At 41.6% G+C, this 121896-nt stretch overlaps 1 long non-coding RNA gene across 2 annotated transcripts; it reads right to left on the bottom strand.

The window, feature by feature from the left end:
* Positions 1-3658: 3658 nt before the first annotated feature.
* LOC308587552 lies at positions 3659-105000 on the bottom strand. Of its 2 annotated transcripts, none has more exons than XR_014008441.1 (4): positions 104897-105000; positions 103842-103955; positions 101758-101838; positions 3659-3745 (listed from the first exon to the last, which is right to left on the bottom strand). It is a non-coding gene; the product is annotated as an uncharacterized lncRNA (long non-coding RNA). The 2 variants fall into 2 exon arrangements; XR_014008442.1 differs by lacking the exon at positions 3659-3745 and adding an exon at positions 15261-15430.
* Between the last annotated feature and the right edge of the window lie 16896 nt (positions 105001-121896).

Raw genomic sequence — 121896 nt, 5'->3', positions numbered from 1 at the left:
AGTAAGCCTCTGCCGCATGCAGATGTACACACCCAGCAGGAGCATATGCAACCTCTCAAATAAGTGCTTTGTATGCTTAGCCCGACATCTCTGTGGCTCTTGCCCTATTTCCCCAAGGCATGACAATGATTTGGCTATGTGGTGAACCTACTCATCTGTCACTCTTACAACCAGCACTTTCAAATGTTTCTTTTTAGAAAACCAACCTGGTTGAAAAAAATAACTCCAACATGGGATGCATGAATCAGTTATGAGATGCAGTCAAGACAGGACTTGCTTCAATAAAGATTTAAAACGATGTCCTCAAGCTATCACACACAACCACTAAATTATCAGTCCACAGTAAAAACTTTTAGTTGCTACCAACATAAGCTGCATTTGAGCAGGTGATTACAAGTTAATGGTTCTAAAACCACTTATGATCTGGTGAGCTATACTCCTTGCTGAGTTGCTATCCTATACATCAGAAATAAGCCCCATTCAGTTCGATAGCCCTCACTTGTATGTGAGAGTAGGGTTGCCTCCTTTATTTCCTATGAAACATGATTTCTTGACATTTTTATTTTGAGGAAAGGCTGCATTCTGCCCCCCTCCAAAATAAAACCTTTTAAGTGACTCACCTTAAACTAGGTAGAAAATCAGCCAAAAAAATCTCTTATCCTTGAAAAAGTTAAAGACAATTTTGACAAAAAAGAGGCACTTCATTATTAGAAGACTTCCCTTCCAATTGCATTTCAGTGAGGACATTGTGCAGCACAACTGTATTTTCTTTTCTTTTCTTTTAAAAAAATCCTAGCCAAATTTTCTCCCAGTTTGTGTATCACTTTTCTACAGGGTCATCCACCAAAACTGATTTCCAATAGGTTAACCACAAACAAAAGGAAGTATCTCTTCCCTCTCAACACATAATTAACTTACAGAATTCATTACCACAACACGGTCCTAGTCATTAGTTTAGTTGGCTTTTTAGAGAGATTAGACAAATTAATGGAGGATAAGTCTATCAATGGAGGATAAGTCTGGATGAATTTTGGGTCTGCTCCAACAAGGCATTTCTCAAGGTTCTTAAGTGGTGCTATCAGGTATGGCGTACAAAGGTATGACTGTTCGGTTTAAGCACTCTAGTGACACCTTAAACATCATCAGATTTATTATGGCATAAGATTTCATGGACTAGGATTGAGTTTTATCCACACATGTACACACTTACCAGTGGTGTCAAATGGCTATGAAATGCAAATACAGCAAATACACTTGGTTTCACTGTTTTACATTTTCCTCTATAGCTGTATGCGTACCCAGCATAGTATAGAGGCAATAATGTTGTACTGTGTCTGGGAGAGACCAGGTTCTAATCTCTACTCAGCCATGAAGCCCACTGGTGACCTTGAGACTGTCACCATTTCTTACCTTTTTGCTACAACAGACTAACAGTTACCCCTCTGGAAGTTGTTCAGTGTGGTAGTGCAGAGACATTGCAATACAGTGGATGCTTGGGTTGCAAACGTGATCCGTGCAGGATGAACGTTTGCAACCCGCAGTGTTTGCAACCTGCAGCTGTGTGTCTGCGCACACACGGGTTGCGATTCAGCGCTTCTGCACATGCGCAAAGTGTGATTTAGCGCTTCTGTGCATGTGCGACTGCCGAAACCTGGAAGTAACTTCTGGGTTTTGGCGGTCCATAACCCGAAAAAACACAACCTGAAGTGTCTGTAACTCGAGGTATGACTGTACCACGAAACTGGGAAAGGTCTTCCTCCTCCTCTCCATTGGACATCCAAGACTCACCACTCACAGGAGAGTTAGGCTGTGCAGACATTCTGACAGTCTGTATGCTCACTAGTGCCGATGGTAGGCCTTTCAAGTCTATGAATCTGCTGCTTCCCGAGGCCAAGACAGTCACCATTCAGGACATTTTCACAAGTGACAGTCAAAGCACCTTTTAGGCTTTCTTATGCAGTTTGTGTACACATTTGTGAAGCTTTGCAACCCATGCACAAGTTTTCAGAGTGTGCGAAGGTTCAGGGGTGGACTTTGGTCTTTCAAATTTCAGTGGCATCCTGTGTGAGCCCAAAATTCGGTGTCTTCCCTCCTCTTTCCTTCTGTTCTGCTCAGTTCACTATGTTTTAGTTGGCAATGCCCTGCAGCACCCCTGGCTTGGTGCCCAGTGTGGTGGAACCAGTCACGCTACCCTACATCAAGTTACATTCCCATTTCAACCTTCATGACCTTTTGGTATCACCTCTGAACAGATGCCCTCTGCCTTAAGTGCAATATTGTTTTCCCATCCACCATGAATACCACTATATTTCTAAAACTAGGCCAAGTGTGGAAAATTCCTCAGCATGACTAGCTATGAGGCACTAAAGGAGATGTCTCCCTTGTGAAGAAAGGCAATGTGAATCAGATAGGACAGTGCTGATATCATTATCAAAGGTTTGGCAGTGATAAGCAAAGTGATTTTTAAGGCACTCCCTCGAATACCAATATGCTACTGTGGCTACTTGGTGCACGCCTATAACTGATACTACCGACTGCTTGGAGACTTGAATTTCCCCATCACAATTTTATTGAATTTAGTTCTTCAAGGAGTCTCCCTCCTGATGATAATATTATTTTATCATCATCACCACCACCTATTTATATAGCACATTTGGAATGTGCTAAGAACTTTCCTTCCTATATATGGGGGGGGGGGGGATAATGTTGAAGTTTGAGGCCAACATTCTATTCTGTGAAGCTGCTCAGGAGCCACAGGCCAGTGGTGGGGGAGGCCAGAGGCAGAAGTGGGTGGAGCAAGGGATATAAATTTTACCTTTTTTTTCAGTACAGTCATACCTTGGGTTGTCAATGTGATCCGTGCGGGAGGCACATTCACAACCCGCAGCATTTGCAGACTGAAGCGCCATGTCTGTGCACGCGCGTGATGCAATTTGGCATTTCTGCACATGCGCATGACACCATTTTGCGCTTCTGCGCATGCGCAAGCACCGAAACCTGGAAGTAACCTATTCTGGTACTTCCTGGTCCAGTGCGGTCCGCAACCTGAAAATGCACAACTTGCAGCATTCGTAACCCGAGGTATGACTGTAGTTCCTTCACAACCACACCCTACCCTATCCTCTGCCTAGGCAAGCAAGAAACATTATCAGAGTTCAAGGACATATTCCAGCCAGGCAAAAACAGTCCAAGCAGATCTGGTAAGGAGTGTGGCTTGGGAGGTTGTGTGGTCTGTGGAGAATCCCAAGGGACAGGTGGAGAGGCCTGGAAGGAGGGCTGCACTTGGTCTGCAGGCCTGAGGGTCCCCAACTCTGCTATACATTACTGCAGTAATTCTAACAAAGGCTATATGTCAGGCCACCATCATTATCATTATCCCCATATGGAGTCTGACAGAATTAGTGGCTTGCCTACGGCTATCCAATGAGTTTGTAACTTAAGCAATATGGTACTCCAGTGCTGTAAACACTGGTGTATACTGGCTACATCATGTCAAATGTTAGCTGGCCTTCAGGTGATAGCTAAAGCAGCAAATGTTAGTCAGTCGCCTGAAGTGGAACAGGTATTTATGTTCTATTCAGAAATGTATAAGGGCAATATTTTCTTATATAGATGTTATTTGGTGGCGAAGTCCTCTTACCTGTATGCAACTTGCTCTGTACTCTTCTAAGGGGAAGAGTGGGATGAGATAAGGTGCAGCAGCAGCAAGGAACAAAGGAGATCTTCACTGGATAGAAAACAGTGTCTGTGAGGAGGAAGGAAGGCAGGGCAAATTATGTACACATGCATGCACGCATATAGGCTGATGGAATGAGACATGGGCAGCACTAGAGTTCAACAGGGTCAGGCAAGTGCTGGGTCCTGCTTCTGGCTTCATCAGACACCCAGAGCAAATTGAAGGGCTCGATTTTCCCAGAGTCCTCTGGGGGAGGACAACGATGGAGGAACCCACCCAGATCACTCTGAGCTTCCCTTAAGGGAAATTAATGATTGACATCTTGCCCAAGGATTGGTCTATTGCCCAAGGAATTCCAAAATCCTGGAGCGCAGTCCTGGGAAGAAGCCATTTTAAGGGGGTTTAAGCAATTGTCCTTGTGGAGTCAACACTTTGGGCTTTCCTTACATACTCATGTCACACTCCTGCTTTTAATCTAAAACCCTGGGACTCTATACAGTTGCATTCCAAAATCTGGGGTTTTTTTGGGGGGGGCAGAGTTTTTTTCTCTACGTGTCAAATCACAGCCAAATCACACCCAAAGAAGACAATAAAAATAAAAAGGTTGCTTTGTTCCATTAAGCTTAAACTCTTAATGTAAGGTGAGAGACAACAGGTTCAGACAGCAGACGTACATTTCAGAAATGCAGCAAGCCTACTCCCCCTCAAAAGTGGGTCAGATGACCACTCTAGAGTCAGCCTGTGCCCCGTGGAGTGGCCTTTTCTAAATGAGATTAGGTTAATGTAATGTGCTTGTACAGGGGTTACTACTTTAGGCCCTGAAGAAGTTCAAGCTGGTGGGGCATTCAGCAGCTTGCTGAGTAAGCAGCATGTCTCTCTGACAGCGTGCTACATTCTCCACACTTGCAACCTGCTTATTGTTTCCAGGCAGAGTTATAGGGTGCATTCACACTTACTGTAGGTGGCAAGGCAGCAGGTCAGACTGAAATAATCCCATGCAATCTCTGCTGATGGAGCCGACCTGCATCCCTTCCAGCCAGACCAAAGGGAACGTGGCAGCATTGACAGAGAGACCCTGTGCAACAGGAAGGGTTTCTGAAGCCGCCAGTGACCTTGTGGGGCACTTAAGTGCCAGAGGAGAGCTGAGCACTTGTGAATGTCTGTCCTTGTAATGATCATAGTAATTTCAAGTGATTGGGAGTAGACGGTGCTGCCTCATTGCAAATGTCAAAAGTGATATTAATACGGCACTAAACAAAGGCCAGCTAACTTTGCAGGAACCTGATTCCAGATGCATCGCCGAGCCGAGGAAGCAAACAAAAAATGCCTCCCAGAACTCGAGAGATTTGACTGATGTAAATAAATCTCTCATCTCGGAAAGCACAAAGAACACAAATTATGACAAAAGGCGAGCCATATGTGCAGGAGCAGCTGAGGTTTTTAGCCAACCAAGCCCGAGGGAAAGCGCAATAGGCAGTTCTCTCTTTGATGGCCTCCTCCTAACAGCCCACAATTCTTGAATATGCTTGTAGCAGAGAGCAGGTGCCAACGGCTGCAGTTTTGACATTCAGGTCAACTCTTGCCGCTAACTACGTGGGAAGTGCCCTGCCCAGGTGATTCTGTGCTACTCAGATCCGTTCTGTTATTTTGGTGGATATGGAATAAGCCATGGCATAAACATGAATAAAGAAGCTGCTTTTATTTTTGCCACGACAATGAACACAGAGCCTCTAGTTTTCTTGACACAGTCTTGGGGAAGATGTGAGTTCTGCTGTAAAGGTGCATTAGACTCCCTCCAGTGGTAGGTTGCATGCCTGCAGCAATAAAAAGGAGCACTATCCATACACTGAATGGGATCTAAAGTGGTGTTAGGAGTCTCACTCTCCCAAGTGAGCCCCTGTCTCTTCTTCTAACAGAAGGGAAAGCCTGGATCCAGCAGCAACATCAGGGTTCAGCAAACCTTTTCAGCAGGGGGCCGGTCCACTGTCCCTCAGACCTTGTGGGGGGCCGGACTATATTTTTTTTGGGGAGAAATGAACGAATTCCTATGCCTCACAAATAACTCAGAGATGCATTTTAAATAAAAGGACACATTCTACTCGAGTAAAAACATGCTGATTCCCAGACCGTCCGCGGGCCGGATTTAGAAGGCGATTGGGCCGGATCCGGCCCCTGGGCCTTAGTTTGCCTACCCATGATCAACATCTTCATACTTGTCCCATTTTTTAAAGGAGCAGGTTTCTGTTTCTTCCTGTTAGGCTCAAAATTGCAGGGTGGTCAAATTGCCTGTTAGCCACTTGAAAGCTTACTACTGGTATGTGTGTGTGGCAGTTATCTGAAATATTTGAGTATCTGGTCATGTTGCTAGCAAACTACTCACCCCACCACTTCTGAATAGACCCAAGACTGGTGGTAGTTTGGTGATTGTGGTAACATTGAGCTTTCCACATGTTAAGCTAAACTGTTAAGCAGCTATTGCGTGGATCCCATTCATTAATTTCCAGCCTCATTTCCTGGCCATGAAAGGTTGCTTGGAAGAGAAGAGGGTGAAAAATGAAGTAAAACAGCCAGACTCTTTTTCTAATTTTGCTCCTCAGAAGAGCTTAAGTATATAGATGCAAATGCAGTCCTTTTGTTTGCAAATTGAATCTTTTATGCTATACAAAGCTCCCATGCTTATTTGAATGGTGCACAAATTTCCCATCCTTTCACTGTATTTCTTGTATAGCTCATAAACATTACCCTAAATGTAAAAACTGTGCTATTAAGTCTAAATTGTGTTTAATATTTGTCTTGTTTGTCTCTGTTTGCTTTGCTGTTCTGTTGCCAATATGTTCAGGATGCAAATTGAAGTGACTTCAATGAAATAGGAGGAAGTGCATAAAACAGCAGAAGAAGTGTATAAATATCTGCTCTCTCTTGGTGCTAAAAATGTGGGGAAATAGCATGAAATAATTATGATTCCTTTGGAAAGCCATGCTTTAAAAAACAGACCAGCGATTCTCTAACATGTAGATATGAAGTCTCCATTGCTATGTTTTTCGGGCCAAAGTCAAAGGCTATAGAAGTGTCACCAACAAAGACCATGCAAAAGAGATGCAAAAGAACTGAAGAAATCCTCCGACATATGTTCTGGCTCCGTGTTATGAGAGACAGTGCACATGTGCTCACCTGTCCCTTGTAGCTAAGAGTTCTGTAAAGACCTAGAGAGAAGCAGAAGCCACCAGGTGGTACTGCACATGTATGCAAATCCATTTATCTGATGTTGCTGTTAACCTTTTTCGTTTTAAGTGCTAATGAATTTTTTACATTGTTCTGAGGCATGTGTGTGGAAGGCAATTAACAAATAATAAATGCACACATGTGAACAATAAGGCATTGCACTTGCATGTAAATGTGTGCACATGAACACTAAGGCACACAGCCTGCCATTCCAAACACACTGTAACACAATGAGGTGTTGTTTAGAAGAGCCAAAGGGGCCTCAGGCAGTTTTATTCCCATCACCTATAAACCAAAACTGGGTTGAGGACCATTTATGAGGAGCATGTTTGAGGTGCAGCAAAACTAAGCAGGTCTGGAGGACTAAAACCCAGTGTCGAATTTACATATAAGCTAAACAAGCTATAGCTTAGGGCCACACTCTCTTGGGGGCCCCCAAAAAATAAAGGAAAGTTTTTCAACAATTACTTTGATAAAATACATATTTTGTTATGTGCAAATGGCTTTAGATACCTACAGTATTAGGTCCATAAATTACCATATAGTATATATCCAAAACAAAAAACAGTGACAATTTGTTGTTGACAAAGGACAGCGGGACATATAAAGGGTGCCAGTAGCTTAGGGCCTTCAGTAGCTTAGGGCCTCATCAAACCTAAATCTGGCCCTGCCGAAACCAGAACCCAAGAAAAAGAGCTTTGAGCCAAGCAGGATAAAGGTGTCTCCAAAATGCTCCCTGCAGTGAAAGAACATCTCCATCTTTTAATGACATGTACTCTATTCTAGACCTCCACTGAAAAACCTTCTATAGTTACGTACAATCTATATCTATATACCACTAATGCATGTTTTTCTTCTGCAGTAAGATAGAGCATCTCCAATATTTCCCTTTTTGCATGACTGTCTGCATCCTACATCCTGTCTGTTATATATTGATTGCAAATGGTTCCTTCCACCTCTTCCTTGGGCTCACAGAAATGTGGTTGATCTAGCCTGGGCTTCCGAGAAGGCAGCTTGGCAGCCTATTTCACAGCCTGCTGGATGTTATGAGCTAGAATGCAGGCAGGAAGAAAACAGCTCAGGTGGGCTGCAATATTAAACAGGGATTGCTTGTATGCAAAGCAATGAATACTGCAGCTTGCCTAATCAGGTTTCAAGGCTATTTGGCACTCGTCTTCAATCTGAACATGAACATGCTTTTACCCCAAACAGAGAAGATTTATATAATTTGAGGTGACCATCACCCACCCCCAGAGAAAGCATTAGTACTCAAAACACTTTTCGGTACAAATTGGCACTCATTCGGTGCCAATATTTATTGCTTGTTGTTCATGCACGTACAGTTGGGAAATAAAGAGGGAGAGTGGTTAGGCTTCTGCAGTTCTGATACAAATGTGCATGCAGGTCTCTCTGTGTATAGCTCTGTCAAGTATGAGCAATTGTGCCGATCAGCTGTTTGGTGGGAAGGAGGTGTGGGAGGGTGTTATAGAGTGCTTTTTTATTTTAGCTGATATTGATTGGATTTTTGAAATCTCCAGGAGAGCTTTTGGTTTCTTCTAACATAGCTTTTGATGTTGTGTGAGCCACCTTGAGGGCTCAATAGTGGAAAGGCAGGATGCAAATGTTTAAAATAAATAAAACAAGACGCAAATGAGTGAGCGAGAAAAGCAAAATACTTTTGGCTCTCTTTCACACACTCCTCTGCCTGCTGTGTACTGGAAGGGGCGATTGTTTGCTTGCCTGAGGCGATTTCTCATCTCTGGAGAGAATAAGGTTAAACATTTGTTTATTGAGAGGCCTGATCCTGGGTTGCAATCCCGCTCCTCATCCCATCACCAGTGACAGAAAAAGAAGTATCTCTGTTGCAGATCCAGTAAAATACATATGCATGAGAAATTCAAAATCCCAGATCTGAACACTTTGCAGTGACATCTGGGGTCAAACAAGCCTAATGGCCCAGAGCTATTTTCTCTACACCCCATAGACAGCTTTTTAAAAAATGGCAGCAGCACAGACAAATTGCGTAATTCGCATGGTGTACTCTTTGCCTGCTTTTTGGAGCAATTGAATGCAATCTCCAAATTGTGCCTGTAAGATCTAAACTTTGCACCTGTTGTCTTCCCTTATATTCCCAGTTCTCTTTCTCTCACACACGTGGATACCTTTTTATCACCAAGTAGTTTGGAGGTTTGGGGTTACATCTGTATTGTGGTATACACAGAATCAGTAAAAGCATTTACTGAAAAGAACCAGGGCAGTACATCCTCAAACAGATCTCTCTTGTTTCAACACTCAAATTTTGTCAAGCCGTCCAGTCGATTCAAACAAATAAAAAGCAGGTGAATCCAGCTCCATTATTCTGAAATGGAACCATTGTAATTATGTGTCCAAGGCTCTACTGGCTCCGTAAAAAAATAAACGCAACTCAGAAGAACAGTATGGAGCAAATAAGAGGGAAAATGCTGCAGGGTATGAGGATATAGTTACGCTATATACACCTTACACGTTGGTTCTGCTTGTAAAAGCAAGTGTTAAAAAGGAACACTTGGGCATCTGGACATATAATTTTCCCTGTGATCTTTGTGATAAGAATTGCAAGGTTCATATTTTTGACTAATTACTGAGTAGTGGACAATGTGGTGGGGTAACAGTGTCCACCTGACCTCCTGATAACAGCTGCTGCTGTTCACTGAGAGGGAGAGGGGGAGTGTTGTGGAAGTGGGGAGGTTGGTGTGGTGCAAATGCACCAGCAGAAATGCCAGTTTGACTCTGCTGGTGCATTTACACTGTGCCCCCAATTCACCCCTTCATCTCTTTGGTAAGCTGCAGTGACTTTGCTGTTGGGAGGTCAGGTGAACACCACCACAGCACCATCTGCTGCTGCTAATGCTCCTGCCACAGCTTAACTCTGGGCATAGAAGAGAAGCTGTGGAGTGGAACCACAGCAGGTCCTTTCCTGAAGCCTTACCAACCACTTCATTTCCTCTAGTGTCATTATGCCCAGGTGTTTATTGTCCCAGAATATCATTTCTCACAAGATTTCTAGTCTGCTATGTATGACAATGGCCAAGAAAGCAAAGTTCTCCTAGGGCAGGGATGGGAATCCTGTGGACACAGATTGGGAAGCCAAAATATGTAACTTATTGGGATAAAGCAAAGCAAACCAGCTCTACCTCTCTTTTAAATCAGAACCAGTGAAGGCGGTGAAGGTCCTGTGTGAGTGTCTGGAGGCGGTTGGAGGATGGATGGCGGCTAACAGATTGAGGTTGAATCCTGACAAGACAGAAGTACTGTTTTTGGGGGACAGGAGGCGGGCAGGTGTGGGGGATTCCCTGGTCCTGAATGGGGTAACTGTGCCCCTGAAGGACCAGGTGCGCAGCCTGGGAGTCATTTTGGACTCACAGCTGTCCATGGAGGCACAGGTCAAATCTGTGTCCAGGGCAGCTGTTTACCAGCTCCATCTGGTACGTAGGCTGAGACCCTATCTGCCTGCGGACTGTCTCGCCAGAGTGGTGCATGCTCTGGTTATCTCCCGCTTGGACTACTGCAATGCGCTCTACGTGGGGCTACCTTTGAAGGTGACGCGGAAACTACAACTAATCCAGAATGCGGCAGCTAGACTGGTGACTGGGAGCGGCCGCCGAGACCATATAACACCGGTCTTGAAAGACCTGCATTGGCTCCCAGTACGTTTCCGAGCACAATTCAAAGTGTTGGTGCTGACCTTTAAAGCCCTAAACGGCCTCGGTCCAGTATACCTGAAGGAGCGTCTCCACCCCCATCAGTCTGCCCGGACGCTGAGGTCCAGCGCCGAGGGCCTTCTGGCGGTTCCCTCACTGCGAGAAGCAAAGCTACAGGGAACCAGGCAGAGGGCCTTCTTGGTAGTGGCGCCCGCCCTGTGGAACGCCCTTCCAGCAGATGTCAAAGCGATAAACAACTACCTGACATTCAGGAGACATCTTAAGGCAGCCCTGTTCAGGGAAGTTTTTAACGTGTGACATTTTACTGTATTTTTGGTTTTTATGGAAGCCGCCCAGAGTGGCTGGGGAGGCCCAGCCAGATGGGCGGGGTATAAATAATAAATTATTATTATTATTATTATTACAAAGCAAACGTTCAAGTTGCACTTCACAAGTAAGAATAAACACACATTTTCTCTCTATAAAAATGTATATCCATATTTTGGGGTGGGCATTCTTTGTGAAGCAGCCTCAGGTGCAAATGCCAATACATTTTGCTCTGTCAAAAGCTTGCCTGTACATAGCTAGGATAGCACAAGGGGGCAGGGTGGGAGTGATAAACCATGTTATCACAGTGTGTGTGTGTGTGTGTGTGTGTGTGTGTGTGTGTGAAGAAGAGGAAACTGTACATCAGAAGGATCTGCAGGCCTGGAGAGGCAAATGGCTAAACAAGATGCATATTCTCTGTGTTCTTAAGTGGCATTGTTGATCAAAGAAAGAGTTCACAAGCACACAGGCCAGAATGGGAAAGAACCACCTCTCCTTCTCCTCTGACTCCCAACTCCATGGTCTGTACGTGATAAAGCAATCTAGCCACAGGAGTGCAAGGTGAAGTGATCAAACTGCAGAATAAAGGAAACTCTATCTGGCCAGTGAGTCGCATTAAAAGTTCTGATGATAGCATGACATATTAGGGATAGAACCAAAAAAAATATTCGTGCTCTAGACAATAATGTTCCCAGATTAATTCCATGACATAAAAAGGACATTTAAGATTGGAGAGAAGTCCTGCAAGCCATGGTGGCCATTCACAAGCTACGGTAATTAAATTACGGGAAACGTATGAGTCAAGTCACCTGCTATATTCTTCTAAGAAGCTTTCATGATCTCAAAAGTGGTGTGTGTGTGTGGAGATTAAACAATGAAGTCATAGCAGCTGGACATTCCGATTTGCCAGCAGGACTGTAGCTAGGGGGTGGTGTGGGCCCCCACCAGGAGTGCAGGTGATTTCCCCCCTGCAAAATATGTCCATAAATATAAATATTGATTATCGCCTCATAAGATATGGTTTTAAATAGAGGGTGAATTGAAAGGGTGGGTGGGGGGTGTTGGAGGAGAGGTGGAAAAAACAGCTAATTTGTCCATGGCTAGGGGGTACAATCTGGACAGTTCTGCCGGGGCACAAGATCACCTAGTTACGGCTCTGTTTGCCAGTGCACCCATTCCTCTGTTTGTCATTGAGCTCATTTTGTGAGCTGAATCAGGAGAAAAGCTGTGTGAGAATCCCTTACACACATCATGCCCATCTGTGTTTGTATCTGGTTTTTATTAAGCATGGGTGTCCCCTTAGTTCCAATACTTCTCCCTATGTTACTATACCTCTATGTACATGCATTTTTATGTGTAGGCAAATATACAACTGCATGAATTTGAGAATTTCTGACTGCTTGACCATGCTGATACATGTGTATATAAAATACACACAATGCCCGTTGTTAAGGCAGCTCAGCCAGAAGTTGTACTGGCTGGGGTCCTTGGGTAGTGGGCGATGGCGGATGATTACTCTGGGTAGCCTGCCCAGGTGCCACTGATGAGGAACTTGCCTACATCACTCTCAATAATCAGGAGGTCTATTCCATTTAATGAAGTCCAAGATGAGCCTGTCCCTCTGGAGTGGTGACTTGTGGCTACACTTGGTGTAGAGGCTGACCAGAAGCCCAGCAGGGTCTCCATGCTACACTGCAGTTTACCCACCAGTAGCTGCTCCAGCTTTTTCAGCTGCATCTTGGCCACCATGGTGGCAGAGGAGGTGGTGGCCACTGAGCAGAGCATAAATTACATCATTGTTGTCTCTCTTCATGAACTCTTATAAGCATCTCTTGTAGTGCACCTACTCCTATACCCACCAACATCCCGCTGATCAAAATCAGGATGCTCATTTTTGGTCCTGAGTCCTCGCTGAAGTAAGGTGACTTGTGTGAGAGTGAGAGACCCAAAAACTGAGTGTCTTTTGGTCTGGCACTCTGGCATCATCCAGGTGACTTGCCAGAGTGCTGGAGCAAAAAAATGGGATATTCCAGGAACCACTCAGAAGTCGTGATGGTTTCTGTAATTCCAGGATGTCCCACTCAAATTGAGAATGTTGAGTGGTAAGTACTCCCTCTGATTATATTTGCTGTTCCAGAGCTCAGCCCCTGCCATTTTTTGGAACACTGCCACACTGTCTGGAGCTTGACAGTTGCTGAGATGCGACAGCCAGCAATGTGGGAACTTTGTGCATGACCTTCAACATCAACTTCATTGAACTGGTCATGTTGTTTGGATGCCTGATTATTGTCTCCCAAAGCAACTACTCTACTTCCAAAAAGCAACAACAAAAGAGGTTTAAAGACGCTCTCAAATTAAATCTGAAAAAATGTAGTATAAGCACTGATAACTGGGAAACACTGGCCTGAGAGTGCTCCAACTGGAGAACAGCCTTTACCAAAGGTGTCATGGACTTTGAAGAAGCACAAACTCAGGGCAAAAAGGAGAAGAAGAAGAAGAAGAGTTTGGATTTGATATCCCGCCTTTCACTCCCCTTCAGGAGTCTCAAAGCGGCTAACATTCTCCTTTCCCTTCCTCCCCCACAACAAACACTCTGTTAGGTGAGTGGGGCTGAGAGACTTCACAGAAGTGTGACTGGCCCAAGGTCACCCAGCAGCTGCATGTGGAGGAGCGGAGACACGAACCCGGTTTCCCAGATTACGTGACTACCGCTCTTAACCACTACACCACACTGGCTCACAAGCTAAGAGGAAGGCATGTTTGGAAAACCCTCACTGTGATCAACTCCCTCCCAGAAACCTATGTCCCCACTGTGGAAGGATGGGTGGATTCAAAATTGGCCTCCACAGTCACTTATGGACTCACTGTTAAGACCATTTTCATGGAAGACAATCTTACTCAGCTACAAGTGATGGCCAAAGAAGGAGAAGGAGAAGGAGGAGAAGGAGGAGATGGAGAAGGAGAAGGAGAAGGAGGAGAAGGAGAAGGAGAAGGACAAGGAGAAGGACAAGGAGAAGGAGAAGGACAAGGAGAAGAACATGTCAAAATCAAAGCTCACAACTATCTGGATCACCTCTCACTTTGAACATTTTTCTACTTCGTGGCAAATCACAACCTGCATGCACATCAATGCTGTGACAGAGTTCAGTGGTGTCACCATTATCACCACAATGGTTAGGCAATAAGGCAAATGTTTGTACTGTACTTCACAAGGGAAAACATAATATTTCCCTATCTTGATATATTTTCCAGTGAATCAAGTGACCCTTCTCTCTTACACAAAGCCATTTTGGATATTGTCCAAGAAACCAGCTGGGTGCCTGGTTAGGATTTCTTGAAGGCTTCGCTGGAAATCACAGGAAAAGAAAACAGCACCATCTATAGCTTCCTTGGTGTACCAGGCAGGCCTACAATGGAAAACTGTGCTCACAGGCATTGCGCCACTTTGAAGCAACATTCAAGGGAGCTAATAATAATTTAACCTTAATCACTGCTATAGGAGAATCACAGGCAATTATATCAAAATTATTAGTTCTACTCAGTTATTACCTTCAATAGTGAATTGAAACATCAAACAGGAAAATCTGTGCATGCAAAATAGAGAAAAAAAAATGAGGGGAGCCTTTACTTTATAATTCTTCTGCCCCTTCTTTTGCAAAAATGGCTTTAAGCTATTTCACATTCATTTTGCTCTTTCTAGATTAATCCTTGGAAGATGGAAGATGATCTTTCTTTGCCTCACCAGTTTGTTGTCATTCCCCTCTAAGATCCTGGCAAATGTGAGATTTTCTTCTCTTCCCCCGCACCCTGCCATTTGAATGAAGGAAAAAATTAACAGGGATCCCACCCACCCCCATTTAAATATGTTTTCATTCAGTTCAGTGACAGAAGAACAGAATGCCTGAGACTCTTGAGTTACAGGATGTCTTGTTACTGTCAAAAACACAATTGCCAACAGTTTCTGCTCAGATACCAAAAATTGAAGGCTCAGATAATATGCTGTTTTGAACCTGCTTTCATAAGCTACTTGAGAATGGCTCCAAAGGACAAAGGCGGAATACACTGGAAAAGGATAGAATTATCCTAGACTTCTGCAATATCCTAAATAGTGTTTTCTGAGACACTGAAAGAATAGGATGAATGTTATGCCAGATATTTTTTTGCAAATGTGAATTCTAATTTGCATTATTTGTTCTCCACAATTAAAAGTGAGGTAACGGTTTAGCAGATGGAACATTTTCATTTGGCATGTTCTCCTTGCTGTGCCAGTAACAAGACATTTGTTTGTATCTTTTAATGCATGGGTTTCCATTGTGCAGAAAGGTACTAAAGATACATGTCAGAGATTGTTTTTATTAACAAAAGTATGCTATAAAGAGAAAACTAAAACATTATACAAAAGAGAATATGCAGTCATATTACAGGACAAATGGTCAGATCTCCTATACATCATCATGCTAATGCAGATATCTCTCTCTCTCTTTTTCAGGTTCTCTCTTTATCAGAGTTCAAAGATCAATGTCACCTGAGGGGAGCAAAAAGGATACCAGCTATGAATGTGAAATCACCTATGATAAGATTTCTAGCCTGCCAAATCTTGAGTTCTGGGATGGATAAAACCAGGTGGGGTATTGCTTTTGTTTGTTACAACATTATGCATTTTTGTGTTTTTGTATTTTAAACTTCCTTGTGATCCTCAGATGAAGAGTGGTATAGTAATAATAATAATAATATTGAGGAAGAGCATATCAACTCTGGGGTGTTGGACAGGGCAAGCTTTGGGCAAATTAAGGCAAGTGTCACACTTTGCTGCAGAGGGAATATCAATGGAGGCGGCCCCTTGGTTACCCCACTGAAGCCCCCCTGACTACTCTCTTCTGTGGGAGGACAGGTCAATGTATGCCACCTGGCCTGGCCTGATGTCTTAGGTACAATGCAGTGGAGGACACCATCCCATCGCCAGTCCACTAATCTACATGTGGAATGAGGGAGAAGGTGCCAATATGTATTGAGCTGGCTTCGGTCTTAGATGCTAAGATTTGAGCTATAAGTGAAACAAATTATTTATTGCATTTTGTTACCATTTTGTCACAGAACAACAGCACCCTATACCCCCTTCCACGTTCACATATTCACCAAATGTGCAGAAGGGGGAAGCAGGATTCTGCCTTTTATCCATGGCTATGAACTCCGTGGGGATGCGGGTAGTGCTGTGGGTTAAACCACAGAGCCTAGGACTTGCCGATCAGAAGGTTGGCGGTTCGAATCCCCGTGACGGGGTGAGCTCCCATTGCTCGGTCCCTGCTCCTGCCAACCTAGCAGTTCAAAAGCACGTCAAAGTGCAAGTAGATAAATAGGTACCGCTCCGGTGGGAAGGTAAATGGCGTTTCCGTGCACTGCTCTGGTTCACCAGAAGCGGCTTAGTCATGCTGGCCACATGACCCAGAATCTGTACACCGGCTCCCTCGGCCAATAAAGCGAGATGAGTGCCGCAACCCCAGAATCAGCCACAACTGGACCTAATGGTCAGGGGTCCCTTTACCTTCATTTTTTTATGAACTCCATATGCTCATTCAAAGGAGCAAAAAGAACCTACACATGTACAAGTTGTATATAAGCAGGCAATTTCTATCAGATCATGCACATTGCCAAAGTAAGACACCAGATACAGAACCTACATGTACCTTTGTGTTGTATGTTGGCTGTGTTCAGCTTTCCACCAAACCCATGGATGCCCGTGGGCAGGGGCAGTGGGCATAACCCCACTTCATCCATGCATTCATGATTGATTGTGGTCTGAACAAGATTTATGTATTATGCAGCTATTCTAATAAATTTGAATACTATCTTTCCCACTTTCCATACAGACCCAAAGACAGATCCATTTCCAAAGTCATGTCTCATCCCCTCGGAGCTCCAGGCTGCCAAATCCCAATGGACTGGGGCTACTGATTCATCCATGCCTCTCTCTTATCCCTTGCCAAGCTTCTCTTCTTGATGCTGGAGCTCGTAGCTACATTTCTCCTCCATCAGCCATTCCTAGTAACAAGCCTCCAAAAGCCAGTTGACAACCACTATTTGTTGATGCCTGGAGCACATTAAGCCTCATGATCGTCATCATGATCAGGATCATTATTGCTGCTTTAGTTCAGTAATACTCATTGACCATCATCACATTGTTAATGCCAGTAAGTCCAATCAGTGCAGCTTCCAGCTTGGCTAGGTACTGAACTTAACACAGCAAGGAAGCTGCATGCCAGGTTTCGCTGCAGTTACACAGACGTCCACTTCATTCCCAGCCTGGAAAATAGTCCAGTAATGTGACCATTATGTGTCACAGGCCCTCATAACTCTTTTCATTAATACCCTTCTGCATCCTTGCTAGTTACACTCCTGGGCCTTGCAAACAATCCTGAGAGGACAATGCCAACACTACAGTGCTCTATATTTCCCCATTGCCATTTGCTGTTCTTAAAGGCAGGTCAGGGCTTTGCATCTACTCTGTTTCCTTGTGGAAATCCCTGTTTGGGAAGGAAGGTAGTAATTTAAATGCATATGCTCACATAAATACATACACACATAGCGTGAGTGAATACTTTATTGTGCTTTGACATGTTTTCTCTGCTAAGGTGCTGCTAGATGGGCAGTCTGCACTGCACATCATGCAAGTCACAGTGGCACAAAAGCTTCATAATACATTTTAGCTTTGACCTAGACTCTAGAGTTTCATTTCTTCATAGAATATTGAGAGTTTTACACCAGTAGCTCATTCAAAATATTTGTGTCTTTTCTAGGTCGACTGTGATTATTGTTATGGACTTAAGAAGAGCATGTTGGTTGATGTCAATGGCCCATCTAGTCCAGCATCCTGTTCTCACAGTGGCCAACCAGATGTCTGTGGGACGCCTACAAGCAAGATATGGGCACAACAGCACTCTGTCCACTGTGATTCTCAGGAACTGGCATTCACAGGGATGCGGCTTCTGACAGTGGAAGTAGAACATCTGGGGCTGACATCAGGGATCAGTCTTGTTGGGAACCTGCAAAGTCTCTCTCTCTCTCCCCACTCCCTCCACCAAACAGGGACCCCACAGCCAAGCCCTGGAGCTTTCTGGCCATACTGCTTGTTGATCAAGTCTTCCTGAGCACCCAAACTGTTGCAACAATAAGTAGGTGGAACAACAGCCTCCATTTTCCTTCTGCAATCCCTCTGTGTCATTGCATAAACTGAGCCTAGAGGGGAAGGGAAAGTGAATAGGCAGTAGTGACAGTGAAGAAGACCATGCCCAGTCTGAAGTCAGCGTTGTGATTACTGACTGTAGCAAGGATGTGCTATATGTGCTGGAATGTGGACTAATAATACCATGTGATAGCAAACAGGACTGAGTGAAACCACCAGCTGGGATCCCTCCCCACATCATAGGAAATAAAATAATTTTCTGGTGAGTGAGATGAAATAGGAATTCTGGTACTACCACCTCCTCATGGAGTGAGAAGTGATGGAGAAAGCCATTTGGTGTTTCATAGCTACAGTCAAAGTCTTGTAGTCTGCCACATGTTTATGGTGAGCAACAGTTCCTTCTACCCCTACTGCTGTTTGGCAGGTGAATGAGTGAAGTCCCTCTGTGTGTTTCATATGTAGACACTTCTTAGGGCCTGTTAACAACTCTGTAGTTAACTAGAAGGCTGACCCCTGTATTTTAATGTAAATATACACACATTATATTTGTACATTGCTTATCGTGGAAGTTAGGCTAAAACAAATACTGCGCAGGCTGCAAAACAACCACCCAGTTCTACTGGGCCAGGTAACAAACCCAGGAAAAAGCACACACCTTCATTATCAGCAAAAGACTTTCCTGTTTTTCCCCAGCAACCAGTCCCTCCCTTTGAGATGTTGCTGCTGTGAAATTGCTAGATGCTTAAAAAATAAAATAAAATACCCCCAGAAGTCTATTCCAGGTAGCTGCAATACTGTTTTGCTTCTTCCTCTCTGCTAATTTGGGCATATTTATTCTTTTTTTGTACCCATCTTTTCTATAAAATGCACACCCAACTATAAAAAAGAACTGCTTAGAACAATAGATTGTTTCCAACATTAATCATACCTAGAGTAGACCAATTGAAATTAATGGGCATTACCAACAGGATCATTTAAATTGGTCTTCTGTGAGTTGAATTTAATTGCACAGCCCAATGCAAACATCAAAACCATAGTTATAAAATTGACAAAGCAAACTGTAAAACAATCTTTAATAAGCGAGTATTATGCATTAAAATGGTGAAATTTCAAGGATCAATGAAGCTCTCTAGGAAAATCATTCCAAAACTTTGGTGCCATCACTTAAAAGGCCTTCCTCCTTGTACCCATTCACTGGCGCTCTGCCAAACCCTCTCAGTAGTGAGGCCATTTCAGACTTTGGGGCCATCACTGAAAAGGGCCTCTGCTTTTAACCTGGCAGTTGAATCTCTGACAAAGCAGGGATTCTGAAACTGATCTCAGGGCTTGAGTGGGTATATATAAAAGAAGGGTATTCTTGAGATATGTCAGGTCTAGACAATGCACATATGCATAAATCTTAATTTTTCTGGCTTCTCTATGGAATCTTGTCTAAAATAAAGCAACTGAATGAAAGTTGTACAGCCGTACATGAATGGAGAACATAAAGGACTGCAATTTGCTGAACATTTGTCCAATGGACTGTATCTGATCAGAATGAGCCATTATGGGCTATTAAGTCAATTATTGATTAACTAACTAAGACGTTTCCACATAGTCCTTGAGGAGAAACAGACAAGCAGAGTTATTCTAGTTCTTTTAAGGCTTCATCATCTTCTAATAGTCAGATCAGGCATTCGGCTTTGAACTTGTACAGCTGTCAGAATATGTATGTGTGCGTGGGCTGGGGTGCTAGTGTCAGAGTTGCCAGATGTCCTTTATTTTAAAGCAACACCCCTTATTTCAGAAAGTGACAGCTTCATTGAGAATAATGGATGTCCCTCCTTTAAAAGCACTATAGCTCTTATAACCCTTATTGGAGCATATTAGGCAGGGACATCTGCGTTTTCTCAATGCATGCATACATACCAAAAAAAAAAAAAAAAAGGAGGAAAAGGGGGGAAAGACCCTTGTCCATAATTCATACATGACAGCATATTGAATATGCTTTTTCCTATAAATAAGCAGTGTTCAGGTTTTGTCATGGCTCACTTAGCTACTGTTCTTAGACACCTATATGGGGAGATATTTTGAACACTTCATGAAAAAGATCTCTGTGCAACGCAGCATCTTCATGAAACCCAGCTCTTAAGTTCTAAATAGTTTTCCCAAGCTGGAATACTCCAGATATTTTGGACTGCAGCCCCATCATCCCCAGTTAGCATGCCAATGGGAGCTAAAGTCCCAAACATCTGGAGGGCACGAGGTTGGGGAAGGATGGCCAAAAGAGAGATTTTGAGGCAAACTCAAGAACAAGAGATAAATGGTTGCCTACTTTCTCCCCTCAAAGCTGTGAAGATATATCAGCTAGTACATGCGTAGGCAAACTTGGCCCTCCAGATGTTTTGGGACTACAACTCTCATCATCCCTGACCACTGGTCCTGTTAGCTAGGGATGATGGGAGTTGTAGTCCCAAAACATCTGGAGGGCTGAGTTTGCCTATGCCTGAGCTAGTAGCTCTCAGTCAGGAGTTTCAGACAGCATTATTCTGAAGGGGCAGGGATAAAAGCTCTTGTAGTGCATACAGTTCCATTGCTTGCAATGATCACGTTCCCTTTTTATGGTGTTGAAGCTGGTTAGAAGTTCTCAATCTTTTATTTGAAAGTTGAAAATGCAGCTCAATCAGAAAACTTAAAATAGAACTAAAGCATATAGTATGTCCCTAAACCCCAAAGTTGTTGGCATCCGACTGTCTTCAGAGACAATGGAAGAGTATACCTTCGGGGGTAAATAATAATAATAATAATAATAATAATAATAATAATAATAATAATAATAAATTTTATTTATATCCCGCCCTCCCCAGCCGAAGCCGGGCTCAGGGCGGCTAACAACACTAAAATAGTGCAACATTATAAAAACATCAAAGAATTAATTAAAATCAAAATTGGTGGCAACCATAAACTAAAGTATTGTAAAGATTGCCAAAGGAGGGAGTCAGGCTGCGCCCTGACCAAAGGCCTGGTGGAACAGCTCTGTCTTGCAGGCCCTGCGGAAAGATGTCAAGTCCTGGAGGACCCTTGTCTCTTGTGACAGAGCGTTCCACCAGGTTGGAGCCGCAGCCGAAAAAGCCCTGGCTCTAGTTGAGGCCAGCCTAACCTCTCTGAGGCCTGGGACCTTCAAGATGTTTTTATTTGAAGACCGTAAGTTCCTCTGTGGGGCATACCAGGAAGATCCACTGAAAAGTCAATCCACTGAAGAGTAACAATACCTGCTGTGGCTGTAGAGACCAATACAGGAGAGACACGTTTTACTGCATGTTGGGGAGGTGAAGGTATTCGGTTGTGCTGCTACAGGTGCACTCTAGAGTTTCTTCTCTCTGTGCTCCTCCAAGTGGTCATTCCTTCTGTGGTCACTGCTGTGGATACACAACTTGTCTGTCTGTCTCCAGGCATGGTGGTCTTCCACAAGGGATTCTCACACTGTGGGGTTAATGTTGCCAGCTTTCATGTCACTCTTGCAGACATCTTTGTAACACAGAGCTGGTCTGCTAACAGGCCTAGTGCCAAACCCCGAAGTAAGCTTTGGAATACCCCGTAATATAATACAGTGGTACCTCAGGTTAAGTACTTAATTTGTTCCGGAGGTCCGTACTTAACCTGAAACTTTTCTTAACCTGAAGCACCACTTTAGCTAATGGGGCCTCCTGCTGCCGCTGCACCGCCAGATCACAATTTATGTTCTCATCCTGAAGCAAAGTTCTTAACCTGAAGCACTATTTCTGGGTTAGTAACCTGAAGCGTATGTAACTTGAAGCGTATGTAACCTGAGGTACCACTGTATATCTTAATGACCAGGCAACTGTCTCCTTCATGAAACACAATAGTTTTCTTCATAATTTTCATGTTTTCACAGTGCTCATGAAAGCATGATGCCCATAACAAATAAGGAATTTGGGGTGTGAACCCCACAGTAAGCTTTGGCCCACCACCGATCCTACATCCAAACATCAAAAAAAGCTCCATCTAGCTCAGTATTGTCTACACTGAGTGACATCATTTATCTTGGTTTTCTGAACTTTGCTGTTGTTTAAACCTCTGGGGCGGCGGGGTGTGTGTGTTTTCAAACTGGCTTTCAAACAGTCCTGTTCTGTGCTTTGAAGTCTCAACATTTCGGGCTTCAAAGCACTCTGCCACCTGACATCAGGTGATGGACAAGTAGGAGACCCTGCTCACCTGTCAAATTTGACCATTGGGGTAGGGAGATATGTCCTGCCAGCCAGAAGGCATTGCTTGCCCCTCTAGTAAAAGGTATTTCTTGGCAGACAGTGGGAAGGGAATGATGTTGACTAGAGAGAAAATGTGGGGGAAGAGAGAAGCATGTGGTGAATAGAAAGGGGAAGGAATATTTATACACGCACACACGCACACGCACACGCACACACAGACACACACACAAGGATTGAGATAATAAGGAAATACAGAAAGATATAACGAGTCTGAAATGAAGTGTTGTGAGATCGGTGGAAGTCTTTGTTTTATCAACTTTGGTTATGTAACGATGAATATGGTGTTGGGAAAATGTCTGTTTTTCTTCTTTTTTCTTTGTCTTTTTTCTTGTTTCTTTTCTTTACTTTTTTCTTTTTCTTTTCTTTCATTCTTAGTTTCGTGTTTAAATCTGTAAGATTTGGAATTCTTTCTTTCTTGTTTTGGCATATTGTTAGATTTTGTTGTTAATATTAAAAAAATTTAAAAAAGAAAAGAAAAATTCAGTTCTCAAATATTAGGTATATCTCCTGTTGGCTTAACATTCTACAGCCTATTGGGTGGATATTTAATAGCCATAAATACATGCTTTAAAAACCTGAAGGAGAATCTCTCTGTTTTTAACTTTTGCTGCACAAATTCTAATAAAGGGCACAATCCACCTGAGTTTTCTTTCTGATTTAAACGAACAGGAGCTGCATAAGGACACAGCAGAATATTAGGGAAATGTGCAGGTGGGTTGTGTCCAGAAGCTTAAGGGTATGGATTTCTGCTGGAAAAGCACATTATTTCAAATTATAATATAACCTGAAACCATCATTCCTATTAGGCACCTGCTTTCTAAAAGCTGCCCTTTGATTTGGTGTGCATATGTGGTAGTGGGCAGCTGAAGCAGAAAACATCAAAAACAGATACCACATTCCAGCTTATGCGATTGAATTATTATTTCTCACTTTACCCCTGCCACCAAGCTAACATTAAAAAAAGGAGAGAGACGTCCACTAAGACATCCCATATGCAAAAGGGTCTGCTGTGAGTAGAAAAGAAATGATCACTGAAAGAGATTTATTGTGCGAGGTGGTGATTATTGAAGAAAGGTCTGTTGGGTTTAATTGATGTATTGGGTTATTGTACGATAAAGGTACCTAGGGAGTTTGAGCATTGTGGCCAGATGTATTAAGGAGAGCTCACTGCCGATTCCTTTCTTTAGTGGAATACTCAGTGAGGGGCCCCTGGATATTGGGGGGATTAGTTCTGCAGCAAAGGATGGAAAACTCAGCCATTTGAAATATTTTATTTCACCAGGACACCAATTAAACATTGCTCTTTCTGGGGGTCTAGAGGAAAAACGTAATAGCAATGTAGTGCGGGGAAAATGGTCCCTATGGAGCTCTGGCCATACAGCTGGTCTTTTCGCTTTTTTTCCCTTGCAAAGCACCAAGAAAAATTACAATGAAATAAAAGGGCATTTTAAAAGCAGGCTTGGGGATCTGAGCATTTCTCTTTTTGGTCTTCTCTTCCTTTCTGGTTCAGAATGCTCTTTCCAAAAGTAATGCTGCTGCTTCGCTCATTGCCACTGCAGGTCTTGAGGTAGAAGTGGTGAATTTGCAGCTTCTATCCCTTTTGTTTCAAAAGACTCTGAATCAGCTCCTGAACAAAGATGGTGTTTATTTGGAGTCATACATTCTTAGAGTGGGGCCATACGTACAAATAATTGTTCACATTAATATTCCACTCCAGCAGTGAAATAAGCACTTCAGAGACAGTACTCATGAAAGAGGACAGCAGCTACTTCTGCTAACAGGGTCAGCTCCAAGACTGGAGGTGAAGGAAGGGTTCGGCAGGAACCCACCAATAACCGTGTCTATAACAGCACAATGGACTTGGGCTGTCCCTGACCTTTCCAGTTGCCTGGTGGAGAAGGTACAGAGAAACATGGAGTGTGATGATGTTATGAAAAGGAGAGAGTCTTGTGAGATTGTAAAGGTTAATAATTAAATGGTAGCAAAGATTTTCTTGAGTTGGGATTCACTACATTAAAGGCATGAAATGTTATCCACAGCTGGAAATCTATCCATCTATCTGTCCACAAGCCCACAGCCACACCACATGTGGAATACTTTAGGAATAGCCAACATGGTGCCCTACAGATGCTGTGGACTACATCTCCCATCTGCCCTAGCCACCATGGTTAATGGTAAGGGATGGTTGGATTTGCAGTCCAAAAGATCTGGAGGGCAAGATATGGTTGCCCTGCTCTACTTGATCACCTAAGATGTTCAAAAGACTTTAAACTTGACAGCACTCTAAAAATCTGAATGAAACACCTTTCCTGAGCCAGTGTGGTGTAGTGGTTAAGAGCGGTATACTCGTAATCTGGTGAACTGGGTTCGCGTCTCCGCTCCTCCACATGCAGCTGCTGGGTGACCTTGGGCTAGTCACACTTCTCTGAAGTCTCTCAGCCTCACTCACCTCACAGAGTGTTTGTTGTGGGGGAGGAAGGGAAAGGAGAATGTTAGCCGCTTTGAGACTCCTTCAGGTAGTGATAAAGCGGGATATCAAATCCAAACTCCACCTCCTTCTATTTATTCATGTTTATTTATTTGTACATTTATATATTGCCTTTCCATAAAAAACAGCCAAGGTAGCAAACAGACAAAATATCTACAATAAGATAACCAAGATCTATCCATCTGTCTGTCTCTTCCCAATGAGCTATATCACCTATACAAAAATTAGGTAAGTAAGAAAAGACTAAGGAGAAGTGAACAATAGCTTACAAGCAAATCTTTTAAAATGTCACAAGCATCTTGTTTAGTTTTTGTTGCAAAAGACTAATACTTCATTAGTTATTTCTCTGGAAACTGATGCCATCATATCTCATAGTGTCATATTGCAGAAGGAATGGAGGCAGAGGATATATGGGACTGCTGTTTGCCGTGTAATTTACAATCTCCTCTTCTGCCCTAAGACCTAACATACTTGTTTCTGAAAAGTCAAACATTTTGGCATTTGGTAACAAAAGCAAATCACAATAAAAGTCTGGGCTTTCAAATGTTTCCAAGCAAAAAAACAGACACGACACAATTCTTTTAGCCAAACATTTTCATAAATAAATCAATTCTCTAAAGTTTAGAGAACACTTACAAATCATTTTGGTGATGCTATCTGGGGATAATCAACAGTCTTTAGACTTGATGTCATCTAAGGAAACTGACTGACCACCTTCTGCAGCTTTCTGTTTAGGTATATTCCTGTTCATTAGAAAACAGGATGTGCAATTGCAATCTCTGTCATAGAAACTACTGAAAACAAATGACTTCGTGCTTATCTGCACTGGTTATTTACCATGTCAGTTTAAGGCATCTGTGATGTTGATCTGAACTGAAAGAGTAAATCTAGATGTTACATGCAGATGCATGTAATATTGCCCCAGTGGCCCCTTTTAAACAGGAAAGACAACCACAACTGGAAGAGTGCTTGGTATCAGAAAAGAGGGGAGGAGGGGATAAAAGCAGGTTAGCTTTTCCCTAACTTCGTATCTACTTCAACCCTACTTCCACAGGGTTTCAATGCATATTTGCCCAAATAGAACACAGGAGTCTGGAAGGGGAAGGGAAATCCTCTGGAGGTAATTTGGAGTGGGAAAATAATGGATGACGAAAGGGTTAGGTGTCCCCTACTTCTCCCAATTTCAATTGTTCCCCTGGAAGCAGATTTTCTTCTTCTTTACCCTACTCTGTCTGAAGATGCACAAAGCAGCTTAGAAGAAAGCATTATGGTACAAATATTGAGAGCTGCCTTATACTGAATCAGACCTTTGGTCTAATCTAGCTCCATACACTGACTGACAGGAGCTCTCTAAAACAGGGATTTCTCTACCAGCTCTACTTAGAGATGATAGGGATTTAATCTGGGACCATAGGCAAGCAAATCCGAAGTTCACCGCCGAGCTACAGCCCTTGTCCTCTATGGCCTTTCCTTGCTCATTCTTGGTGAGTCGGTGATGAAGGACACATTTGGCTGGTCTATCCCTAAATGTCTTGTGTCTTCAGTCTGGTGGGAGGTGGGTGAGCAAGAGAACTTCATATGTTTTACAGTCTTAGTTATGAGAAATAATAAAAAGGCGTCTATCATAAACGGACTAGGCAGGGTTTCTTCAAAGTGGAAAGCACTTGTGAGCATAACAGAAATCAAGCCTGCATCCATATATCCTGAAGGATAATCTAGATGTTCCAGGCTTAGTAAATGTGTGAAAATGTAAGATATTTCTCTAATGGGGAGCAAACTGAACTGGTACACTAAGTCATGCAATCAAAATCACAGGAGAAATTTAATCTGCAATGGAGATATGTTCTTAGGGTAAATGCACAGCAGATTTATCAGGAGCATAGTATATTTTGGAATGAAATTTTGGACCAGGATCTGGAGCTCCTGGAATGATAATATTTAAACAAATTCTAGGTTTACTTTTAGCACAAAGAGAAAAAAACCCCAGAGGAATGCAGCAGAAAGGAAACTAAAACATCAAAAGCAGCAAAACAATTTAAAGCAAAAGATCTAGAAGTAGGAAAGGATGATGAGAGAGAAAGACTGGGCAGGCAGCTTCCACAATTTAAATGAACAAAGCACAAGGTTCAAATTCAGAGACAGAGTTAAGGAAAACAGAGGAGGGGGTGTCAGGTTAAGCGTTGACTGAATTAAAACAGCTGCATTTGGCCAAGTCTCCTGGACAGAGTTCCAAACACGATCAGAGAACTTGTTTGGAATTCAAGCAAAAATCATTGGGTTGTATCCAATGATGGCTTTGCACTAGTGGAAAATGCTTCTTCTTGCATATTGTGATCCCCCCATGTCAGGGAACTGCCATCGGCTCAGGGGCAAGAGGGTAAAAGCCGGATGGATTACAGAGAGCCCCCAAAGATTGTTGGATGCAGCACCTCCTCAGCAGAGGAGAGTAACCATGCCTCCAGTGGAGAGGAGTTCCACAGCTCGGAGGAGGCGAGGCGGTGCCAGGACACCTTGCCTGAGCAAAGAGGGGAGGAGAGAGGTCCTCCGTTACCCACACCCTCCTTGCGCAGTAGGCTTCCATGCAGAGAGGGGAAGCGCAGACTGGGCGTCAAGAAACTACTCTGCTGGGGAAGGTTTAAGGACTGCCCACTCTCAGATTCTGCCAGTGAATGAGCGAGCCACGGAACAGTGGCGCTCTGCATGGTGAAGGTTTTTTTTGGCACCAATAACAAGGCTTTACAACAGACCAGGGAGGCATTTGCCTGATTGCTCTCGAGCAACCCCCTGACACCCTGACACCCCATTTGCACCATATCCTATATTCCTTCAGAGTCTCAGAAGCAGATATTGTGTGTGTGTGTGTGCACGCGCGTGCATGCGTGCAATACTAAGGGTTGGCAAAACTGGGTGACCTGCCGTGTATGAGCAGAATGATTTCCACTAGTGCAAAGCCACCACTGGCTGAAACCCATTAATTTTGTCTTTGCTCCAACAAAATTAGCTTGTCTGAGCTAAAACAAACCACATATACTTTCCCCCATAGAAAGAGAATTATTCTTACATTAAAAGCTTGTGCAATAATTGCATTAAATGCTGTGAGAAACTCACATGGCAGCAAAGGCAGTTACATTAATTAAAAGAAATATGTAGATCTTTTATCTTTGCTGGTTGAAATGTTTAGACTGAGTGTGAAATATTAGACAGTACTGAAAGTTTTTATTGCACCTCTTCCATTTACAGTCAGATGACTGGCAGCATTAAAAAGTTTCAAAAGGCCTCTGGCTGAGTATGTATTTTCCCACAGCCTCAGTTATGGCTGCTTAGGGCTATAGCTGAGATTTTGAGCTTCAGGCTTTCCAGGTCATAGCTCATCACTGCTGCCTTGCTCTTTCCATTCTGTAATGATCATGATCTTCATGACAGTGGGGCAATTCTTGGTGCAAAGTGATGCTTGATATAATAAACACTAATCAAACCTGTCGGTAGGATAGGTGAATCTGTCAGTTTCAGTTTCTCTCATTTTTCCAATTTGCAGTTCAGTTCTCCACCTATCCACATCAGGTTACAATTTATTTTATTTTATTTAAAGAAACCCTTGCAAAAATTCATTAGCCCCCAAATACATATTTTTGCAAGCAATTCTACCTAAAATAATGCATTTTGTATGCTATTTCTTTACTAATATGTTGATTTTTGCCCACTTTGCTTGGTTGGAGAACTGTAGTGGAAATTCAGAAAAGGAGGACAAGGAAACATGAATTAGGTAGAGTCACCTGTCAGTGATTTGGCGCCCAGTGTACAGATTGGTAAAAGAGCACACAGGTTTAAAAATAAAGGAAGAGAAAAGTGTGTTTACTGTGTTACAGTGATTGGCACTGTGCAACATTCCATGTGCCTCTCAAGCTGTGTGACCTGCAGGGCATTTGGCTAAGCAGCCTACCCACCTATTTCAATCATTTTTTTAAAAAAACCAACTGGATCAAAGTTAGGCATTTACCTCCCCCCCCCCCCGCCGCTGCCATGCACACATGATTAAATCCTATGAGTAAAATTTGTGGGTTTCTGCCAAGTTCCATTTCCAGACCATCTCAGTATTTAGATAAGGAATAAGGTTTTAGCAAGAATATTTTCCTTGGCAAATATTAGCTGGCTCTGGCACCCAATGAGCTAGCAACACTGGCCCTGATGAAGAGAGAGGACTGCTTTTAATTACAAATATTTGGAGATTTTCTGTTGTTGTTGTATGCCTTTTGATGTTATCTGGACCGGGAAGAACAAATTTGGACTGGCAACAGGGGAAACCAAAGAGTTGCCTGCCAATACTTTCAAATCTCTGAACAATTTTAGCGCAGGAAATTCTTGGGTTACCAGCTCCTCAAATTCCAAGGTGTATAAATAATGCTATGTTGTGGCTAAAATTGCTTCATAAGAAGAAAAGCAAGTGCAGTGTATTGGTGTAAGCTAACCTCCATTAATTCCCCTTAATTTAAGTTTCCCTTAATTTGTGGGAGTTGTAGCTTAGTGGGTTGAAGCTCAATCTCCAGTTCTTGGCCTACACACACACACACATACACACACAGCCACAGGAACAGCAACAGAAGAGATAAAAAACTAAGAAAATATTATATTATTGTTGATTTTATATATTATAAAATCAATAATATACAGGAATATATATACAGCAATAATATACAGTAACAAAAAAATAGAGTATTAGTATATTGTCATTCACCTAGAAATGCTTTAACTTTTTGTCTGAATTGCTGGGCTTTCTACAGTGTCCAAGACATAGCTGTCAACTTTTCCCTTTTCTTGCAAGGAATCCTATTCGGAATAAGAGAATTTCCCTTTAAAAAAGGGGAAAGTTGACAGCTATGGTCCAAGAAAAGTTCCTTTCTAACTTGACTTTCCTGGTAGTCCACACAATATTAAAATGTTTATTTTGTGTCATTATTTTGCTAGCTCAAAATAATGGGAAGTCTGATACTATTAATTTAAGACTTCATCATTCTAAGATGTCAGATATATCATTTAAGGTATACTCAAGGCATTTTATAAATTCTTCTAGGTCTTTTTTCTAAAGAGCTAGTTATATTACAGTGGTACCTCGGGTTACATACGCTTCAGGTTACCGACGCTTCAGGTTACAGACTCCTAACCCAGAAATAGTACCTCGGGTTAAGAACTTTGCTTCAGGATGAGAACAGAAATCGTGCAGCAGCGGCGCGGTGGCAGCGGGAGGCCCCATTAGCTAAAGTGGTGCTTCAGGTTAAGAACAGTTAAGAACGGACCTCCAGAACGAATTAAGTTCTTAACCTGAGGTACCACTGTACTTCCCATCCAATCATCACATTGTATCCAACTCCAAAACCATCTAGCCCCACTCGTCCAAACCCACCATGAATAACTGCTACACTGCCTAATGTACTACTATAATATGGTTTATGTTCTTGTAGGCTTGATCATTCTTGTAGGTTTGATTAGGAATACATCTACCTCTGCGCTGGACAAGGTACTTCAGGGTAAGTCAGTGGTGATCAAATCCTTGGCCTGATAAACACATTAGATGCTTATTCATTCTATCATGTTCCAGAAGAGCAGGATGTATGAACTTCCCTTCTCCTGTTTCAAACTTTCTAGCAAGTTTTTTCAGTATTTCTGACTTCTTCATTCAATAGTGGCTTCTGAGCAGCTAAATATCTATTGATAGTATCTTCCAGTTTTGGAATATGCAATCTGGGCAGGCTGGGCTGGAAGTGCTTGGTAGGAATAGTGCTCCAGTGCATAAAAGGACGGTCCATTTCCTGTTCCAACTTGATGCCCTCTGGTTGCCCCACGGTCTTCCAATACGGCCGGCTCCTGGCCACACTCAGCAGGGCCATGGCACCCCACTGAGGCTTCATTGCTCTGAGTGAGAGGGCAATGGAAGGGGCCAGGTTGGAGGAGGCAAGCAGGCACCAACAGATATTAACTGGCATGTGCTTCTCAGAATAATCTAAGCTGTTCCACTGCTGAAACCACTGCTTTAAGAGTGCCAGGCACTAGTTCAAAGCTTTCCTGAACTGGGGAAATGGGCTGTATGCCTTCAACAGGATCCCTGGTTCATTTCCCACCCCCAATTCACCTTCTTTGATCCTGGCTTGCACTGTGCCTTTGGTACACTCCATCACCATGCATGACTACCCAAGGATGCCACAACTGAACAGCTGAAATTTGAAGGACACAGCTCAGTTGTGGATTCCAATTTTGAGCATGGTCAAAACTCTGTCGAGTGCTCTATAGTTCCTTCACAGTGGGGCTGGACCCCCTCAAAAACCCCAGTGTACTCATCGTTGGGTGACATCCAACCAGGAAAAAGGGAAAACAAAGTAATTATGACAACAGTTGCGCAACATTTCAGTTCAACAAGGGTAGTGACAGAGCTCAACTGCACTGTAGATAAATGAAGTATTTGGATGCTGTGGCAAAGTGGCTCTTGTGTTCTTTCTTGGTATACAGAAGAACACTCCGGTAATTGTTATATAAGAGAATCCATTTATCTTTGCACTGGCGAACTTCTGTCTATTTCTCGTCTTTGCAAGCAGAATGAAAGAAATCAGCATTATTATTCTTTGTTTCATCATGATTAATAATCAAGCATGGACCACTTCACTTTCCTTCTGGGGGAAAAAAGGCTAAGAAAAATGTCACAACTCATTAAAAGAAATCTGAATGTGCTTCAGAAACTGCAACCATTTGTTACCTAACAAAGGCACTAGCAAAGGAACTCTTTGATGTTAAGGGAGGACGATTTATCCTCATGGGCCAATGAGCATCCAAATATTTACAAGCTGTTCTTAGCCGACTGATTGCAGCAAAGGCCTGATGCTATTGTGCATGGTGGGGGGAGGGGAGCTGCAGAGCAGAGAGGTACTTCAAACCCAGAGCAGGGGTCTGTTCATTAGCACAGATTATTTCAGAGGCATCTCCCCCTCTCCCCCCCTCTTTAGTCACTAGTTTTCTTTTATGATAATTTTGTGCCAGCTTAAAGTTGAAATCCTTGATCTGCAATATCTTTAGCTTTAATTTCTCTCTCTCTCTTAGCAGGGAAATGAATTCAAATCATTTGCATTTATTGCCAAGAATATACCACTTTGTCTGTAGCCCTTTAGTCTGACTGAATTGCTTTTCTGCTTCATGAGACACATAGTACGGGGGCAGAGCATGCCCCTTTGGCTGCCTGCTTTAGTGAGAAATAACACACTTTGCCTTGCAATATATATTTTTTAAATAGTATTTATCATATTGATCACATACAAAGACAGATCACATAAGCAAAATTATATTACAGAATGCTATGATCTGATGCTCCGAATGGACCAGATCAATCACCTGGCAGGCAGCACGGGGGGGGGGGGAGGATTTCTCTCTCTCAATGATTTCCAAAGTTGATTTTCTTTACAGACTCCTCATCAGCTGAAGCACCCTGGAGAGTAAGCTTGCACATTCAGAAATCTCTCTCCCCACCTGCACCATCTGATCCTATAGTAGATAGGGATCTGTGTGTAAAAACTAAAGCCCAGGACCATATTGCTTTACTCCTGATTAACTATATTTCAGATTTGTAAAAGAACAGTGGCCAGAATTTTCTCAAAGCATCAAACTACTTGGCTGTAAAGATGCTGGTATCTGAATAGTGTGCAATTCTATTTTTTTTTTTATAAAATTTTTATTGGTTTTACAGAATTTTTTAAAGACAAACAAACACCTAAAAAGACATACAAACACGTATAATTTCATAACATTTTTTCATAAACCTCTTTTCCGGGACTCCCCCATACCCCCCCTTTCTGCATCCCAATGTCCAGAATTTTTTAGCAACTTCTAAATATTCCTTTCCAACCTCTGTCGTCTTAATCTTTTCTATAATCTGATCTTATATCACTGTATCCCTTTTTTTTCCTGAAAACCTCAACATTCTAGCATTCATCAAGTTTATAATAGTCCTTAAGATAGCTTTTAAATTTTCTCCATTCTTCTTCAGCCGTCTCTTTTCCCTGATCACGGATTCTGCCTGTCATCTCAGCCAGTGTCATATAGTCCATCACCTTCATCTGCCATTCTTCCAGAGTAGGTAGATCTTGTGTCTTCCAATACTTTGCGATGAATATTCTTGCTGCTGTTGTAGCATACATAAAGAAAGTTCTATCCCTCTTTGACACCAATTGGCCGACAATGCCCAAGAGAAAGGCCTCTGGTTTTTTAGGGAAAGTACATTTAAGTACCTTTTTCATTTCATTATAAATCATTTCCCAGAAGGCCTTAATCTTCGGGCATGTCCACCAAAGGTGATAAAAGGTACCTTCAGTCTCTTTACATTTCCAACACTTATTATCAGGCAAATGATAAATTTTTGCCAGCTTGACTGGGGTCATGTACCACCTGTAAACCATTTTCATAATGTTTTCCTTTAAGGCATTACATGCCGTGAATTTAATACCGGTGTTCCACAACCATTCCCAGTCAGCAAACATAATGTTATGACCAATGTCCTGTGCCCACTTAATCATAGCCGATTTAACTGTTTCGTCCTGTGTATTCCATTTCAGCAGCAAGTTATACATTCTTGATAAATTCTTAGTATTGGGCTCTAACAGTTCAGTCTCTAATTTTGATTTTTCCACCTGAAAGCCAACTTTCCTATCCTGTTTGAAAAACTCCATTATTTGATGATATTGAAACCAATTTTGTACTTTATGTTTCATTTTCTCATAGCTTTGTAATTTCAATTTACCTCCCTCCTGTTCCAAAATTTCCCAATACTTCGGCCATCCGACCTCCATATTGAGTTTCTTCACTGCCTTAGCCTCCACTGGAGACACCCATCTGGGGGTTTTGTTTTCCAACAGATCTTTATATCTTATCCAAACATTAAACAATGCTTTTCTAACAATATGATTTTTAAAGGCCCTATGCAGCTTAATTTTGTCATACCATAGATATGCGTGCCAACCAAATGCATTATTAAAGCCTTCCAAATCCAAAATATCTGTATTCTCGAGGAGCATCCACTCTTTCAGCCAGCAAAACGCTGCTGCTTCATAGTACAATTTTAAGTCCGGCAGGGCAAAACCCCCTCTTTCTTTAGCATCTGTCAATATTTTAAATTTGATTCTGGGCTTTTTGCCCTGCCAGACAAATTTCGAGATATCTTTCTGCCACCTCTTAAAACATTCCATCTTGTCAAGAATCTGCAAGGTTTGAAACAAAAATAACATTCTAGGCAATACATTCATCTTAATCACTGCAATTCGGCCTAACATTGACAATTTCAAATTTGACCATATTTCTAGATCTTTTTTAATTTCTGACCAGCATTTTTCATAGTTGTCCTTATACAAATTCAAATTTTTTGATGTCAGATAAACCCCTAGGTATTTCACCTTCTTAACCAGTGTCAGTCCTGTCTCTTCTTGAAATTTCTCCTTCTCCGTGGCTGTTAAATTTTTTTCTAAGACTTTAGTTTTTTGTTTGTTCAGTTTAAATCCAGCTACCTGGCCAAATTGTTGGATTATCTCTAACACCCTTTTCGTACTAGTGTCAGGCTCTTGTAAGGTCAATACTAAGTCATCTGCAAATGCCCTTAGCTTATAGTGTTTATCTCCGACCTGTACACCTTTAACCTGCTGGTCATTTCTAATCATATTCAGCAACACCTCCAGAACCGAAATAAAAAGCAATGGGGAAATTGGGCATCCCTGTCGTGTTCCTTTTTCTATCTTGAGTTCCTCAGTTACCACATTATTTACAATTAACTTGGCTTTTTGTTCAGAGTATATCGCACCCAAACCATTCTCAAATCCTTGGCCTACCCCCATCCCGTGAAGATTCTTTTTCATAAAACTCCAAGAAATATTGTCAAAGGCTTTCTCCGCGTCCACAAAAATCAGCACTGCTTTAGTGTTAATTTTCACCTCTAGCAATTCCAAAATGTCTATTATATTCCTTACATTGTCTGATAGGTGTCTTTTTGGGAGAAAGCCTGCTTGGTCCTTATGAATCTTCTCCATCAACACTCTTTTAAATCTTTTTGCCAAAATATCTGCAAAGATTTTGTAATCCACATTAAGTAATGATATTGGGCGGTAGTTCTTCAATTGAGTCTTTTCAGTCTCTGTCTTTGGTATGAGTGAAATATACGCTTCTTTCCACGATTCAGGTGCCTTTTTCCCCTCTAGAATCTCATTACAGACTTCTTTTAATGGTTGAATCAACCACTCCTTCAAAGATTTGTAGTATCTGGAAGTCAGTCCATCTGGTCCTGGAGATTTGCCCAGTTGCATATTCTGAATGGCAGCCTCTATCTCTTGTTCTGTTATTCTCTGATTCAGATCCATCTTACTTTGATGAGAGATTTTTTGTAATCCATATTTGTCAAGGAATTTATCTATATCTTCCTCATTTTGCGGTCCTTGAGTATAGAGTTTTTTAAAATAGCTCAAAAAGCAATTTCTAATTTCATTAGGTTTAGATATATTCTTTCCATCCACTTCTAGGTTTGTAACTGTATTTAATTTCTGCCTTTTCTTCAATTGCCATGCCAGAAGTTTACCACATTTATCTGCCGATTCAAATGTCTTTTGTTTCATTTGCTTTATCTTCCATTCAATCTCTTGGTTCATCAATTCCATATATTGTGCTTGATATAACTTAATCTCTCTTAAAATCTCCTGGGACTTTGGTTTTACTCTTAATTTTTTCTCTCCTTCCTTTATCTTTTCCAAAATCTTTTCCTTTTTCTCATTCTGTTTCTTCCTCTTTATTGAGTTTTGTTGAATCAAAAAGCCTCGCATCACAGCTTTGCTTGCGTCCCAGATCACTCTTTTTTCCACATCGGCCCTTAAATTTATTTCAAAATAGTCCTTTAAAGTTTTTTGGGCCTTCATAAGGATCTCCTTGTCTCGAAAGAGGGTGTCATTCATTCTCCATCTGAATTGACCAGTTGTTGTAAGTTTCATTTCCATCTTCACAGCGTTGTGGTCGGAGCAAGTTTTTGGGCAGATTTCTACCTTCTTAATCTTTGGAGCCATCCCACTAGTAATCCAGATTTGGTCGATTCTGGTCCAGGTCGTCATTGCTTGGGAGAAAAAGGTTCCCTCTCTCTCAAGAGGGTTCCTTGTTCTCCATATGTCTATTAAGTCCATATTTTCCGTCATTTCAAAGAAAGTCTTAGGAAGTCTCCCTTCCTTGGTAACTGTCAGTCTTTGTGCCTTGTCCATGTTAGTGGAGACCACTCCGTTCATGTCTCCCATAATTATCATATTATAATCCATATAGTCCGTCAAAATTTCATGAAGTTTCTTGAAGAATTCAGCTTTACCTTCATTTGGTGCATAAATTCCAACTATCAAAAATTTTTCTCCTTGTACTTGTATCTCAACTGCCAAATATCTCCCTTGTTCATCTTTAAACATCATTTTTGGAGCCCATTTCTCTTTTACATAGATCACAACCCCTCTTTTTTTGACTTTGTCTGATGAGATAAATTCTTGTCCTAGTCTTTTATTTATAAGTAATCTCCTGTGAGCTCTGGTTATATGGGTTTCTTGTAGACATATCAAATCCAGTTGTTCTCTGTTCAGAATATGAAAAAACTTGTCGTCTCCTCAAAGGCATATTGAGCCCATTACAATTCCAGCTAAGGAATTGCAGGGCCATCTTGTTATTTTTCTGACACTCCTCCGACAGCTCCAAGTTGTTGCTCTTCCTCTGATGGTGGTGGAATGTGTCCAAACGAAAGATTCAAAATGTCTATTGCTCTCCTCTGTTCTGCAATTGGGTCCACAGTTCCCTTCTGTAGGTCCTCTCGGTTTCTTTCCAAAAATTTCTCTTTATCTTGTATAGTCTTTATTTTCACCTTCTTCCCTTTGTAATCAAAGGACAATCCCTGTGGAAATTCCCACCTAAAGAGAATGGAATTCTTCTTTAGCAGAAGAACCAGATCCTTATAGAAGGTTCTCAGATCCAAGATGTATTTTGGGATGTCTTTAAAAATCTGTACGGCTGAATTTCCAATTTGCAAGGCCTTTTCAAAATGTAGTCTTAATATTTTGTCTCTTTCTTCCTTGGATCTGAGGGTAATCAAACAATCCCTCGGGGTCTTTCTGTTCTGTTTTTTGCCTAGTCTAAACGCTGTTGTGATTTTAAATTCGTCTTCCTCCAAATCTTCCCAGCAGTCAGCAAACTCTTGTGTTAGGAACTCCACGAGATTGTCACCTTCGTTCTCTGGAATTAATCTCAATTTCAGGTTTCTCTCTTTTCTCTGTAATTCCCACAAAGCCAGAGTTGCGTCATGCTCATACACCTTTTTGGCAATCGGTTCTAAGTTCTCTTGAGTCTCTCCAGCAATAGCTCTAGCTTCTTCCGCAATTTTACGTGTTGCAGAATTTTCCTGGACCAATTTGTTTATAGATTCTGTATTCAGATCTAATCTTGCTGATATCTCTGTTAATTTTTGTGTATTTTCTGAGCTCTGCTTTGTTAAAGTCTCCAGGGATTGGTTTATCTTAAGTAAGGCTTGTGTCACAGCATCCATGGAGACAGCTGTCACTTTTTCTTGTCCTGTTATTCCTGTAGGTCCTGTAGGAGTTACGCCTGTGATCGAGCCTCTCTTCTTTTGTTGCTGTTGCTGGTGCTGTTGTTGTTGTCTAGTCTTAGCTCTTGTAGCTATCTCTTCTAGTGGACCACTCATGTCCCAAGGTCGTTTCCCACGGGAGCTGTTTCCCGATGGAAAATTCCACTGTCTTAAGCTGTATCAGCCTTTGCTTTACCCTCTAGGGGGAGCAAATCAAAATGTCCAGATACAAAGACAAAGAAAATGTCCAAATACGAAAAGAGAGAAAGAGAGTTTAAAACAAGTATATCAGGAGGCTTATAAATAGAAGTTGCAGCAGTTTCCCAGTAGATACTGTCTCAGCCTACTCTGGTATACTGTAGCAAAAAAGTCCAGGAACTTTGTGTCACAATGTAACCTTCACAGGAAAAAGTCAGTTCAGTGCCCTATTGTCTTATTTAGCAGTCCGTTTCAGGCTATTGAGGCAGCAGAAAGTTTTTTCTTTTAAGTAGATCATGCAGTTACTAATGTCTCTTTTGCCTCCCCTCTGCCCTGCTAGCTAGAGGGGAGATCTAAAGTCCAAATGTCAGATTTACTTAATCAAAAGCAGTGTCTCTTACGGATGCAGCTTTAAAGTTTCGTTGCTTTCACTTTCATGCAGTCGGGGGAAGGCAGACTTCCTTAATTTTCACCTCCCCGTTTTCAGCCAAATTTCCAGATTTTAGTTTCAAATAGACATTCAGTCTTACTCACGGGTTTTTTCAGTCCGAAATTTACAGGAAGGAATCGGCGCTCTCCGCTAATAGCGACGCGGCTTCACCCTGCGGGCTGGGTAGCGATTCTCAGCACCGCGCTCCCCCGATGTCGTTCCGGAGCCTTTAAAAAGGCTCTTTCTGCGGTAAAGGGGGGGCGCTCCTGGTGCCCACCGAATCTCCTCGTTCACAGGCTTCCGCGCCTGTGATTTTAGGGGTCCCCCGCTTGCCGTAGCGGGACAGACCCGAACTCGCAGAGCAGTCCTTTTCCGGAGCTCGGAAAAAGGACCGCCATTAGCGCTGGCGCCGACCGGAAGTCGAATAGTGTGCAATTCTACACAGTGACAGCACAGCAAATCGCTACTTGTGCCTGAGTTATCTGCTGCTTAGTACAGAGGTAGATGGGACGCGGGTGGCACTGTGGGTTAAACTACAGAGCCTAGGACTTGTTGATCAGAATGTTGGCGGTTTGAATCCCCGCAACGGGGTGAGCTCCCGTTGCTTGGTCCCAGCTCCTGCCAACCTAGCAGTTTGAAAGCACATCAAAGTGCAAGTAGATAAATAGGTACCGCTCTGGAGGGAAGGTAAATGGCGTTTCTGTGCGCTCCTCTGGTTCGCCAGAAGTGGCTTAGTCATGCTGGCCACATGACCCGGAAGCTGTACGCTGGCTCCCTTGGCCAATAAAGCGAGATGAGTGCCGCAACCCCAGAGAGTCGGTCACAACTGGACCTAATGGTCAGGGGTCCCTTTACCTTTACTAATACAGAGGTAGAGAACCTGCAGCCCTCCAGATGTTGTTGTACTCAAACATGTATTCAGGGATGATGGTAGTTTCAGTCCAGCAACAGTGATGATGGGAATTGTATTCCTGTGACACCTGGAGGGCTGTAGGTTCTCAAACTTGGGTCTCGGCCCAGTATACCTGAAGGAGCGTCTCCACCAACATCATTCAACCCAGGCACTGAAGTATAGCTCTGAGGACCTTCTGGCAGTTCCCTCACTGCAGGAAGTGAAGTTACAGGGAACCAGGCAGAGGGCTTTCTCGGTGGTGGCACGCTCCCTGTGGAATGCCCTCCCATCAGACGTCAAACAGATTAACAACTATACAACTTTCAGAAGACATCTGAAGGCAGCCCTGTAAAGGGAATTTTTTAATGTTTGATGTCTCACTGTGTTTTTATATTCTGTTGGAACCTGCCCAGAGTGGCTGGGAAAACCCAGTCAGATGGGCAGGGTGTAAAAACAACAACAACAACTGGACAACTTACACCGCATTTACAATTTGCCTCTGGCAGACAGATATGGCCACACAGGCTTTTAATGAGTACTCTGTTGCTTCATTACACCCACACACCCACACCCACAAACCATAAATGATTTACAGAGCAATCTACCCAGTGAGTTCAGTGGGACTTACTCCCAGGGAAGTTTAAATAAGATTGCAGCCTTAGTTTTGCTCTATTAAATGCATCCCACGATAGTTTGTCTTTCTCCATTTTTAGATGTGAACATATTTAAATAAAGTAATGGAGAGTAAAGACACAGGTATCTGATGCCTCCAAAACCATCCAGATATTTCAATCTCTATAAAGCTCTGAAAATAGTTTCCAAATTAGATCAAACTTCTTTGGATAATTTTCTCTGTTGTAAGCAACTTTTGCTTAATTGACCGAATCTAGTAGGTCTTTAAGTTATTGATCCACATAAGGAAAGTAGAAAGATTTTCTACCTTCGGCTACCAGAACAGCTGTCAATAGTAACCATAGTTACTATTGAGCATCAGGAAAATAATCTAGAATAAGAAATGAGAAACATAAAATAGGATCATGTTAATATCTACATCAGGCATAGGCAGACTCGGCCCACCAGATGTTTTTGGCCTACAACTCCCATCATCCCTAGCTAACAGGACCAGTGGTCAGGGATGATGGGAGTTGTAGGCCAAAAACATCTGGAGGGCCGAGTTTGCCTATGCCTGATCTACATCTTCCCACAAGCAGTGGACCATTTATAATGTGTACTAAAATTTCTGGTGACCTCTCACAGTGCTAAAAATTATTTTGTGTTACTAATCCAATTTCAAAAATTAATTAGAACTTGCCATACTTACAAAATAATACTTTCTTGAATGAGTTGTGGATATAAATCTATTGAAGTAGATTTAATAGATTTAATTGCAAATTTTCTTTATGAATGTGTAATAGCCAAGACTCCTGGATCCATTCCACTGAACTGTAGCTGCTCTCAATATAGTCACTTAAGCTATCCAATATGTTTTTACATAATACAATTGCTGGTTTAACAATTTGCCCTGAGAAAACATATTTTGCCAAGGCACTATATAAAACCTTCCCATGTCTTTTGAACATACAGTGGTGCCCCGCAAGACGAATGCCTCGCAAGACGGAAAACTCGCTAGACGAAAGAGTTTTCCGTTTTGGAGGTGCTTCGCAAAACGAATTTCCTATGGGCTTGCTTCGCAAGATGAAAATGTCTTGCGAGTTCCTGCGGTTTTTCCCCCCTCCCCCCTTTTCTAAGCCGCTAAGCCGCTTATCAGCTGATCCGATAAGCTGATAAGCCGCTAAAAGCCGCTAATAGCGCTAATCCGCTAATCCGTCAATGGGTTTGCTTCGCAAGACGAAAAAACCGCTGGACGAAGAGAATCACAGAACGGATTCTTTTCGTCTTGCAAGGCACCACTGTATAGCTAAAAGCAGGTATTCTCTGTATTTCAGCTGTAGACAGTATCCCAGCTAAATTCCCGAGATGACAGAACCCTGTCTACAACCCAGTCTTCTGATAACCCTCCCCCCCTTAAAAAAAGGCAGATTTTGATAAAGTCATGTTGATCTTGTTATGTGCTGTCTGCTTTCCTGGGTGTGTGCAAGTTCCAGAGCTCTGAAGTTTTTTTGGAGGTGGGAGTACTGGAGACTTGTGGTACTTTTGTAATATTTGATTTATTTAAAAATAAATAGAAGGCAAGCAGCATGCTACGTGAGCCAGTGTGGTGTAGTGGTTAAGAGCGGTAGTCTCATAATCTGGGGAACCGGGTTCGCGTCTCCGCTCCTCCACAAGCATCTGCTGGGTGACCTTGGGCCAGTCACACTTCTTTGAAGTCTCTCAGCCCCACTCACCTCACAGAGTGTTTGTTGTGGGGAAGGAAGGGAAAGGAGAATGTTAGCCGCTTTGAGACTCCTTCGGGTAGTGATAAAGCGGGATATCAAATCCAAACTCTTCTTCTCTTCTACGTATTTCTAGTCGCCGTCAGTTTTGAATGTATACATGGTTATGCCAGTTTCATCCTGTTTCTGCATTAATTTTTGTTGTTTTCTTTTAAAAAATCTGTATGAGATTTTATATTTAGATACACGCATATATGTGTGTGTGTGTATAATCACAAAATATGTACTTCATTGTGTATTTTTTCCTCAATGTAGGAATTTCTAAATGCATTTTCTCCTAAAATATACATTTTAAATAAATTTTGGTGTGTTTTGAGAGCTGAGAACTGTATTGCAAAACTCAGAAAAGCACAAAATCCAAAGGAGAATTACATTCTGGTCTGTGCATTAGTCCAGAAGGTGCAGATTAGGTTGGTTCGCTTAAAAATGTGGAAAGAACAAAATTCTTCTCCATTCCAAAGACCTAACAAGCAGGCTATATGCTACTTCCCACCATATCCTCAGAGAGAAAGATGTTCACTCTTCAGGTGCTATGCCTTTAAGTTACAGTGCTCTCTTCCTTCTGTGTTTCTCTGTCCCAAAATGGTATTTCCTTCATATATGCAGTATTTCTATCACATGGCAGGACAGTCTCTCCCAAGCCCACATTCCCAGCATGTTCACATTCCTGTCTCAGCGGCATCTACACTGGTTTGGTCATGTCCACATAATGGATAATGGCCAAATCCCCAAGGACATGCTCTATGAGGAGCTGGCTTCTGGCACTAGGCCAATTGACAGTTGAACACTGTGTTACAAAGATGTCTGCAAATGTGACACGAAGGCTGGCAACATTAACTCTGCTGTGCTGGAATCCCTTGCAGAAAACCACAGTGCTTGGAGACAGATAGATTATGCATGCCTAGCAGAGATCAGAGGAGAAATGACTGCAGGGAGGAGTGCAGAGAGAAGAAATACCATGGTGCATCTGCAGCAGCACAACCAGATGTCTTCATCTGCCCCAGACAAAACATGTCTCTCCTGTATTGGTTTCAACAGCCACAGCATGCGCTGTAACCTTCCAACAGTTTTGACTTCAACCCCAAAGGCACATTCCTCCATTGTCTCCCAAGACAAACGGATGCCAATCAACAGAGTTGACATCATCCATCTCCAGTTAGCTTGAGGGATGTGTGTGTCATCTTCAAGTTCTGATAGCTGGAGATACCTCTGAAGCATTTTAATTGGGAGAGGCTATTTCTTAATCATTAGCTCCCATTAAAGTAACATCTACCAATTATTCTGGGCCGTTCTCAATTTTCCCCAATCGCATGCCATGGTTCAGCATTACTTTCAGACAAACTGCAGATGTATGGGACATTACTACCCTGAACTGTCTGTGTATTATATGGGAATGTATGTCTTGCTTGCATGTCTTGTCACAACCTGTAGGGGGAATGTAGAGATAACTTGAAAGTCCTTGCAAGTGCCCTGAGGCTCTAAACATCAAGACAAAGGCGTGCACCATTGCTGATATACAGAACTGCACATCTCTCATTTGAAGATGGGAGATTTAAAAGCATCAGATTTCCTGAACCCCAAAGGAGGTACAAAGGGTTTACTTGCAGGTAAGGAACCCAGGTAAGTTAGGGTCTGTATAGACCAAGGATAGAGAATTGTGTTTGCCCAATTTTGGTTTGTTTTGCTCCAAAGGAAATATTTTGGGTTTCTCATTTTGTGGCATTTCATTTTTCATTCTTTCTAGCGTTTGCATGTCTTACATTCCATTTTATTTCCATCTCTGTAAACTAATTTATTGTTTCATAAAACAGTATGGTCTTAGCTTAACGTAAGCACTCTCACGCCTCAATGCCCTAACCTGCAGCTACCTAAGGAGGCTTAAAGAACAACCTGGCAAACAATCTCTTATCTGGTGGCAACAAGTACCTCAAATGGGGGACACAGCTGAGGGGACACAGCAGAGGGACACAGTGTGCTGTAGCCAGTCTCCCTTCCCCAGAAGGCACAGGACCCAGAGGGTGGCTGGGACCTGCCCATCACACAAGCCCATAGTGATAATCACAAAAATGATTCAGACAGCAACCTCATAAATCTTACTATCAACAGAGATATGTCTATAGTCTGAGCAGTTTATAGGATTTTTATCCTTTTAAAACCAAATAGAAATATGTGCCTCCTGCATAGAATCAAGCAATTGATTAGTTTTTTCAGATTCACTCTTAATTTTAAGTAGCAAGATCCAAATTTATTTTTCAGTATTTTGTACCACTCAGATGAAAACCCATTTAGCCCTGGAGCTTTTCCTGATTTCAAATTGTCTATCAAAGTTTCAGATTCAGACCATTTCAAGGGTGATACTAGCAGAGCTATATGATCAATGAGAGAGAGAAAAACATTTGCTGCAATTCTTTTTAAATATATATATATATTCAATATTATCAGGAGATGGATTAATGTATGCTTTCTACATACCAGATTTTGTTTTAATTGAACAATGTTCTCTTGAACCTTTTGGGAAAAGTGCCCTCTGTGTCTTCAATTGCTGAGATTTTTGTAGAACCCTATATATATGAAATGCTAGTTTTCTGTCTCAATCTGTAGATTCCCAGTGCTGTCACTAAAAGCTCAGCATGAGATGAGTGTCTCTACCTCATATGATAAAGTCACTGTACCATTTTTCTATGACAGTATACTGCTTTGAATTTAATTAACGTGTCTTGTTTGGCCTCATAGTTTTTTTTAAAAAAAAATTATTCCCTATGAGAGGCATAAAGAATAATACATGTTTTTAAATAACAACTATAGCAACTATCATCATCATCATCTTGAGAAACCTGGCAGTCACTACAACTTTTTTTTTAATGCCCCATTACAACTTAGATAAATGAACACGTAAGAGGAGTGTTTTCAGACATCACCTAGTAAAATGTTGAGAATTCATGACTTTATTTGGGTGTTTGCTCCATATTCAGGTATTCCTTGTGCAATCATAGTTCTCAATCATAGGGACAGTTTATGTGTGCCGAAAATTCTGCCCTTTAAATATGTTCTTCCTAATGCATGGTCAGCAGAGGGCCAGGGCAGGTGGGGGGTGGTGATGGTGGGGTTAAAGGACTCTCCATTTAAGGATTGTCTTCTTTCTGTTCGGGGCAAAGTCTGAGAGTGGTCTGAGAGTGTAAGAATTCAGTTTAAACAAAGCAGGTGTTGGAAGTTGTCCTCATGACCTGTCCAGGGTCCTGAAAGACCTGTATTTGGCCACTCTTGTTTGCTGGGTACTTAATGGTGGGAACCTGTGGGTTTCCGGATGTTGTTGGATTACGACTCCCATAACCCCCAGACAGCACTGCCAATGGTGAAGAATAATGGGACTTGAAGTCCAACAACATCAGGAGGGCCACAGATTCCCATTCCTGGATCAGAATCTCCCTATTTGTTCCCTGTTTTCTCTTTCAGACCCAGACTATTTACTAGATCTGTTTCCTTCCAACCCATCTGGAAGCTGGATAGCAGCAGGGTTGGGGACCAAGGAAAAGAAGCCCTGAAATGGACTGAGTTGTGCAACATAGTATCAAGAAAGGAAGCTGTGTGTGTCTATGTGTCACAAACTGGGCTTAAATGTTGTCAGCTGCCCTTGAAATCCCATACAGTGGTACCTGTACATGGAAGGAGTGGGGAGCTACTGGTTATGTACTTAATTCGTTCCGGAGGTCCGTTCTTAACCTGAAACTGTTCTTAACCTGAAGCACCACTTTAGCTAATGGGGCCTCCTGCTGCTGCCGCGCCACCGCTGCTCGATTTCTGTTCTCATCCTGAAGCAAAGTTCTTAACCCAAGGTACTATTTCTGGGTTAGCAGAGTCTGTAACCTGAAGCATATGTAACCTGAGGTACCACTGTACTTTGTTCTTATGATTTTTTTCTGAGTATCTGGTATTGTGTGTACTGTGTACTGAATGTCAGCTGCATAGGAAATGGAATATATGACATCCCAAGAAACTGTACCCTTGTCATGAATAATAACTTTCATAATGGGGAACTAGATAGTGCTGTGCTCAGTAAAGAGACCACCTTGAAGGAATCTGTTTAGCCCTGCCTTCATTTGCACCTTAATAAGACCAAAGCAAGAGCCTACTGCAGCAGGCCAGTCACCTATCTAGTCCAACACCCTGTTCTCACAGTGGCCAACCAGATGCCTCTGGGAAGCCCACCAGCAGGGTCCAAGCTTAACAGTACTCTCCTATATACAAGATGGCAGCGCGCACAGACGCTGTGGCTTAGTGCTCTCCCTCAGCGTTTTGTTTTGTTTTTATTATTTTTACTTGGTCTGAGTATGTCTGGCCGGGCAAGAAAGATTTACAGCAGGCAGGAACTTCTGAAGGTCGGGTTACAGTGTGAACAAGCTGTAAGAGCTGATTATTTTCGCCCAGATAACGTTCCTGTGGGAGTAGCCAGGCCACTGGGCTCTCCATGGATTACTATGCCTCCAGGGAGGAGGTGAAGGCGGCGTAGAGACAGGAGGCAAAAGCGAGGTTGTCGGGCTGGCGTCCTGGTAAGATTGCAGAGGAGTCCATCTAAACCACCGCTCCCTAGCATATTTCTTGCTAATGTGAGATCTCTTACCAACAAGATGGATGAATTGAGGCTGCAGGCAGCAAAGAACAGCCTTGTAAAAGATTGCTGCGTTTTATTTGTCATTGAGACATGGCTTCAACCGTCCATACCAGACACAGCTATTCAGTTGGAAGGCTGTGCGGTACATCGTCATGACCGAGGCATGGACTTCGGAAAAACCAAAGGAGGGGGGCTGTGTGTATATGTGAACAAATGCTGGTCCAATAATTCGAAGACTGTGGGCAGTCACTGTTCACCGGATTTGGAATATGTGGCTGTTAAATGTAGACCAGCCTATCTCCCTAGGGAGTTCACAGCTGTTATGTTAACTGGAGTGTACGTGCCACCAGATGCCAATGCCAACTTGGCTTTGGGATGCCTGCAGGACCTTATCAGCAGCCAGCAAGACAAGTATCCTGAAGCTGTGCACATCATTGCGGGAGACTTCAACCATGTTGAACTTAAAACAGTGCTCCCAATGCTCTATCAGCATGTGAAATGTCCCACAAGAGGGGACAAGACACTGGATAAAGTTTATTCGAATGTAAATCACGGCTATAGGGCTTTACAGCTGCCACACTTGGGCCAGTCCGACCATATGTCTCTGTTCCTGGTACCAGCATATATCCCAGTCAGGAAACGGGCTCCCACAATATTAAAATCTGTTAAAATCTGGCCTGAAGGTGCTATTCACCAGCTGCAGGACTGTTTTGAGAGAACCAATTGGGATATTTTCGATAGTTCAGACCTGGAGGAGCACACGGCGGCAGTTCTGTGCTATATCAATCACTGCACAGACACTGTCACTGTAAACAAATCCATCCGGTTTTACCCCAATCAGAAACCCTGGATGAATAGAGAGGTCCAGTGCCTGTTGCGGGAAAGGAACAGGGCTTTCAGGTCAGGCGAGGTGCAGCTTTACAGTGTAGCAAGAGCAAACTTGAGGAGGGGTATTCGACGGGCAAAATTGGATTATAGGCTGAGGATTGAGGATAATTTAAGGAGCAACAACACAAGACAGATGTGGCAGGGGATTCAGCATATTACCAACTACAAACCTAACCTTGGTGCTGTCGACGGTGACCCCTTGCTGGCGGAGGAGCTTAACCTCTTCTTTGCTCGCTTCGAGAAGGAGCCACCTGAGACGCCGGTATTACAGCCACCAGCCCATAGGGGCCCCTCATTCACGGTAGAGGAACATGAGGTGAGACAGGTTTTGAGGATGGCGAATCCGAGGAAGGCGGCTGGACCTGATGGCATCACTGGAAAGGTGTTGAAGGGCTGTGCGGATCAGCTGGCGAGGGTCTTTACTAAGATCTTCAATAAGTCCTTACACCAGTCTATTGTCCCACCCTGCCTGAAGTCGTCAACTATTGTCCCTCTGCCTAAAAAATCCACAATCAGTAGTTTGAATGACTATAGACCAGTTGCACTGACTCCAATCATCATGAAGTGTTTTGAGAAACTGGTGCGCCGTCACATTATTTCCTGTCTTCCATCAACTTTTGACAACTACCAGTTTGCATACAGAGCAAATAGATCCACAGAAGACGCCATCAATACCACTCTCCATGCTGCTCTGTCCCATCTGGAGCAGCCGGGGAGTTATGTGAGGCTGCTGTTTGTGGATTTTAGCTCTGCTTTTAACACTATCCTCCCCCATAGACTGGTGTCCAAGCTAGAGGCGATTGGACTCTCCAACTCCACCTGTCTCTGGGTTTTGGATTTTTTGTCAGAACGTTCTCAGAGGGTTAGAGTAGGGTCACACATGTCCACAGCCCTTAGCCTTAACACCGGCTCACCACAGGGTTGTGTGTTGAGTCCCCTGCTCTACACTCTCTATACGTATGACTGTACAGCCATCTATTCCAGCAACAAAATCATCAAGTTTGCTGATGACACTACGGTGGTAGGGCTCATTTCAGGAGGGGATGAGTCCGCCTATCGGGACGAGGTGGAGCGGCTCTGTGTTTGGTGTGGAGAGAACAATCTGGCTCTTAATACGGCTAAGACCAAGGAATTGGTGGTGGATTACAGGAAAAAAAAGGCGGACATTCAGCCCTTGTATATCAACGGGGAACGGGTGGAGAGGGTGGCGGAATTCAGGTTTTTGGGAGTAGCTATCGATCAGGGCATGACTTGGAGCGCACATACCACTGCTCTGGTGAAGAAGGCCCAGCAGAGAATTTATTTCCTCAGACTTTTAAAGAAGAACAATCTGAGTGAGAGACTGCTGGTGTGCTTCTACCGAGGCTCCATAGAGAGCATTCTTACATACTGTATTTGTGCTTGGTTCTCCAGCTGTACAGCTAGGGAGAGGAAGGTGCTCCAGAAGGTCATAACCACAGCCCAAAGGATTATTGGTCATCCTCTCCCATCTTTGGAAGAACTGTACGGTTCCCGTTGTCTTAGGAAAGCAAATAACATCCTGCAGGATTCATCTCACCCGGGACACGGTCTGTTTGCACTACTGCCTTCTGGCAGGAGATATAGAAACATCAAGTCAAAGACAAATAGACTGAAAAACAGTTTCTACCCAAGAGCTGTGGCCTTTTTGAATGCTGTAACTCGATAGTGTGACCTGGGAGTTTGATGGGTGTGGTGTGGGTGTGGCTGGAATGTGGTTTGTTTGGTTGTTGTTGTTGTTTTGCTTTTGATGTTTTAAGGGATGGCATCCAATTTCGTTGCACTTTGTACAATGTTGCACTTGTGTAATGACAATAAAGAATCTATTCTATTCTATTCTATTCTATTCTATTCTATTCTATTCTATTCTATTCTATTCTATCTTGTGCCTTCTAGCAACCAGTATTCTTCTCCAGTTGTCTACTCTGTTTTAAATATCAGATCATATTAGAGTACATCCTGTGTAGTTGTACTCTGTAAGTACAACTTACTTTCTCAGATATCACAACGTGAATCCATAAAGTATATGATACTTGTTTAAGCCTTTGGCAAGCTGTCCCTTAGTCACACTTTGCACCCATTTAACTAATCCTTCATATGTTCATAAAAACCTTACCGCTGGTTCATTTAGTGCTGTTTACACTGAGTACAGTGGCTTTCTGAGGTTTCAGGTAGGAGTCTTCTCTAGTCCTATCTGGATCTACTTGGAATCAAACCTGGGGGTTTTCTGCATGCAGAGCAGCTGCTTTACCACTGAGCTCCCCTCCTTTGTAAGAACTCTGCTGCCTATTCCCATAGCATATTTTATGGAAGGTTTGAGAACTGCAAATTCTCTCCATGGATTAAAGCATTCTTATAAATACAGTGCAGTTCATCTGTGCCCAGGCTGAAGCACTGTTCATATTCCATAGTATTTCTCTCCATCCCCAAAAATGAAGTCTAGGGGAACTCAACAACAACAACAACTCAACAGGAAAAAATTGGAGGAGGTGGCACTTGCAAAGCTGTGAAAGATTAAAATGGAAAAGAAGAGTTTGTGTAAAGTTTTTGTTTTTGCAACCCACACATAGTGAGAGCAAGACAGTTGGTTTCTCCCACACATGCTCTGTCATTGTGCTGCCAAAGGAACATGGTGACATATTGCTATCTGCTGCATTTCCACCTAGCAACAGTATCCAAGGTACAACTTAACACATCAGTGTAAGCGCCACTAGTGACCAGGTCATAAAACATCCTGAGCATTTTTAAAGCAATTTCACTATTTATGATACAAGTGAGAGGCAGGGAGTGGAAAAAAGAAGAACAAAGGGATTAGAGAAAGTGATTATTTCCTTCTGGGCTATTCAGTTCCATTTGAATGGACACTTCAGTATGTTCTATGAAGGCACTATGGAAAGCTTCCATGTAGTTCCATCCTATTTAATGGAATTGTTCTGTTCAAATGTTAAGGTTAAATATTCACTAAATGCTTGCAGAAATCTAGGCAAGAGTGTTTTCTGACATTTTTTATCCATTCTAAAAATATCACACAATTACCTGTCTTTATTAATAGATATCGTGCAGCCAAAAGTTGTGTGCTTTAATTTTTTTTAAAATACACAGATTAACAAAAATACATAAAATTCATTAATTTGATAAGTACTTATGTCTGAGAGGAGACATCACAACAGTATAATGGGGGGTGAGAAGGAGGGGGTGCAACAGCTGAGTGAGAAGGAACAAGAGTGCAAAGTGAAAGAGAAATCCTCATAATAGAGTTATCTGTATCCTTCTGTCTGTATTCATGTAAACATGTGTATCTGTTATGACAATGTCAGTATATCAGTTAATAATAATAATAATAATAATAATAATAATAATAATAATAATAATAATTTAAGGTCACTTTCCTCAAGAGTTGGCTTACATTGTTTTGCACATTATCACAATGCTGCCTAGACACTGTAGTATTTGGCAAGATAGCACATTTCCTATACCAAATCTTCATACTATGAGTGATCTAGAAGGATTTCAGCACCTTTCTTCCTGCTCTTTGCACAAACAATTTCATGCAGCCATGAAATACACAAGAATCTTCCCTATAAAATCCAAGGAACCTTCCTAGTAGCAGAAATCAGCAATGAGTATGAGGCAGAATTGATCCATACTCCACCTTGCTGCCCTCAAAATCCCTGGTGAAATATAGTATGTGACACCCCCAAGCCGGCTGATTGCCCAGAAGACAAGGCATTATTCTGTAAATATATTTCCATATTAAAGTGTAATGTCAAGTTCAGCAAATATAAGACAGTTTCCATTAGAGCATCAACTTCAGAGCATGCACCAGCAATGAGCAACAGCATTTGGATGAATGCTGATCATACAGGTACAAAATTGAAATATAGACTGATTTTTAATTATGAATGGAGTAAAACTTCCAGGAGAAGGGAGCGCCATTCACAGTACAATTGAGTGTGGTGAACTTTATTTTTTTTTAAGGAACAATGAAATATTTCAGTTTTCCACAGGAACACTATCCTGCAAAGTTGTTTTGAACTTTCTACCCCTTCCTAATTCTATAACTGCATAAATGTTCAGTTCTTCTAGGATCTAGTCAGTAATCAGGAGAAACAGAAATTCATTGAGAGATGGGGGAAAGTGATTTTTTGGAATATGCTTCTTAGCCTAAAGGGCATGTCCCAAAACACCAAATGGCTGAGCTCATCAAGAGGGCAATGAGCAGATTAAAACTGCCCTTCCACAACTAACTAGCTGCAGTTTTGTCATTGTTGCCAGCTGCTGTTGTGTAGTCAAGTGGAAATAACCCAGGGAACTTTCCACATGGTGTCTAGCCAAAGAGAAAAATGAGTCAGTCGGCTAGAGAAAAACCAGTTGAACCAAAGGGAGGCTGGAGAATTTTTTGGAGAGAACTGTATCAGCAGCGCTCAAGTCTTCTGAAGTAACTTTCACCCCAGGATCCTGAAACACATAGCTCCTCTGTGATGAAATAATTCCCCAGATAAATTCTGTACACTAAAGTCAGATCCAGACAGCCGATTTTCTGAACATTCATCCTGATTTATTTGCAGGAAGGCTAGATGACATTGCATCAAGCATTGTCACATGCTTTCCACTGCATTTTCCCATCACTTCTCTGGTCATAAAAGTCTGTGCAAGAGTTCTAAAACAGCCTTAATTGTGCTACCTGAATTTGCTAGTATATGATTGAATCCCACCCCAAAATAGCAACAGTCTGGAAGGGCCATGAATGCCTGTCCTTTCTCCACCAATTCCTCTCTTTCCCTGGATGCTGTGAATATATTGCAAATTCAACTGTCTTCCACAGCACTGTAATTGTTTTTCTGGTCCCAGTAGGTCAGGTACATTTACAAATGAGCTTTTCAGCTACAGTAGGTTGAGAAGCTCTGGCTTCTGCATTCATGATACTTATCATGTTAATGTGAAAGATGTCATTGCCAATCATCATCCTCAAGAAAAATGAACCATCTAAACTTGGAAAGCAGATTAAGATTGAATGCCTACACTTGTGTAAACTAAACAATATTTAGCCATTGGACTATGTGCTCATCTGCCCCAATCTGGACCATTCCCATTTTCCCACCTTTGATGTAAATTGTCTAAATGTGATGAACACCAATAAATCCCTTGAAATGACTCCTGTCATTTTTAGTCCAGGAGTGATGCATATATGTCACTGTTTTAGGGTAAGAATCATGCACATGGGATGCATGTGCAATCTTCAGATGTTACAACTTGAAACAAGAGTGCAAGATGTCACACAACTGTGTCCATCACATGTTAAGTTTGTACAATCTGTTCTGAATAGACCAACAGGAAAGAAGATGCTTTAAATTAGTCTTCAGCAACCTGCTGCCCTCCTGATGTTTTGAGGTAAACTCCCATCAGCCACAGCAAGCATGGCCAATAGTCAGGGCTGAGGGGAATTGTAGTTCAGCAAGATCTAGAGGGTAATATGTGGACATAGGTTGCCCTAAGCATTTGAAACACAGGAATTTCCAATGCACTTATTTAACCAAAAACCTCCAGTGTGGCTGCTGGACTTTCCAAATCAATTCTGTGGCAGTAAGCAAATTCTCTGGAAGTTCTAGGAACAGCACTATACTACAGATTTGAGTCACAGCCAATCTGGAGGTTAATTTCATGCTACATATCATATTATTATTATTATTATTATTATTATTATTATTATTATTATTACTACTACTACTACTACTACTACTACAAATATTTATGTACTGTCATTCATCATCATAATATCTGGGTGGTGTACCAATGGTATCAAGACAACACATTAAGATCCAGAATTACAATTCATTAAAATACAAAATTACAGGAACAACAATCCACTGCAGAAAACAAATCAATAAAAATGATCAGCACTAAAAGCCTGGTATTAAAAGTCAGCAAAGTCAGCTTGATTGAACAAATGAATCTTTAAAAGATGCCAAAGACTGCACTGCCCTACCTGGGGTGAGAGTGAGGAGGAGGGAAGTTTCCAAAGGCTGGGCATCATAGGAGAAATATGACCCATTGTGTTTCAATGGAAGGATGAGAAGATGGGGTTACGAACCCATGAGTATCTAAAGCTATCAGCGCAACACTGTAATTCCAAGAATCAAATGTTGCCCTCCATAAGGATAGTGTTTGAGCACTTTGTTCAAAGCACCATTTAAGTGACAAAATGCAATATATATCTTGTTATGTATTGAAGTTCTCACCCTGGCCACCAGGAGTATCGTGTATATAGTTTTCACTCAGGTCCACGTCAGTTACTTTAGGTGGGAAACCCTGGGTTGTTGTTGCTACAATGTTGACAGCTGGCTGCCTATAGAAGCAGGCCGGCTGAGCTGTTTGCAGTTCAGTTCTGTTCCAGCTTACAAATAAACAGCTGCTTTGGAGAAATCGCTGCGTTGTCTGCTATGCCTACCCACTATTTAACATATCTATCCCATGGTGAGGACCAGACAGTGCCTGAAGTTTATATTCGTTTATCTGAGACTGGAGTGAGCCCCATGTTCTGAGTTGGCTTGGGGCTGTCATGGCAGTTGCTGCCGGATGAGGAAGCAGAGGAGGAAGATGTTGAGGATGCTCTCTGTGGGAAGCAGCCCAAAATGAAGGCTGCCCCCCAACTCTTTCACCTTTAGAGGTTGGGGGAAGCAGAAGCAGTTTCACTGGTTCTCTGTCCTGCCCCATCCATGGAATGGATAGATTCCCTGGCAATGGGTTGTTGACCAGCCAAGAGGGGAGGCTGGACAGCTGGAGGGGCTGACCTCCATCCCATCACCGTGGAATGGACAGTCAGAGGGGCAGAGCTGTATCCCATCACCAACAACTTTATGCCACCTCCTCAGTCGAACCTCCATTAAGGAAGAGTGTGTCTCCAAGTGCAAATGTCTCAGAGAGAGAGGGGGTCTCACTCATGAACACACCACTTCTCATCTTGAAAAGCTGGCAGGAGGGGCATGGCAATTTCTTGAAACATCTTCACAGCTTTTGTCTGGCCTTGGACCCATGATGTCTCGTTTCAGACTCATTGTGTCTGAGGTGATCTGTATCTATACCATAACCTATACTGTTGTGAGCCTTGAATAAAGCTTTCTTTCTTACTCACCTCTGTGGTAGCATTTGGGATGGGATCCCTGACAGAGACCTGAGTGCATCCTTTATGGGTAGAAGTAACTTGCTTCTCTTTTGTGAAAGCTAATTGAGGAAAAATATCAATTTACACTAAATGCTACATTAAAAAAATGAATAAGGAATGCAGCTAGTAATTTTGCTAACACAGTTAAACAGCTGTTTGTAAAACTATTTCAAGTGGCTCAGTTTGTAAACATGTGCATTTTCCACTATGAAGAAATATTCATGTGACACTCCCAAGGCTGATGGATCCATTTCCTTAATGAAATGCGCACTGTTGATCTTACAAAGTCTAATTGCTTAAAGAATGAGTGTCAGATTTCTTTATTCTACTTGTGGCACTGAAAGCATTCCAAGTTGCATGACAAGCAAAGAGGTTAATGGGGCTGTTATTAAAAAGATGTTTGTAGCCAAGTTACATTAACAAACGGAGGCAAGAGCTGGCGCTTCTTTCTTGGGAAAGTGTCTAGAAAAACTGAGAAGGGGTTACTGTTTGGGGGCTGTCTATATTTGTGGGGCAGGCCTGTTTATTTAGCATCAGTCTTGATTTGTGTGAGCAAAGCTCATGCGGAGGTTATACAATATCCACTGTTTTTTGAGTATTCACCCTGATTTGTTTGCACAGAAGTTATACAACTTCTTATTGATTGAGTTTTATGGTACACTTTCTACTATGTTGCCCCACCACTTCCCTTATGGCAAAACGTCCATTTTCTTTACAAATAGGTTTGTTGTGCCAGAGCTCTTTAATCCAGTTATAGTTTGGAAAGGACCTGTGCTCCTCTATTCCTTAGACTGCAATATTCTAGATAAAAGGATATTGGCAGCAAAACTAGGGCCTCCCCAAAAGATCTCAGAGCCCTTTTACTTTATAGTAAGTGAGACTGAGGGACACTGACTGGCTGGCAGTTAAAGAAAAGGAAACCTTAAGGTCTATAGAGGTGGCTGATTGTAAACAAGAAGAGACGTCTGGGTTTGGAAATGGCAGTTAATTCTCTGCTTTCAATTTCTGCAAATTGATTATCAAGGGAATTTGTGCCTCACCCTTCCTTTTTATTGCTCATGTTTCAAGGTTTGGCAAGTTCCTTGTCTTAAATGAATGCAAACTGCTTGCAGAGGACTGAGAAAGCAACCGGATGATTATTTTCGTAGAGAGAGGGGGACAACAGCCAATCTCATTAGTGGAACAAGCTCAGTAGCTAGCTTTCAGCCCAATGCTAACTTTGTTTACTCATTGATTTCAAGAAGGCTTACTTCCAAGTCATTATGCTTAGGACTTTATGTAGCCTTGCAGGCTGATCCTATGCAGGGATTTGTGTGTTGTTACATATTAAAAATGCAAACAACAGCAGACCAAATTAAGCTGCAGACTCAGGGAGGTCTCCTTTCCCAATGTTCAGAGACAGAACCAGTATCACAGAAAAGATCTACACCTTACCTTTAAAGCATACCTAGAAATTAACATGGGTGAAATCTCTCTTTACTTTCCATTGTGAATGAGAGGGAGTTCCCATTTTCCCCAAACTTCAGAAGCTGCACACCTTTGTCCTAAAACTTTTGGAAAGCTTCATGTTCTGTGGCAAAGGTCTGCATGTGATGATGTAAAAACACTTGGGGAGGGTTCAAAGTTGGACTGGTGAGGGATGCAGCAGGTTAGACGGTGTGTGTTGCTTGGGGACAGTCACAAAGGCCAGAAAGAGAGTTCTGAAGGACCACATATGGCCCCTGGACCAGAGGGTCCCCACCCCTAGTGTCGAAGCTGAACTAGATGGACCAATGGCCTAACTTTGTATAAGGCAGCTTCCTATGTTCCAAGTGTTTATATGTAGTTGTACACAAATCTAAGGCAAGAAACAGATATATGGAAATAGAACAAGTGGAGCAGGAAGGAGGAGACAGATCCATGTATCGTGCAGCTGAATGTTCTCTTAGCAAGTGAGGAGGAGGTTTCACAAATGATGATGGGGGTTGGCAAGAGCAAATGTCTCAGACATGGATTTAGTGAGAAACAAAAACCAAAAGGACAGGACCGGGCAGGATCACAGAAAGACTTGAATGTAAAGACAAGATTTTTTTCTGGATGTGAAAGGTCAAGGATAGCCTGTGGAGATAACTGAGGAAAGGTTTGGTAGCTTCTACAAAGCAGAAAATGTGAGTAATCCTAGCAGGAGAACTTTGAGCAAAGGTAAAGACAGCCAAAGCATAATAAAGAAGGTTAAATTGTAATATATCAATGTTAGGAATTTGATGGCACTGAAGAACCATTAATAGGCATGATATTTCACTCCTGAAATAAATCCCACATATTCATTGCTATGGATAACAGATAGCAAGTCTGCAAAGATTTTCATCATACCTGGGGAGAAGAGCATGGAATCAGGTTTACAACTGAACTGCTCAAGCCTTGTTTAACATCAGGAGTCAGGTGTGGAGACACAAAGAAGGGCCTTTTCCATGGTAGGGCCCTGAATCTGGAATGATCGCCCCTTAGAGGTGCATCTGGCAGCAAAGAACCTGACAGCATTCCACCTGCATGTTCAGCTAGTGGAAGGGGGAAGTTGGTGCCAATGGAGGCATGCAAGTGTCAGCAGGAAGGCTCAGCCAGCAGTGCTGAATGGAGGTGTTGCCCAATCCAGCCCCCTCCCCTGACAGCCTGGCATAAGGGTGATTTGGATTGCTGTTATTTACAGCCTATACCAGATGTGTGGATATTGGCCCATTATCATTGTATGGGTGAATGTGCATGTACATGCATATGTATAAGTGACTGTAGAAACGATCCTGTTCATATCCAAAGCACACATGTATAGGAGAATATGAATAGATATAGGATGAAGTTGTCTTGCAAACCATAAAGTTGCAAAGTAGTGCCATTTATCTTTTTGTCTGATCATTAGCAGAAAAGCAATTCCTTCGAAACAGAGGAAATTGACATTCGCTCTTTGAAGTGAATGAAATGTCTCTCTGCCCACTTTTAGAGCCCCCAAAACATGACAGGAACAAGCTTGAAGATGGAGAAAACATGCAGGGAAGATATAGGTGACAGTTGTGCAAATATGGGCACACCACGGAAAAGCAGATGGGGAAGGGAAATGCTGGCTCCTGAAGTAGCTTGCATCGACATGCTTCGTTCCTTGCAGAGACTCTGCAATAAAAATGCTAACATGTACACTGACTAGTGAAGTACCATTCACTCATTCTGAAAGTGTATCCATTGGATGACCTTGCCCATGACCTCTGCAATTCAGTGGAAGGTGTTGAAGGGTGCTGCATAAGTAAAAATGTTGATATGGGAACAACTGAGCCTTCTCCAGATGCTAATACTTGATTAATACTGAGACTTAATCAATCAAGTACATTTGCACAAATTTGCATATGCTAATAGTTTTTTTTAAGGAAGAGGGCATACAACCTGAATTATCTGAAAGTGGTACTGAGATCCCACAGGAGAGATGCGATGGAATGTGAACCAAGTGAATTCCATAAGCAGGGATATAGGAATCTGTGCTGACCTTTTGTACATTGCTGTCACTTGACCTCAGTGAATCAGTGTATATTGTACATTGCACAAGTGCATATCTATAACATCTTATCATCTGTGGAGTGGAGGGGATGTGGAAACTGATGGTACAAGTGTCCCTCAGTTCAGACATATTGGATACTGGTCACAGATATAATGAAGAATTTGATTGAGATGCACCCAATCACTGAACTTTTTTCTATATCTGATCTGCAGATAAAAATCCTTCACAAGAGTTTCTTATTTATGATGCTGACATGGAGATTGTATGAAAATAGCCAAACACTGGAAATGGCACTTGCTAGATTCCCATAATACGTATGGCAAATTTGGTCCCCCTTTTTAGCTTATGCAACTGATAGAACGGGTTACATAGTTCTGGAGGGTTTTTTCCCACCATGACGTTAGCACTACAAAATCTTAGAAATGAATAGGTGCATGCAACATGAACACAATGACTTGTACTTGAGTTTTCTGTTAAATATGCTTTTTGTTATGAAAAAAATGCAATACAATTTATGGTGGGGTTCTTTTTTTAAAGGAGAGCAAGCACAGGCTTGTTTTAGATGATGTATGTCTCAGCAGACATAATCTTAAAAGACACAGTCCCTCCTGAGCGATATAAATTAATTATGGACAGCTCTTTAATCAAAATCATAATGTTTTTAATCAATTAATTGAACCAATTTATCAACTAAAAGGTCCAGCCCTCACTGATATGTATGTGCCATGCAATAATGTTTCATTTTGCAAAAATCACATATCATTCTTAAAATGTACAGTGAGGGAATACAAAAAGTGTATACACATCCCCAATGAAACTGTTTTTAGCCCAAACTGGTGGTTTATGAAACCTGGACGCAATTAATGCAATCCTATACTTGTCTATTCAACTCCATTGAGTTCAAATAGACTGCCAGGTATGTGTATAGGGTTGTATTGTAAGACTATAAAGTTAAGCACACATACTAAGAGGTAAGCCCCACTGAGCTCAATCTGACTTACTTTTGAGTAAACAAGCTTAGGTTTCCCCTGCATCTCTCTATTGTGTGAAATACCATATATTCTGATAACATATATTACTTGTTACTGAGGGGCAGATGCACTGCAAATGTTGAATTTGCATACATAAATTCATAACTGAAAATGTGTTCAGTTTATAAAATTGACTAACAGATTTCAAATTTATGCCACAGTTTAATGCCACTGTAACCTGAAATAAGATTTGCAGAAGTGATCCCCTGGAGCTAGACAGTGAAAATTCATAGTACAAGTAATCTTGTTTGGAAAATCCAGTCTTATATCTGCTGCATACTGAAAGCTTTTGAAAGTGTGCCTTTTATTAAGGTGTCTTGATGCTGACCTCTGTTCTTTGATATAATTTGGTTTTACAGATCCAAGTGCAGAAAATACGAATTTGATGGAGAGTTCTTTCCTGACTTTCAGTGTTGAACTTTTTTCCTGTTTCCTTTTTAAGCATCCCTCACCTCCAGAGACTTTGTGTGGGAAATGTCAAACCTTTGAAAAGTGTAAAAATTATTAGAAGGACCTCAGTGTGGTGCGTATCATCAGGGAGAGATCATGTTGCAAGTTGAAAACTGCTCATTTCTCTAGTCTTTTCATGTCAAAGATGTGAGAATCTGGTCAGAATGCTCATAAAACATATGATATCCCACACACAAGGCATGCTACAGCATCAAATAAAAGATTTAGCAGGTGAGGCCCACACAAGAAATGCATATTGCAAAGTTGTTTTTCTTTCATATTTTCCACTGGGCTAATAGGATCCAAAATTCTCAGTCTGTAGCACTTCCTAATAAGCATTCATTAAATGACATTCAGATGCTGTTAAGGGCTTAAGAAAATCTGAAAAATGTCCCATTACTGGATGAAAAAAAATTATTTAGAACAATGCATAGGTCATTAAAAGAAATGGTTCCATAGCAGCAATTATACATGGAAGCAGAGTCCAGGTTGTTCCCACCATGATATACTTAAAATGAGCTGCAGTGTGTAGGGTCCGAATCTGATTAGAGAAGTGGTGTTTGGGGCTTTGGCATCTGAAGGGGTTAACCCTCCTGTGACAACTTCCTAATCTACATCCCTTTCACTCCTGCTGCTATTAGTCCTGCAGAGAGAGAAAATAGGAGTCTTTGTTTAAAAACCACTTTTGTGGAGGGATATACTTACAATGGAATTGTCCCTAGGAAACTCAACAAACCTGTTGCACCTGGAACTGGGTGTGGAGAGTGCAGCTGAATGGGACACAGCTGTGGACAGCCTGAGGAAGTACCATCGGCCTTGGGCCTGTTCATAAAAAGTACAGTAAGTCTAGAGTAAGAGACTAGGGAGATGTCCACTAATCCCACGAACTCTTCTCAGGGTGAGTCTTTTGTGGATGAGCTGAGAGTTTGTTTGAACCCTGGGTGAGAATCCAGAGGCTGGGAGGGAAGGTATGTCAGAAGGAAAATGAATTGAAAATTATATATGTGTGTGTGTGTGTGTGTGTAACTTTGTATTAATGTAGCATTTTTATATGTAGCTGTGCATTTTTGTAATATTTTGTTTAAATTGAATGTTGTTGCTTCAGTTTTTTTGTACCACAAATGGAAAGCCATCAAAGTGTTGATAGATTAGATAATTTCTATACTGCTTAATATATTAAATACATATATCAAAGCTTTGATCACTTTCCATTTGTGATGCATTCTTGTGGGATGCTGGGCTAGTGGAGCATCATGTGACAGTCACATGGTCACAGATTTAAATGACCCTCACATTACTCAGCCGTAAGATAAGCTGATGCATAGGAGCAGAGGGGCCAAGTGCCGTCCGATATTGGGAGGGGGGTTGCTCATTACATACATGTGGGGTCACACATGTGTGACATCACATGCTTTGGGAGGAGGCCATGAGGTCCTCCATTGATGTGGGGAGGCCCAGAGGGGCCTGCTGCTGCCACAGTGAGGTTCGGCCCCTCAAGGTTGTGGGTGCTCAGCCCCATCTCCACATACTTGGGGGTCAGCTGAAATGACCACAGCTCCACAGGGTTGGCGCCTATGCATAGAAGCATTTTGTGAATGTTTAAGGCCAGATGTAAACAATCCTGAGCCAGGGAATCTTATTCTGCTTGCTGGCTTTGATTCTGAAGTGGGTATCTTTGTTCAGCATGAGGGCCACATTCCTTTTGTGGGGAACTAGTGATGGCTTGGGTCAAAGAGAAAAGTGGATGGAGAAATGGATGTAACTCCTACCACTCTAGAGTGGGCTACATTCCAGCCTTGCCAAAATAAGAGGCTTCAATTTAAAAATATGCATTTGGTTTACCTCTGTAGCAGCCCAGGTATTCCTACCCTGAAAGTGTTTCTGAGGATTTGTTTAGCTTCTCATTTGGATAAGTTGGACATGGTAGCACTGATGAGAAAACACTGATGAATGGGTTGTAGGCTCACAGGACGTGGGGAATCAACTTGATATGCATTCTAGGAAAGGTTTGAAAGTGGCACTGAACAATCAGTTGAACTGTTGCAGAGAAATTTCTGAGATTAAGTTAAATGCAAAGCTCCTTTACTCTTCCTGATAATATCTTGGGCATTGCTGCACCAGTGACAACAGCACCGGTAAATGCCATCGTGCTAACGCCGATTCTTTTTGATTTCTGACACACGAGCTGATGAGTGGCTGCTTCTTTCAAGCACTGTGCAGATCATGTCAGAGTTTCATTGTGCTGCGGTGTTGAGGGTGGACAGGACCCTGCCGCCTCCTCTAGCTGTTCAGTGTCATCTCTGTACATGCAAGTCCTGGCCTCTGTACAAAAACTGGCAGCTCATTAATGAGCATCAAAGTGCAGCAAGCCCCTGAGGTTCCCTGGGGAACTTTTTTATTATGGACTTTTTCACACAATTCCACCTCCCCCCCCCCAGCAAAGTTGTAAGGATCCTAACAGACACTTTCCTGAAGGTAGCATTGCAGTTGAGGGCATATTACATTAGTTTTTTAGATAAGCAAACTGTGATATTTCGGTGCTGTGGAAAGTGTGATCGCCCCATTAGCCTGCCCATTGTGACTGCTGTAGAAGGTGATTGCTTGCATTTTAAAAGATTGTTTCCCCATCTTTCCTTAAATAAACTCAAACAAGTGTTTGAGGTACATTAGGATGAAAGCTAGTAATTGTCCCAAGGTGAGATTCATGACTGAGTGGGATTTGAACCTGGATCTCCCTGGTCTTTCTCCCAACTTTCTAACCCATACACAACACAGGAGAGTGCCTGTGACTTCAGCAACTTGTAGTGGCTAGTGGCTAGGAACACATGCATGGTTTTGTAAGTTTTAAATGTGAGCTAATCTCATGTAAGTTTTTAAAAGGCTCCTTGTTAGAGTCACCATAGTGGAAGCTAAGTAAACACAAGTAGTATTCAAAATCTGGCTAAGTTTTCTTTTGATAACAGGATTGATTTCACATATTTATGTATATCCAATTCTAGAGTAAATTTTTGCAGCTGGGGTGTTGGTCACCATAGTCTCTATTTCAGCCTGATGCCAACACAGGCTATGAAGATATCTGTTTTGCAGGATCTGCATGGGCAAAGCCTGATATGATTGTTCTGCAAATATGTTTGCATTTAGGGCAGGGAAATCTCCAGACGGATGTTTACAAGTGGGAAACAAAAAGTTGATTGGAAGTGGCCTTTAAGGTAGATATTATTATTTCTGTGCAACAAAAAAGGAGCAACTATAGAGGAACTAGTACTAAATCAGGTCTGCTTCAGGAGTCTTTAGATGGTCATTCTAGTGCTGGTTGAGGATGGTGTACACAGTGCAGAGAAAAGTGGATTTTAAAAAATAAGACTGCAATCCTAGTCTCACTTTCTTGGGAGTAAGCTTGTGAGTAAACATGCATACTATCATGCTGTACATGCAGTGGTGTATTCTAGCTCTGAGACATTTTTCAGAATAAGACTGCCAGGATGCCAAGATGCCAGGGTAACTGATGGAACATATTAGCAGAGAGGAAGTCACATTCTGTGACCACCAGCTGACTAAGGGCTTATCCACACTTCCTCTTGTCCTGCTCTTTTCTCCTAGGGAAAACCACTGTTTAGCAAGCAATCGGAGCAAATGGCAATTTTGGTTTTCAACAGATTGACATTTGTTCTGATTTAGAGCGAAAGAGCAGGTTTTCCCTGGGAAAGAAGTGGGGCAGACCCATGCTTAGGAAGTGTGGGTAGAGCCGCAGAGTGGAAAACCATGTGGACCCATGCTTTCTATGCAGCGTTGGAAACTCCTATTGTGCTAGGCACGTTTTGCGACAGAGAATTTCATTAATGCGAGCAGTTTCTGAGCTCTGGGCACAGTACTGCACCTAAGATTTCAGATTAAAACTGTCACTGCTTCCTCACTTCCAGGCACACTCTGAAGACTGGGGAAGGGATCTTCAGAAGAATATTAGGGGTGGGTGGGGAAGGGGAAGTATGACTTTGTTTTTTTTTTTGCAGTCTTCAGATGAGGACTAGACCATGCGGAAAATGAACATAAGATTTTAGCTGCAGTTCATGTTCGGCTTTGTATTCTTGTTATAAAAAAAAAAGCGCACCTAGACACTCTGTTGCGGCACCCATAACCTAAGTTTAAGGTGCCATTTGGCTCCTAGCTTTCATATGTCAGTTTCTAACACTTGAAACGGTCCAGTCTAAATTCTTAAGACAGATTCTAGCCGTTCCACCATGCGCACCAAATGCGGCCCTACGGCTGGAGACTGGCCTCCTCTCCGTCGAAACCCGAACCTGGTTAAGAACATTTAACTATTGGCTTCGCTTAAATTTAAACCCATCCGGACTACTACCTCTAGTAGCACGAGATGCACATAGAAGTCGGTGGTCCAAAGTAGTGCATCAAAAACTACTTATATGTGGCCTCCAAGCACAGCATCTCCTGAAAATGGGTCTCCCCAAGGCAAAAACTATTATTGATCAGCGCATGAAGGATATTGAGCAGCAAAATAATCTGGCCTATATTAAGAAATTTAGTGCTTGGTACGCTTATCTGCCCCCCTCCCACTTTGATTTTCGGGCACCTTATTTGTCTACCTTAACCATTCCAAAACTCAGACGGGCCTTTACACTGGCCAGACTAAATATGTTACCCTCGGCTGTTCTTGAGGGGAGATATCAAGGAACTTCATTCAAGAACCGGCTCTGCCCCTGTGGAGCTGGTTGCGTGGAGACTGTGTCACACATTCTCTTGTCTTGCTCCCTATATAAAGATCTCGGGGACGAGACCATCGCGCCGCTCCTGTCTGCCATCCCGGGCCACTCTTGCGAAGCCAAGCTGTTCTCACTCCTGGCCGACCAGAACGGCTCGACAACAGAGAAGGTTGCCAAATTTGTTGAGAGAGCAATGAGACTGAGAGCTGCTACCTGAGTGACATTAGCGTCGTTGCCCAGATTCCTCTCCTAGGATCTTACTATTATTATTGTTATGTTTTGCTACTATTATTTTGTCATCCCCTAAAATGTATTTTATATAATTGACATTTTAGTTTTATTCTTTGTGTGTCGTATTGTTGTTTTATTGCTATGGCCGATGGCTGACGCAAATAAAGATTTATTCATTCTCAGTTTCTAACACTGTTTCTAGGCACAGGACAAGCAGAAATGTGGATGAGCCCTAAACTGGGTGTTAAGACACGCTCTGCTGCTCTCTGAGTGTATGCATTTATATATTCTGTAGGTAGGTGTCAGGGAACTGCCATCGGAACTAGAGGCGGAGGGAAGGCTCCAGAGGGATGCCGGAGAGGGTCCCAGTAGGGAGAGGGGCAGCCCATTTGCTGGGGAAGGAAATCAGCGTAACACCAGTGGAGAAGGGGGGCAGATGGGGGAATCGGAGAGGAGGCTCCAAGACTCCTCGCCGGAGACCAGCGGAGAGAGTACGGGTCCTCCGCTGCCCACAGCCTCCCTGCACAGAAGGCTTCCGTGTAGGGAGACTAGGCGGAGACTAGGCGTCAAGGAATTTTTGTGCTGGAAGAAGTTCAAGAAACGCCCACTGACGGATTCTGCCAGCGACTGAGACAGTCACGATGCTAGAGGCTGTTCAGTCAGAAAGGGTTCAACCAGGTAACCTAGCCAGGAGTGGCGGCAACTTACGCACGAGCAACCCCTAAACCCATTACAGTAGGGATTGGTGAATCTGTCATTTTTTATTTCTTTCATTTCCCCATTTTTCCACATTTCCACACCAGTTTGCTTAAAAAACAACAACATCCTTGTAAAAATTAAACATTGGTGTTAGTGGGAATTTCTGCCAATGTACATATATCTGTATGCTGTTTTGCCTAAAACATACATTTTTGCAAACCCATTTCCCCATATATGATACATTTTTGTTGGTTAAATTCACTATTGTTTGCAGTTTATGTACAATTTATCACAGTGTATGCATTTTTGTAAACATTACTTGGGTATAGAACCGCATTGCAAAATTTCAGAACAGTGTGAATTTCAAATTATAGCTGTGTTTCAGTTTGCATGTTCTCTAAGGTGTGGTGTGGTTCTTTTGATATACCACAGCTGTTCATTCTTTTCCTTCAACAGCACATATCTATTCAGTTACTATTCAAGCTGTATCAGATTGTTTAGATTTATGCTTGCATTTTGGCATTTGTTAAATAAAAATAAAAACCAAACTCTACAGAAATTCTAGGAGAAGGAAGAGCTTCCTAATGGGAATTGCACAAAGTTGAATGCCAATATAACTAAGGCCAAAAGCGAAATAAAATGAAATATGCCACAAGCACTGGCCTAGACACCCTCTCAAAGTACTTTCATGAGAGGGGAAGACACAGATTGTAAAGCACTTTTAACATTACAGCAGCTACATAGATGATAAATGAAATGAAAGAGAAAAGAAATTAGAATTAGATGTTTAAAAACAACATGCTCCAGAGGCTATTTGGCTCAGACATGAGGATAACTGTCAAATTCTTAATGCTGGGACAGATGCTAGTTGCTCTGGCCCATTGGAATGGCTTATATAAACAGGCATGCTATTCTTGGCTTGCCTATTTGGCTATCTGCCACACCCAGACTGAGCTCCTGGGCATGAAGTCTGGTTAAAGTCACAGATTTAGGGACCAGCTTGATTGAGAGGAGCAGGCAGGAGGGGAGTTTTGGGCCTGCCATCCCAGCAGTCCATCTGCACTCTTCTTTCTGCGCAGATTGAAGCTCATTGCTGTGTTTGACTTTCATGGCAACTGAGTTCTCTTTTGAATTCTCCTGAAATTTGGGTTGGAACCTTAAACAGAACACCCCCCCTGACTTTTACATGGCTTGACAAGTGTCAATGACATGTTTGGAAAGAGCAAGGCATGCCATATTGATATCTGCAGCTCCACAATCTTGGTAGGTCTTGAAGATGGCATATAAAGGAGTCTGCTCCTCATGCTGTTTTACAAAATGGCAGTCATTTGCTCATTGACTTCTGCAGTGCTATTTTTCAAGCGCTTGCCTGAATGGTGCTGGAACTGAATTCCTGTGAGTTACCACTAAAAAAAAAGTCCTGGACTTCTGAGTATAAACTTATTAACACCTAACCATCTCATTCACCTCCTCACTCTGACTATATCCCAGAGGACAATGGCTGTGGAGGGTGGCGTGGGGGGTAGGATATAGATCACCCATGTGGGGCAATTAGTAAGAGACTTGACTGGATCCCTGGATCCAAAGCGTGAGTCTAAACACACTCTCCTGCAAGAGAGAGTCCCCAGCAGAGTATTAAAATAACAGAATCATGCAGCATGGTGAAGCGTGGGAATAAAAGGCTATTAGACTTGTTCCATAGGCTATAAATAACTTGTTCTAGCCACTTACAGTACTGCCCTCCTCTACCCCTCTGTTTAGTAAGTTTAAATGCTTTACAGTGGTACCTCGGGTTACATATGCTTCAGGTTACATACGCTTCAGGTTACACACTCCGCTAACCCAGAAATAGTGCTTCAGGTTAAGAACTTTGCTTCAGGATAAGAACAGAAATCATGCTCTGGCAGCACGGCGGCAGCAGGAGGCCCCATTAGCTAAAGTAGTGCTTCAGGTTAAGAACAGTTTCAGGTTAAGAACAGACCTCCGGAACGAATTAACTACTTAACCCGAGGTACCACTGTACTTACAAACTCTGCAGTTCTGTGGTCTCAATCTCTCCATGCATTAACTGGTCCATAAGCTTGTTTGTTATATTTGACTGAAGTTTCCCACAAAGGCATCATGCCTTATCCTGTCATGGTAGATAGAAGAAAAGTATCAAAGGTGGAAGAAAGCCTGAGTACAGTACTGTTTCATGACAGGCAGCCCTCGAACCATTGGTTCATCTAGGTCAGTATTATCTACACTGACTGAAGGGGGCATCTGGCTGACAACATGTGGCACCATTTCAGAACCAGAAGAATCTTTATTTGTATCTGCCACTAGCCATAGCAATAAAATAAAATACAATGTACTGAAGATAGGGGTAAAAACTTAACTATACAAAATACATTCTGGAGGTTTACATCAATTGGCTAAGATCAAGTGTGACACCACTGTTAAAGCATAACCACAGGCTGCCAATGAATTACTGAGCCAATAATTTACAAGACCCTGAACAACCCAGGTTCAGGATAAATCCTTATATCCTAACTTGATCACTGTAATAATTTACAGGAGGGCCGTTGGTAGTTTCCTGAGTAGGTGAGGCTCATCTGACATCAACACAAAACAAAACAGAGCCTTTAGTACAGGCATGGCCAAACTTAGCCCTCCAGCTGTTTTGGGATTACAATTCCCATCATCCCTGACCACGGCTCCTGTTAGCTAGAGATGATGGGAGTTGTAGTCCCAAAACAGCTGGAGGAGCCAAGTTTGGCCATGCCTGCTTTAGTGTGATTGGCTCAGTCCTGTGAAATGCTCTTCCAATGGAGAATCAGCAGGTACCTTTAAATATCTGCAGAAAATCTATATATGCCACCAGGTTTATGTAAGCAATTAAGAAAATATCTTTACATAATAGTCGGTATCTGATTTAGTGTTTGCTCCAGATGGAGAAAGGGGTGATCTGGACATGGAAGTGGGGGTGGATGTTACGTCGTTGTCACGGTCAGATCACTTCCAGGCAGACGTTTGGATTTATAGCTCTGATCCTCCCCTGCAGGATCTGTGGTGGGCAGATTAAGATGGTCTTCCCCCGGAGAGTAATGGAATCCTGAATGCCATGAGGGGGTTTCCAGTAGATAGAACTGATGACCCTGTTGAAGTGCTTATCACACGTTGTTGAGGTGGTTGTCCCTGAGCATCATCTCTGGTATTGTGAAACCTGTTCTGCACCTTATTACGCCAGTGCACTAAGCACAATGAAATAGGCCAGACAGCGAGAGCACAAGTGGCAAAACACAGGCTGTGAAGCCAACTGGGCATGAGTAAAACAACATAACCATGCCTCCTATGTGGTGGTGTGCTGCAAAAATTTAAGCACTGATGTAGAAATATTATATATCTACCACAGGATGCTTCTATGCATTTTTATATATTTCTAATAAAAATAGGATTTCAAAATGAAACCAGTTGACTATATGCCTGGAAAATCCTGTAATTATTGCTCCAAGGTAAATGAATATAGATAAAATCCTGAATATTTACATAAACTGCATCTTCTGTTTTGATATTATGAATCTGGCAATTCTGGTCCATCTGATGACCAGCAATGAATTTCTACTGATGTCAAACTACCAATGGGATATCCTAAAAATCTCATTTTAAGTGTTTTATTAAACAATATTATTCATTTTTAATGTAAAAAAATGTAAGTACCATCACAAAAAATACATTTAATTTTCTTGCACTCCGAGTCTTCTCTGTTTGATTTCAATATATTTTCCCTTTGGACTGCTCATTTTGGTGCTTCAAAAGTTATCTGAAAGTTACCTAATTTGCATATTTTTTATTTTGCTCATTGAGCTTTGATCTGCTGACTTGACCTCAGTGGGCTCTTGGAGAGAAGAAGCTCTCAATGCAATTTGAAGGGAAGGAACTTATTTATTTATCACAGAAGAATCCTGGGCAGCAAACAACAAGAGATAAAACAATAAAAATATATTTAAAATGTTTTTAAACTATTTTCAGTACTGATGCAGACTGGGAAAGATCTCAGCTTAAACTGCTTGCTGTAGGTTCTGAAAGTATATATTCAAAGGGGAGGAACTTCAAAAGGGTAGGTTTCCACAACACCAAAAGCCTGATTCCTACATTGTGTAGAACAAACCTCCTGATAAGATGGTATCTGCAGGAGGTGCTCCCCTAAAAAGCACCGAGACTGATTGCATATATAAGAGGTGAGATGATGTTCCAAGTGAGATGATCATTTGATTTTATAAGCATATAAGGGGTGAGACAATCATTCAGCTATAGCTTAAATGATAGCATTTCCTAATGGGAACATCTCACAAACTCCAATTAGAACTTCAAAAAACCCAGTAAAAGCAACCACCTAAAAACAGGTAAATCAAACTTCAGACCAGTTATGGAACAGTGTTCTCCACTGTACCTAAGGAGACCAGCTAGCTGAGGTGGCTCAGGGCAGGTCACATGGCACACACAGTTCTGTCCTCCAACACTGTTGCCATTCCTTTCACAGCATTAGCTGCCTGAGGCAGTTGCTGCCCTTTGCCTAATGGTAGGGCTGCCCTGTCAGTGAGCAGGTGCAAAGATAAACTTCTGTATTCAGCCAAGTTCCTTCCTTTAGCCCTTGCTAATTCTGCCTATGGGATGCGGGTGGCGCTGTGGTCTAAACCACTGAGCCTAGGGCTTGCCGATTGGAAGGTTGGCGGTTCGAATCCCTGCGACAGGGTGAGCTCCCATTGTTTGGTCCCTGCTCCTGCCCACCCAGCAGTTCGAAAGCACATCAAGTGCAAGTAGATAAATGGGTACCACTCTGGCAGGAAGGTAAACGGCGTTTCTGTGCGCTGCTCTGGTTTTCCAGAAGCAGCTTAGTCATGCTGGCCCGGAAGCTGTCTGCGGACAAACACTGGCTCCCTCGGCCAGTAAAGCAAGATGAGCGCCGCAACCCCAGAGTTGTCCACGGCTGGACTTAATGGTCAGGGGTCCCTTTACCTTTAATTCTGCCTATGCCCAACATTAAAAGCATCCCATTTTTACATCCCACAAGCTTCTGTGCTTCAGAATCCTTCTCACGGATGATGTGGGGTGGAAAAGATTTCTGGCGCTATATTTTTTCACACAACATATTCTGCTTATAAAAGTCCATTGTTTCTTCAATTTATTAGTAACATAAATGAATGGTTATAACATTAGTTAAATCTGGCAGTTTCAAAGTTGTATTGTTTTCCAAACACCTATCCATGGGAGGTTATAATATAATCACCTCTCTCAAACACATACAGACTCCATTTATTTGTAAAGAGGAGAGGAGTAAATTAAAAGAAAAAGTAGACATAAAACAAACCAAAAATGAAGTTAAAATTTATCCAGACTGGCTGCAAGTTACATCAAAACTGAAGCTCAATCATGTTTTATTCAAACTGATATATTTGTAGGTAAAAAACAAAATCAATATTCCTGTGATTGCACAAATTAAACAAGATTAAGTGAGATTTATTGATCCCCCCCCCAAATATTTCAGTTCAACTACTTTTGACAATTGGGAGAAATGTGAGATGTTTATGCAGTATGTTCAAATAAAATGGTGTACTTTTAATAATGTGCTTATTTTATATAAGGGAATTAAACATGCTTTCTCAGATCCCTGTTGCTCGTTGTTGTTAAGCTTTGCAAAATTTTTTTGGCTCATGAGTACAAACCTCAGACTACAGGCAGCCAACAGTGCTGCCCTACCCTCAGGGCAGGTTGCTTTCGAAACTCTGGTGCAAGGTTCCATTCTGCCCCTGCTGCCCTTTCCCTCCTGTCTTTCTTTGGCCTTGAAGAGGAAGGAACTTTTAGCCCAGCTGACCAGAAATCCCACCTTCTCCCCACCTTCTCCTCTGGTCCTCCTAGATGCTTCTCCCACCCCACAGCATGCTCTGTGTTTTGTATACATTGCAGAATGGTGCAACTGCTCTATCATCGGGGGGGTAGGAGCTGGTGCACAGCACAACATATTGGGTGAGCAGCTACCAGACCACACAGTGTTAGGGTTTGGCAATGGGGCAGTACTGGCTGGCACCTGCCTTTGTTGAGAATGTTGCAGCACAGATCAGTGAAACTTGCTAGATATTAATGATCTTGACTGGATATGCCCTATTCCAAGGTCACAGCCAACAAGTGTGTAAGAAAAACATTCTGGGGAAGGCATTAGTTTTATATGCACAGATGCAAATATATGACTAGAATCTCCATTTGATCAAACCAAATTTATGAGTAAAGAGGCCGATCATGGTCATCTTGACAAACTATAATTATGGAAGCCATTTGCCTTCCCCGTTAATCTCAAGCAGACATTCAGTGGTGTATCATGCATCACTATTTTTGTAACTCACATTTCTAGCCGATAACAAGATACTTTATCATAAAGTGGTGAAAGAGGAAGTGAGCGAGAGAATACATTTCTCACTCATGTAATGAGTTAGATTAATCTATTATCTTTTCAGTTCAGGGACTTCAGCTGAAACCTACTCCAGTTCAGCTTGATCAGGAAAGTTTTCAACCTGGCCATTACTGCAGAAATCAATCTAAGTCCTTGACAACATGGTTAATTATTAATTTTATTTAATGGTCCACAAAGCCAAAGAGGATGTATGGAGGTAAGGGACATTGAATCTCTGTATTGCAAATGAATATGACTCATCTAAAGAAAAACCACAACAGTACTGCTAATGGAGATGTTATAGTCTTCTCTGCTGCTAATCCGTGTTCAAAATGCTGTTCAGTTTGTCTTCCTGTGCCCTACCCAGATAATGAATTGTCATTTGCCGCCAATAATATTTGCCACATATTTTGCAGTCAGAATTTGCAAATGTGCATTGTAATGTGAAGGCTTTTAGTCTGGACATAGTGCTAGCTTCTGGAGATTCAGGTTGCAATCCTAAATAGCGGAGGGAGAATTGAGGATTATTGAACCACCATATCCAGTGCCCTGGCAGGCTTCTTCCAGAAGAATAGAAGGGTGCATCAAAGGTAACCAACATGCAGTGGCGTAGCGTGGGTTGTCAGCACCCGGGGCAAGGCAAGTAATTTGTGCCCCCTAACCTGTGGATTTGCGCCCCCTAACCCTAACCCCCAGATGTTGTGCCCGGTGCGGCCGGCCCCCCCTGCACCCCCCACACTACGCCACTGCCAACATGGTGCTCTCCAGGTATTGCTGGACTGCTACTACCATCAGCACTAGACAGCTTGGACTTTGGTCGGGGATGATGGGAACACCAGCTCCAAAACCAAAACTGCTGCAGTCTCAGCATGACTTGGGAAATGCTGGGGGACTCGGAAGGTTATTGATTCTTCAGGTCCATGCCTTCTTCCAATTCTCTTCTGCATTTCCTCTGCTACTTTTTCTTCCTGACATGTTACCAATGTGCCAGAAAGGGAAGGAGCAATCATATATTCCTGTGGCCCCCCAAACCACAGCTGCTGCTGCTGCTTCAGCCAATTAAGAGTCTCTCTCTCTCTCTCCCCCCTCCATCTCTCTGAGAAGAATTCAAGGCCTTGCAGTGTTGGCTCCAGATTCTGGAGGACCCTTCAGCAAAACACCCTCTGTGAGTTCCCTGCTCCCTGCCTCACCATCTACTTGCTATCCAGGCAGACAGCCGATGGGTAAGCTATTGCTGCTGTTCCTCACCACCATACATCTTAAGGAGGTTAGTGAGCGAACCACTGCTGCCCAGCTAATGAATAGACCTTGAGGCAGAGGCCACATCCACACTGTACATCAAAAGACTCCTATTCCCCTCACAGAGCTCCCAATTCCCATTGTTTCTTAGGAAGCGGGATTCTGATAATTGCAGCTCTATGAGGGGAATGGGGTGTATGACTCCTAACAACTCTCAGCACCAAACAACAAACTACAGTTCCCAAGATGCTTTAAATGTTTCATAATGCTTTAAATGCAAATGTGGAAGTTGCCAGAGACACCATCCTCTTTAACCCTATGAATGCTACATGATGGTACAATTTTCTGGCCCAACAGGACACAGTGACAGTTGTTGTTGTTTTAATTGAAATTCTGATCAATAATTCATCCTAAAATGCTTTCCCTTCATGCTGTACACACTTTTACTGATCTTTTCGAGAACACTGTGGTATGTATATTTAATTGGTTAAGTGTGGAAGAGCTTCCCTCTTTCAAGGTGAAAAAGCTTAAAAGCACAGAGGTCAAAGCGCTGGAAACACGGTGAGAACTCAGTCCCACACGCCAAAATAAAAGAAGCAAATGTCATGGCGAAATGCGTGGTGAAATCAATTTAGCCTGTCTAAAATAACAACTGCGTTTTGAAAGAGGAAAAGGTTAAATAGATAAAGCAGGACTGGTATAAGCTTTTGTAAATGGCAGCTTTTTTTTTGGTAGGAGTTCACGGCCATTCTCCTGGTGTGCTAGTCTCTACCGTCATCCTTGTTTCAAACATGACCTTCTGGGTTGGGAGTCTTCTTTCTGCAGAAAGCATTCTAGGTAGCAAAGCAAAAAAGCATAAAATCGATGCTTTCACTGCTGGCACTTGTTACAGGGGAGGTTATGTATGTGGGTGTGTTTATCAGGACAAATAGCTGAATCATACAGAGTTGCCAAATAGGTTAACATGGACTGTATTACTGTGAAGAATGATAGCTAGGAATAAACACTCAGGGATGTGAAAGATCAAATGGCTGCACTGTGATTACTTAAATGTGATGTCAGTATAAGTGGGATGTGCCAGCTAACTGGGCAAACAACTTCTCAGACTTTGTCAGTATGGGCTACTTGTGACTGTTTACCTATGAAAGTTGTAAGGCTAGGGCAGCAATCCTAACCCAAATTACCTTGAGTAGGCCCACTGAATACAGGGAGACGTACTCCTGAGTAGGCATGGTTAGGCTTGCACTGTAAAAAGGAAGCAACATAGTTTGGCAAAATTGGGATGTTCTATTCTTGATTTCAGTGTGATGTGAGTTAATATACAGAGGTGGGATCTGGTGACACTTACCTGTTAAGTGTATGAGCTATCAGCTGGAATTTCCCATTTTACATCACTGTTGCCATTCTCTGGCAAGACAATTTTTCAAACTCAACCTCCACATCACCAATATATTGGACTACCTTAGAAGGGTGTTGCAAGGTGAACTGAGAATAAAGTGTGTGAGATGTTTTTAGCACTGAAAGTGCCATATAGGTGTTTATTATATTGTATACCCATGCCAACTATGAACCCTGACTCTAGTAGCCCCATATTAGAGGTCCAGTTAAAAAGTACTGAAGCTCTATATTGTAAACTCCAGGGCCAGACAATGTAGTTGCTGGACTCCAGCTTCTATCCCCCATTCCCAGTGTAGCTAATGGTGAAGGATGATGGGAGTTGATCCCAACAACCCTGTCATGTAATAGACAGAGGAGGAGCCTGAGAGCTGCTGCCTCTGTTGTCTTTTCTTTTTCAACAAGCCTTTTAATTGGAGACTTTTTCCCAGTAGGTATCTATATTGGGCTGAAATGATTAAAAAAACAAAAACTGCTGGTTTTATATATGCAATTATATTTGTGTGTGTGTGATTTTATTGTGAAATCATTTCAAGGTACTGCACAGGAAGCAATTCATTAAATGAATAAATAATAATTATAATAACAACACATTGGAGAGACCAAAATATTAAAAGATCATAAGCAAGTCACTCTGGAGTGTTGCATAGTTTAACAGGCCTGAGTAAAACAACAACTCCATATAAAATTTAAAATGATTTGAATTCCACACATACGCTAAGCATATTTAGTCTGGTTGGCAAAGAACTGTAATCTTTTTCGAGTGTTTGATTCAATTTAGAGTGGGAAGAAAATAATCATCTAATGTTTTTTTCTATTCCTTTATTGGATGAATATTTTTTTAAAAGCCTCTTCAGTGAGATGTTTCATGGTGAGACATACCCTGAGCGTTCACTTTCCCCAGGAATTCACTGTATCTGTTGTACAGTTGAACATTCACATACCAGGTTAATCTAATTTTACTGAGGATGAGCAGCAGAAATCTGGGACTGGAATAAGAAATGATACTGAGGAAAAATAGCTTCAGCTGAGAATTTGAACCTTTCCTTGGCACATCTTAATATAGAAAGGAAGCCATAGGCAACATAAGTTACTTGAGGTAAGGTGAGGCAGGTCTCTTGGGGTAGGTGTGGCCATCACCAGGGTATCACACAGATCTGACACATTGATGAGAATCCATGAAGAATCTCTCCCACATAAATCCAGCATTGAAAACAACAGGAGCAGAGCAGTGCAAGAACTCAGTAGTGTTCTCATATTAGTGTCCTTACCCTGCTCAGTTCAGTGAAGCTGTTGTCAGAGGAATCTCCAGTTTGTGCTATTTGGATTTTCTGCCTCAGTCACCATAACGCCTTGTCTGGCATGACACATGTCTACTAGTAGATCTAAGTGGAGCAGTCTGTTTCAATAATATTGTTAGATGCTTAACAAATCTCTGCACAGTTGGAAGTCTAGGGGTTCCACATCAGGCTTTCTTTGGATGGGAAAAGGCTGGAAACCTCTGTCATCTTTGTACTTTTTGTTTTACTAACAAACAGCAGACACCCTTTCAAAGCAGTGGATCTACTGTTTTTATTTATTTACTATATTTTATCCCACTTTTCAGACAATTACTGCCTCCCAAAGCAGCTCACAAACTAATATTTCCGCTCTTCAGCTGAGAGGTTTGCAAAACCACATGGCAAAGTAGCTCTAGCTAATATCTTTAGATGGGGAAATTATCAAGACTCAATTAGACCTGTTGACAGTAATGCTTCAGCGCTATTTCCCGTCAGGCTTCCCTCAAACTGACAGTCACCCTCTTCGATTCAGAAGTTATTACTCATTACAAGCATCACCGTCAAATGGGTCAGTATGATAATGGGCTAAAATGAATGGAAGGGAATTAGACTCCTTGGCTCTCACTGCTTGTTGATCTTGTATTCAGTTTCTTGGAAGAGAAACCAGTTTTGGTTTTTTTCCGTGTGTGTGTGTGTGTGTGTGTGTGTGTGTGTGTGTGTGTCTGTTTGCTTTGGTGCTTATTTTGTTCTGTAAGCAATTACAAAGGCAGCTGCAGCCTGTAAAACATTTCAAAAACCAGCTGCCTTTTAAAAACTTCCTTGTCTAGGGACCACTATGCTCCTTCCCAGCTCACAATATAGTGAAGCCACATGGAACAACAGGGTTCATTTATCTGAGACTAGAATCTGATACTCAACTTTTCTTCACTTGAGAAGTCTCAAAGGGAGAAGGAATTGGTGGTCGTGATGTTATGTTTATTTTTTTGCTAACAGAATTAGAATATTGTGCATGCATGTACTAAAAAGTAAAGATGCTGATCTGCACAATTGTTTCCAGACAGCGCGGCATCTATCTTTAGACCGACACTTTCCCTTATGCACAGGGTAACAGTTTTCTTCCGGAAAATAGCTTGTCGTGTCACACTTGCATTCCTAGTAACATGCTGGTATGTGCAGGTTGGTAACATTTGTTGCAGCCTTACAAATGTTATGTGTTTACAGTATTTGTAAAACAGCTCTAAGCCCTTCAAATTTTGAAGTAAGATTCATGGGGAAGGAAGTTGAAACTCAGTGGTAGAGAACATGCAAAAGTCCCAAATTCAATCGCAGGGTAAGGGTAGGAAATGTTCCTGATTGAAACTCTGGGAGCCTCTGCCAGTCAGTGTCACCAACACTGAACTAGATAGACAAAGGGTCTGATTCAGTATAAGGCAGCTTCCTGTGTCCAATGTCTGGATCACACCAGATCTCATGGAAGCCAAATCTCTCCATAGCAAATGCAATGGGCTTATGCCTGAGCAATTCTGATCTTGAGCAACACTCTCATATTTTGTTTCCAGCAAATTGGCACTTACAGCTGAGTGCCATTGAACATATGCAGAATTCCTTTTCAAGGTGAAAGAAGTCTTTTAAAAAGAATATTAGTTATATTGAACATACCACCCCATGAATTTTCTGTCAGTGTAAGGATTTCTGTTTGTGCAATGGAATGATCTTCCCTCTCCCCAATATGTTCTGTGGATTCTCCCAAGCCTCTAGAACATATCCAAGGAGGGCGCAGGGTACACATGGAATCTCCCACATAATCTGAGGAGGGTGTAGGATATGCATGGAATGAGGAAAAGGTGAAAGTCTCATTGTACAAGTAAAAATCCTTGTGTTGACAAGGCTAATAAGTGGAATGGTTAAAGTGTCCACGAGCATGTGCAAAATACTTTTTTAAAAAGGAACTCCATCTCTGCTGTCCAAAGATTGGGAAATTATTTTATATATCTAGGTAGAACCTGAAGACTTTTTGGTGTGTGTGTGTGTGTGTTTCATGCGAGTTTTCTCAGTTGTGATAACTCCCCCTTTATAGCCATTTCCTTTCTTCCTCCATGCTATTTCCTTGCACCACAAACTGATCTCTTAAGATTCCTTGCCATCTCTTATGGAAGCAGACCAGTCTGCAAAAGTCCCTAACAGTATGTCATAGAATTAATGGTGAAAGAAGTAATTCAAAAGTCTTTGGAACATTTCTCCCTTACAGTATTCTGTGATACTTGATCCTCACTCATCAACAGAGTTGAACATAATCCCAAACCATGTAGTATAAGTGTGTGCAAAATCTAAATGCACTAATAATTCATAGATCTCAAGCCAAAAGCATTTTGAAAAATATAGAGAGAGGATTTGCAAATGCCTGTCAATTCTGCTAAGGTTTTTCTCTGGGATAATCCAGTTTCAGGATTATGTAGGTTGGGTGAGGAGGGACCATCTTAACTGGCTGCAGGAAAAAAACAAAGCCAATTTTGAGGGGTGCACAGGAGGAAGAAAAGGGCAGAAAGCCCCATTGTGCAAACAGAAGACATTGCACAGGGTTTCTGTTTATAGCCAGGGTAAACAGCATCTTCAGCATATACTGAAGGCTATACAATGAAGGTGCCAGAGGCCCCTTTGTGGGGAGGTAATTCCACAGCTTAGGGGCTACCACAGAGAATGCCATCTCCCCGGCCAATTCTGAGGATGCTGGAACTATCAAGAAGACCTCCTCTGCTGATCAACACCTGAAAGGATCTGTAGAAAAGGAGGTGGTATTCCAGATACTTAGATGCTGTGCATTTATATTTCAAACATTTCTTTGTATTTCAAATATTAACCTAAACAACAAAATATTCTCATGCTGATTTTAGGAACTGATGGTACTAGCTCCCAGGGCTGGACTTTTCCTCTTCTGCTTTCCCTCAGGACACACATGTCTTAAATAGCCCCAGGAAAGGTCATGGTAGGACTGTTCTCTGTTGATGGTCCTTTCAGGAGCTGGTGGTTATGTGCTCCTTGACCTGAGCTGAGGTGTGGATTTTGTCCAATGCCCTTTTTACTGGAATATATACAGATGTGTGTGTGTATATAAAGTATTCAAAAAAATGAATGAATATATATATATCCCCCTCTTCCCTTCATTCTCTCTTGCTTTGTCTATATGCCACATTCAGTTGTTTTATTGCATTGTGGCTTCCTGAACATTCATTTATTGCTAAAGGCTCTGCACAGACAAGTTGAGTTCTTGCTCCCACCTGTTTCTAGGCAAGTTAGACATGAAGGTACATTGTGCAACCCAACAATATTCTTTCTAAATATCAAGTGAATTGTGCTAACATAGCATAGCCTGTTTTCTTACCAAGACCTTTCTATTTTATGACTATTGAAGAAAATTCAATAAGCAGATTATTATAGCAACAAAAGAAGCTGTGTAGGAAGAAACCTTGGGTTTTGTTACAGATGTCTGTAGATGCATAAATTGAATGCCAGATTAAATTACTAATGCAGAAGAGAAGCACGAAGTAGTGGCTGGTGTAGCAGAACTGCTTTATTGTTCTTTAGAAATGTTCCAATGTGATGAGAGAGATGAAAAAAAATCAAGTGCATTTCTTCCCCATTTCAGTTCAAAGAGGACAGCAGGGAAGTATTTTTTCTGGTAAATTCTGAAATCCTGAACATTTTCTAATTTCATAAATACAACCAACCAAAACATTCACAACCTAGGAAAACCATTTTCTAGCCAGTCCCTGGAGGAAATAATGCACCTGTGTTTTGTTGTTTATTAATTTATTTTCTTTATTTCCTGCCTTTATGCCAATAGGCAGAACAGAGGGCTCCTCCAGACAACCATTTTATTGAGCATTCATCTGAATTTTTTGCATAAATCTTATATGGAGGTCAGGTTGTAGCTGGTCTTTGTGGGCATTAGTTCTGATGTGTTTGCATACCCAGGCACATGATGCCCACAGCCTGGTGAAGGGCCAACCACAGAAATAAGATACAGGGCATTGGTACTGGGTTGAAAGAGGCCACAACAAGTATGTTTTGGCCAAGGCATTTGATATGTGTCTGGTATAAAGCAGCCTGTCTGTTGGTTGATAAATAAGATGAGGTTCACCCTAACTCTCTCTCTCTGTGTGTGTGGGGGGGTCATCCCCTGACATGACCAGGTGGTATGATCATGCCAGGGCCACAATTGGGAAAGGTGCTCATTGCCCTCTTGTCGTGTGGACAAAGATACCCCTTCCTGACCCCTCTTTAATGATCATCTAAGGACCCAACTCAATGCCTTATCTGCCCAAAGTTGTGACATTTGCCATGAGGTAGGCAAAAACCAGTAGGCCAGCCAATTTGTTTGCAAGAAATATTCCTCCCTAGTCCAGAATACACCGACCAAATAATACCATTGCAAGGTCCTCACACTGCCCTGCCTAATCACCTTTGGGCAGAAAACATATAGACTGGGTGGGTAGTATATCCTATGAAAAGATATGGTTCCGGATTAGGGTCAGAGGAAGGAAGGAAGGAAAAGAAATATGGATCCCTTAGCATCAGGTATTGGTTCCTCTCTTTTGATACACTGGGAAAATATAAGTGGAATTAGGAGGTTAGAAGTATAAGAGAAATTGTTTAGATTTTTTTTAAATAGATATTTTATTAAATTTTCACAGTAGAAAAGCACTCAAGAAAATACACCAAGACAAAGAAAACACAAAATCACCAAAAAAATACAATACCAAAATACAAACATTAAACACATCAAAAGAAAAAGAAAAAAAGAAAAAAAACACATATAATAACAAAAAACAAAAATTCCCTCTTTCTTAATTTCTCATCTTCAATTAACTTATTTTCCTGACTTCCTCACGTCTCCCGTTCTTGTATCCCTTTTAGAAATTAATTCAGCAAATTCATATCCTATTTAATTTATCTGTTGTTAATCCAATCTTACATTTTACTTTGTTGCTAAAGCCCCTGCGACTCATTTCAATGTCCTCAACATTCAAAAATTTTACAATATTTCTGCAAATAAATTTTAAATTTCTTCCAATCTTCCTCCACCGACTCCTCTCCCTGGTCTCAGATTCTGCCAGTCATTTCCGCCATCTCCATATAGTCTATTAGTTGCATCTGCCAGTCTTCCAAGGTGGGTAGATCTTGTGTCTTCCAATGCTTTGCGATGAGGATTTTTGCTGCTGCTGTAGCATACATAAAAAAGGTTCTATCCTTCTTTAACACAGATTGGTCCACTATGCCCAGGAGGAAGGCCTCTGGTTTCTTCAGGAAAGTATATTTAAATACCTTTTTCAGTTCATTATATATCATTTCCCAGAAGGCCTTGATCCTTGGGCACGTCCACCAAAGGTGAAAGAATGTACCTTCAATCTCTTTGCATTTCCAACATTTGTTATCGGGCAAATGATATATTTTTGCAAGCTTAACTGGGCTCATGTACCACCTATACATCATTTTCATAATATTCTCTCTTAAGGCATTACATGCCGTAAATTTAATCCCGGTGGTCCACAACTTCTCCCAGTCAGCGAACATAATGTTATGGCCTATGTCTTGTGCCCATTTTATCATTGCCGATTTTACTGTTTCTTCCTCAGTATTCCATTTCAACAGCAGATTATACATTCTCGAAAGTGTCTTTACATTGGGTTCTAACAATTCTGTTTCTAACTTTGATTTTTCCACCTGGAAACCAATTTTTTTTTTGTCCAAGTTATAAACCTCTCTGAGAAATTGTTTAGATTTAATTAGCGTAAGGTGCATTATTTTGTTATATGTACAATTTTTTGTATAAAATATAGCTGTTGTTCAGTTATATGTCTTGCTTGGAGTGATATGATATTTTTAAGATTGGCATGGTATATAGTCTTTATTGGGATTTATATTTTGCTGTTGCACATTTATTGCTAATTTAGGTATGATATCAAATGTGGGATAATATATGTGCATATTGACAATTCACTTGTTATGTATAACAAAGAACCTTCCCATTTTATTTACTTTATCTCATTGAATATGTGTTATACTTTTATTTTCTATTTGCATTAATATAATTAAAATGTAGTGTTGCAGTGTTATCTGCAATGGCAAATAGTAAATATATACTCTTAACATGGAGAGGTTTTTCTGAATTATTTAGCACATTTATTTTTCATCCTAGCATTACTGTACTCTATTTTCTATAAAAGACTCACTCACTTGTCTTAAATATATTGCTTGGTTTTTTTTTGTTTTAATATTGCACAGGCACATCCATTCACACTGAGAGCCAGTGTGGTGTAGTGGTTAAGACTCGTAATCTGGTGAACCAGGTTTGATTCCCCGCTCCTCCACATGCAGCTGCTGGGTGACCTTGGGCTAGTAACACTTCTCTGAAGTCTCTCAGCCCCACTCACCTCACAGAGTGTTTGTTGTGGGGGGGGGGGGAAGGGAAAGGAGATTGTTAGCCACTTTGAGACTCCTTAGGGCAGTGATAAAGCAGGATATAAAATCGAAACTCTTCTTTACTCAGATATATATTTGTATCAGGCTATTTTTTTAAAGCATCATACCTAATTGAAACTTTTCATGGTTTGGCTAACAATTGAATACAATGCCTGAGTATTTCTTATCACTGTTCCTTATTCAAACCACTTCTTCTTCTTCTTCTTCTTCTTCTTCTTCTTCTTCTTCTTCTTCTTCTTCTTCTTCTTCTTCTATTAATTCCGCCCATCTGACTGGGTTGCCCCAACCACTCTGTGCAGCTTCCAACGATTATAAAAGAACACTAAAACATCAAACATTAAAAACTTCCCTCTGCAGGGCTGCCTTCAGATGTCTTCTAAAAGTCAGATAGTTTAGTGCAAGGTTGCTGGGAATTCTCCATTCTGCAAAATACCAATGGGCCCCATCTGTACTATACATTTAAAGCAATATTATATCACTCTAAACGGTCATAGCTTTCCCCCAAAGAATCCTGGGAACTGTAGTTTAAGGCTGCTGAGAGTTGTCAGGAGACCCCTATTCCCCTCACAGAGCTTCAATTCATAGCATTCCCAGGAAAGATGGATGGATTGATAAACTTCTTTGGGTACATTCTGGAGGAAATGTCTACACCAGTGACCTCCATGCTGACCTCCTTGATGCCTTCACCCTCTTCCTCACAGGAGGCAACAGTGCCCATCTGCTGTGAAAATAGCATTGCAGCTTCCACCCACCCCACAACCTACTTATGAGATTCTGTGTGTTTTGTAAATAAGGTATAAAAAAATAAAATAATAAAAATCCTAGTAATAACTGGCCCTTTTGCAGTTTTGGCAGCTAAAACTACACAGCTATGGATCCCTCCTTCCCTGGAGTTCTGCTAATCACATTATATGGAAGTAGTATAATGTCACATACCGTACATGAGATTATGTTCTTCTACTTAGTGTTCATTAAAACAGAATTCATGAGCATTGCTTTTTCACTTAGTGCTTATCATGTGGGTTAGAACCTGCATTTTCCTTAATCACACACTAAAAAGCTGGAAATCTTATCCGTTCTTCAATCACTCTTTCAGTTACTCTGTGATTATAAGAGAAAAATGGACACAGCAATTCTATGGATCTTTTGGATAGGGTTTGGATAGGACAGACAAACTACCTTTGCCCCCACTTTTTGCTTTAGGATCTTAACCAAAGGGATGTGGAATCCATTTTAAGTGGACCTCAAGCTACATTTATTTGTGCCCAGCAGCTGGGAGCTTGTGAGTCTTTTCCATTTCATCATACTCAGTTGGAGATCACTTTAACTGCTTTGAGGCATTTGAGATAAGCATAATATAAATTTTAAACCTTACATGCTTTGAACCTTTAAGATAAAGTTAATGTTAATGTAAGTACAGTAAAAGCAGTACAATCCTATACTCAACTTTGAAGCAAGCCACATTGAATTCAATGGAGCTTATTTACAGATACAGTGGTACCTCAGGTTACAGACGCTTCAGGTTACAGACTCTGCTAACCCAGAAATAATACCTGGGGTTAAGAACTTTGCTTCAGGATGAGAAAAGAAATCGTGCAGCAGCGGCGTGGCAGCAGCGGGAGGCCCCATTAGCTAAAGTGGTGCTTCAGGTTAAGAACAGTTTCAGGTTAAGAACAGACCTCCAGAACGAATTAAGTTCTTAACCCAAGGTACCACTGCACTGTATATGCACGTAAGATTGCAGTCTAAATAAATGAAGATATTACTGTGCAAGACAGAGATAGAAAACAAGTTTCTTTTTATAGCAAGTATGTTACAGCAGCAAATGCATTTAGTAATTTTGATTAAGTGTTCAGTTTTAATTATTTACAGTAATGCTTGGTAGAATGTTGGTAAATGTCCTGCTGTATTTTATATAAAAGCGATGATATCTGAGCTACAGCTGGATACACTTTCATTCTAGTGAATTGTGGAAAGAGACATTACTTTGTTGTATTTCTGGGTACTGAAAAACGTGTGAACATGTGATATTTTTACCGCACACCAAGGAAGAGTCTCACCTCTGCTGAACTTGTATAATTTACACTCAGCTTAACTGTTTCATACTCATAGCATCCAGTAATGGATGCATCTGCAAATGTGCCCAGATCTTTAATAAGGAAGTCTTATTTACATTATGTTCTATATCTCATCCATCTTCCAAGCCGATCAAAGTGGCACACATGTTGTCCCCTACTATCCACAAAACTACCCTGAGAAGAAGGCTGGGCCAAGAGTCTGATGATTTCATGGTGAGTAACTTTTTAAATAATAATAATAATAATAATAATAATAATAATAATTTATTATTTATACCCCGCCCATCTGGCTGGGCCTCCCCAGCCACTCTGGGCGGCTTCCATAAAAACCAAAAATACAGTAAACCAAAAATACAGTAAAAAATGTTTCAAGGTACCACCTCCTCCATATTTTCTTGCTGTCCCATGATAGCCTAAACAAAAAGTGCATGTCTTCCAGCTGCCATACAACGCATCTGTTGTGGCTGCCACGTGAAAGCTGCTTTAAATTGTTTGACATGACAACTGTCACCATGTGGCAGTCCTTTGCATTTGGGCAATCTATCTCTGTGGTGCCCACCACACAAATAGGACTGTTTTCTTCATGCTGCTACAAATGGGAAACGGCAAGTAGGAAGAGTCTGTCATGGTGGGAGAGTCGCCTGAGTGGTGCTGTGAACCACTGCATGAGAACTTGAGGGAGATCCACATATTCAATATACTTGGCCATAGTCAAGTGCTCTTGTCCTATGACATGTTTCAAGATGATGTGTTATCTTTAGCTTTCACCTCCATGCTTCAGTACCTACTTGAGCGCTGTCTGAAAAGTCAGATGAGCAAAGGACTTCATGAACACCAGCAGGTGCATATCTATATAATATCAGCAGTGTATTATTGAGAGAGGAAGAGAGAAAAGGAAGGAGGGACTGAATCAGGCAGAAGGCAAGGGTGCTTCTTTTGCTGGATGACTGAGCACTAGTTGAAATCAAACTGAGCTGACAAACCCAGCTTTTTTCTTTTGAGAAGAACCCAACCCTCTGAACCTCATCCAACGCAACACATTCAGGCAGTGAGACCCTTCTTCTGTTCTCGCTCCCCCCTTTCCAAACTATCTCCATTTAATTTGCAAGCTGATTTCATGATGGAGCAGAAATGCCAATCAATTGTACAGCCATCAGCAGGAGAGCATCACCAATCTGCATTAGCCAGCTGGGCTGCTTTCCAGAGCATCATCTACAACACATGAATTATTACCGAAACATTACTGCTGTCAGCACATTCCTCTCCATACAACTTCCTATTATTATTTTTTTGGCGGACAACCCTGAAATTTTAAACAGCTCAATCTTGCTAAACTAATGCAACTGCCATGTGCCTTCAGGATGAACTTTCCATAAAACCAACAATAATCCTACTTGAGGAGTATAAAGCAACATACGCAATCTTGTGATTTCCCTCCCTTTGTTTTTTACTTTTGGTCTTTGTGTGATTCCAGCTTCCATAATTTGTCATTGCAGCCCTTTATTTGCCTTTTTCTTTTAAGAGGATTCTTTACTTTCCAGCAACAGCAGTGTATAAATTAGACTCATATATAACATAGCTGATAAAAAAGTGTCCTGGTTGCTTTCATGTAAAACCAGCTCCTGCTTTAGTTCATTCAAAGCACTGCAAACATCTTAGATGAAAAGAGAATGTAGACAAAGGATTTGTTTAAACACTATTTCAGATTTCTTCAATATATTGCAAAATGCTACCTTGATAGTTTCAGCCTCCAAAGCAAGACAGTATGGACTAAGTAAAGGAGCCTTAGAACTCAAGGAGACACACACTTGCATAGCTCAATCACATATACATGTTACTTTGGGCTTAAAGCTCCAAGTCCATGTACAGTATGCTTTCTTGGGAATAAGTATCATGGGATCCAGTGAGATTTTCTAAGTAAACATGCACTGGTGCTTTTGACCATTTTAGAGCTGTTTGAAATCTCTTCCTTCATCTATAATGAGGGATGTTTGAGGAAAGGCAAAATAGATAAGTGATAGGGGGAGGGAATTTAAATTGGATTCTTTTTTTAAAAAAAAAAAATCAACCTGCTTAAAAATATACATAATAATTGTGGTAAACTTAAATTACCTGGTTTTAAATGAAACCTGGATTTAATACAAACATAATCTTGCAAAAGTGAATCTGTGATCACATATTTAATACATTACATTAAAAGCTGTTTTTCTAGGAAAGGAAAGCAGCATGGGAAAAACACCTGCCTTTTGAGGTCAAACATTGTGAATACAGTATACAGACACTGGAGTTGTATTCATCCCTACTCTCTGTGGTAGGCTGATATCATTTGTCATTTTGATCATAATGGTAGACAAATATGTGGCAAGTCATCGGGGCACTAGGATGCAGCTCCTGTCTTCAGGAGATGGCATTCTGTCTTTCACCAGGATCATCTGGTGGTCATTCCTGTATGATCTCATTCAATGGTGGCAGATGAAGTGGGCTTCTGCTGCTGCTCTGCTCCCCAGCTGTAGTGGGGAGCCATTGGTAGTGGTATGGGGTGCAGCAAGGGCAGGGGTGACGTACCCTCTTAGCCAGATGGGCAGCACAGCCGGGAAACCACATTATTATTATTATTAATACCCCACCTATCTGGTTGAGTTTCCCCAACCACTCTGGGCGGCTTCCAACAAAATATTAAAAATACAATAAAACATCAAAATTAAGAACTTCCCTAAACAGGTCTGCCTTCAGATGTCTTCTAAAAGTCATCTTTTATATTTATTTCCTTGACATCTGATGAAAGGGCATTCCACAGGTCAGGCGCCACTCACCAGACGGCCCTCTGCCCTTATGCTGCAACTGGTCTCACTTTATTTCGTGCCTTCCAGCTATTTGGGCTCGGCAAATTATCTGGTTCCAAATTATATTTACCATCCAAACATTTTAGTCTCAAGATGGCCACTGATCTATCCTGTAACTATCCTTCCTCCTAGAACTACCCATGCTTTTTTTTTGAAAACTGTGGGAAGTTGGAACTGATTATTCAGATAAAGAATACTATGCATCTTGGTTCCCCTTTCCCTAAATTCATTATGTTTTGTGAATGCACTAAGGAGAGAGGTATTTTTCTATAGTCTGTTTTACAAGACTGAAACATATTTCTCGGGTTCTTTGACAAATGCTAGTGAATATTTAAGAACATGATCTATAGGAGCAGCTGCTTAAATGCCAGGTTGCAACGTGTGTGTTGCACCCCGTGGAGGAGTGCTCCTGGCCCCCAAGAGGCTTTTGGATCAAATTCTTGACATTTCAGCAATTGGCTGGCTTGAAAAAGTTTTCTTTGTAAGAGGGAAATGGTATTAGCAACACATGCTCTATTGTTTTATGATGCTGTGCCAAAAGGATTTTCAGTTACCCATTCAGTTACAAATCACATTTGCACAGAATAAAAAAGAATCTGCTACTGAAAGTTGTATGTGTTCTTACAGAGAGATCAGTGACAAATGAAAAAGGTGGTGGTGGGGGGGACGACCAAGTGAAATGATAGCAGAATCAATACATTTAGAAACTGGACATGGCTGGTTTGAAAATATGTTGCATTATGAAGTGAAATGCATCTATCTAAGCAGCAGGGCAAAATGAGATATGCAACACACAGCTGATCAGAATGAAGCCTCTCTCCCACGTGGCTCAGAGCCTAAGGGGAAATGTTGCCATTGATGCCACTGGGAGCTTTCCTCCAAAGGTTCCTAGGTGTGCCAGGGTAGTGTTGGGGACATTCAAATTGTTTTGGGAACCAGCAAATGGCAAGACTGACCCCACCACACTCCCTTATATTTATGTGCTTTCTCCTTGTTGTGTGTCTCACACAATGTTCTTGACTGCAGAAAACCAGGGGTGGATCTGCATACAGGGGGAAAACCCCCGTAAGTCTGAAATCAAATTGTTATAACAAAAGAAAAACAAACACTAAGGAAAATCGCTTAGAATTTCTTTTGCTCTCTGGTGCCACCTGGTGTTGCATGTTTATAACCCATTCAAAACACTGTTTCTTGACTAATGTAGCTGAATCCCAGGTCTTGACTGGAGCTGCAGCCATTCAATGCAGTGGAAAATGAGCATGTATGTAAGTTGAAAGGTATATTGGGAAATGTAGTCTCTTTTGATAGCTGACACATTTTTCCTCCATGAAGATTTATCTGTTATGTACTATGGAACTCTGTGACTCCATGGATTGATAATATCACAGTTTCAGAATGGGTGAACCAAAAATAAAACTAGAGCTTGCTGACATTCTTGCTGAATAATAGTCAAACACAAGGAGAAGAATGTTATGTTATATTAACTGTTCGCAGATGGTACCCTTCCTATAATTAAATGTTACAAAGGAATGAGTAGTTGAATTGGCATGTTTTGAGATGTATAAGGAGCTCTCTGCATTGACGTTTAATGTATTGTAAGAATTGGTACACTGGGTAAGACCACCGGTCCCTCTGGTGAAGAGGTGTAGTACTTGTGGCCCTCCAGATGTTGGGATTCCTCAATCCAAGACAGCCTATTCAATGGTCAGGGCTGATGGGAGTTGTAGTCCAACAACATCTGGAGGGCCACAGATTCATCATTCCACATCTAGTGCAACATTGTCTTGTAATTGTGGCTAGGTAGACACTTCTCAGCTGCAGGCCATGACAATGACAACCGTACCCTGTTGATTGTCCCCGTCACATGGCAATCAAAGGCAAGTTTCCAGAGGATTTGTAAAGTAGAGGTTGCTTTTTTGATCTAACGACTAGAGTTTTTAACCCAATTACTTTTTAAAAATCCACCGCATAACAAAGCAATGAATTCCATAAGATATTTTGTTCCATGTGAGAATTTTGTTGGTTGGTTAGTCCTGAAACCACTATCAATAAGTTCAATTGGTTCTAGTGTTGCGAGGGAGTGGGGAAAATAATTTCTTTCTAGTCAAGCAGTGGGGAAACTCTGGCCCACTGGCTTCTGTATTTGTCCTGTGACGCCATTTTGGAGAAGCCCATACCCAACTGCCCTACACCTAATGTCATATATGATTTCAAGTGTGGAGCAAGTAAAGGCCACAAGGGCCTGATCAGTTGCATAGGCCTGACAATCAGCACATTGACTTTGCCCACACAGTTTGATTTCAAACCATGAAGGCAAAAATACATCATCTGACATTGTGGCACCAAATGTAGCCTGCAGAGGGAGATAAACATTTAGCCATTTTATCCACGTTTCCATTCAGATGAACAATGTCTCATTTGAGTCTGTTTCTCAGCTCTTGTGAAGTTATACCCTCTTCTAAACTTTCTGCCTCTTGACCTAAGCCAGACACCTTGTTCTATTTGACACCATTTTGATGGGGCTGTCCAACACTGAAGAAGACATATCCTACTTGGAACGTAGATCTTAACTTAAGCAGATAAAGTTAGATCTCACAGCCATATGTGTTTTCAGTTTTGTAAGCTTAAGGCAATGTGGGATAGTAGCTAGATGGCTGGGGATGGCTGTGGGAACCCCAGGTTGCTGCTCACGCCCAAACTAAATGTGGCAGTAGTTTTGTCTTTTTAAATGTGGATCTGCCTCAAGCAACAAATGGGAAAATATAATTTTAAGAGCCATCCCTTCACCTTGTCAGTAATTTCATTTCCTTACCTGTGTCACTTCTTCCCTTGGTGTCACTTTTCTTTGAGTCTAATTTTAATATCCACACAATGAACCTCTTTTGCTCCTAAAATTGGATCCTGACCTGCCATTGACTCATATGCTTTGGTCTGCACCTATTAAGCTTGCAGAATAGCTTGGGGCAAATCAGTCTTTCAGCTTAACCTACCTCACAGGGTTGTTGTGTAAGCCAAACATGGTGCCTGTTTGAGAAGAGTTGAGTACAAAAGGAACAAATAAATAAATATATTTATCTGGGAATACTACCTATTGAACCCCATGATACAGTAGTGATACAATAGTGAATATGTGGAGGATTAGGGTATGGCAGGGACCTAAGTATCTGAGAGACATCTGGGGGGAAAAACTCTTGCTGCCATATACTGTGACTGCTCTCTTGTGTACAACCATCCCTGGGACTCAATATTTTATTAATGCAATGGAAAGAAATGCCTGCAGCTAAAAAACAAACAGGGAGGTTTTGCTGAGTTTGGAAGACATAATAAAGGTCATACTTCTAAATTACATGAAACCAATAAAGACTGCACTTAGAGCTAAGAAGACAATTATGCTGATTACACATCTTCCAGCCATTAAATACAGATTTGTTTAGCTTTCATAAAATTATAGTGGAGAATTGTCTATTTAATTTATTGCTAGAATATGATAAATGTATACCTTTTTAATGAGGATTTAATTGTACACCTAAATGACCAGTGTAGTTTTATTATTTATTAAACAGAAATTATTCTTTAAAGCTTTCCAAACTTTGTATCATAGGAATACTTCCATTAATATAAAATATTTAATTTCCTTCCTACTAAGGCCTTGATAAATGTTCTTTCAATTAATTTGAAATTAAAAATATATGAAGCAGAGAAGACATATTTTTTCCTAAAGGTACAAAGTTCTTTACTGTTTTAGTGGATACACATTAGCCTTACTGCTCTTACTTGAAGCATTGGAGCAACATAAAAACATTTTTTGGCACATTTCACAACAGGTTTTTTAAAAAAATATAATATAATATAATATAATATAATATAATATAATATAATATAATATAATATAATATAATATAATATAATATAATATAATATAATTAATATAATATAATATAATATAATATAATATAATATAATATAATATAATAATATCAAATGTGATATATATTGGTTAGAGTGTTGAACTTCGCTGTGAAAAATCCAGCACCTTTATAGTTTTCTCATCTTATATAAGCCTTGGGCAAGTTAGCATTTCTCAACCCAACCAGCCTTACTGGGCTGCAGAGATATTTGATTGGCTACTTTGGGTGATGGGATGCTGGACTGTATCTGATCCAGCAGAGCTGCTCTTATAGGCATGGGTGTCTGCAGGATTTCTTCCAGCAGGGGTGGCAAAGTAAAAACACTGAGAACAGGCTAGTTTCTCACAAAAAAAGCTAAGAACAGTGGCTGTACACTTTTCCTATCTCATGTTCTACAAATGTGAGGAACCTTCTCCCTCTCTTAAAAAATCTGGGAAAGCCGGAAATTATGGTTCATCCTGGGGATGGAGGCAGTGGGCCCCTTGTTTCCCTCTGGAGACTTAGCTAAGGCTGAGTTATCTGACTTGTATTCTGCCATTATAAGAAGAAACCTGGGAGGTAGATGGCATTTGTTGGATGACCATCTGTCAGGGATTACTTAGCTGTGATTCCTGCATTGCAGGGGTTTGGATTAGATGACCCTAGGAGTCCCTTTCAACTCTACACTTCTATGATTCTATAACTTCAGTATCATAGATTCCATGTGTCTATTCCAGCGAACAGACATTTCTGAGACTTAGGTTCACCCATCTGCCATCTAACTCCAAGGCAGTGATGGAGCTGGAACTAGTCACAACATAGGATGCCATTTCATACCTATGTTGCCTGAATAATGTGTCCCTTAACAGCTGTAGATTCCTGGCGTTTTGTAGTATCAATGCACATGGGGGTTACTAGGTTGGGGAAGGCTGCATGAAAAATCATCTGATGCTGAAGACTCTATCAAAAGTACATGCAAAGATCAGGATGAACAAGCAGGGATGAGACTGAAGCCTATTGTCAAGATGCTGACCTCCTACATATTCATTATCCAGTTGTTACCCAGTTGTTATACATTACACAGTTGTTTTATATTGTTTAAAATATTGTGCAATATTGTGCTTTAATATTGATGGTGTGTTTTAATTGTTGCAACCTGGTTAGTTAGATGGTGAAGGGCAGGTAATAAGGCATAATCATCATCATCTCCTTTCCTGGAGGACAGATCACAGTAATGCAGTGCAATCTTATATATGTCTCCTCAGAAATCAGCCACACTGAGTTCAATGGAACACTCCTCAGTAAATGTAATTAGGATTGCAGCCTGTCATTAAGTGGATTTATATAATATAACATTTGAGTGGCCTTGCTTTGCTGAATACTCATACAGAAAATGTACAAATCCAGTTCTGTTGTTCCAACAGAACTAAAATCCTTTCATGGTTAAAAACAACAACAACCCTATTTATTTTAATAGAAACAGTGTCCTAATCTTCAGACTGATCAGCGGCAATGAAGTAAGCAGGTGCATTCCTCTGCTACACAGGTGTTTGAATTTGTTGTAAGTCCCCCAGCCAACTGAAGACTGGATTGCATTGTGGGATTTTAAATGCTTTTTTTTTTTTTTTAGATTGTCATTTCATGTGAGAATGCATTAGGTAGCAAATCCATTCATAAACTCTTCCACACTCCTGCTGCATATCCTGCTGTGTAATGCAAGTAGCAGGTGCTGAGTCTCTGATGTTTTCCTTTAAAAACTGTGATGTAACTGATGGTGTCGCTCAGCGCTTTTTTTCAGCCAGAACTTGCTGGAACTCAGTTCCAACACCTCTCAGGTGGGTGCGATTGCAATTATAAGAGAATAAGGGAGGCATTCATGGTGAGTTCTGGCACCTCTTTTTCTAGAAAGATAGCACTGGTGTCACTCAAGAACCTCAGATCTAAGGGCCAAATTAGGCCCTCTAGCTCTGGCCCTCAGGACTCTCCCCATGGCATGCCTCTACCCCAAGTCACACCCACACCCCTATGTGGACCTGTTTTATCCTCTTCATCCAGGTTTTTGGGGGGTTTTTTTTTGCCTAATTGGAATGTGTCAATGAACTGTAATAGCATCTCTAGCATGCCTGGTTGGAGAAAATAACTTGTAGATGACTTTTGGGTGGCTGGACTGCAGTCTGCTGTACTAAGATGAGAGCCACATTCATTACCTGACCCACCACTGGCATGCAGTCCCTGCAAAGCCTGTTTGTCTGTTCTATCTATATCTATCTGCTCATAAAAGTATTTATTTAACACCAGCTCATGAAATATCAGGGTGGTGTGCAGCAATATGAATACATTAGAAGCAGCATAAAATATTGTCCATGGAGGCCCTGAAAAAGTGTTCCCTACACCTGATAAAAAGTACCTTATCACACAGAGCATAGTTGAACTATGGAACTTGGTCCCACAGAAGGCAGAAGTGGCCATCAACTTGAATGACTTTAAAAGAGCATTAGACAAATTCATAGTGATTAAAGCTCTCAACGGCTTACTAGTCATGGTGGCTATGCTCTGCCTCCACTAGTTGCTGGAAACTGCAGGAGGAGAAAATGCTCTTGTGCAGGGCTCTTGTTTGTGGGTTTCCCACAGACATCTGGTTGGCCACTGTGAGATGTTGGACTAGATGGGCCATTGGCCTGATCTAGCTGTTCTGATATGTACTGGGAACACCAGAGCACATTCATCCTCTTCCCACTCTTTCTATGATCAGCATGAAGATGGGCTCTAAGCTAGCCTACTTTTCTTCTAGCTTCTCCATGCATGTTCTGATATGAGGTGGCAACCCAAGTGAATCACAGTTGAATTTCAGAGTTGAGTCCACAGATCCCTAATCCAATGAGGAAAAACTGAAGTTGGTGGGTGTGAAGATGATGTTTAAGAAGTTATATCTGAAGGGTTGCCACAAATATGATGGAGCACATTTGTTTCCTGTTGCTCCAGAGGGTTGAGCCTGAATGACATGAAAAACCAGTTAGACTAAGCATCAGGATGGTCTTCCTGATGGCATGAGCTGCTCAGTAGTAGAACAGATTCCTTCACATGGTGGTGACCCCACCTTAATTAAAGGTTTTTAAGAAGAAGTTGGATAGAAACATAGAAAACCATCTTAAACTTAGTCAGACCATTGGTCCATCTAGCTCAGTGTCATCTTCTACACTGACAGGTAGGGTCTCTCCAGAATTTCAGACAGGATTCTCTCTCAGTCCTACCTGGAGATCTTGGAGATTGAACCTGGGACCTTCCACATGCAAAGTAGATGCTCTACCACTGAACTAAGACAAGTAGTTGATTTTCTGTATTGGCACAGTTGGACTAAATAGGCTCTTCCAACTCTTTGATTCTGTAACTCTATTATTTGTGGGGTGGGGGTGACTCTGCAAAAGAACATAGTTTTTGTCTTTGGTTCCCACCCCTGAGCTCAGTAGGATACCCAGAGGCACAGTTTTCACTACTGTCCAATTTAGAGATGACAAGAAGCCCACGCTGTCAATGTCTTCTTGATCACACTGCAAAATATCACATCATTTTAGCTATTCTTGGAGTCAGCAATAGCTATTATATGAACCATCAGACTTAGAACATGCTTGTACTTAATGTTTCCAGAATGTCATTATCAATTTGAGACATCAAATTGGAAGTACTGCTGTGTTGAAAATTTCTCCCACATTATTTTGACCATTCTCAACCAATAAGTGAAAAAAGAAATTGCATTTGAAATTTTCAAAGGGAAAAGAAAATGCTGATGAAATTCTCATGGGTGGGGTGCACTTATCTTATTTTTGAGATGGTTGAGGAGTTTCTCCTTCCTTCCATTCTCCAAATATCTCATCCATGATCTGCAATCTGCAGACCCTTCTGGCGCCCATATACCACTCAGGGCAGTTAAAAACCATTTAAATTCACAATGAAATAATAATATAGCTCTAGAACAATTCATCATTTGAAGCTGAATTGTGGGAGGCTCAGGACAGGCAAAAGCAATTACTCCTTCACATAGTGCATAGATAACTTGTGGAATTCCTGCCACAAGATGTGATGATAGCCACTAGGTCAGATGGCTTTTTAAACAGAATTAGAAACATTAATGAACAATATTGCTATCAATGGCTAATAGTGATGACTTTATGTTAGCTGTAGGATCAGTGTCAGGATGCTTGTGAATACCAGTTGCTCTGGATAAAAGAACAGGAGGGAGCTATGCCCTCATAACAACATAATAAGACCAGGCTGGATTAGAGCAAAATCATGTTCTCACAGTATCCAACCTGATAACTAAAGGAAGACCTTAGTCACCTTCATATCCTGTTTATGGGCTTCCTATGGGCATGCGGTTGGCCACTATAGGACTAGATAGGACTGGAAAACCTAAGAACATATAAAGGGCAAAAGGCATATATTTAATATAGTCTTCTTATTTTAATAGTAACAACCCTGTTTCGGCTGTTTGGATGTGTGCTAAAATGCTTGCAAAACTGCTAATGGCAGCATGCTGAAATATTGACTATCCTAGACCAAATAACTACTGTAGTAGTTTCAGCTTTCTTCCCTTAACTATAAAGAGGTATTACTGACACATGCAGTAGCTATACTCAGGCTGGTGAGAAACTGATTTTTTGTTGGGCCAACTGTGTGGGCAGCTGAGAATCCCACCCCCACCCCAATAAAGGGATTTGTTTAGAGTTTGTTGGAAGAAGCTTTCTCTCCCCTCCCTTCCCCCACAATCCCTACTGCCCAGCTGGCATAACTTTGATGGTTGAGCGGGTTTTTGTTTGATAATGAAAGGGACCAACTGGTAAGTGAAGTCCAAGTCGTCAGAAGCTGGCTTTGTCTACAGCCATTAGCAGTTTCACAGAAGCTTTACAGAGAGAAATTTCCGTGACTCCCAGTGCTCAGAATGGAAGAGGCAATGGCATTCCTGGGATGGCTTTGCTGCTAGACAGCCGGACCAGGTGGAGCCACAGCCCTGCCTGCCAATCAAATCATTCAGCAGCTTCACACATCACATTGTCCCACTCTCACTGCCAGATGGACTCCTCTGTTCTTGTAGCACCACCTTCTGACCTTCACACCCACCCAGCTCTCCAGTCTCTGAAATGAGTGCAAACTGCAAGCCATTACAAGTAGATGTCAAATGTAAGCATTTTTCCTCTATAGAAGAGTAAGGCAAGTGTTGTTTGATATTGTCATCAAACCGTACACATGTCGTTGGACTGATAAATCCTGCCAGGAACTGCTCCTTGGATATGAAATCTGGGGAGATGAAATAATGTTTTGTAGTATTGGGATTGGGGGGGATTGCCATTATCTCCTATGCAGTCTTGCCACTTCATTATCTTTTCCCTAGGATTTATGTCCACCTGTCAGGGATGCTGTGGTTGCAACTTGAAATGCAGACCCTGCACTGAGCAGGGGGGTTGGATTATGTGACCTGCAAGGTCCCTCCAGCTCTATGGTTCTATGATTCTAAATAATGTAGAAATCTGTGTGCCAGTGCCCTCGTTATCCTCAACACAATAGTTCCCCCCCCCCCACACACACATTGCATGGCAGTTTCTGCTAAAACCAGTTTTGCTGGTTTCTGTTATTCTTCAGGCTGAACCTGGGAAGATCCAATCCATCTTCCCAAAAGGGAGCTGAAGAGTGGAATAACTCAACAATGATGTGTATGGCTGTTGGTGACACCTATTGGTTAGTGTCCATGTCATCATTTGGAACCAAGGAATGAACACACACAAACCAGGTCTACATCAGTTTTACAACTGCTTGTAAAAAAATCATTTTTTTAAAGAGGAATTAATGCATGCAATATGTATACATAAATGTATTTTTAAAAAACTTTACACAGGCATACCACAACCCATAACTACATTCTACACTACATGCCTATCTTGGAGGTGAAGGGAAAAACACATTTGTACCCAGGCTCAGCATCTCATTCTGCCCATTTATCTCCTCCTTCTTTGTGCACCCACTTCTTTTCAATAAACGAACAGGATACTAACTGTACAGTACTGTGCCTATCTGGATGTTGTCTTCTCTTTTAACACTGATTTTCTGCTATGCTACTGAACATCTCATCCAATAGCCATTATTTTACTGTCAGGCAAACAACTTGGATGATCCATCTTTCTTCTCAGACAATATTATATCCCCCTCCCCAACAAGTGACTCTGAATTATAATATCCCTTATTTATCACCATGCTTTTTAAAGCAATGATGTTAAGGCTCTTATCCTTTATCTTTCTTTTCTTTTGGTGTGTTATGAATGTCACATTTTATTTATCAAGATCGGCCTGTGATTCCTCTGTAGACACTGCAAAGAATGGCTTTATGATTTCCAATCTGCCAAGACAGAATCTCTGTAGAACACTACTCTCCGCACTTATTCAAGAGACAGAACATACCAACTTTCTGTTTTGTTTTGTACTTTAAAAAACCAGGCAAAATAAGCTGCTGAAAGTGGATTGATTCCACACCTCCACTAGCGAAATTACCACAGGGCCTATCCACTATACTTACAAAATATATAACCATCGAATTTTCTTTAAAGAATACACAATATGATGATGAGGATGTTTCTTACCCACCACAAGGTCCCAGAACAGTTTAAGTACACTTAGGCAACAATGATTGAAGGTCACAACTTTTGGATCTAGCAGTTCCCTGCAGTTTGCCACTAAATGTGATCCATGATGCTTTTAAATACGCTTTGCAACCCAATTCTAAGTTTAAAGTTACTTTAGTAGCTTTAAATATTTAACTAAATTCAAAAGAGAATTTTTAGATATGGTAGGACAGGCAATCTCGTAGGCCACTTTGCCCAGAATGCCTTCCTCTGGAATACCTTCAGCCTCTCCTCTCCTGGAGTTCAGGACGTGGCCAGCACTCAGCAGCAAAGCAATGAACAAGGGATGGGAGGTGAGAAAACAGAGGCTATGACAGTGGCAGAGAGTGGAAGGCTCAAGGGAGTCATATACCATCCGGATAGCTGACACTTGGATAACTGCTTGGGCTGGTGTTGCAAGGAAGTGTTGCATGAGAGAAAAGGGCCTTTTCAGTGGCGGCCCCCTGGCTATGAAATGTTTTTTTTCGGGAGGCCTGTATGGTGCCCACATTGCTGTCTTTTCAACATCAGGTTAAGATTTTTATGTTTTACCAGGCCTTTTAAGTCCCTGTGGTATCCATTGATGAATTTAATATTTATGTATTTGGTAGCTGTTTTAGTTTTACATTTGGTTTTTGGGTTTTCTGATGACATTCTCTTAGGTTTATTGTGGTTTTATTGTTTTTGTTCTCCTTTTATTTGTACAATGCCTAGAGAATTGATTTTATGAGGCATCTCATAAATATACTAAATGAATAAGTAAAATAAAATAAAATAATTCAAAGCATGTGCTCTACCACTGAGCTATAGTCATTACCGGAAGTGGATTATGCAGCACATTTTCTCCCTTTCTGGAGATCCCCTATCCAGTCCTCTGCTTAAGGTTTCAGCCTCCCAGAGCCAGTGGGGATGGGCAAAGAGCCACAGAACCACATGTAGTGTGTAATTCTGTTGCAGCTTAATTAAATAGATGAATTTTAATTTAGGGACAAAAAGAAGCCAGTGAAAATATAGTGTGATTCTCTTAGGTTACATATCCCTTCAACATTTCACAGATAAAAGTGGGCACATTTGTGCCATTATTACATCCCTCCTCTCACACACAGGACTGCTGTACTTGTGCCCTCTTTATTCTTATACAGAAGGCTCTTCTCTGCTTGCTATACACTGTATCCCTTTATTCCATAATAGTTTGTTATATATAGTCAGCACCTTGGTCAATGGGCAGCTAGTGCAGAATGCAGCAGCACGATTGTTGTCTGGCATGAGCCATAGATTGCATATAACACTTCTGCTGAAAGACCTACACTGGCTGCCAATATGCTACTCAGCCAAATTTGAGGGGCAATAACTAAATAATTGCACAATTAGAATAACTCCCCCCCTTTCTTAATTATTTGATTTACTGAATTTTCATTTTTAACACATATTTCTATATACATTACATTGAACTCCCCCTGTGACATCCCATCCATTCTTCCATGATGTTCTGTAGAACAACTTTCCCTTGTGCAACAGAACCACCCCCCTTCTGCTCTGCTCAAAGTGTGCACTACACCACCCCAAAAGCTGTTCCAGATTTGCTCAGGCCTCTTCATTTATTTGTTTGTTCAGCTTAAATCATTTTTAACTGCAAGGTGGGGTTTTAGGCAGCAGCTATATTTTTATCTTGTATTTTCTATGTTGTACTATTGGCATGCTGCATTTTGTATTTCAAACAGGACACTAATAATCAGATACACTGAGAATCCTGTTGAAGGGTAGGATCTAAATATTCAAAACATATTAAAATAAATCTTATTTTGGAGACAGGATGGGAATGAATTTTCTTACTCAGCACTCATTGGGGGACTATACATTGCTGAGGTAAATGGAACCCATGTTCTTCCAAACTGAACAAACACAACATTTGTTTGACTCGCTGGCATGAACAAGGAACACCCAGAATGAAGTCTTGCATGGTGAACTGGAAAGATCAATAGAGCATCAGTTTTGTCTTTTGCACAGGAATAACTTTCACCCTTTTTGTCCTTCATCGTCATTCTAATAAGCATACAAGATATTTTGAAACGCATCTAATTGCAAGCTAGATCAATTGCCTTTTGCTGTATTGCACAGCGCGGTGATTAGAGAACCCCCTGCTGTGTGTGTAAGTGTTCACTAAGTCTTGGAAAGGTTGCTTCCACCCACCTTCCCCCTGGTTAGACAGACAGAAAAAAATGCTTGGAAACAGAATCCATCTGGCTAAGTTTAAGAGCCCACCCCCTGCCTAAGTTTAAGAGCCCCCTTATTCAGAGAAGAAGTGAAATTAGGATTTCTTTCCTGGGGTCATGTGCATGTGCAAGTAGGGATACCATGCTGGTTCTGTTTACATTCAGAAACATCCTAAGTCACGCAAATGCCCATCAAAGCTCCATCTGAGACTCCATTAAACATTTGGGCTGTCAGCCAGAACATGGCTGCATCAAAAGACGGCATGAATGATTACAGACGCGTTTAGGGAGCATTAACAGAATCATTTTGTCTGCCGTAGTGTTTGGGTGCATTTGAAATACAAAGGAGGAATAAAATGAAGAATTTTCTGCCTGTAAGTCATGGTGATGTATTAACGGCAGAGCAAGCTCTTTTACATTCGCCAGAGCCCATTTGGCACAAAGTGGTAGTCTATGTCCAGTTCTGGCAATGGAGACAAACTCATTTATCACTGTATATCTCATATGTTCTTCTGTATAATATATCTTTTAAAAACAGCATGGGAAGATAGGCTCCAATCAAGAGACGGGCTCCAACCACAAGCCTCTGGGTAGTATATTCTTCACCGAATGACCCATTCAGGATACTTTAAATCAGTCTATGAACTCATCATCATCATGACAGCCTGACCAGAGTTACATAGGTAGCAAAGACGGGTGGAATCCAAAGTGTTTCAGTGCAGATACTGAGTAATGGTGGTAGCTTATTTGTGCTGTCCAGTGAAAGCGACTTTTGCCCCATGGTGCCCCCAACCTTTCAGGGGCTTGGTTGAAAAAAGTGCAGGATCTGCCACTGCAGCAGAGAACGGAAAAGCTTCTGCATGCAAAATACATGGCGTTTTGGAACCTAGTCAGTGATTCTTTCCATCATAACGTTTGAATGATCACAATTCAAATAACAGGGGCCCTGTCATATCCTCTCTACAGAGGTATAGATTGAAAGGCTGTAGCCTACTTGCAGAAGCTGAAATTACAAAGCTTAAATTTAAAACTTTAACTGGTGTCTTAGCATCCCTCCTCTTTATTTAAACAGTAACCCACAACCTTCTATTTACAGACAGATTCTTACACCATATGGGAGCTTAATAAAATATGCCAACATTTCTTGGCTGCTGGAGGACTCATAATTATTCTTGACTTTCTGTAATTTCTTTTCTAGTTTTGCCTGAATAAAGCATTCCCTCTGTCAAAGTCTATCCCACAGCCTTGTATTTGTTGCGAGGAGCATATGCACCTTAGACCCTTCTAATCCTGGACACATTTTATGGGCCAAAAAATTGCTAGAATTGCTATTGCCTTTCAATCCTATTCAGTTGGTGCCCCTTCTGTATCTTTACGCTGCACAGAGGAGAAAATGAGACCACACTTGCTGGTCTTGCCCGCCAACATCCACACATTTTATGGACTATTATAAAAAGAAGTGTGACGTGCACCTATATGCACATAGGTTCTTTACATATGTTCTCTGAAACAGAGATATCACAGTGCTAGTGTCCAGCAGGGAATGTGATATCAGAAGCAGGGCCAGTTGGCATGTTCTTGCTCCCTCCTCCCACTATACAAGTGGTTAACAGGTGTAGCACAACACTGGGATAGTTAGTGAGCTCGTGAATAGGGAGGGATGGGGATTGTCTCTGTTCTTCCAGGGTCTTGATGCCTGCACAGCCAACTGATTGTCTGTATGGAGCTTGCACATTAATGCATGAAGTTAGGACCAGGAGCAGATGCTTCAGTTCTAAATTCCCTCCCACTCTCCATGCACTCACCTACTGCCAATGATTTTTTTTATTAGCAGAAGAGATTTCTAAGAACGATCGCCAACATTAATTTATTAGATGGAAACATTAATCCTTGTGCATGTAGCCACTCAGGATAGAGGGACAAAGGAACATTTGTGTTTGAGAACACATGCATGCTTATCGCTCACATGATTGCACTCACACAGACACACTATTCTATCATAACAAGAAACCAAACTGGATGTCATCAACAGATGGTCAAATGCTTTGAAATGTATAGCATCAGTCTCGGTCATCCTAGCATCTTTTTTCCTGGCAGAAACTCTGTGCCTTCACAGCAGGCAGAAATTTTACAGATGCAGCATTCTCTATCACTGTATCACAGTGCCAGAGAATATTGTACGTACTGTCCTTTTGCTTCTACCTACTGTATTCTTGAAATGTAAAAGGCACAGTGCCCCATTTGAGTGGCGGGGAAGGTGGGATTTTGTATAACATATCAAATTGCTGGTATAGCCTCCATAACTGTAACAGTATGGCAACTTGGTTTTATTTTGTCCTCTGTTCACACACGACTCAGCCTGGCATCCATCTCAGAAAACAGCTTGAGCCCTGAAGTATGCTCTGTCTTAAACTTTTCAGAATAAACAAATCTGCCCTTTGGCTACTAGGTGGCAACAACATGAATATATCTTATAGTTTCCCACCACCAGCCTCAACCCAAACAAGAAAATACAGATTTTCCAGAAAACAATTGCACTTGGTGAGTATTCAGAGAAAGAGAATCCCTCAATTACCTGCAACAGGACCTTCCTGTGTAATCTCATTATGCAGGCTTGACACGAAGATGAAATCATCATTATGAAGATTTTCTTGGCCTAATTATAACGGAAGACAGCAAAAGAGTCAAGGAGATGGGCTCCAACATATGCAGAGCCAAAGCTTTTACCATTACATTTGTTGCATGTTCTCCAAGAAGCTCAAGGTGATATGAACACCTCTCTCCCATTTCTGCCTCACAACAGTCCTGTGAAGTAAGTTATGCTGAGAAATAGTGACTGGCTTAAGGTTACTCAGTATACTTCACGGATGAATGAGGATTTGAACCCTGGTTTCCCTGGTCCTTCTCCAGCACTCTAACCAGTACAGCACACTGGCTCTCAAAAGTTGCACTTGGCGTCAGAAACACAGATTCATATGAACATAGGAAGCTGCCTTATACTGAGTCAGACTACTGGTCAATATAGCTCAGTATGTCTGAACTGACTGCCAGGGGATTTCCAGAGTTCTAAGCAGGAAATTTTTCCCAGCCCGGCTTGTAGATGCCAAGGATTGAACCTGGAACCTTCTGAATGCAAAGCAGATGCGCTACCACTGACCTGGTTTCATATTATAAAACCAGCATCTTGAACTGATCTTAGCAGAAAGAAATCCTGGTGCAGAAGTTAACTAGAAGCATCTAAATCTTCAACAGTATATTACACCTTTGCAATCTCCTGGCAAGTGCTCAAAATAAATGCAGTTTGAGGAGGTATTTTTCCTTGTTAGGGATTCCCCAAAGGAACAACTGGCATTTTGTTTTGTTTTTCCTGGGGGTAAGACACACAAAAGATTTTTCAGAATTTGCCACAAAGCTTCTGTAATTAGTTGTCTTGATGGCCTTCCAGGTCCATGGCTAACCACAAAAGAAGGCTGAGAGGGATCCTAATAAGGGCTCTGAAAAATCCTCCTCTTTGCGGGCTGAAGATATCCCTTTTCTGCTGTAATGAAAAAGGCCTCTTGTCCAGCGCTCTCCAACAATCTGCCTTTAATGGGGTTACGATTGCAGAGGAAAAGCATTTTATATGGAACCAGGTTTACATTATCCTTGCTATTGGAGATCTAGCTTGCAAGGCTGTTCAAATCCTTTAATCCATAAATAGGATTGGAGCCAGAGCTGGGCTGCCTTCCAAAACTGTAATCTCCAGTATATGAATTATTACAAAAAGATTAGGGTGTTTCTCAAGTAATAACATTTCAAATAAATCAGCTTTCATGGAGAAACAGCAAACTAATATTAGAAATAACAATATAAAGACATATAAAGCTACTTGCTAGTGTATCTCACGTAACTGCGCAAGATTCCTTTTTTCATCCATAGTTTTCTCTATTGCGCCTCTTGCCACCTCCTATTTTTTTGAGGCAAATAAAAATGAATGTTTCCCTTTCCTTTTTTCCTATCCATAAACAACAGAATTGATGGTTGTTGCTTTTTTAAAACAAGCACCACCATGGACCGAAGGGGGTGTTCTTTGAGAAGCTATGCTGATCTGCGTTCATCTACAGTTTACTCACCCCAGAGTAGACAGGCATCTCCAGCAAGAGCAATCCTAACAGTGTACTGCTGCTGGCACTCAAGGGTGTGCCAGACCCACCACATTGGCAGCCCAGACGTTCATGATGGATGGGGGGGGGGGCAGGCAGATTGAGCCCAATGCAGGCCAGCCGCAGGTTTGAGAGCAGTCTGGAATCCAAGGAATCCTGGGCTTTCTGCAAGCAGGGGTACCACTAGTGGGCCTTCTGCCCACATGTATATTCAGCAGATGTCAGCAGGCTGGCTTAGTGGCCTGGGTGTGTTTGTTTATGGCAGCCCATAAAAATAGCTCAAAAATGGCAATTTGCGATTTTGCCAGAAAAGCGCTACAACGTTGGCTGCCTGAGGTGACCACCTTACTAGGCCTAACAGTCTGGCTAGTCCTGTCAGGTTCTTATTCACGTTTCTTAGTTATTTGTTTAAGCTAGTGGGAACTGTGCCATACCTGAGAGGTACAGTGTGGGTAGCAAAATTCTCCCTACTACAACAGGAAGTAAATTAAATGCCATATAACACACATTAAATCACCTTGAGCTTGTTGGAGGAAAGGTGGAATAAAATAATAACAAACTCAGTCCCTTGTTCAGATGTGTATGGCCACCGATGCCTCTTCCAATTTTCTGTGGAGTAACTCAGATGAGCCTGTTGTGAGTCAAACCATATAAGGAAGAAGATGTGGCTTTATAAAGTACTGCACAACCCAAGTGCTTAGAAGTAATACTCATATTTCTGCTGCAGGAAGCAATTCCTCTCAAGCCGAAGAGACATCTAATTCAGGAATGGCTGTTAACTTTTGACTGTTGCTTAGGGCAGAAATAAAGGTTCGTGTTGTGATACTCTTTTGACTAGAATGCAAGCAAATGCTGGCACACAATGGCTGTTTTCATGTTATTTGTACCTTATGTAATCTTTTGCCATGTACTTTAATACACTCAAGAATAATGTTTACCTCAGAAAGTAAAGCCTATGGGTCCGAGACCTCAAGCGGCCCACATTTAGTGTTCTTTTGTGCATTAGTGTTTGAAAAATAAACAAAGGCCTAAGTGGCACAATCCAATTCCTTATTTATCTTGTGGTGTTTAGTGGGCAGCTGTGGAGATCTATACTGAATTTTTGTGGAGAAGTATGCTGACCTCTTCCTTTAAACATGTGTTTGTTTAAAACAACACAGTTTTAAAGCAGGAAGGTTTTGGGTTTTTTTGCATAATTCAAGTTTGAATAAATAACCGTAAAAGTTAAAATGGAGCCTGTGCTATTCCTGCAACTACTTCATTTCCCTATCATATTCCAATCAGTTTTCTGAATAACCAGGCCTGGCATCATCAATGGCATGTTTGGCAGCTGCCTTCAACCCAGCACTGCTGCTGTAGCTGTGTTGCACCTCACCTTTCCTGGTGTTCTGATGCAGCAAACCTTGTGCTGTGCAAAAAATAAAAAAAAAAAAATTCCACATTTCCCCCGCAAACCATTCCCTATCAATTAATAAGAAAATAATCCAAATTCAAAAATTATTAAAGAGGAGAGAAAAATTAAGAGAAATTATCACATGTCAGGTGCAGGGCTCTGTGTTGGTCTTAGCTTACCTTTCAAGTTGGTTGATGGCTTTTTTGTGACTGTTCTTTCATTTCACAAATAATCTCTGGTCCGCATTCTTCACAGTCTTCACAGATGTCCCTCTCTCTGGCACCCAGTACAGCCTCCCCCCCCCCCCGTCATGCTTGCTCCTCAGCCACACCCCTGACTGGTCCTGAATGCTTTCACAAGGCTGTAATGTGTCCTGGAATACTAATAATGTTTCTTGCTTGCCTGGATGGAGGACAAAGAGGTGTGGGGCGTGTGTAGAAACTTACCTACTATACAAGGGCAAAATCACAGTTGCTCTGCTAATTTTTGCCTCTGACCCAAAACAGCACAAGCATGTAACCCCCACACCCCATCCCGAGGGTTGCTCTAAAGAGAATGCAACCCTCAGGTTTGCCTGCCCCTCCCCCACTCTTGTGCCTGAAAACTTTAATAAATACCTGTGATTTTCTAAGTGTACTGCTAGTGCTACAAGTCACCGCCACCACCCTTCTGGTATCCACACACACACACACACCTCATATACATTTCCAAAAATGGAAAAACTTCATTCTCACAAGATTGTTTTCTCACAGAATTGAACCCCCCCGACATAGAATAGACGTTTAAACTCCCATATGCCCTGTACTTCCTCTCTCTCTCTCTCTTTTTCTGTTTTCTAGCCAGGAGAAATGCAAACAGGTTCTAATCACATGAAATACATCTCTCCTTCCTGACCTATAATTACAATTGCTGCTTGCTAAGGTGGAGAACAACATCCTAGTTAAAGGCTCTGTCAGCATGTCCATTACGCAGCTGGGGTTATTTTGCCTTGGAATCTGTGTCTCAGCCATTTCAAATCAAGCTGAAACTTCAAGTTGCCCTGCTGTCAGCCCACAGAGGAATAATTGTGATAGTTACAGAATTTAATAAAACATGCGGATGCTTACAACTACTCTTTTGAAAATAGAATACATGGATGTCCCCCTCCCTCAAATTATATGTTATATTTTAACAATTATGTGCTTTTAAATTTTAATTACCCTGCCATACACATAGTAACTTAACAATACTGTGGGAGATATCCAATATTAGTCATACTTAAAGGGTCTTCAAATGATCTGCTCTGAGTTGACTTAGCTTGCTACCACCCAGTAACTTCACAGTAAATTCTTCTAATTAAAGCTAGCCCCTAACATGAGGCAGCCACAACATTGTTTGGAACAGTAGGTATCGTACTAAACTTTGAGGGCATATACACTGGTCAGCTAGACATAGGGTGGTGGTGGTGATGCACACAGAACTGAGCCTGTTGTCTCTACCTCTGACAAAGTCCAAAACATTTTGCTGCCTGAGGTGCTCCGCACTCCATGTTGGGAAAAATGTTAACAATCTCTTACATATTTTTTTCCAGAACACTGAGTTAGATTATATCCCAAACACAGGACTGCAGCCTAAATGGTTTAGTAATTTGTAGCCATTTCATGACACCCAGTATTAGCTGTGTCAGGCAGGTGCATCATTCTGTCTAATGGTAGGGCCAGCTCTTCATGCCCTGATCTCTTAAGCATGTATTGCTGTTCTGTTTATGGTCTACTTGTATACAAGCTGTATGTAAGCTGTAAATGCACTGGCACCGTACATGTGTTCTCTACCCTGAAAAAAAAATGCAGGAAACAGAACTTAGGGGGGAAACCTAAGTGTACAGCTTGTTCACACAAAGGTTCCACACAGGGCAATGGATCACTCTCAGGTTCCTGTTCACTCCTTCATTTGTTGAATATCCTCACATTCAGCCAAAAATAGATGATTCTGTGGTGAGCCAGTGTTCTCCTTACATTTTGATAAACAGCAGGTGCATGGCGGGGGTGGCAGGATTCAAAGCAGGACAATTAAAAAGACAATTTGATCATCGTGTTTGATATTTACGTTAATTACAGCAACAAATTAGCTAACTTATTGTACAACATTGGAAGTAACTTTTTAAGAATTATAATGAGTTTTTATTATATCTTTTAGCAATATTTGGCAAGTGTTTCTATACATGTGAATGATTCACTAGACAAGTCCCCCGCTTTGGCGTTTATCATGGAACATTAAGTTCAGCCTACATATTTATTTATTTATTATGTCATTTTGAAAAGTCAGGTGTGATGAATGAGGTAGCAGGCCACCTAGTCAGCACTGTGGCTTTGTGGGAAATTCAAGAATATTTCACTGTAGTCAAATAATAGGTGTTCAATAAACCAGTCGATTGACAACATTTGACCATTCAATTGACCTGTGTGCCAACCTTAACCCCAATTAAAGCCCGGCAGCAAATTTCTCCCAACTACCATGGAACTAATTCGCTTTCTCATTCCTAAGCAATTGGCCTTCTAGTATCCTTTGGATAGTGTGGGAGCTCTGCCTCCCCCACTGCCTGAGCTTATTACAGCCCATTGCTGCATAACAATGGCTGAAGAAGGCTTCATTTTAAAAGATGAAAACTCAGGGAAGAATGAGAGTGTCTGCATGTCCTGAATGTAAAGAGATGTAAGCTAAGAAGTGATGCAAGCTTTAAAGGTCTAGTGAACTTGGGAGGCAAGCGTTTGGGATTCACTATATGACCTTGTGCAAGTATTGCTGCTGGACTGTCAACCTAGTGAAATGTTTTGTATTTAACTTTAGAGTAAGGATTCTGAGCCATGGAGTGGGCAGTAGTCTTCAGTTACCACTGCTGAGTACCGTCCAAGGGAGAGGGATAACATGCCCTTAGTGGAGAGAGGCATATGCTGGCAACCCAACTGGCAGCAAGTCGTCAGCACTGTGTCTGCATATGGCTATTAAATGCCTAGCAATGCTCTTCATATCCTCATGATGTCACCACCCTGCGCCCACATAGGCACTGCATTCACTAGCACCTGTGCAATGCAAACAGAGTCTTTCTGTCTTGGTTACTGCCTCATTCACCTTTACAGCAGAGGCATTGTGGGAGGTGGCTTCACCTTGGTTGCTTTTCAGTGGGGGAAGCTTCATATTCCATGTCCCTGACTCTGGGCTTATATTTAAAAATGGTTGTCTATTTGCCACTTACCATTTCTGGATGGTGCTCCAGTAATGACCATTCCGGGATAGGTTGGCAACTGTGATCCACACTCTGGCAACATGTGCCCACTACTCCCCTCCCCCTAAAAAAATAGGTGTTGGTACTCACCATGAAGTTGTTACAGTAAGTGCCACACTTTTTAACAACAACAACAACAAGAGGTGCCATTACTGTGTACCCTTGAGTGCCCCCTGAAAAAACATCAAAACACTGCATGTACCATTGCAGTATGCTCTTCGTGAGACTGATTTTAAAGTAGGTCTGGAAGCTGCAGTTTGTGCAGATTGCTATGACTCAGTTGCTTACTGGGGCTTCCAATAATAATAATAATAATAATAATAATAATAATAATTTATTTGTACCCCGCCCATCTGGCTGGGTTTCCCCAGCCACTCTGGGCAGCTTCCACAGAGACCAAAAATACACTAAAATGTCACACATTAAAAACTTCCCTGAACGTCTTCTGAATGTCAGGTAGTTGTTTATTGCTTTGACATCTGATGGGAGGGCGTTCCACAGGGCGGGCACCACTACCGAGAAGGCCCTCTGCCTGGTTCCCTGTAGCTTTGCTTCTCACAATGAGGGAACCACCAAAAGGCCCTCGGCGCTGGACCTCAGCATCCAGGCAGAACAATGGGGGTGGAGACGCTCCTTCAGGTATACTGGGCCGAGGCCGTTTAGGGCTTTAAAGGTCAACACCAACACTTTGAATTGTGCTCAGAAACGTACTGGGAGCCAATGTAGGTCTTTCAAGACCGGTGTTATGTGGTCTCGGCGGCCGCCCCAGTCACCAGTCTAGCTGCCGTATTCTGGATTAGTTGTAGTTTCCGGGTCACCTTCAAAGGTAGCCCCAAGTGGAGCGCATTGCAGTAGTCCAAGTGGGAGATAACTAGAGCATGCACCACTCTGGCGAGGCAGTCCGCAGGCAGATAGGGTCTCAGCCTGCGTACCAGATAGAGCTGGTAAACAGCTGCCCTGGATACAGAATTGACCTGCGCCTCCATGGACAGCTGTGAGTCCAAAATGACTCCCAGGCTGCGCACCTGGTCCTTCAGGGGCACAGTTACCCCATTCAGGACCAGGGATTCCTCCACACCAGCCCGCCCCCTGTCCCCCCAAAACAGCACTTCTGTCTTGTCAGGATTCAACCTCAATCCATTAGCCGCCATCCATCCTCCAACCCCCTCCAGGCACTCACACAGGACCTTCACTGCCTTCACTGGTTCTGATTTGAAAGAGAGGTAGAGCTGGGTATCATCTGCAACACACATAACACCTATGCTAAAAAAACTGCACTGGCTGCCAATGTACTACCAAGCCAATCTTAAGGTTATTTTGTTTGTTTGTAAAGCCATAAAGAAAAGGGGACCAAGATATGTAAGATAATGCCTTTTTCCCGTACAACTCTGCCAGGGCACTAAGATATGCAGAGGAGCCTCTGTTAACCACAATACACAGCCTACAGAGGTTTGCCTTATGATGGTATGGAAAAGAGTCTTCACTGTGGTGGCACCTATATTATGGAATGACCTCACTGGAGATGAAGCAAGTTCTAACTAGGGGGTACTTATCTATTTGTCCAGACTGTAAATGCTAGTTTTTAGCACCTTGAATTAGTATTTTATTAGTATGTTTTATTGGATATGTTTTATTCCTTCCTTGCTTCAGGAGGAGGGGCAGGAAAAAATAGAACTGGAAATGTAAAAAGGTATAGTACATTGGTGTTGGATGTAAATTGTCTTGGTTGTCTGGAGTGAAATCGTTTTAGAAATTAAAGTCTTATTTTAAAAATACACCACCACTTCATACGATATAACATGGCAGTGTACATAAAACACCATAAAAACAAGAGCCTTCTCACTTTGTAGTGCCTACCTAGACCCATTGTGCTTTACCAATTGCCATTATTTCAGGGGCAACTATGGCTTATTCTTTGTTCAAGTGTAGCAGCTGAACACTGCAGGCGGCATTTCATCCATTGTCTACTGTACATAAAGTCAAAAGCAGCTGCTCTTGTGTGGAGCTATCAGTCAAAACAGGACAGGGCCTGCATGTTAACAGCATTCTAATGGAAGCCTTTCTTCAGTTCAAGTATAAAGCACATGTCTTCTCCTCAGCCCTTGCTCACATGGCATGGTGTCCTTGTCAGTGAGTAATGGGGAAAGAACCATTAAAACACCCATCCACCCCTATACCTGAACAGTTGGGAGTCTATCACACTCAGTGTAGTTAGGAGCCTTTTCATTTGTTATTCTGCTTTTAAGAGAGGACAGTATGCTATAGTGGCTTTTTCAAAATGAGCAAGGGACATTGGCAACTCTTCTTCAGTATTATTGTTCTTCTTCCCTAAGCTTGTATTGACTTCATGGCCATTATGCATCACATATACATTATCTTATCAAAGGTTCTTTATGACTGGTAGTACCATGTGTCAAGGACTAGTAACAAGTGGACTTGTTGTGCTGCTATACCCCTTCTCCAGTTGGAAGTAAATACACCTGGATCAGAGGTGGAGTTGGGTGATGATGGGTGGGACCAGTGGTGTCTATGCTTCTTCAACCAGCATATAATGAAGCCAATAGGCTGGGAGGACAAAAGTAGCAGCAGCATTTGTTCTGGTTAAAGGCTTCATATTGTCCTTTGCTTCAGCGTCATAGGTAATAATGCAGTTTGACAATGTAGGAGACAACTGGATAGTAGGGGGAAACTTTGACTCTCTCTCTCTTGTGTGTGTATGTCCCCTCTAGCTATATCAACTGCTTGTGTGTGTTGTTGACCAATATTGGATCACAAGGGATGGGAAAGGAAAGTTTAAACCTTTTCCCTTGTCATGGTCCTGACACAAATCAAGCCTCTGAAGCGGATATTGTTTTTTTATTGGGTGGGAAGCCTTCATTGTCACAATGGATTGTGTCATTGATTCCCAGCAAGGGAAACCAATCCAGAAGAGATCTGGTAGTTCTGGCTTATTTGAATCGGAACCACGAGATTCACTCTTCTCCCCCCCCCCCCAATGAATTGGGTCTGAGAAGGGCATCCTGGACAGAAGTATCTGTACTGAGTTCTCATTGCCACTCTGCTCTTCCAAAGGACTATAGTGACATCTATTAATCCCCTAGGGGGGTTACAATATTTTGATGTTTTCTATGTGGTTTACTTTTTAGAATATCTGCTGTGCAGGATTGTTTTGCTGTCTGTATGATTTCAGAAGCAGCATGAGTGCATTATGTTATTTTCCCCCCATAGGTTTCCCAGACATTTGCATCAATTTGCTACAGCCTAACTGTGATAATCCATAATGTGCTGCAGATAATGTGCTTTTGTTGGATATTCCTTTAACCTTGTTGAAAAGTGAAATCTGTACCTCTGAGTAAAAATGTTACCAGGTTCTGAATCAAAACAGTTTGATCCATCTCTAAAACCTTCAGCTGCAGTACAAGGATGGAAGTGGTGGGGGCAATTGACCGTCATTGCACTTGGTTTACACTGTCAATGCAAATAACAATTTCCTGCTGAATTTTACTGACATTTTAAACATCTATTATTACATGCTGTTCTACCTAAATTAAATAAAAGCCACCTTGCCAGATTCCCTTTTTAAAACTCTGCTTTGTTTCTATCCTATTTAAAATTCTCACCAAGTCAGAGGGGAATTTTATGCAAATTGTTACACTCTGGGTAGTGCTCAGAGCAAATAATAATAATAACAACATCTGACAAAGTTTATTGTACTAAATAGAAGGTTGAGAAATCACTTAACCTACTGTACTTGGAAGATTGGGCAACCCTCCTGAAAGGAAGAAAATAGCACCACTCAATGATAACTTGCAACTATTCATTGGGATGTCGGCATACTTTTCAAAAACAACCAGAAATATTCCCACATCTACTGCAGTTCAGTTTTAATAAGTAAATGCTTTCCATAATGTAACCATCTCATTACATTCAATATAAAAACTATGCTTTATAAACTGGAAGAAATTAACTCAGCAGGCTGCATTTTACAATTTAGACTTTTTGTCCAGTAACCTAGACTATCATTTTAAGTTAAAGGTGGATATAAAGCAATAAGTTCCAGCTTTAAATATTGTGCAGCAGAATTTTGGGTAGGTTGTAATTAGGCAAGACTTTTAAAAAGCTTATTGCTGAATTCTAGAAACCTAAGTGCTTACACAGTCCCTTAAAAAAAACACAACAAATCAGAGCTTGTGACTTTGTGAAGAAATACCATTGAAAGAAATAGATGTGAAGCTTTGAGGACCTCTACCAAATCCTGTATTTCATTTGGCAGGGCCCAGCTTGAGCCAAGGCTCTTTCACATACACAACTGACCTGATTTAGTTCTATTTACAGTATGCTGGTGCTGAACAATAATGATGCCTACATCACGGTAGAATCCTTACAAATTTCTTTGAGTTTTTGAAAGACAAGAATACTAGTATTTCATTTTATAACTGAAAAACAAATTTAGAATCAGTAAACTTTCTTGGTTAATTGTGTCTGTGTCTGCTTCTAGACAATTATGTGTAATGTGATTCTATATTTTACTCACTCATAAATCCTACAGAATGGAATAAAATGTACACAACTGTGCCAAGGATTGTAGCCATGCAGTTTGATTCTATCCTCATTTACTTTACCTTTACTTAGGGGATGGGCTAATATGTCAATTTTGATTTCTCTGAGTTTCTAATTTTTCCAGTCATAAATTCAGTTCTCCATATTTCTGCATCAGTTTGCATTTTTTTATCTATCTCTATCTCTATCTCTATCTATCTCTATCTCTATCTCTATCTCTATCTCTATCTCTATCTCTATCTCTATCTCTATCTCTATCTCTATCTCTATCTCTATCTCTAACTCTATCTCTATCTCTATCTCTATCTCTATCTCTATCTCTATCTCTATCTCTATCTCTATCTCTATCTCTATTATCTCTAACTCTATCTCTATCTCTATCTCTATCTCTATCTCTATCCTCTCCTCATGAAAATTCATCCTCCCGCCCATAATCTCCTGGCATACACATTTTCTATGCAGTTTTGCTTAAAACACATATCTTTGCAAAGCAGTTTCCCATAATACAATGTATTTTCTATATTGTTTTCACTAATATATGCTTTTACGGTTTCATCTATAATTTTTTTGTAAACATTACTGAGTTGCAGAACTGCATTTCAAAATTCAGAAATGTACAAGTTGAAAAGGAAGGCTACGTTTCTCTGTCTTCTTTCATAAAGTGTGAATTGGGTGTTTGCCTTTAAATGTAAATGGAATTTACTTTATCTCCCCCGCGCCCCCCCTGCCCACAAGTATGTCCCATTGAATTCAGGTATTCAGTATGGATTGCAGCCAGAGTCTTTTAAAAACATTTTGTTGGTGCAAGTCCCACAATTTTCCTTAGATTCCCTCCTTCCAATGCCCAATGCTTTCCTCCTGAAATATTAATAAGCTCAACCTTGAACTTGTTTAGTACAACTCATTCTATATATTTGAATTGCTTTCATGCCCCTTCTCCACTCAGTTTTTGAACACTGGACTTGCTAAATTCTATCAGTCACTCTTGATAAATGTCAAAATGCTATTACTGACTTCACATGAATACTTTTCTCCATACTTCAAATTGATTCCAGCTTTGGCTCCATCTTTCCTAAATATTTCCATCCAAGCTTGGCCACTGACAAATAGAGATAAGCAACCATTTTTTATTGACAAGACTTCTGTTATGGAATCCCACAAAACATTTCCTGTTTCCCCCCAAATACCATTGTGGTGTTGATGTGTGTTACCCCAAAAGCATGTCTAACCTTCCTTTTTTCTTGAATTAATGCCTTAACAGGATATAAGATGCAACACAGAAAGATAAACAGTGGTTTCTAGTTCATTTCAGAACACAATTTAAAGTTCAGATTTTTACATATAAAGCCCAGGGATTAAGATTAGGCTCAGGTTTGGATTCCTTGTGAAATGGGATGAGTACTCACTAGCAACAAGGCCTTTTCAGTTGTGGCACCTTAGCTTTGAAATGCCTTCTTTAGAGAAGCTGCATTGTCTTGTTTCTGTTTTCTTTTCAGTGCCAAGTAGAAACTTATTTGTACTTGACCAGGCCTTGTAGTGTTCAGCTATGCTAATGTACAGAAAGTCTGTGGCTCGATCCATCCTGCAAAATACTGAGAGTCTGGAGGCAATCACTGTAGAGCACAGTACTCCTATAAACAAAGTCATTTATAAAATATTTATGTATTGCTATTCATAGAAACAGAATCAGAGGAGTTTACAACAGTTAAGACTATAAAGCCATACAACAAAAATCGTGTATATATATATATATATATATATATATATATATATATATATATATGCTTTCGTAGATTTTCACGGGTACAGGAATGCAGGTTTTGGTGTCTTCGGGTGTCTTCCCGTGTAAGAGTTGGGGTGTCTAGGCGACGTTTCGACGAGGTCTCACTCGTCATCTTCAGGCTGGTGCTTTCGGCTTCTTGTTACTAGAACAGAGCAGGATCTCAGTGTTTGAGTTCCTATAAATACTGTTGAGGGGGTGTGGTGTATAGCCTCCAACGTTCTGGGCAGAGAGGAAGTTCCTAGGTTAATGTGCCTTTTCTTCTTTTGTTCATTAATTACTTGAGGGATATCTTGAGTGATTACTTGAGTGATATTCTGAGTACCACTTAGGAGGGTCATTAGGTGTGGATTAGTTGCTAAAGCTTTCGTGTCTTGACCTCTTGACCTTGTAAAGAGTTTTTCTGAGAAGATGGCTGTACTGCACTTAGTTGTGCTCTGGCTTGGCTTCGTGTATAGGGGCGAGCTGTGGTTTTGTGCCCTGTGCCAGCCAGATCTGTGTAGGGATTGCAGGGGGGTGCAGCATCCGGAGGTGCCACTATGGTTTGGCTACTGGATGGTGTCTGTAATTTATCTGTGGAGAGGGTCTGGGTTTGGGTCTGGTGTGGTTGATTGGAGATGGCGTTCTGTGTGCCTCTGGTTCTGGTGTCGGTTTTTGTGGGGAGGGCTAATTTCCAGATGTCTGGCAGGCGGGACGTGTCGTCACGCTTGTTCATGTTGTGAGGGTGTTTCTCTATCTCGATGGCTTCCATGATTATTCTCTTGTGGTGATGTTCCATGTTAAAGAGCAATTTGGAATCTGCAAAATTAATTTCGTGTCCTGTTTCTTTCATGTGTTGGTAAAGAGAGGAAGTTTTTTCTTCTTTTTTGACGGCATTCTTGTGTTCTGCGATACGTGCATTTATTCGTCTGTTTGTTTGTCCAATGTACGTGGCTGGGCAGACTTTGCAGGGTATTTCATAGACCCCTTGGTTTTCTAACTGGATTTTATCTTTTGGGTTTCTGAGGATATTGGCTATTTTTTGGTTGGTGCAAAAGGCTGTTTTGATATTGTGTTTATGGAGGATTTTGCTAATTTTATCTGTAGTGCCCTTGATATAAGGAAGGAGGGCCATGCCATTGTTTTCTTCTGTGTCTTGGTTTTTGGGGGGTGTTTCTTTTTGGATTAGCTTCGTAACCCTGTTTTGCTGGTATCCGTTGGCGATTAACACATTTGAGAGATTCTGTAACTCAGTTGTCAAGTGGTCTTTGTCAGCCAGGCGTTTGGTTCTGGAGATGAGAGTCTTGGCTACGGAGTTTATTTGTGCAGGGTGGTGGTGTGATTGTGCATGTAAGTAGCGGTTGGTGTGTGTTTTTTTCCGGTAGATAGTGTGTCCTAGGGAGCCATCAGGTTTTTTGTAGATTAGGACGTCAAGGAAGGGAAGTTGGTTGTTGGCTTCTATTTCCATAGTGAATTGTATTTTGGGGTGTAGGCTGTTGAGATGTGTGAGGAAGCTATCTAGTTTTTCCTTCCCGTGTGGCCAAATTACAAAGGTGTCGTCAACATATCTGAGCCAAAGTTTGGGTTTGTGTTCTGACTTGTCTAAAGCATTGGTTTCAAAGTGTTCCATGTACAGATTTGCGATGACCGGTGAGAGGGGTGATCCCATAGGTGCTCCTTCTATCTGTTTGTATCTTTGTCCATTGTGGATGAAGTACGTGTTGGTTAGGCAGTGGTTGGTCAGGTCCAGGATGTATTCGGGGGGATTGTATTTGTTTTGAATGGCTGTCAAGGCTTCATTAATGGGCACTTGTGTGAAGAGAGATACAACATCGAAGCTCACAAGTAGGTCATCGGGATGTAGGTTTTGCTTCTTTATTGTTTCTATGAACTGGAAGGAGTTTGTAACGTGTGAAGCGATAGATTCTGCATAGGGCTGAAGTTGCTTAGCGAGAAATTTAGCGAGATTTTGTAGAGGTGAGCCTATGGAGCTGACTATTGGTCTGAGTGGTGTTCCTTCTTTGTGTATCTTGGGGAGACCGTAGAGTTTGGGGCATCTGGATGATTTTTCTCTGGGGATGATTCTTAGCTGGATTTCTTCACTGATAGGAGAGGCTTTTATTTTGGATTTGGTGGTTTTTTCCAGATAGGTGGTGGGATCTGTTTTTATAGGTTGGTAGGTAGGGTCTTGGAGTAGATTTGATAGTTTTGCTTGGTAGTCCGATGTGTTCATCACAACAGTGGCATTACCTTTGTCTGCTGGGAGAATGATTATGTTGTTGTCTTTCCTCAGGTTGGTGAGTGCTTTCTGTTCTTCTTTGTGTAAATTGCTTCTGGGTGGTTTGCTGGAGCAGAGGATGTTGGTGACTTCAAGTCTGATTTTATTGGCTTCATCTGGGTTGATTTTGGTTAGGCTAGCTTCGACTCCGCATATGATGTTTTCCGTGGGGATGCGTCTCGGGGCGACTGCAAAGTTGAAACCTTTGGAGAGTACTTTGGTTTCAGTTGCTATATATATATATATATATAGCAGAGATCAGCTAACTATTGTGGAATTAAAAAGCGTTCAGCAGCAGCAATAAAAAATAGAAACACAGCGCAACTTCAGATAAAAGCAAGTCAAAATAAGCACCTTAGATAAATAAATGATTTTTTATAAATACAAGGGTTACAGGGTTTTGATGATCTCTCTGTCTCTTAGTGAACTCTGCCACCCACACTGCCTGCAATTCTGCTGGTAGGGGATCAGATCTGGGCCAGCTCAGTAGCATCGTGTATCTCAGATTAGTATATCTGAGGCCTGGCAAAGCCTCAACAAAGACATACCTTATCAATGAATCCACTAAACTCCTTCTTCTTTGTCATGCACTTGAGTTCCTTATAAACTATCCTTACTCAAAGGTTTCACAGGTGGAGTTTAGGGCAAAGTTACTTTCGAATCTATTTCACTGTAGCATAAGAGTGCTTAGCACAAAATATGTTGAGCTGCAAAATATTGTCCATTACAGCAACATCTGTTGTTTGTGCCATATTCACAGCCAAACTTCTGAATTCCTCTGTCGGAAAGAGCTGCTCTGTTAAACTAACATCTGTGAATGTTGCATTGACGGCAAGTTTAGTATGATTTTTCACACTTTTTTCAGAGTGCAGGTGATCTTGCTGTGATGTGTACTTAGGTACTTATGCAAAAATTGGATGCAGCAGCAACTGTTTCATTTTCTAAACAGAGTTAATTCGTGTTGGAAATTTGCTTCTTTGTGCATGTTTCAGGAGAACTAAAACATCAGCTCAAATTGTCCCTGAAAAAGTAACCATTGCATCCCTTTGGAGATTCTGCTGGTTTCCAGCTACTTAACCAGTACTGTAGTATCAAACTAGCTGAAGAGAAGTGATAGTAATATATGATGGTTGTGAGCTCAGCAGTTTGTTGTTTTTGTTGTTAGTGATTTAATTCTAATGGTAGGTAGAGATGAATGCCAAAAGGAGGGAACAGTTGTTTACTGGGGAAGGGAGCCTGGAAGAAAACAGCATAAAAAGGTAAAGGGACCCCTGACCATTAGGTCCAGTCGTGACTGACTCTGGGGTTGCGGTGCTCATCTCACTTTATTGGCCGAGGGAACCGGCGTACAGCTTCCGGGTCATGTGGCCAGCATGACTAAGCCACTTCTGGTGAACCAGAGCAGCACACGAAAATGCCCTTTACCTTCCCGCCAGAGCAGTACCTATTTATCTACTTGCACTTCGATGTGCTTTCGAATTGCTAGGTTGGCAGGAGCAGGGACCGAGCAACGGGAGCTCACCCCGTCACGGGGATTCGAACTGCCGACCTTCTGATTGGCAAGTCCTAGGCTCTGTGGTTTAACCCACAGCGCCACCCGCGTCCCTAAAACAGCATAGCAGTGTTTATAAAAACCAAGAGTATCCCAGTCTTGTCTAAAGATACCAATGTCTGTTCTCCAAAAGCAATATGGATTCACATAAATGTATTAAAGTGGGGACTACCCTTAAAAAAGTCTAGAATAACATATTGGTTTTCATCAGCTCTTCCTGGAAAGAGGGGTGGCGGGAGATAACACACACAGAGAGGGAGAGAGAGAATAAAGCTGCTACAGCTACATTGACATTTGTTGGTTATTTTTACACTAGGCTTAATGGAGCTAGTGTGGACATTTTTATGGACGAAACCATAAAATCGTGTATACATTGAGGTTAGAATCATACGAACGCATTACAAAATATACTTATAAGGAATACATACATAACAGAGTTTACTTCATCTGTTCATATAAATGAGAAGTCACACAACCTTGTGGTTAGATGAAATGCAGGATTAAATGTGGAATGTCTCCCATTAAGATCAGTGCTCGAGTTCCATATTTACTTGAAAGGATTCTGGAAAAGGAGCATGGCTAACCAGTAACGTGCTCCCCCCCTCCCTGCGGTCATAAAATCCCATTCATTTCATTGCTAATTCTTCCAACACTTTCCTTTTTCCTTTCACTGTATTTCCTCACTGCCCACAGGCAGTGAGAATGTCCAGGAGAGAGAGAAAAGGTCTTTTACTATATATGGCAACAAAACAAAGGCCAGAATCTTTTTAAAAAACCAAAACAAACAGGGGAAGAGGATTTTGATCTCTTCCTCTCTCCAGATGTAGGAAGAAAGAAACAAAGCCAGATTCAGCTGCTGCTGTTTTATCCCCCTCTACTGGTGATCAGAAGCACCAAGCCTTAAGTTTCAAGCTGCCTAGGCACTTATGTGTATGATCTCTGTCCCGCTGCTTCAGCTATTGTATATCTGCATCCCAATAGGAGAAATACCATCTTTAATGTCCCTAAATTTTGTTTAAAAGGTACTCAAGGCACAGAGGGGCTAAGCAATTGCATCAGGTTTTATATAATGCCTATGCAAAGCAACACCAGGTTCCCAGGAGACCAATTTTTCGCTGGGATTTAGATGAATATAAACATCCAGCAAGGTCAGTCAGCTGTCATAGGCTCATGTATGTTTGATGGTCCACCAAGCTAAGACCCAGACCCAGAAGAGTCTGTAATTTGCCTTTCCTCTTGCTCTCTCCAGGCACAGGGGAGATTGAGAGAGAAGGTGGATTGAGGACCCCAGCGGATCTCATCAAAGCACCCTACTTTAGTCACTTCCATTCCTGTGGGCACACTCTGTGTTCAAGAGACCAGAGGGGATGTTGGCTGATGTTTGAAAGGAATTTCCAAAGGGCATCTAGTCAGAGCCTTTGCTGATGTAGGAAATCCCCTTCTACAGCATTCCTGTGGAATCTTTTCCTCCCTGGGTGGATATTGAACCCAAAGGGTTGCATGCATTCTTTGCAGGAGTCCTACTCAGGGATCTATGTGGGTGCCATGAAATATGTCAGGGGATACCAACATTGCATAGGGTGGTCAGATGGAAAAGGCGATAAGACCTTTTAAAGGCTTTGCAGAAGAAGCTTGCATGACACCTGCTGAAATTCCCTCTTCATCACCACAATTCCAGGTGCTGTGGTCTTGCCATCATTTGCATCTTGTCACTCTGCTTCTAAAGAAATAGGAGCATTCTCGAGTTTGCAGCCTGGCAATCCAGCCACAAGTCCACTCTGTATGAAGTTCTCTTATAGTAATGAGGCCATCTGTAGTCAGGCTTGACACTGACTTCTTTGTTTGGCAGAGGCTGTCTAGAATTTCAGGTGGAGATTTTCTCAGCTGCTTTCCAAGAGCCTTCATATGGAGGTGTTGGGGACTGAACCTCTAAGCTGTGAATCCCCAGCCCCAAGATATTAGACAAGGGCTTAGAAAAGGCACTTCAGCAGGGCCAGCTTCTCTTCCCATTGCAGCATTGTGATAGGATGAAGCTGGCAATCTTGCTCTGGAAAATGACCATCTTTAGGAATAAAAGAGTCAGCAATCTTGCAGCCTTATAGCCAAAGTAGTAAAATAAAACACAGCCAAATGCTTTGCTTGACAGGGAACCAGACATGGGATAATAGAAATGACAATGAAAATAAAACAGCACAATTAGCGGAATATTATCCAAACAGGAGGTAATCTTGGTGGATTCCTTTGTTAGATGCAGGCAATTCCCAGGAGCAGTTTAAAGAACCGGATGTTCGAGAGTCCTTGCCTTGTAGCTGTGCTATAATAATTCAGATGCATCTGTGTGTGCAAAGAAAAACTCACACATCCAGACATCAAAGCAGCCTAAGGAGTGCTGCTATAAAAAGCATGCCAGTGGCAAATGAAACATAAATGCCCATTTCGTGCCTAAAATGCCTGCAAGCATCTAATACCATTTTATGACCATTTTCGATGGAACAGCTCTTGATGGTTATAGCAGAGAAGTTTATTCAGAAGTACTTCACTGGAGTGTCCTTTTTGTTAACAGTATAGCACCCATGAACAACTATTAGAATCATCAGGGGCATTCTATCTACTAATGCCATTGTATATCACGCACCCACAGGAAAATAAAACTAGCTCAGTTCATAGCACTTGGCAGCACATATATCTCAGCCAACATTAGATGTCTTAGGACTGGCCATAAATTAGAACCTGAAGGCTAAATGAAGTGCACTTCCTTTCAGATTTCCACATGGAACTTCAAGTCCTGCTTTGGCTATTGCTCTCCCATATGTTCTGTCCACTGCATGATAACTGTAGAATAATCTGAGACCCTATTTACACAAGGAAGCTTCATTTGACTGACTCAGACGATTGGTCCACCAAGTCCAGAACTGTATTCCAAGATATGGTAGTGGTGTAGTGGATAGAGTGTTAAACTAGGACCTAGAAAACCAGGGTTCAAATCCCCACTGAGCTTACTAGGTGACTTTAGGGCAGTCACACTTTATGTATAAAATGCTTCATGGAATAGTTGTGAAAATAAAGTGGTGGTGGTGGTGAAAGGAAAAACAATGTACAACATCACTTTAAGCTACTTGAAGGAAAGGTGGAATATAAATGCAATCAATCAATCAATCAATCAATCAATCATCTATAAAACTCCAAGCCTGTCTACCTGATATTCTTTAGTTAGAGATTCGAAGACTGAACCTTGCAGGAAAAAAATGTGCAAAATGCACTTTACCACTGTGCAAATACAGAGACCTTTCTCTGAAGGGAATGGAGAGGAAAGAAAGAGAATCTATTGATTCCCCTTCTGCTCCCTGATGGCAGCAGAGTCTATTTGATTTGAGAAAGGAAATAAGCCACCATCCCCAAGAAACATTTTAATCTGACAAGCACCTGCCTGAAAATAATCCTGAACTGCTAATGCTTATAAATGCCAGTGACACTTCATATCAGTCTACTTCCATGCAACTTTAGAACAGGGGTGTCAGGTGTGCTTGGGTTGTCCTGAGTGTTCTTGGGTACCTGAGAGCACTTGCCCTTCCAGTTGCCTACACGAAACCCCATTTGTTCGTGCATCTATGCACTTTTGCCAATATGAGTGTGCAGAGGTCTGAAAGTTGAAAGGGAGGAGGTAACAATCTTAGTCACCACATACTTCTTCCTGCTAGGAACAATGTATTATGTTGCTGTTTAGTCGTTTACTTGTGTCCGACTCTTTGTGACCCCATGGATCAGAGC

Source organism: Podarcis bocagei (genome assembly GCF_964188305.1).
Source record: "Podarcis bocagei genome assembly, chromosome: 5".
NCBI lineage: Eukaryota > Metazoa > Chordata > Lepidosauria > Squamata > Lacertidae > Podarcis > Podarcis bocagei.
This window is presented reverse-complemented; position numbering and strand designations above follow the sequence as displayed.